Source organism: Momordica charantia (genome assembly GCF_013281855.1).
Source record: "Momordica charantia cultivar OHB3-1 chromosome 4 unlocalized genomic scaffold, Mcharantia_2.0 BLBB01000004.1, whole genome shotgun sequence".
Taxonomy (NCBI): Eukaryota; Viridiplantae; Streptophyta; class Magnoliopsida; order Cucurbitales; family Cucurbitaceae; genus Momordica; species Momordica charantia.
In genome coordinates this window covers 22,228,324-22,354,091 of record NW_028275162.1, presented here as the reverse complement: position 1 = coordinate 22,354,091, position 125,768 = coordinate 22,228,324, and the positions used below count along the sequence as shown (strand labels likewise).

General features: G+C 33.7%; 13 protein-coding genes, 1 long non-coding RNA gene and 1 other non-coding gene across 47 annotated transcripts; 8 read left to right on the top strand and 7 right to left on the bottom strand.

The window, feature by feature from the left end:
• Positions 1-1,523: 1,523 nt before the first annotated feature.
• Positions 1,524-15,892, top strand: LOC111011805 (lysine-specific demethylase JMJ26). Of its 2 annotated transcripts, XM_022285701.2 has the most exons (13): positions 1,525-2,305; positions 2,395-2,510; positions 5,480-5,579; positions 5,669-5,810; positions 6,251-6,314; positions 6,400-7,126; positions 8,753-9,082; positions 10,119-10,628; positions 11,121-11,193; positions 11,278-11,363; positions 12,211-12,330; positions 15,170-15,276; positions 15,584-15,892. In XM_022285701.2, exons 1-12 carry the CDS (start codon positions 1,688-1,690, stop codon positions 15,233-15,235), a joined length of 2,952 nt encoding a protein of 983 aa, XP_022141393.1. In that variant the 5' UTR covers positions 1,525-1,687; the 3' UTR covers positions 15,236-15,276; positions 15,584-15,892. The 2 variants fall into 2 exon arrangements, with proteins under 2 accessions (XP_087978802.1, XP_022141393.1); XM_088122676.1 differs by lacking the exon at positions 15,170-15,276 and having other exon boundaries at positions 1,524-2,305.
• A 1,233-nt stretch (positions 15,893-17,125) lies between these two features.
• On the bottom strand, positions 17,126-20,568 carry LOC111012005 (Tetratricopeptide repeat (TPR)-like superfamily protein). The gene has a single exon (XM_022286021.2). It carries the CDS (start codon positions 20,254-20,256, stop codon positions 17,716-17,718), a length of 2,541 nt encoding a protein of 846 aa, XP_022141713.1. The 5' UTR covers positions 20,257-20,568; the 3' UTR covers positions 17,126-17,715.
• Positions 20,569-23,098: 2,530 nt separating this feature from the next.
• LOC111011877 (RING/U-box superfamily protein) lies at positions 23,099-28,990 on the top strand. 3 transcript variants are annotated; one of them, XR_002601465.2, is made up of 3 exons: positions 23,099-24,351; positions 28,153-28,362; positions 28,764-28,990. XR_002601465.2 is itself a non-coding variant. In XM_022285830.2 (2 exons), the coding sequence occupies exon 1, from the start codon at positions 23,340-23,342 to the stop codon at positions 24,333-24,335; it is 996 nt and encodes a 331-aa protein (XP_022141522.1). In that variant the 5' UTR covers positions 23,099-23,339; the 3' UTR covers positions 24,336-24,351; positions 24,900-26,492. The 3 variants fall into 3 exon arrangements, 2 of the variants coding, with proteins under 2 accessions (XP_022141522.1, XP_022141521.1); XM_022285830.2 differs by lacking the exons at positions 28,153-28,362; positions 28,764-28,990 and adding an exon at positions 24,900-26,492; XM_022285829.2 differs by lacking the exon at positions 28,153-28,362 and having other exon boundaries at positions 23,100-24,351.
• A 13,824-nt stretch (positions 28,991-42,814) lies between these two features.
• Positions 42,815-44,580, top strand: LOC111011767 (transcription factor TCP7-like). Its single transcript, XM_022285653.2, has one exon. The coding sequence runs from the start codon at positions 42,920-42,922 to the stop codon at positions 43,703-43,705; it is 786 nt and encodes a 261-aa protein (XP_022141345.1). The 5' UTR covers positions 42,815-42,919; the 3' UTR covers positions 43,706-44,580.
• Positions 44,581-49,766: 5,186 nt separating this feature from the next.
• Positions 49,767-60,819, bottom strand: LOC111011932 (Homeodomain-like superfamily protein). Of its 5 annotated transcripts, none has more exons than XM_022285927.2 (18): positions 60,624-60,819; positions 60,426-60,488; positions 59,331-59,435; positions 59,168-59,262; positions 58,888-59,070; positions 58,680-58,746; positions 58,048-58,217; positions 57,882-57,948; positions 57,732-57,805; positions 57,589-57,646; positions 57,177-57,502; positions 56,681-57,068; positions 56,472-56,572; positions 56,291-56,331; positions 50,945-51,137; positions 50,595-50,739; positions 50,323-50,456; positions 49,767-50,048 (listed from the first exon to the last, which is right to left on the bottom strand). In XM_022285927.2, exons 3-18 carry the CDS (start codon positions 59,371-59,373, stop codon positions 49,875-49,877), a joined length of 2,259 nt encoding a protein of 752 aa, XP_022141619.1. In that variant the 5' UTR covers positions 59,374-59,435; positions 60,426-60,488; positions 60,624-60,819; the 3' UTR covers positions 49,767-49,874. The 5 variants fall into 5 exon arrangements, with proteins under 5 accessions (XP_022141619.1, XP_022141622.1, XP_022141623.1 ...); XM_022285930.2 differs by having other exon boundaries at positions 57,589-57,653; positions 57,745-57,805; XM_022285931.2 differs by having other exon boundaries at positions 57,732-57,796.
• Positions 60,820-62,068: 1,249 nt separating this feature from the next.
• Positions 62,069-65,350, top strand: PFD5 (prefoldin 5). Of its 2 annotated transcripts, XM_088122733.1 has the most exons (5): positions 62,069-62,411; positions 62,630-62,733; positions 63,221-63,298; positions 64,181-64,229; positions 65,014-65,350. In XM_088122733.1, the coding sequence occupies exons 1-5, from the start codon at positions 62,204-62,206 to the stop codon at positions 65,022-65,024; spliced, it is 450 nt and encodes a 149-aa protein (XP_087978859.1). In that variant the 5' UTR covers positions 62,069-62,203; the 3' UTR covers positions 65,025-65,350. The 2 variants fall into 2 exon arrangements, with proteins under 2 accessions (XP_087978859.1, XP_022141646.1); XM_022285954.2 differs by lacking the exon at positions 64,181-64,229 and having other exon boundaries at positions 62,073-62,411.
• Positions 65,351-67,766: 2,416 nt separating this feature from the next.
• On the bottom strand, positions 67,767-71,809 carry LOC111011991 (putative RNA helicase SDE3). Of its 4 annotated transcripts, XM_088122731.1 has the most exons (5): positions 71,572-71,809; positions 71,421-71,463; positions 69,816-70,910; positions 69,512-69,730; positions 67,767-68,998 (listed from the first exon to the last, which is right to left on the bottom strand). In XM_088122731.1, the coding sequence occupies exons 3-5, from the start codon at positions 70,899-70,901 to the stop codon at positions 67,991-67,993; spliced, it is 2,313 nt and encodes a 770-aa protein (XP_087978857.1). In that variant the 5' UTR covers positions 70,902-70,910; positions 71,421-71,463; positions 71,572-71,809; the 3' UTR covers positions 67,767-67,990. The 4 variants fall into 4 exon arrangements, with proteins under 4 accessions (XP_087978857.1, XP_022141690.1, XP_087978856.1 ...); XM_022285998.2 differs by having other exon boundaries at positions 71,421-71,809; XM_088122730.1 differs by having other exon boundaries at positions 69,816-71,463.
• A 2,044-nt stretch (positions 71,810-73,853) lies between these two features.
• LOC111011933 (pyrimidine d) lies at positions 73,854-82,072 on the top strand. The gene is made up of 11 exons (XM_022285933.2): positions 73,854-74,263; positions 76,880-76,962; positions 77,304-77,627; positions 77,832-78,087; positions 78,965-79,045; positions 79,126-79,233; positions 79,323-79,352; positions 79,487-79,624; positions 80,711-80,748; positions 80,864-80,963; positions 81,669-82,072. The coding sequence occupies exons 1-11, from the start codon at positions 74,129-74,131 to the stop codon at positions 81,741-81,743; spliced, it is 1,368 nt and encodes a 455-aa protein (XP_022141625.1). The 5' UTR covers positions 73,854-74,128; the 3' UTR covers positions 81,744-82,072.
• Positions 82,073-84,332: 2,260 nt separating this feature from the next.
• On the top strand, positions 84,333-91,452 carry FSD3 (Fe superoxide dismutase 3). Of its 11 annotated transcripts, none has more exons than XR_015790406.1 (10): positions 84,333-84,544; positions 85,359-85,498; positions 86,555-86,650; positions 87,254-87,445; positions 87,649-87,820; positions 87,951-88,024; positions 88,106-88,132; positions 88,230-88,253; positions 88,896-89,026; positions 91,266-91,452. XR_015790406.1 is itself a non-coding variant. In XM_022286027.2 (9 exons), the coding sequence occupies exons 2-9, from the start codon at positions 85,406-85,408 to the stop codon at positions 88,929-88,931; spliced, it is 714 nt and encodes a 237-aa protein (XP_022141719.1). In that variant the 5' UTR covers positions 84,333-84,544; positions 85,359-85,405; the 3' UTR covers positions 88,932-89,260. The 11 variants fall into 11 exon arrangements, 3 of the variants coding, with proteins under 3 accessions (XP_022141719.1, XP_022141718.1, XP_087979374.1); XR_015790404.1 differs by having other exon boundaries at positions 91,236-91,452; XR_015790403.1 differs by having other exon boundaries at positions 91,228-91,452.
• Positions 91,453-95,142: 3,690 nt separating this feature from the next.
• On the top strand, positions 95,143-95,216 carry TRNAI-UAU (transfer RNA isoleucine (anticodon UAU)). The gene has a single exon. It is a non-coding gene; the product is annotated as a tRNA-Ile (tRNA).
• A 525-nt stretch (positions 95,217-95,741) lies between these two features.
• On the top strand, positions 95,742-99,899 carry LOC111011995 (alpha/beta-Hydrolases superfamily protein). Of its 3 annotated transcripts, none has more exons than XM_022286004.2 (6): positions 95,742-95,898; positions 97,092-97,241; positions 97,377-98,262; positions 98,411-98,516; positions 99,063-99,268; positions 99,471-99,899. In XM_022286004.2, exons 3-6 carry the CDS (start codon positions 97,502-97,504, stop codon positions 99,742-99,744), a joined length of 1,347 nt encoding a protein of 448 aa, XP_022141696.1. In that variant the 5' UTR covers positions 95,742-95,898; positions 97,092-97,241; positions 97,377-97,501; the 3' UTR covers positions 99,745-99,899. The 3 variants fall into 3 exon arrangements, with proteins under 3 accessions (XP_022141696.1, XP_022141695.1, XP_087979282.1); XM_022286003.2 differs by having other exon boundaries at positions 97,092-97,265; XM_088123156.1 differs by lacking the exons at positions 95,742-95,898; positions 97,092-97,241 and having other exon boundaries at positions 97,281-98,262.
• Positions 99,900-100,436: 537 nt separating this feature from the next.
• LOC111011906 (putative GEM-like protein 8) lies at positions 100,437-102,556 on the bottom strand. Its single transcript, XM_022285884.2, has 4 exons — positions 101,991-102,556; positions 101,838-101,906; positions 101,083-101,366; positions 100,437-100,763 (listed from the first exon to the last, which is right to left on the bottom strand). Exons 1-4 carry the CDS (start codon positions 102,136-102,138, stop codon positions 100,575-100,577), a joined length of 690 nt encoding a protein of 229 aa, XP_022141576.1. The 5' UTR covers positions 102,139-102,556; the 3' UTR covers positions 100,437-100,574.
• A 5,271-nt stretch (positions 102,557-107,827) lies between these two features.
• On the bottom strand, positions 107,828-115,998 carry LOC111011920 (putative GEM-like protein 8). 6 transcript variants are annotated; one of them, XM_088122334.1, is made up of 7 exons: positions 110,777-111,101; positions 110,466-110,657; positions 109,897-109,981; positions 108,804-108,917; positions 108,635-108,715; positions 108,216-108,490; positions 107,828-108,109 (listed from the first exon to the last, which is right to left on the bottom strand). In XM_088122334.1, the coding sequence occupies exons 2-7, from the start codon at positions 110,487-110,489 to the stop codon at positions 107,924-107,926; spliced, it is 765 nt and encodes a 254-aa protein (XP_087978460.1). In that variant the 5' UTR covers positions 110,490-110,657; positions 110,777-111,101; the 3' UTR covers positions 107,828-107,923. The 6 variants fall into 6 exon arrangements, with proteins under 6 accessions (XP_087978460.1, XP_022141596.1, XP_022141603.1 ...); XM_022285904.2 differs by having other exon boundaries at positions 110,466-110,502; XM_022285911.2 differs by lacking the exon at positions 109,897-109,981 and adding an exon at positions 109,147-109,194 and having other exon boundaries at positions 110,466-110,502; positions 110,777-111,098.
• LOC111011921 (uncharacterized) lies at positions 113,211-113,901 on the bottom strand. The gene is made up of 2 exons (XR_002601467.2): positions 113,694-113,901; positions 113,211-113,517 (listed from the first exon to the last, which is right to left on the bottom strand). It is a non-coding gene; the product is annotated as an uncharacterized LOC111011921 (long non-coding RNA).
• A 2,239-nt stretch (positions 115,999-118,237) lies between the features above and the next one.
• Positions 118,238-123,287, bottom strand: LOC111011919 (transcription factor SRM1). 5 transcript variants are annotated; one of them, XM_022285901.2, is made up of 3 exons: positions 122,977-123,287; positions 120,717-121,519; positions 118,238-119,150 (listed from the first exon to the last, which is right to left on the bottom strand). In XM_022285901.2, the coding sequence occupies exons 2-3, from the start codon at positions 121,100-121,102 to the stop codon at positions 118,649-118,651; spliced, it is 888 nt and encodes a 295-aa protein (XP_022141593.1). In that variant the 5' UTR covers positions 121,103-121,519; positions 122,977-123,287; the 3' UTR covers positions 118,238-118,648. The 5 variants fall into 5 exon arrangements, with proteins under 5 accessions (XP_022141593.1, XP_022141592.1, XP_022141595.1 ...); XM_022285900.2 differs by lacking the exon at positions 122,977-123,287 and adding an exon at positions 122,682-122,936; XM_022285903.2 differs by lacking the exon at positions 122,977-123,287 and adding an exon at positions 122,365-122,659.
• Between the last annotated feature and the right edge of the window lie 2,481 nt (positions 123,288-125,768).

Sequence of the window (125,768 nt, the reverse complement as noted above, 5' to 3'; positions counted from 1 at the left end):
ACAACATGTAGGGACGGGGGATCGAACTAAGTTATTGCTTTGGCGACTTCATACCATGATAAATTTCAGGGAGGAGAGAAAATTGAGAGAATAAAAAAATACAATTTCATTATATTGAATTCTTTAATCTCGATTGAAACATGTCGTCCTATTTATAGTCGAACGATACCTAATCGTAACATAAATAAGACATCTAAAATAAAATAATATCTAAATTAAATGTAATTTTAATTCCTAATACAAAACCCAAATCATACCAAAATCTTAAATCATATCAAATGTAATGTCAATTCTTAATAGGAAATCTAAATCTTAACGAAAACTAATTAACAAAAATACAAAGTGTTATTCTTGGGCATTTAAAAAAAAACTATATAAGGACAGTACTAATATTCAATTACAATTGAAAAATAAAAATAGTAATCTGTAACATAATTGGTCCCATTTAACACATCTTAGCGTATTTGAATTAACTTCCCAAACAATTTTGGAGCGCCATTTTTTTCTAACATGTTTGGTAACAAATAAAAATCATTTATTGCAATAATCAAATTACTTTTTTTTTTAAGTAATCATATCTAAAGTGTTGCTGTAAAAAAAAGAAAAGAAAAGACTGATCTATGCTGTTAAAAAAAAAAAACTGACCTATATATAAGCCAAATGACAATAGTGTTTGGTTAGCCCACGTAAAAGACTGGTTGAGTAAGAGGTCGAGCAACAAAGTTAAAAGAACAACCTATTAGGGGACCACTTTGCACAGGTAGGTCATGTCATATCTAGCGAGTGTCGAGTACATCCAATTTAGTGAGAAAGTTCGTCGTCACGTAGTTTAATTTGCACGGGGTGTTTATCCCAAGACAAAGTTATCAAAGAGTAACAAACTATAAATTTACAAATTCATCTGATATAAAACAACGATGATTATCTTCTCAGTTGAAGTATGCTCGTGCGGGCACATATTTGTGATAAAAATCAGATTCGACACGTGTAAGCATCAACTCAGTTCGTGGTATCCATATTACAGAACAAACCATGGGTACTCACTGGCTTGATCTTTATCGAACTGAGAGGAAGGAGATACCTCCACTGACCTGAGGAATCCGACTACCGACCTCGGGCCGAAAGCTGTAATCGCTATTTGTAACATACCAACGACTTTGTCTCCCCCGCTTGTAAAAGAGATACTCTACCTCATTGATCAGATACGCTATTTCTTCTAAGAACGACCTAAACAACTCGAGCTCGCAACTGACTTTGACGGCAGAATATTTATTCCTTGTGCATGTCTACTTTTGAGCACCTCAACAGCTCGTGACCGACCTGTGAGCTTGATTGGAAACAACATCAACAATCATAATATAACTTAATCGAACCATGCCAGCGTGGTCTAATACCATAGTTTAATAGACAAATTCCTACCAAAAATAAAAAAATAAAAAAACAAATAAAGGATTTAAAATTTAACCACAGTAAATAAATAAGAGCGAAAATAAAACCCTCTAAATTCCGGCGCCAATTTCCCGAAAACAAGTGGACATGTCCAAGTCTACCCACAGTTTCTCCCCAAACCCTCCTCTACTTTTACGGTCTTCTCCTTCACAACGCTAGATGCTCCAAATCTCTCTCACCTCTGCTTCTTCTCTCTACTCTCTCTTTCGATTCACGTTGCTGTCTCATTCCTCCGTTCATGGCGCGAGGTAGAAAGCGGCGGCGACCGGAGACTGCTGCGGGAGGGCATGGCGACGGAGGGGCTGAAGTTGGAGTTATCGACAAGGGTTTTCTGGGCGGCGGCGAGGGCGGGGTGCAATGGGGGATGAAAAGGGAAGAGGAGGATGGATTAGTTGCGGAATGTAATGATGTAGAGACGCAGCAGCCGAAGGAGGGGGAGGACAATGGCGAGCTGCAGAAGCAGAAGAGTTTTGTTGCCGGAGAAGACGGCGAATTGGGACGTAGGGTTTCGATTAATAGTCCACCGAGAAGTTTGAGGAAGAAGGCGAGAGTTTCTTACAATGAGGAAATTTACGAGTTCGATGACGACGACGACGACGACGAAGAGGTTCCTTCCAAGAAGCCTGGGCGAAGGGGTAGGAGAAAGAAAAATTTGCCTTCGACTCGGAATGTGTCCGAAGACGAAGAGCAACGGAGTCCTATGGAAGGTGTGGATGACGATGGGGAGAAAAAATCGGGTGTTTCTGGAAATAGGAGAGGTTCTTCAAGAAGGAAACGCGGTAGGAGATACGCGCTACGGAAGCAAACAATTTCCAAACCGGAGGGCGAGAAAAAAATCAATAAGTTGGATCCGGAAGTAAGAATTTACGGTTTGTGACTAGTGTAATTGTTTGTTTTCCTTGCTTATTACAGCTATGATTGTCTTTTTTCCTTGTGAATCAACAGTTCATCGAGAAGATATCTTTAATGTGCCATCAGTGCCAGAGGAATGATAAAGGCCGTGTTGTACGTTGTACTACTTGTAGGAGGAAGCGGTATTGTGTCCCTTGTTTACAGAATTGGTAGGCATCTTCCTTATTTACTTCAAATTTTTTCCATCGTTGCTACTAATAAGTTATCAGATAATTTATGTTTTATTTATTTTTTTACTTTGTGCACGTGTAAATGGATGCAGGATGGTTGTAGCTGGATATTTATATATTATGAACACAGTGTGTTTGCTATTTTATACATTGGTGTGTGGGGAGAGGTGGGGGTCTAGTAATACGTGATGAGCAATGCATTGCAAGACATATCTTTGTTGTGTAATAGAGACCTACATTAAATTATTTAGTAGCTAAGTAACCACGAACGCCTTGCTCTCTTGGTATTTGGTTGGTGGTATAATGTTATGACATGAATATGATTTGAACTAGAGTATGCAATTGTTGCCACAAAATGATGAACCACTAGTTCTTAGTTTCTGATGATACTAGAGGAATATCTATTGGGTTTTTCTGTTTCAACTGTAGGCTACAATGTTGATGTTTTTAGTAGATTACGAGGCCATTCTGTTCCACAATTTCAATTTGTAAGATAATTAGATAAATGTGCTTGTTTTCCTGATAATCAACAATCTTTCATTACTATAAAAGAAAAAAGACACAAAAGAGAAAGATAAGAAATCCTCTCTAAGCCAAGGAGTTCACGAAAAAGCACTCCAATTTGCATAAGTAACACAGGTGTAGTTACAAGGTCGATTCCAGACGAATTGCCAAAGAGAAGCCAAAGCTTTCCCTTTCTGCCAAAAAGTTGTCATTCTTGTCTTCCTTTCTAATTATAAATTATTAAATTTAATTTTCAACTTAAAGCATTGGCATCGTTAATCTGCAGAATGTTTGCTTTTCCTTTGAAGGGATGACCACAGAGAATCTGTCCTAGAGTTTCTTCCAAACTATTAGGGGAAGTACTACTGTAATTTGCAAGTATGCAGGATTAGGCAAGACCATTTTTAAGAGAAAGGGGAACTTCAGAACATTTGCTCCTCACTTTTCATTGTAATTTTTACCTGAGGATGCACCAACTCAAAGATATTTGTGACGTTGGGATGATTTTTTTTTTTTTTTTTTTTTGAATTCCCTTTGTGTTGATTCCTCCCAAACTCAAAGACCAATAAAAGAAATTTATTGTCTTGGGAACATTTCCATACCATTATACTAACATCGTGAGGTAGAATCACATTGTTGAAATCCAGATGTCTTAATTGAGATTTATTAGAGTATTTGATTGAAGGTTCAAGATTCCAATCCCTATGGTCTTCAATGGTTCTTCTAGCGGTCTCTTATCCAGATATTAAGGAAGATCTAGCTTTAATTTCTGTCTCCCAATGATTTCTTCTAAAGTTAAACCTCCATTCTTCTCCTAACAGAAGCTGAAGGTCACATTGGTCACCAAATTCTGCCTAGTAGTGGGGCTATAAAGTCATGGGAAGAAATGGCAAAGAGGCAAGTCTGTAATTCAGAAACTCCTGAAATCTTGTAATTTTACCTATCCTTAGTTTGAGACTGTAGATTTGGAAAGTGACTTTTTGACTAGTAATATGAAGCTTCAAGGATATGTCTTTTAACAGGTCCCTTATTAACTGAATACCAACCTCCTAAATCTTTACCATATTTGCTGGGTATATTTTGAACGCTAGAGTTCCATTCTTGAAGAAAATTCTCCAAAGCTACTTTTTTGAAAAAAACAAGTATTTCAAATTCTCCATAGCCACATGGAAATGAGTAGATGTTCTTTTATTAATCCTAATTCCTAATGATAGTTTGGTTTCTCACTAAAAAATGGAAAGGCAGGCAACGTTTCTTTTTCTCTAGTTGTCAAGCACAAGTTCTCCTTTATTTGTCTGCTGGCTTGACAGTACATAGATACATCAATGTATGTAGGTACACAAACATGTATATAAATATTTGGATGAGAGTTCCTTCTTGTATAGTTAGCCTTTGGACTTTGCTTGCCGGCTCTCTTTTTGTATGCCTCGTCTTGGGCTGTCTTTTGTTTTGTCCTTGTTATCTTTGTTCTATTTCATCTTTTATCAGTGAAAGCTTAGTTTATTATAAAGAAAAAACATGTGTGTGTATATATCATCGGTAGAACTTGCTCAAAACTATCATTGAGGCTATAAGAAGACTATCCAATTAACAGTAGAGGAAATAGAATGGTCGCACAAATTACACAATTCATTGCAAGAAGAGGCTACAAAAAGAATAATCTGAAAGCTCCTCAACCGAAAGCTCATCTTTTTATTTCTTTTAATTTTTATTTTTCTACACTCCTTTTAAAATTCTTCTATTTCTTCAGTCCATGCTTCCAGAGCAGCGCATGGGTAGCATATTAACATTAAGAAGTTATTTTTTTTGTTGAAAGGGCAGCCAGCCATACTAAGTTTCAGAACAGCCATTTTATTCTGTTCAGTTAACCACATTGAAAACAATTGATGTTCGGTAGCTTCCACTAAAGTTTTGAGTATTTAAGGGCAACCAACCAAGGAAGAGGTGGGAATCATCATTGCTTCCCTTACATAGATATCACCAGCCAGAAGAGAGTGGTCAACAACGGCCTGTCTCTTTTTTTGTTTTTTTGATGAGAAACATAAGAAAATATATTAAAAAACTCCCTCGAAAGAGGGGTGGGAAGTACATCCTAAGGACGGAGGGTAGAGATAACCCTCCTCCAAGAAGAACTATACAATCACGGACTTCCAATCTTGAATAATCAAAAGGAGACTGTAGTTACAAAAAACCTTCTTGTGGATTGTTGCCCACCTAGAAGCCGTATGCTTAATATTCACACAACAAGGGCCTGTCTCTTAAGTTTCTATATCCATAACATATTCTTGAAAAGATTATTTATTTGAATAATTCTTGTATTATAAATATGAAATCAAAATTTTGGTGAAGCTGGAAGTTTTACGGTGCTTTGTTTGTGCGGTTTATGGTTGTTTCATTCTTCCCCTTTGCTTCAGTCATTACCAGGTGTAGTTCTTATTCTGCAGGTACCCTAATACACCAGAAGAGGAAATTGCAGAATCTTGTCCAGTATGTTGTGGAAATTGCAATTGCAAATCATGTTTGCGTTTAGATGTTCCCGTTAAAGTGGGCCTTCTCTCTGATGCTTTCTTCATGTGTATTATCTATTGATTTGATGACATTCTCCTTTAAAACGTTTTTTTTTGTAATTATAGAATTTGAAGAACTTGGAACCAGTAGTCAAAGACGGTGGAGAGGTTGAGCATGCAAAATATGTACTACGTAGACTTCTACCATTTCTGAAATGGCTTAATGAAGAGCAGATGATGGAGAAAAAACAGGAAGCTACAAGGCTAGGTACTTTCTTGTTGCCCATCAGTTAGCAATTGACTCCATTAGAAAGCAATTCTTGCTCTTCAGTGTTGTTAAGTTGTTGAGTTTGTAATTTTGTTTCTTATTTTTGCTTCTCATTTGACTAATATTTGCATAATAATGTGTATTTAAAGAGTTCACTTCCTCTTAGTGCATAGCTGCACAGTTTTTTGCATTACTTGTTTAAGATTTGTATAATATTTGGACCATTCAATTATGAAACATATATTGGTCCATTTTTTGTGGCTGATATGCTCTTAGTTTTTAAAGGGTCCATATAGTTATTTTGTTTCCATAATGCTTGTCTTTTACTCCACGGTAAAGAACAGGATGAGTTGATATTTATACAAAATAAAACCTCCATATTTAGACAAAACGATCTTCAATTATGTTTTTCTTCATATTTGGTGGGTTACTCTGGGCAGGTTTGCCTCTTCATGATCTGAAGGTGGAAAAGATAGATTGTGAAGACAATGAGCGAATGTACTGGTAAAGACATTCTTCATAAGAATTCTTTCCCTTGTTATTTTTATAGTATAGTTTGAAGATCTGATTTAAAATTTTTATTTTTCAGCAACATCTGTAGAACGTCAATTTTTGATTTTCATCGAACCTGCGTTACTTGTTCTTTTGACCTTTGTCTCAACTGTTGTCGGGAAATCCGTGATGGAGATATGCGGTGTTGTGAGAAAAATGAGATAATACCCTATGTCAATCGAGGATTTGAGTACTTGCATGGTGAAGAACCCAAAAAAGCCGAAGTGCTTGCTGGGTCTTCTCCAAGAGGTTGTGGGGAGTCAGTGTCCGAATGGAAAGCAGAAGAAGATGGAAGCATTCCTTGTCCACCACTGGACCTGGGTGGTTGTGGTCACGGGTTTCTAGAGTTAAGATGTATATTGGAAGATTCAGTCTCTGAATTGGTGGACGAAGGAGAGGAAATTGCCAGAATCCACAACATAATGGATGTGGATGAAACTGAAGAAAAGTGGTGCTCGTGCTTTAACTCATGTGGTGAAATTGATCTCGAGAATGGTATGTTGAGGAAAGCTGCTTCTAGACAAGGTTCAAGCGATAATTATTTATACTGTCCCAGGGGCAGGGATATCGAAGCTGGAGAGTTGAACCATTTTCAGTGGCATTGGAGCAAAGGTGAGCCTGTGGTTGTTAGCAATGTTCTTGAAAACACATCAGGTTTGAGCTGGGAACCCCTTGTCATGTGGCGTGCCTTTCGTCAAATTACACATACGAAACATGGTCAACAGCTGGAAGTTAAGGCCATTGATTGCTTGGATTGGTGTGAGGTCAGTTGAATTGTTGTGAGATAGATTTCCCTGTTTTCTTTAGCTTTAATATTTAAGGAACTCCATAGATAATTTTACGATTAGTTTGAATGGTTGATATATGTTTCACAACAATAAGTTTTTTACTACAAGGGTATTGAATGACTTATAGAAGATATTCTTAAGATTTACTAAAAGGAAAATCTGTATTTCATCCACACACGCCCAGGAGGGGGGGAGGGGGGGATAAAGATTGACAACCTCCCCCATGTGCCTAGATAGAAAAAGATAGCAAGTTAATCACAGTATTTTTATTCCACAAAAACTGGAAAAAGAAACCAACATGTAACCCACAAATTCAGCAAAAAAAGCTTAAATTTATCCCAAAATCTATTACCAAGCTATGGCTAGGAGGAAGTAACAAAAAAGAAAAAAAGAAAAGAGAAATGCAAAGAAAACTAGATTAGAGAGAAGCAAAGCTTCAGATTTCCAAATGAGTGAAGAAGAGGAAGCCCCAAATTTTATTGAGACCAATTTTGAGCCATGAGGCACTTCCAGTCCGACCAGCGTCCATGTAGACTACTTCAACAGTGATGGAGTGAAGCCTGCAGCCATAGTGAGAGTGAAAGAGTGGCGGAGAGGTGGGAGCTGTTTTTGAAGGATAGAACAAAGAGGATGTATCAAGGGATTGCTTTTCTACATGTTAAATTTAAGCGGGAAAGGGATAATAGAATGCATAACTAGTTTAATTTTCTTCAATTTGTCTTTTCTGGTTCGATCTATATAAATTCTGAAAACCAAAGCAAATATTGGTTTTCATTTCCCCTTAATGTAAAATTTGTTTGACCTGTTGGGTTTGACTTATCCTTTTTTTCCCCTTCTTTCTTTTTCGCACCTGTAATAAAAATAACTGGGATAGAGAAGGGGAAATCTGCTGTGTAAAATGAAATAGTTTTTTTTATTTTTATTTTTTATTTGTATTAAATGTTGTATTATACATCTGTCCTTTTATTTTGGTTTCAAATCCTAATTTCTCTTTTTAAATCTCGCAAAAGAATTTAATGATTCTTTTTTGTTTCTCATCCACTGCATATCAGGTTAAAGCTTGACATTTGGCAAATGAAACATGTTTTTGTTAAGATCATCTAGGTAAAGAATTATCTTTATCTTTTAGTTTTAATCTGATAAATTGGTACCAGCAGGAACATGTTGTTTCTGTCTTCACTTGAAGTGGATTTTAGGAGTTTTTGGCCTGAATGCTTTCTGGTGATTGGATCCTGAATTTCTAATCCTTTTTTATTTCTCGTGTTAATTCAATATTTAATACGGTGAGTCTAAAAATTACATTTCTCCTGGTACATAGATTAAAACAAGTGCCTTGAATCTCAACCAGAAATATTCGGTGGCTTCACATCAAGTGGAAGTCTTATTTCATATCTTGTAGTCAAGATTTTTGCCCAATATTTTTAATTAAAAATTTAGAGATGCAGTTCCATTTCAAATTTGCTCGCTTCTTTTGAAAATTAGTGTGTCCTTAATACTCAAGTGTATCTGCGTCTCAGCCGCGCATACAGTATTCTTACATTTTGTGGGATACAACTTTATTTCTTGTACTATATAAACTAATACGAACTTGTCAAACTGCAGCTTGATGTCAACATCCACAAATTCTTTATTGGGTATTCAGAAGGTCAGTTTGATACAAAATTGTGGCCTCGGATACTGAAACTCAAGGATTGGCCCCCTTCTAATCATTTTGAGAAATGCTTGCCACGTCATAATGCTGAATTTATCAGTTGCTTACCTTTTAAGGAGTATACACATCCTTACAAAGGCAACCTAAACCTTGCTGTCAAATTGCCGGAGAATATTTTAAAACCTGATATGGGGCCTAAGACATATATTGCTTATGGAGTTGCTCAGGAGCTTGGTCGTGGAGACTCTGTTACCAAGCTTCATTGCGATATGTCTGATGCAGTATGTCAATATCTAGTTTTCTTTCAATTTATAGAGCTATATATATTTTCTTTTTTGAAAATTGAGAATCAGTAAACTATTCTTTCTGGATTTTACTATTTTTATCATAAATATGACCAAGGGGTGAGTTTGTCTATGACAGTATGCTTCAGCTTTGACTGTTTTGTTAAATGACCTGTTTTGTTGCATCTAGACAGATTGACACATGTTTCAGACACAATCTCTTATTGACACATGTTTCTGGAAACAATCTCTTATTTGCACTATGTAACTTTCTTGATGCATATGCTCCAGAATCTGTACATCAATTAGTTAAGAGGAAACCCATTTTTTATAGTGTTTTTGGATTGTTTGAAGGGAATTGCTCATTTAAAGAGCATTATATCACATGTGTCCTTTGCTAATTTTTGTTGGCAGAACTATTTGTGTTTTTCTTGTTCATTCACTGCGTGAGGAAGCTTGCATTACTCACTGTCTTCCTTGTATAGCACTGCCACTTCACAGTTTCTTTGTGCCTTAATGGTGATGAAGAATTTCTTCTAGCGAATTTTTTTAACAACATTTACTGGAAAAACTACATTGTTATTGCAACTTGTTGCACGATATGCCGTTCGGAACATTTTCCCTTGTTTCCTTTCTATTGATACCTTGGTTGCTGCAAGTTGCTGGACACAATTTATATTCTGATAAGGTCGATTGGTTGATTTATTGATCTGTGATAATGTTTAGTATTTTTATAAGCAAGTATGCATGTTCAAATTATCTGTTATGACCATGAAAATAAATTTTTGGTCTTCATTTGTCACGATTTAAGGATTTTGGTTAGCCCTATATTTTAAGATTTTTCAATCATGTGCGACTGATTTTGGTGAGAAATGGAAAATGTTACAGCAATAATAAGAGAAAAAAATATGCAAATTTTGATTTATTTAGTGATTTTTTGAAAAAGTATACTCGTTGCTCCTGTATCTTCCTTTAATGTGGTTAATTACTTTATTTTACTTCAATAAAAAATTCTTATGGTGACTTGTTTCAGGTGAATGTTCTTACACATGCCACCGAAGTCACCCTTGAGCCCAAGCATTTGAATAGTATTAAAGAATTAAAAGCAAAACACCTTGCGCAAGACCAAAGAGAACTTTATGGTGACACGGCTGATGCAAATTTTGTCGATAGAAGCAAGGTTTTCAATGACCCTTGTAATACGAGTGATAATGGAGAGGAACATGTTTGCAAAGTTGGTTATCAAAACAATGATGCAGTTTTTGAGAATACATCTAGCCCTAAGAGAGGTGATGCTGAAGAGGGTGATCATCGAAGTTTGAATGAACACAGTGGACCTGACCCTGGTGAGTCTGTAAATGTAAATCCAGGTGGAGAAACTAGTGATGATGCAAAAATATCAGAAGAGATGGAAAGTTGGGAGGCTTCTGATGGTGGTGCACTATGGGACATTTTTCGTAGGCAAGATGTCCCCTTGCTGCAGCGATATCTCAATAAGCATTTCAGAGAATTTAGGCACATTCATGCTGGTCTTGTGCCACAGGTTACTACGATATACAGTTTGACTTAACATTCTACACTTATATTGATATTAAGACAGCAAAACTTTTCATTCTTTATAATTCCAGTACTCTCTTGCTGAACTACCCGTCTATATATGCAATGATATGAGTAAAAACAAATTAATTCCTTCCTATCTGCCCAAAACGGTATCGATTGCTTTTAAGGACATGAAGGAATGTTCTGCCTAATGATGTTAGTTATTTGACCAAAGTTAGCTGTTTTGCATTATCAATGAACTGAATTCATTTAGAATTAACTGTATTTAGAGTAAACTCAAGAAATAATGTGCATTGCTATAATTGGATCCATTGTGGATATGGTCAAGAAATTTCATACCGAAACTGTCATACCAACACTTGTCTCGACTTCTATAACTTGTCCATATTTTTCCTGGTATATTTTTAGGAGAAAATCTATACTTCATCGAGACATTTCCACGTGTTTATTAGGTGTTCTTGCTTTGATAATCCAGGTGTTTCATCCAGTGCATGATCAGTCATTTTATTTGACTTTGGAACACAAAAGAAAGCTCAAGGAGGAATATGGTCAGATTATAATGTGGTATTAGGTTAGAATTTTTATCACCATCATTCATGGCAATAATCTTCTTCTGCTTGCTTCTTATACAGGAATTGAACCTTGGACATTTGTCCAAAAACTGGGAGATGCCGTCTTTATTCCAGCTGGTTGTCCTCATCAAGTCAGAAACTTGAAGGTTGGCCTTCACTATTGTTATCTTTAAAAACTGATTTAAGCAACTTTTTGGATTTTAAGAGATGTTCTGTTCATACCTTCTTTTTTTTTTTTTCTGTATTTTTCTTTGTAAAAGAACTCTTGTTTAGTTTGCAGTTATGCATCATAAGTTTATTAACTCATCCATACTGCATCAAGAAATGCAACTTGGTTCTATTTCAGCTGATGCTTCAATGGTTGGGCCTTTTGGTCTTACTCTTACATATCAAGATAGTTGTGTCAGTTCATTATCTATCCGATTCTCAAAGGTTTAGTGAATAAGAATACAAGCTAACTAAAAGTGAATTTTTCTGTATTATCCAAGTATATTTGCGCTGTATCCAACTAGTATTGTGTTTATATCGTATTTGTAAAATAGTCTTCAACATACAAAATAGAGTTTTCATTTAAGGACCATGGTCTTGTTTTATCATTTTTGCAAATCTTACATGTGTTTCATGGGCTTGGTGAATCTAAATTATATTATTGATGCCACAACCTGGGAATTTCAACTTTCCAGAGTGCTCTGTTTTTATCTTTCACAGTCAATCAGAAAATACTGTTCATATAGGGGTCCATGCCACTGATTTAGTTGACATTATCTTACTAGAAAAATGGATAATTGGAGCAGATGCATAAATGGTGCCTTCAGATTCTTTTCTCGAATTGCCTTATCTCAAGGGATTGAGTTATAGTTGAAGCTTGATTTATCATTCTAATATCTTGTCCGAACTAAAATGAGAATACTATTTCATATAATGATTATTTTCTTTGGCTGAACCTATTTATGGCTATTATTCTAATGCCTTTCCAATTCATGTTCCCCATAGTCATGTATAAAGGTTGCTCTAGACTTTGTCTCACCTGAGAATGTTGGAGAGTGCATCCACTTGACTGAAGAATTTCGCAAGCTTCCTTCAAATCATTGGGCCAAAGAGGACAAATTAGAGGTAATCCATCATTTTCTGTCATCCATGTTCTTTGTTATCTTAATGTCTCTACCAATGTTAAAACAATAATGAAAGATATTGTTTGGTTGAACTTTATTAGAGCCTTTCTTTGGAATTTTTTATTTGAAAGAACAATGAAATCTTTTAGAGAGAAGAGAAGATTGTTTAATATTTTGTTGGAACATATTGGTTTTATGGTTATCTGGTGCTAGATAAGTCCAAATCTTTTTAAACCTATTGAACTTCTTCCCTTTGTGTTGATTGGAAGACTCTGTATAACTTTCTTATCATGTGACTATTCTCACGAGACAACAGCATAACTCTACTACATTTGGTTGTCAAGCTAACTAATAGGATATTAAATCCTAGGTAGGTTACCACCTTAGTTTGAACTTATTTTCTCTAAGCTCTTTATTTATTTATTTTTTTGGTATGAAACAATATTTCATTGATAGTATGAAATATACAAAAGGCCACAAGGGCAATTACAAGAAGGCTTCCCAGCTTGTAATAAGCTCATTTAAAGAGTAACTATTGAAAGGCGGATAAAAACATTTGCACCACCCCATAGCAAGTACAATGACCCTATCAAAAAAGTTTTCAAAGGAGAGTACCTTGTTGTTGAAGACCTGATGATTCCTTTCTAACCATAAAGACCGAAGGAAGGCTCGAATCAGTTGTGTCCAAAGTATAGCTTTTCCTCTGTTGAAGGGGTGCCCCACCAAAAAACAATCAAGTAGTGTAGCTGGTTGTGTGTGGAGAGCTGTTGTCCATCCGAAACTTGAGAGCAAGCGGTTCCAAAATCGAGTGGCAAATGGGCAATGAATAAATAGATGGCTTTGTGTTTTCGAGCTTCCAAAGCATAGAATGCAGCAATGTGGAGACAGGTACAAATGAGGGTTCTTTCTCTGTATTCTGTCATGAGTGTTTAAGGCCCTGTGAGTGAGTTCCCAGCAGAAAAATTTAATTTTCTTGGGGTATTTATCATGCCAAATGTTAGAGTAGAGGGTGGATTCCTGTTGGTCATGGACAGTGTATGAGCAGAGTAGTGTGAAGGTTTATCTGGTGGTGTATAAGCCCGATGGTTCGTGGGGCCATCTCCATTGATCTTCGTTGGGTGAGGGGACAATCGGGTCAATAAGTGAGACCAGTCTCTTCCACTCATCAATTTCTTCCTCCTTTAGTGTCCGCCTGAAAGTATAACTCCATGAGGAGGTTGTCCTGGACCAATGATCGCCAATAGTGGCGTCCTTTTCCGTAGCTATAGTGTATAGATTCGGGAAAAGTGAGGCTAGTGTTCCCTGTGCTCGCCATTTCTCTTGCCAAAAGCTGATAGTGCTTCTTTCCCCCACCTTACAGGTTGCTAGGTTCTTTATAAAGCAGGTGAGTTGGCTGATCGAGGATCAAGGGCCTTTGTGGAGGGACTGGCAGCGGTTAGGCCAAGGATTTGTGCTGGATCCATGGTATTCAGCTGAGATAAGTTTCCTCCATTGATGGTTTGGTTCAGTTGTGTAACGCCACACCCATTTGGAGAGAAGGGCATTATTCCTCCGCTTGATATTCCCAACACCGAGACCACCCTCATCAATGGGAAGCTGTGTTTTGGTCCAGTTTAGGAGATGCGATTTCCCCCCATTTTTTGCTCCCTGCCATAAGAAGTCCCTGAATAGTTTTTCCAATAGATCCCGCAGCTGCCCGATATCTTGAAGAGAGATAGATAGTATGTAGGTAGATTGGAGAGGACGGATTGGAGAATGGTAAGGTGTCCCCCTTTTGATATATATAAACTGTTCCACTTGCAAAGGCGACTCTGTATTTTCTCGATGATGGACCACCAAAACGAGTCCTTTTTTGGGTTTCCATTGAGAGGCAGTCCCAAATAAGTGCTAGGCCATGATCCTGGTGCACAATCCCCAAGCTTTAGCTATGTCGTTGATAACCTGACTGTCGATAGAGATACCAAAGACACTACACTTGTTGTAGTTAATGTTGAGTCCGGAGGCTATCTCATAGAATTTTATGATCTTATGAAGGTTTTTGATGGAGGATGGATCCTTTTTGGAGAACAAAAGAGTGTCATCTGCAAAGAGGAGATGATTAATTTTTATAGAGTTGCAGCGAGAGGAATAACCTTTTAGATGATCGATTTGTTGTCCATGGTGTAGCATGCAGCTGAGGACATCTGTTATGAGGATGAAAAGAAAATGAGAAAGTGAATCTCCTTGTCTCAATCCCTAGTAGCTGTAAATTTACGCCTTGGTCTCCCGTCTATGATAATAGAGAAACTAGTAGTGGATATACAAGCCCTTATCCATCTTCTCCATTTCTCCCCAAAACCTTTGTATTTCAGCACCATATCCAGGAAATCCCAGTCCACCATATCAAAAACCTTATCGAGACCAAGTTGTATCACCACTCCTTCAGTTTTTTGTGACTTCCAATCATCAATAATTTCATTGGCAATAAGGGCGGAGTCAAAAATCTGTCTTCCTTCAACAAAAGCAGATTGTTTGTCAGTTATAGTGAGGGGAAGAACCTTTTTTAGTCGGTCCGAGAGCACTCTTGCAAGGATCTTGTAGGTGCAAGAGATGAGACTGATAGGCCTATAATCGTGCACGGTTTTTGCTGCCTTCTTCTTTGGTATGAGGCAGATGTATGTTTCATTTAGTGCAAGATTGAGGACTCCATTTTAGCTCTTTATTATTTTACTTATTAGCCCTTTATTGATCACTACGTCAATCCATGATGGTTTTCTCCTTTTATATATTTCATAGTTTCTTAATGCACAAAATCTTGGAAACCAGAAGCAAGTTTATAGTACGACTTATGCTTGAAACAGGTAAAGAAAATGAGTATTTACGCTATGAAAGCAACGATTGAGAGTTTGAAGAAAAAATGCGAGTGATGCAGACCAAAATTGTCTAATTTAGGATTATTTCTTGTGAGGTTAGTATTATCATTTCATACTCCCAAATTTACATTGTTCTTAATTTACATCCCACGTTTATATTATTTTTAATCAAAATTGTCTAATTTAGGATTATTTCTTGTGAGGTTAGTATTATCATTTCATACTCCCACATTTACATTGTTCTTAATTTACATCCCACGTTTATATTATTTTTAATCGATATCATTCTCAATCCACACATTTTTCCATAGTCCTAAAGATATTCTTGAGCTTGATATCATTTCATACGAGTTCTCATTGGTATTTGAAACTGATTTTGTATATCTTTTGAACTCGGTACAGTCTCGACATCCTGTAACCAGAAGATTGAGGACAAGGCTAAAGTTAGTATAAGAGGCGTTTCATCATGAGCTTTTGTGATGTCACCTGTTTTGTAGCAATAGAATTATGCCTCATACATTTTGTAGAATGATTCTTGGCCTTTTTACTCCTCCATGTATGTCGTTCGACAATAACTTAAAGCCGGTATGTCATTTATCAGCCATGAGATTCGGGGGTGTCGCTTTTGATCCTTTTGGCATTTTTGTATAGATAACATCTCTGCCATAATGGGAAAATGAAATGCACAAGCATGATCTGTATGTTTCAGAATCTCCATACTCTTTCGAAATTGTATGTCGATAGGTCTCCATTCTTTTTGCCAGTTATTGCAGAACTGCTGGGATTCGTACTCGGACAATGGTAGTAATCGCCTTTAGTTGACTAATAAATATGGCATTCTCCCCGAAATGACAGGAAAGATGGTTTAATTTTGAAGCCGAGATCGTGGCTGCAATCCCCCAGGTATGTTGATATGAATGATTGAATACTTCTTGAGGAGAGACGTGTAATTGGAGAAACATAAATTGCAGAAATGAACAGAACAGAGCTGAGAAATGTTACATTCTTTCAAACTACTAATACAAAATAATATGATAATTAGTTACCATAATGAAAAGTTTGATGACTTCTTTTTTTTTTTTTAATTTTTTTTATGTTATTGGGTTAGGCCAAGTCTAGAAGTCATACGAATTAATAGTTACATGTTCGGTTGGATAATATTTGACAATTCGATCGTAGTTTAGTAGATAAGATATTTATCAACTTTCTAGATTAGTTGAGTAGATAAGACATTTATCAACTTTCTAGATTAAATGTTCGATTCTCCGCTCTATATCTCTATTATTTGATCATATTTTAAGTCATCCGCTCTCATGTTGTCATCCACATCACAACGTAAAAGCTTCCATATTGCTTGGTGTTTACACATGCAATATTTGAAAACCAATAATAAGAATAAGAACAACAATTGATTTCTAATTATGTATTAATAAAAGGTCAAATTAGGAGCCCCACGAATCCAATACACAACAAAACAAGCAACATGCTTCTAACTTGTGAATGCTGTAAAAATGACCTTTATCTTGCTAATGATCTTCTAAACGAACTCATTTTAATTTAAAGTTTAATTTGATGAAATTAAACGTATAAATTTAAAAGTGATTTTTTTAGTAATAATCTTGATAAAAAATTTTCTATTTTAAACCTAAACTTTCGCTGAAAGGAACAACAATTTGGAATTGATAGGACTTCCGATAAAGATAATACTAGGATATGTTTACAATGGTATTTGTGAGTTTTTGAAGATTTCTTTTGATGTTAATGTTGTGCAATGTTTCATCAAGCTTGATTGATTGATTGATTATTATTTTTTAATTAGAATAGAACTTGATTTTGTGCACTTGTTTTAGCTAAATTTTCATTTGAAATTAGTAGGTGAATCTAACATAAGCTTAGTGGAAGTCCAAGTTCAATTTTTAAAAATTGGATAAAATTTGGCTCACCTTCTCAAGTTTTGGGCAAAAGTTGAAAATTTTGCCAATAATTTTTATACAAAGTCGAGAGGTTCAAATAAAATGTTCAATATTTGAGAGAATAAACATAACATTTGAAATTACTAAAAACCAAAATAGAATAGAATAAGTATCAAATTTCAGCAACCTTAACAAGTTTAAACTTTAAGCTGATTTTTAATGATTTATCACTAAAGTTTTAAGCAACAGCAATTTCTCAGCCAATGATGCACCAAAAAACAAAGCAGTATCTTTTCCTATTTGCATCTTCGGATTCTACAACTTGTATGGACTTTTAAAGGTTGTCAAAATTTGCAGCTTCAGCCTAAATCACTCTATTATTTATCATGAAGCACTTAACTTGTGCATAAAAAATGGAGAAGAGAACCTTAATTCTAAATGTATCCATCCATTCAAGGATGACTGATGAAGGTAGCCTGGATTCTGGAAAATCGATCCTTGGATGATTGAAGTACCGAACCGGCAACCCGGTTTGCAAATGTATCAAGATTTCCCTTTTCCTTTGCAATCAGAACTTTCATCAAACTCCCTTTAGTAAGGTAACAGAAAAGACTTCAGACTTCAGCTTCTGAGGTCTGAAACACCAATTGTTGGGATGCTGCCCTTTTCGATAAGCGATTTAACTCCCGAGCGAGTTTGGTCGTCTTCAGATAATTTGAATATTGCATCTCTTATGGTGACATAGGTCTTGTCAGTTGGATCGGGAACGTTTCCTTTCTCAACTGCCTCCTCTAATATGTTAAGAGCCATGGGGAAGTTTTGATTCGATATGAAAGCATCAACCAATGCAACAGAGACATAACTGTCTGGTTTCATTTGCTTGTCTTCCATCATTCGATAATAAACAAGAGCTGCGTCGGGCCTGCCACACTTGCAAAGACCGTGCACAATTGCCATGTAAGCTATACTGTTGGGGGAGCAACCTTTTTGCTGCATTTCATTCCAAAGTATTTCGGCATCATCATGCCTCCCAGAATTGCAGCATCCATCGATCAAAGTCGTGTAAGTGATGACGGTTGGTTCCCTGTTCTCTCCATTCATTCTGGAAAGACAAAGGATGGCCTGATCAAGATCACCCCTTTTGCACCATCCATCAATAAGTAGATTATAGGTAACAACTGTAGGAACTAGCCCTGCAACTGTCATTTTGTTCAGAAAATCCTGGGCTTCGCTAACTCTCCCGGCTTTACAGAAGCCATTTATCAATACATTATAAGCAACCACGTCTGGACGGTAACCACGAGTACAGATATCTTGGAACATCTCGAAAGCACGGTCGACTTCGTGAATCTTGACTAGCCCATCCATGGCAGCAGAGTAGGCAATTATATCGGGGAGGAATCCTTCAGAAACCATATCAGCAAGAAAATTACAAGCTTCGACGACTCGCCCATTTTTGCAAAGTTTTTTCACAAGGAGTGTAGAATGTTTTATCCATGGCTCGTGTCCGTGACCACGCATCTCCCTCAGTAGTTCAATGGCCCCTACGGTATCCTCTCTTTTACAGAGGCAGCCGAAGATTGAATTATGGGTAAAATGTGTCGGTTGAAGTCCCGATTGCTTCATATCTCTCAGAAGATTATAACTTTCCTCCAATTTGTCTGATTTGCACAGTGCATCTATCAAATTGTTATGAAGTAACTGGTTTGGTTCACAACCAAGTCGAATCATATCTTCAAAGAGGCTTAATGCTACATCCAACTTACCCATCTTTAGCAAGCCATCGATTACAATGCCGAATGAAGCAGTATTAGGGAATACCTTCTTAAAAGTTTGGTGGATCTCACATATGTGAAAATCATCAGTATGAAAATCGTTTCCTGTCGTAAACCGAAGCAAATAACAAGCTCTATCTATTGACCCAGCATTAACAAACCAAGTCAACACAGAATTGTAAAGCAATATCATAGCTTCGTCATTTATATCTTCTGGTCTTTCCTCAAGTAACATGATCACAACTCTCTCTTCAGAACAAGATGCTATGAGCTTCGCAAGTATCTCGATGTCGGGCACAATTCCTAACAACTTCATCTTCCAAAACAAAGCCATTGCTTTCTCAAATGTGCCCTTCTTACAAAGTGCTCCAATCAGCACATCGTAGATTGAAATATCAGGACTAAAACCCAACTTCTGCATTTTCTCGAGCAACTTAAGAGCCATATCCTCTCTGGATTCCTTCACAAAACCATGAATCAGAGCATAGAATGTCTTTTCGTTTAGCCCAGGATTTTGATCTCCCATTCTGTCTATGAATTCCATTGCTCTATCTACCTCACCCCACTTGCTAAAAGCTAAAGCCAAGATAGAAAAGGCATACCCATCAACCCACCCTCTCTCATGCATATCGTTATAAACATTTAAAGCTTTATCGAACTTCCCAGAATTGAAGTAAGCCTTCAAAACTGGCGTCAATGTGTACTTATCGACCTCCAACCCGCAATATTTCATCTCACTCAGCCTGGTCTCAATGGAATCAACAGAATTTGCCTTGGACAAAATCTCCAGCAAACAGTTATAACTATAACTATTCGGAACACAGAGTCCCATTGCTCTGACCTGATCAAACAAAAAGTTAGCTTCTTCAACCAACCCCACGCTTCCCAAACATCTCAAAAAGACACCCAATGCTCCTGGGGTCATCGAACATCGAAAATTTAGGACGTCCATAGCAACTGCTCTCAGTGGGGCATTTTGTCGAGCACGTGATAGGATTGATGCAATGGCATTGTAGGTATAGCAATTATGCCTGTACCCATTCTGTTTCGAAGCCCAAATGAAGAACATATGGGCAATTTTCCAACTCCTCAGGCCATTCAACACAGTTTCAACAATTTGAGTGTTGAGTCTTGGAGCTAAAATTTTCAGCTCCGGGTCATCTGGGGAAAATTTTCGTTGGCTGAAGAGGGAAATGAAGTTATTACTGATGTGGGTTTCGTCCAGAGGAGGAAGAACATTGATCACTTCCGTACAAATAGGCCTATAAGATTTAACAACAGGAGGTAGACTTTCACAGAAGATAAGTGAAGCAATAGCAACGGAGTTTGTGAAATTGAGTGATTTACAGAGGTTTTGATTGGCAAGCGTGATTCTGGGGAGCGCCATGGGAATGGAGAATGAGGAACTCAACTTCCGATTATGCGAAGTTGAGGCTTAGATTCCAGTGCCTCAACGCCAAGTCCCGGCTCTTCCATGGGGGGCTCTCTCATTCAGAGAAGATTGTAGTAATACCAGCTCCATTAGCGACGAAATTGCTCCGATGTTGATGAATAAGCTTATGAAGATGATGGTTATGAACTGTAGAATCCTGGACAAACAGTTCTTAGCGAGGCCCAGATGGTTGAAGCGATCTGGGATTCGCACTCGATCTTCTTCCTTCCTCTCGGAGGTTTTGAGAATATTGATATGATTATATGCCCAAAATTAAATTTTAGATCATAATTCATAATGTGTATTTTTTTTTTCCTAATAATTTTATTTTCTTCTTCTCAACTATCTATAGTTGATTTATAGTGATTTTTTTTAGTAAAGTATGTAAAAAGAGGGATTCAAACGCTAACCTCGTTAACTCAACGATAATTGGTACATGTCCCTAACTAAGAGTTTAAGACTTCGAATCACCCTTTCCCACACTCAATTATGATACACAATTGATTAGATAGAAGCTTAATCCGACAAATGAATAAGTCTATAGTTTTTTTAGTTCAATCATTGTAAGACAGGATCAAACCATCGACTTTTAGAATAGTAATAGATATCTTATCTATTTAACTATATTCGAAGTGACTAATAATTCTACAAGTAGCAAAAAGGATAGTGCAAACACACACTCATCACAAGTAATAAATGGAGAATATTCTGATATCGTTTCCGCAGAGACTTGAAGTTTTCTTTTTAAAATCAATAATGAAAAGACGAGTGAGCAATCGATTTATGATGGTAGAAGATAAGATTTAACTTGAAATAGTTTTATAAATACAAAAATAAAAATAAAAATTCATAGCAGTAAGTGCACCTTATGCATCTAAGTAAGAAATATCGATTTTGCTCCTTAATCAACTTATATCTAAACGATCCTACAATTTTAAGTTAATTATCAATATTTCTACTAATAACTAAGGCTTAATTTGATTTTTTTTCCAACCTAGCCAAAGGTTAAGGACCCTATTGTCTAGGTTATTCTTTATTTCTAAAGTTCCCTTTATCCATTTAGATTTTAAATATAAAATTACTTAAAAACAAGTTAAGTTTTCGTAGGCTAGGATAAAAGAATTAGTTCATAATATATTTTGTAAAAGAAAACTCGTTGAAAGTTAACATGAAATTCATTTTCAAAAAAAAAAATGAAATTAACATTAGCTAATTAACAAAGAATGATTGGACCCGACTTGAACTCGATCCTTACTCTTTCGAGTTTAAGAGAAGTTAAGCACTTGTTCGAGCCTACAAAAATGTGTTGTTCACAAAAATCCTTAGATGAAAACAAGAGTAAGACATAGATGAAAAGAATATTTACTGTTTTTGTATTAATAAATGAGTAAAGTTCAAAGCACTTCCAAAGGAAATGTTCGCCGGAAATAGCTTAAAGAAAACAATATCTTACACATAAATAACGAGATGAAGCTTAGACAATTGAAATAAATAACGATGTCTAAGCCTCTTTGACAGGTCATCTTTGAATAGAAAATCTTTCTTTCATGCTGAAATGAAATGACACGTGGTTGCAGAAGAACTCGTTAAAATTCATCAAAACTTGTGTTTCATTAAAAAGAATTTTCGAAGGTTGCAGGTGTTTCAAGCGCACTCCTCGTAGAAAAACATAAATTTTGTTAAGTATTTGAGCCAAATGGATAACACATGCTAGTGCAAGTGAATATAAACTATACTTTTACGTGTATCTAAAATACAACTTTTAGATGCACTGTTAACTTGAATTGATTCATTTCTACTCTTAAAAATAAGGATAATGAGTGGAGATCCAACTATTGACATTTTAGATAGTAATAAGTATTTTATCCCTCGAAAAATAATGATTATTTAACATAGAAAATATTAGAACTCACGTTGACTTGCACATAGGCTTCTACCATTTTCTCTTGAAATTGTCCTACCTCATTTTTTAGTGTATATATATATATATATATATATATATATATATATATAACTATAATTATAATATTAAGGACAATAAATTATGTTAATACCAACATATTTAGACATTTACTATATCAGGTTAGTAGCGGCTCTCTTTTATTGTCAAAATAATAAGACAAAAATATACTTTTGATCATTAAAATTTCGAATAAGTATCTATTGGATCGGTCAAGTTTCAAAAAGGATACTTTTAGTCCCTAGATTTGTAAATTGGTTCTAAATGGTTCCTAAGATTCTTTTATTGTTTAGTTGACCAACCTTAAGATGATGTAGATGTTAATTGTGCTGGATAATGGATGATGCGATCCTCAAATTGGTTGATTATATAGCAAATACATTAATTAAATAATATTTTATGGTGATGGGATAACTTCTTTTTTGTTCCTCCTTTTCCTCCCTCTTTCCTCCTCCCTTTCTTCAGCTAACTTTACCGTCATCGCTGCCTACCCTCCATTTAAGATGTGTAAACTTAATCTCTTACTAAATAAACACATACCCTAAATTTTTTCAACCTGAGCTTAGTTCAACGTGTTAAGACACTCAGGGCTCATTTGATAACATTCCCGATTCTTATTTCTGTTATTCATTTTGAACAAATTGGAAATGAGAATAAGAAAGAAGAAATTTGTTTTGCATTCTATAAACCTTGAGAAAATTTACCCAACATCAACCACAAGAAGAACAATAATTCTGTCTTGTATGAAAATTGTTGTGGTTGTAATTGTACCAAAATTTTAAATATAATAAAACACAATATTAAACCCATTATCATCTCAAAAAGGAAATGGATATCACAAAACAAAATAAGGGAATAAATTCATAAAAATCTAGAATCTTCTCCAAGCCTCGGGAATCTTCAAGATCGATTTACTCCGGAGAAGAGAATCCTCCACAGCCGATTCCATGGAGTTGACGACGACAACGAATCCGCCGTCCCCCGCCCACTGTTCCACCAATATTTCTTTCGTCCCTTCGAATTCTCTTCCATAGAATCCTCCCTCTCGCCGTAATCCTCTCTTTTCGCCGCCGCAATAATGTCCTTCGCCTTCAATCTCGCCGCCGGCGCCAACTCCGCCGACCGTGACAAGCCCTTCTTCTGCCACCAGTGTGATCGCGCCGTTACCATCACTGTTTCTACCTCCTCCGATCCCCTCTGCCCATTTTGCAACGAGGGGTTTCTTGAAGAGTACGAGAACTCCTATTCCGACTCCAATGATGATCTTGATCGCGCACCAATTCATTTTCCCGATCCTTTTCGTGGATTTAATCCACTTGTTTTCTCCTCTTCTTCGTCCGTGATTGATCTCCAAAACCCTGGCCTGTTTTCAAGAACTATGAGGCCGGCTTCCCAGCCGTGGAATAGGAATCAATCCGATTCGACAATCCAGCCGGAGCCGTTCGATCCCTTTTTGTTTCTTCAGAATCATCTGCGAGGCATCTTCGATAGTGGCGCGGATGTTGTGTTTGAAATCCAGGGCCATCCTTCCCACTCCGTCCTTTCAATGCCGCAAAATGTTGGCGACTACTTCGTTGGACCTGGCCTCGAGCAGCTCATTCAATTGCTGGCCGAGAACGATCCGAACCGATATGGAACCCCCCCTGCTTCGAAATCAGCGATTGAGAAGCTTCCGGCCGTGACTGTTACAGAGGATCTATTGAATTCGGAAATGAATCAGTGTGCCGTCTGCATAGATGAGTTTCAAATAGGTATTAAGGTTAAGCAGATGCCTTGCAAGCATGTATTTCACGATGATTGTCTTTTACCTTGGCTTGAATTGCATAATTCATGCCCTGTTTGCCGGTTCGAGTTGCCTACGGATGATTCTGATTACGAGAATCGAACTCGTGGCCGACGGGTGCAGGAAAATGAAGCTTCCGGACAACAATCGGGGTTAGATAACAGTGGCAGTGGGGAACGTGTTGAGAGGAGGTTTAGAGTACCGCTATGGTGGCCGTTTGGGGGGCGGAACGAAGGGAGCGACTCCGGTGGTGGAAATGATAGCGAGGAAGATGGTAGGCCGCTGCACTAAGAACGAACATCTTCTGGTAAATTTCTCTCTCTAATTCTTTCTTCTAAATTTTGCTTTTGCAGACTGCTTGCTTTGCTGTTTTTCCCAAGTTTAGATTAGTTTTTGTTCATCTATTAATCTTGCGATAATCATCCGTTAGAGTAGCTTTTATTCGAGGTACGTTCAACTTTAGTGGGCTATTCATCCTTTCATGTTCGCTCCTCCATAAGAAGTTTCTGAGTGACATAGATTATATTACTAAAGGCCATCTGAGTGTTGATTAAAAAATAGACCCCCACCCACCAAACTAAGAAAAAGGAAAAATAAAAGAGAGACAGAGAGAGAGTGAGGAAGAGAATAAAAACACAAAACAAAGATTGAAAATTGTTCTCTTCTAGTGTTTTTCTTGTTGTGTTTTGTGGTAATTGTTTATAGAACACTTTTTGTACAATAACTTAATTTGATGTAGACTAAAGTAAAAAAAACAGTTAAAAAAAATAAAAATAGTGTTCTTAAACAGTCTACGGTGTTTGGATTCTCAGTTTGTAACAATTGGAAACGTAGTATAATAGGATGATGGTGCAGCTGTTACAGGTGCTGATGTGATTAACAGGTGATGTTCCAACGGAAGTTAAAAGGTAATCAAAGCTTGAAATCCTTTGAAACCACCTCTCTTTTTTAATATGAAACATGTAATTTTATTCATAGAACCGAAGTGTACAAAGAGAGAAGGGTAAATAAGACATCAACCCTATCAGACGTTTGGCAAGTTCACAAAAAGGGCATTCTAATAAGTATTGTGAGTACAAAGAGATAAGAGAAGGTATACCAACGGAAATCCAAAAATCTGCTAATATCCCATACTTCCCTTGGAAGTCTTGACTTGTCCTAAAGGCTAAAGGAATTTTTGGGTTCTTTCTAATAATGATTACCTCGTTTCTGAGCACTTGACGGAGTGTCATACAAAAAATCTTCAAGGTCACTGTTTGGATTGAATTAAGATATTGAGAATTGAGCTCTTCTATTTAGTAGAAACTATTACATCGCAACCCAAAATAATAATAACAACGTTGGATGGAGGTGAAACAATACTTAACCAAGAGCTACTAGGAAGATTATGAAACGGAAGGTTAGACTTTCGTTGTTGGATTGCAATGGACATTTTCTTATCTAGCTTCAACTTTGAAGTCTTAGTGAATTTTGGTTGAAGGTTTCCTATAATCTTAGTTCTTTTCTGTGTGTTTGTTGATATCACTTTAGGCTTATTCCACTTGTTTGAAGTGTTTCTTTTGGGTTGGAACCCTATTTTGTTTTATTCGGTGTTTCATTGGGCTCATTTTTTGGCTGTTCTTTTTTTAGGCTCTTTTGTTTTCTTTCATCTCTTCTTGATGTAAGCTTGGCTTTTCAATAGAAAAGAAGCACTCATCTCTTCAATAGTGTAAGGCTTGTCTTGCTTTTGCAAATAAATTTAGATATCCCATTTATGAGATATTGCTTTTCCACTTAAAAAATTCAAATTGAAGAAATCATTTCCTCAACAGCGTTACAAATAGCATGTTGCTTTAAAATACAGGCGTCTTTTCATAGATTCTTCTTACATTCTTAAACTCTTTCGAAACATTATCTACCAAGTTGTTCGATAGTGAGTTATTACATTGTGTTATAATGTTATGTACCTGTCCAAGTTTTTTCTTTTGAAGTTGCTGGTATGTGAGCAGTATGATAATTGTTCCGCAAAATGAAAAGGATCTGCCCTCTCTCAGTCCATGTCTTGTACTCCCGAGTCCTGACTATAATCTTCTCAGGGTGTAAGCATGTTGGTTTGGGTAAATTTTGATAGACCACAGGTGTAAGAGGATGAGTGCGGAGAGGAATGAATTGTGAATGTAAGTGAGGAATGTTGTGAGTGGGGTCATGCAGTAGTTACTATGTGGGCTTAATGAATACAGGTAGGGCCGGAGGGGTTATATATATGTACATAGCTGTAGAATAGGGAGGTATCTTTTTGGGAATAGCTTGGGCTTTTTCAGGAGAGATGGGAGCTGTCAAATTCTTCCTTGAACTTGTATCTCTTTGCAACCAATAAGAATTGGTTTCTATTAGATTTTTAAATATCAGTTACAGAAAATAAAAAAAAAAATTGATGCTTAAACTAATATTTCTTGAAAACTGAATCAACCTGACCGAATAAATCTTGAACCAAAGACCAACAACTATCCAAGCCAAACCACAAACCAATAATAATGATATTTCAAACTAACGCAGCTGAATTGGTTTGACTTCTATCGATGTTTTGGGGTTGTCTGATTTTTATATTTTTTTTATATTTTTTTTGGTTTCAATTTTCACCTTATTCTTTTAGGATCACAACAGGGGGCCTCTATGGCCAGTTAATTTCTCTTGTTGTTCATGTTTTCTTTTGAAATTTATGTGCAAGTATCTTATATATATGTGTGCGTAGAAGAAAAGAGTCATTTAGGTGTAAAGTCAGCTCACACTAGCTTACATCTGTTTAGTATATAGGAAGAGATGTATAGATTTTGGCGTCAGGACGATATGTTTTTTAGGCTATAGGCTACTCGAAGCTCGTGTCCACGTAGAGATCATATATGTATGAGATGTAGGCTTATTCTATCCTGGAACAGTATTTTTCTAGTATTTTACTGAGATGTTGAGCCGACTTTTAAATTGATTTTCATTGTCACGGACTCACGGATGTGAAAGAAGACAACCGATAAGACATGGAGATATTGAAGTATCTTTGTAGTATAGATTATGATTTCCTTAACTTTACTTTTCTTATCCAATAAAAACTTTAAAAACTACTCTCCTTGACCAATGTCTAATAAGCATGGACAAGAAGACATGCATGGCAAGACATGTACATGGTGACATGACATTTCGATTTCTAAAAGATTAAGTTAATATTTGTTATTAATTATGCCTGGGAATTTAGAATACGTTATGAAAGGAGATTGGTAGTTAATATATTTCTAAATCCTAATACTGGTCCTGTGACTGAGAATTTGAAGTTAATCCCAAATTGAATAAATAACTTTCCAGGTAGTTTAATATCTTCTAAAAAAGGAAAATTCAAAATAATTTATTTTCATATTTCTACCGGTGAAAATAAGATTTGATGTTTTTTATTCACAATTAATTATGTTCCTCTTGGATTTAATTTTATCCTTATCCAGAGAGAAAAAAAAAAAACCAACGTTGTAATGCTGAAGAATCTTGAAATTTTTAATATTTATTGGACATGCATGTACTATCCAAACTTTAAGCGCTCATGCCAAGATCGAGTAATTAGAGTCATGTATATATGCGTAATTGGGAGGTGTTGTGTGGAATTGGTGATGGGACCAATATATATATATAAATATATCTCTTGTACATGCATGGAACTTTCCCTTTTCTTATTCGATGTTCTTGGATATGAAACAAATTTTCTAAACACGATGATGATTTTTATTTTTATGTTTGATACGAAACAAATATTAAACACCATGGTCATATGAAATCTTTTTGTTTCTCCCTCAAGGGTGAATGGGGTTGAGTATAGTAGGAGCTTGACTCATGGATTAGGTTCATGTAACTTGTGGTTAAGAGGTTGAGTCCATATTTTAGGATATAGGCTTGTCTGATGAAACGTATCTTTTACATCATATCTTTTTTATTTTATTTTTCTAACTAGAACTATATCTTAATGTATTAAAGTCCAGTCCTAATGAAATTTATCTTTTACGCTGCATCCTAGTATTAAGTACATCGAATACAAATTATACAATCTTGAGTTTCTAATTAGACATGGACTTCTCAATTTCAAACTTCACAGATCATGATTTGACACAAGAAGAAAAAGAAAAATTCCTGGCATCGAAGACTAGGAAAAGATAAATAATCCCTCCCCCTTTCTGGGGGCTTGGACCCTAATAGCGAGGAGAAAAAGAAAAGTGAGGAGGGCGAAGCAGCCAATAGCAGTTTGTTATCGCCTATTGATAGATAACAGATTGGTTCCCAACTCAAACTATGATATGATTCAGGGGTAGGGAATTTTTTGATTTAGTTCGTTCTTGAATTGATTCAAATTGAGTGATGAACCCATTTCTTTGCCTCCTTGTCAATAAATAAGAATCATGTGGAAAATAGCAAGATATGGTAGATTACATTGATTCAAGACCAAGACTCCTTACCACTCGGACCAGGTTGGTCTAGTAATTAGGGTGGTCGGAGATCGGTTTTCTGCAATTATTTTCCATCTCTCTGTGTACTGTAAATATCCCAGTATTGGTTAAAATCTTGAGCTAAACCTGCGATATTGTGATCCATATTGTTGGTCAATATCATGTTCAAATTTATGTGTTAGAGTACATCCTCTGGTAGCCGTGATTGGCGCCATTGATTATAGTAGGCCAACACTGACCATTCTTTAAACTTTGGTTTCAGGAAAGAAAAGGGCTTATTTTGACCTTGAAGTTTGTCTCTCACATTTAGAAGGAATCTCAGCTCCGAAAATACACATAAAAGTCGGTGGTTTTTAGTGGTCTTTTGTTTGTTCTTTGCATTTTCAATTTTGTTTCACAATGCCGACACCATTATGTATAGATCTGTTCATTTTGGATGACACTTCGTAGCATGTCTATATTCCATATCTTTTCACCAGTTTCGTTTCACAGGTCTTATTTTTTCAGTTCATTGTGAGGTCATCGGGTTCCTCCCTCAACATTGAAGACCTTTTTTTTTCCATATGATTAGAAAGTATGAATTGCGGTCCTGAAAGGACAACTTAATTGGCAACAGCTTGGGTCCTTAGTCATACTGGCTTAGAGAATTTAATACCAAAAACTCTTGATGTCTCTTGGGTTCGAGCCTTTGGGGCACTGACTCCTAGATATAGTGGAGCAAAGTTCCGATTCTCAGTTCTAAAAAAAAAATAATCATAAACTAATTATAAATTGCATTCTGGTTGTCACAAATAATAATGTTAGGTGCTTGAGAAATCAAATTGGAAATCACATGAAATCTTAGAAAGCTCACTAGTTGTCATAGATGGAGCTCGATGCTGGTCACTAATAATAATGTTAGGTGCTTGACAAATCAACTTGGAAATCACATGAAATCTTAGAAAGTTCAATAGTTGTCATAGATGGAGCTTGATGCATAGGATTCGGTTGATAATATTCTTGTTTGTTATCGATGTTTATTGTTTCTTATTCTCTAATTTTAGAAAAATGAACTCCATTTGGTAACGGTTTCTTATTTTTGGTTATTTTTTGGTGACTATTTATTACTTCTTGTTTTATGAAACTTTAAATTAAAAAAGTAAATTTTTTATATAAAAAGTATGTTTTAAAATAAATATTAACATTCTTATGTTATATTTGTGTTTTCATATTTATTATAAATTTTATAAGTTAACACTGATAAGATATTACATTTATTTATGTTTCGGAAAGAACCAGAAATGGGAACAAACCTAGTTACCTGATTTTGTTACAACTTCTATACAATTTTGGAAACGTTTCTTAAAAATGAGAATCAATAAATAAAATAAGCCTCAAATGTCATTGTTTCTCAAAAATTCAAAACGTTACTAAACAAGTTTAGCTTATATGGAAGATTTCTGTCTTTCCGTATGTGATGGATTGCTCCATAGCCTCCAAATTCAGCATCCAATGACTACCTCCAAATTATTGGCTTAGAAAGAACAGAAGATACGTTAGAAAGCAAAGTATCCATTGTAGCAAACATCAGTACTTCAATAGACTAATAGACGATGGCAGATATTTAGTGTTAGTAGTAGGAGTGCACTATTTAGATGAATGAAACCATGAATCAAAATTTCACCACATAGGCTGTGAAAAAACTCGGGTAATAAAAGGGTCGAGTGTGGTCGATTGCAAGGGAAAATAACGCTCATGAAAAACTCATGTCTACTCTGGTTCCTTCATTTTCTTTTTATTTATCTTTTGTTTTTCTATCAACATTTCAACACAATAGCCAAAACGAGCACAGCTCATCGGTAATTGACAAATATCTTCAACTAAGAGGTTGTGAGTTCTATCTCTCATCTCTCATGTTGCACTAAAAAAAACATTTCAACACAGTACTACCGTCAATAAATTTAATGAAATGTATCTCGTTATGTATAGAATTTGTGTTAGAAAATATCAAATAAGGACCAAAGTGATTGCTTAGGGGCCAAGAATACATATTTTAGAGGTGGAAGGAATAAAATGAACAAACGTAGAGATCAAAATAAATATTTTAAAAGTATAAGAAGTATCAAAATAAACCAAAGTTGAAAGTAAAAAATTCAAATAATATATTAACTATATAATAAAGAAAATAAAAGATCAAGATATATATCCTCAATTTGACTGGTTAAAACATATATCTCGATACTCGACTAAAATATCGAAATTAAGATCCTATCTCATACCATTGACCTAAAAAAGAATAGCTATGGTTTACTTTTGGAAATTGTGATATTTAGTTTAGACGAAGAAAAAGTTGATTGTGACTGTACACTTTTTCCAGTATTTTTCTATCATTCATAGAATTTTTTTTTTTTTAAAGAAACACACAAATGGGCCCACTTCCTCTGACATCATTAAACTTCATTGTTTGTTTTGATAACGCCATGCTTCTTATCCAGCAGATATTTCCTTTCTCATTTACTTTTCAACCACCCTCTTTCTTTTTAAATCTTTCCCCTTTCTCTACCAACTTTGGATTAAAGTCTTATTTACAATTATGTTCCCTGCATAGTAATTAAATTTTTACGTTCATCGAAGGGAACTTAATTCAATAATAATTGACATATATCTCCAACCAAGAGATTGTGAGTTCGATTCTCCATTCTCACATATTGTATTAAACAATATATAACAATAAATCAATTTTTATGCTTTATTTGAGAATCTAAACCTATATTTCAACTATTAAGATATACCATTGATAAAAAAAGAAGTTTCAATTCAAGTATGCGAGTGAGTTTTCAATGTCGCTAAAGATACATACCTTTTATACCATAACGTGGCTAACGATTAACAAACTTAAAAGATGATTTTTGAATAGATCACATATTTACTAAAAGTAAAATTTATAAGATCTCACTTATATACACGTGTTTCACATACAAATTGTTGGTAATGCGACTAAAATCTCACATTGGTTAAATAAGGAGAAAATTATTAGATTTATAAGCAAGGGGCCAACATCTTTCTCCAAGTCACAAGGGGCGCTTATGTCGAAATGGACAAATATCATACTATTGTGGAAATGTAGTAAAATCCTCGGATGCAAAACAAACAAAGAAGTGGCGAACTTCAAAAGATGTAGTCATAGTGTGAATCTGTGGTTCATCTCATAGGGCCCAATTAGTATATCTATAATAGTATGAAACTTTTTAAGCAAAGTCATGAGTACTGGAACGTCGAGGAGTTGCTGTCCCCCTATAGAATAGGTATCTACTGATCAATTAATTAAATGGGAGGGGAGAGCAAAAAATATGCCATAAAATATACTAAAAAGATCATGTTTTCCTTTTCCCACACATGTTTTAAGTTCCCTCTTGTGAAAGAGAGATAGAGCACATAAATAAGAATTGTACGGCAGAGATAAAAAGAAGGACTTCTCAGTCAGTGGTCAAGTGGAAGAGGAAGAAGATAAGCAGCCAACTTCGAATGGGCTGGTTCGGGCCCATTTGCATTTACATCTCTAATAAAAAAAAAAAAAAAAAAGAAATCTTAATGGTCTCATGGACTATGTTGGAATTGACTATTAAAATATATCAAACTTGCTGAAGGCCGTTTATCGCTTGCCACGTATCAACATTTAAGAAGATGAATGGTATTTAAAACTAGATTGATGTAAGTCCTATTAGCTCGATATATGGTATCTGAGCCGAGCTACATCTGGCCGGCCTGTCGTAGGTAAGAGCCAATGTGTTTACGGTATCTGCAGGTGCGAAGGTAACGAAAGTGGCACGTAGACCATTGTTGGATGCCCTATCGGAATTCGTCTATGTAAATAGAGATGTGTGCCATAAAAAAAACAAGATACGTGAATATACTCCTACTTTGAACATTAGATTGAACTGAGATTGACTTGTACGTCGGAGTGCTAACCTTGTCTTACAATTACTTCGTGGTCAGCCTCCTTCTGTCGATCTTCGCGGATTCCGAGCTTAGCTAATTTTCATATCAAACAAAACTTAAATATATAACTAAACAATAAGGATACCAATAATCTCAAAGAATAACTATATATGGCATTTTTTAGCATTATAAGCAAAAAATTACCATAAAATCTCATTCCAATTTGTTCAATATCATATAACATAAAATCTCAATTAGTATACTTTAGCATGTAACAATTTAATCTCTGTAGTTTAAAGTTTGTAACGAGTTAGTCCCTATCTTAATTTTTTTTTGTTAAGTTTTTGATATATGTAGATCGAAATCGATGAGAGACCAAATGTGTTAGGACATGCACGAAATTGTTACCAACTAAAATTCTGATACTAAATTACCTCTTGGTTGAGATACATGCCAATTATCGCTGAGCTATGCTCACTTTGTCAAGCGTGAACTAATTTGAAAGTAATTGAAAGGGCATTCAAATTCTCTCTCATTCATCACATTTTTTTTTTAATATTCTAAGTCATGGATGTACTTATTAAAAAATCTCATTTTAAATTTCGTACTTTCAAGAGAAACTAAAACAATACAAATCAACGAACGAATCTAAACAAACCTTATTCGAATTATCAAAATATTGACAAACACAATTATATCCAATCAAATAGATCAAGAGCTCAAACTTCAAATTAAAAGAATAATTCTAATCACTTATCACAAACCTTTTAACCAACACAATCAAATTGAAATGAGAATTATAACTAATTACATTTACTTCCCTTTAGTGTTAGTCGGGTTCAAGAACAACCTCCTAGAATGAATTCAAGATCGTAGGTCCTAATTTTAGGAGTTTAGTAATTTTTTTTAGTACAATAATATGTGGGGTTGAGATTTCGAACGTACGAAGATTCAGAAATATATATCTTAACCAATTGAACTACGTTCGTATTTGCTGAATTTAGAAGTTTAGAGTTACACATTCATGATTCAACTGTGTACCAATTCTCATCATTTAACTTCTTTTTTTTTTTTTGGTATAAGTAAATAATATAATAGATATTTGGAGGCTTTTTGACTCCCATGAGTGTGGTCAAAATTCACTACTTAAGATGCTTTTAATTACTAAATGTCATATTAATAACCATGTATGATTAATTAAGCAAATGAAATGACAATTGTGTGAGACAATGATTAATTCGCATTTAATATATGGATTATTTGAGCCAATTCTCAACTTTATTGAATTAATCATGATTTTGAAAAATGACTTCTCCACTATTTAAGTAATAAATAGCTATGATTATATATCAAATCTTTTTTCTTAGTATTATATCTCGTATATGGGCCAATTATGTTTTCCTTATTTTAATCATAAAAACATATGGGTTTAAATTTATTCACAGTTCTTATCGTATTAAAAAAAATTAAAAAATTGGATTGAATTCTTACTATGAGTTGAATTGATTCGCTTAGATCCAATCCTGATTAATCTTTGCAGGTTTTTAAAACTATTTTTTTTTAATAACCGATTAAAATATTTTATTTGAGTTTGATTCATTATTAAAATTCTAGTACAATATATATTATTTTAATTTAATTAAAAACAACAAAATAAATAGAGCATAAACTATCATCATTAGCGGTTAGGTCAGTTTGAAATTTTAAATTTTGATAAAGGATAAAAAGGTATTAAAAGGCAAAATAATAATAATAACCTATGTTCCACCTTTCAATATGGTGAGGGTATTTGTACTAAAGAATATATATATATGTGGTAAGGATATTTGAGATGATTGTAACAAAAATTATGTTTTCAATTATTTTTAAAAGAAAATATTATATTTCAATTACTTTTATAAAAAAAAAACATAGTTAAAAAAAAAAAAGTGCTAGCTACCCATTCAAACTAATTTGTTTTTCTTTCTTCAAAGGTAGAAGGAGCAAGATTATAAAATATCTAACCCAAAAAGAAAAAAAAAATTATTAAAATAAATTATCTGATTTCGCAAAATCAAAATCTCAAATCCCCAAGAAAAACTAAATTCAAACTTAAGAATCCTACCTTGCTCCCCGGTCCAAATGGGCCCAAGTAAAAAATTTAGAAGAAATGAGGTCAAACTCCCACCGCCTACTAAAAATGATGAGAATTTATACTAGTGCCTCTATGTGTGATTTAGTTTTGAAAAATGGTCCGATGATTTTTGTTAATAAAAAATATCTTCTGATTTTTCCAACTGTTTTATAGGTTTATTTTTTATCATCTTACCTTTTCTATTTAGTTAATATTTTCAAAATCAAAATAATACTCTGCCTCTTAAATTCTCAAATCTGTTCTTGTTATATTATCTCTCTTTTTCTACATTTTCTCTCCTAGATTTTAGAAACCATATATCTCACTTTTTAAATATATATTTGGATATAACATAACATAACTCGAAGAGGACAACACAGAAAGTGAGACACGATCAAAAGTGAGACACAATCAAGGGGTATCGCGAGGGAGACAACGGGAATGAACGGGAACTGAGCACGGGTGACAACAAGGCAGGGAATGGACAGGAGCAGGGAGATAACGGTGGATCAACAACGTGGGTGCAAGGGAGTGAGGGATACAACGTTAGAAACAAGGCGAGTGACAAAGCTGTAACTGGGGTGGGGAGTGGTGGAGGGTAAAGAAGAAATGGGTCAACCGTATCAGTTTCTACATACAATACCCTTTTTAGTTTATAATTTTTTTATATTTTTGTATTAATTGTGTCACAAAAATAAACATTATGTGTTCACCTTATTTTCACAATATATGTTCATTTTAATGTTCAGGTATTTGTTCATCTATTCATCGTTGTTCATCTATTCACCGTATTTATTCATTTGTTCACCGTATTTTGTTCATCATGCTTGTTATGTTTCCATCTTCGGTATTAGTATTTCCATTTCTAAAATGATTTTCTTGTTTAAATTTTGCTATTTCTATTTCTAAAATGATTTTTTAGTTTAAATTTTGTTTTAGATTTTAATTTAATTAATATTTTTTACTTTTAGGTTAGTAAAATCTCTCGGAAAATATTTGAAATTAAAAAAATACAGGTAAGATTCTCAAATATTTGAATGATTCATTAGGAAAAAAATATAGGTATGATTCTCCTATAAATAAAAAAAAAAGATAAATAATATATTCATTTAAAACTCGTGGAAGGGTAATTTCGTACCTAAAAAATTACCAGACATTTTCCTATTTTTGCCTTTGCCATTCTTCAAAACTAATAATTGCTTGACATTTTTTGAAATTGTTTATTTTAAATGACTATATCCTTCTAGATATATAAAAAAAAAAAAGAAAAAAAAAACTAAAAAATTCAACAAACAAGAACAAAATAATTAAAATGGTAATTTCTTTTCATACCCTACCCTAGTGTGTATCATTATAAATATCTAACAATTGCATAATTAAAACATATGGTAAAAATGATTCTAATTTTCCTTTTAATATAAGGGTAATAAAGGGAGGAATATTATGATATCTTATCCAATTAATCAATCATAAAAGATTGGGTTAGATAGCCAAAATCCTTTGGTAGTCTTGTCTCAATCTTGTAATGATTATTCATGAAATATTATTATATTGCAAACTTTATTAAAATAATTCCTATAAAAGGAACCATGGCAATGATTGTTAATCATTTGATAATTGATTGTCCTAAGTACTATTACCTGATTCCCAAATGCTTCATTATTGCCACTTTCTTGGATTCTGTGACATAATTGACCAAAATTATATCAACTAAAATATGTTTAGTTTTAAGTTTGTTTCAAGATATGTAAGATTTAGAGGGGAAAAGAAAATTAGCCTTTAAACTTAACTCGGAGTTTTTGAAGTTAATGTTGACTAATTAATTCATCCCGTCAAATTTTAACTATATATTAGATTGAATATGATTCATATTCGAAATTAAGACATTTCAAGAATCGATTTGATTTGTTTAAATTTTATTTGAATTGATGTATTAGATTCTGATTAATTAAATTAGGTTTAAGAGCTTAACCCAATTTAAAAGGATCGTAAAAATCATTTTGACAACTGATTAGTTAACAAAACAATAATACTATAAGAGATAATAACAACAGTGCTCAAATTTTAAAGTAAATTTCTAATTAAAAATATTAGAAATTAAAGAGGAAGATGGTCGCAGAAGAGAAATTTAAAGATTGTTGAAAGACTTTTCCAATTATGAACGTAGAAAATTAATAAACTTCAGAAGATCTCTAGTACTATTATATCTTTATTAAATTTTAGGGACGTGGACAGATCCTTAAAAAATGGAGAACGATGATTTCTTCTTCAAGAACGTCTTTTTTGAAAAGTGTTGATATTCCAAAATTTCGAAAATATTTTATGACGAAGGTTTCTAGAAGGGTTGGGATTTTTCAAGAAGGAATCAAATTCCTATTGGAACTAAAAAATAAATCTTCAAAACTCACATTATAGAGTTTAATTTTAAGCCTAAACATGGGAGGTCATAATATGATAAAAAAAAATGGGGGAAACTTGTGGATTTTTTTAAAAAATAATGTTTTTTAAAAGACAAATGACACAAATAATATAGGTTTGAAAGTACTTTCAAAAGTAGGGTAGTGAAATCGCAGCTATTGGATGCGATTTCAGGTAAATCGCGTTTAATGGCTGCGATTTTAGGCCGAAATGGCCAATGACTACGATTTTGTGAAAGTCGCAGTCATTGGCCGCGACTTCGGTGTGACATGGCTTTAAGGATGCCACGTGTTGGGCATGCAGTTGCTGCGAGTTATATATGCTATATATATTATTTTGTCATTGTGTTCAATGGTAAGAATTGTGCAGCATTGATCATAAATGTTATTGTCAACTCTCTGTTCATGGGTTTGAATCCCTGCTCTGGCAGTTTGACCTTCATTTTTTTCAATCTCTTTTTAACGTTTTTATTTATTTCATTTCTCTTTTTACTTTTTTTTAAGTTTTTTTTCTTTCAATTTCTCTTTCAACATTTTTCTATTTCGTTTTCTCCTTTGACTTTTGTGTTAACTTTTTTTTTCCATTTCTCTTTTAACGTTATTTACTTATTTATTTCATTTCTCTTTTTACTTTTTTTAAAAAAAAATTTCCAATCAATTTCTGTTTTAATCTTTTCTATTTCGTTTTCTCTTTCAATTCTTTTTTTTTTGTCCAATTTGTACTCCTACCCCACGTTTTTTACATTTTTCTATTCCAATTTCTCTTCTAACCGTTTTTCATTTCATGTTCGCTATAAACTTCTTTCTATTTTCAATTTTTACTCTTCCAATGTTTTTTTAACTTTTTTTTCTTCAATTTCTCTTTTAACCTTTTTTTTTTAATTTAATGTTCTCCTTTTACTTTTTTTTTTTAATTTCATTTTCTCTTTTTTAACTTCTTATTATTTTCAATTGTTTGTTGCCGTTACATACATGTGATTCTTTTTATATAAATTATTGTAATGTTTAGTATGATCTAAGATTTATTGAAAAAAAATGTTCTAAACGAATGTATGCTTTTACTTATAATAAAATAAATTATATTTTATAAGTAAAATAAATAAAAACTATATAGAAAATAGAAAATAGAAAATAAATAAAATATTAATAAAATAAAATATTTTATTCGTAAAATAAATAAAAGACTAAATATATAAATATTTTAAATGAAAATCCCGTTCATTGTACGCGACTTTCCATAAATAGAAATTGCGTACAATGTTGGCACCTAAATAGCATCTCATCTATGTCATGTTGGCACCTAAATAGCATCCATTATATGCGATTTAACCTATTTTTGTCGATAGTTTGAATGTATAACTTAATTTTGTAATTTTTTATTTATACTACATTTATTTTGTTATTATTTTTAAATATACATTATTTTTGTAATTAGTTTTTTAAATTACATTATTCTTAAACTTTCTCCGAAACTTGTTTACACAAATAAATTTCATTATTTTATATAACTCATTTAATATTTATTATTTGAATTAAAAAATTTATAATTCAAACTATATTTTCCTACAATAGTATAGTAGCTAGCCCAATGAAGTAATTTGGGCCATCAAAAAGTCCTTCATGATGGACTTTCCATGTCTAAGCCTGTCATTTTCTGCCCTTAAAAGAAATAAATGGTTCTAATAATTCTCTAGGGTGTGGATTTCTTTTTTAGAAATTTCACAAATATTTATTATTTAAATATTTACAAATCTAGATTTTAGTGATTTAAATAAACTTTCTTTTGTTCTCAAATTGTCTTTCAGAAAGGTGATTCTATTAATTTGTTATTATATTTATTTGAAAGGTGATTCTATTAATTTGTTATTATATTTTAAAATATATTATTTTCTAATGAGATTTGTGGATCATTTAATGCAAATACTTGTATCAATGATTAAATGATAATATTTTAATAAATAATTAAACAAATATAATAATTAATCAATGTACTTATCTTACTTAATTTTCCGATGGTTATTCTATTCTTTAAATTTTTCAAAGGTATATTATTTTTTAAGGTGGTTTTAAGGTCTAGAGTTTAGAGTTTATGTCTTAGGATTTTATTTTTTTTTAAAAAGAGAAATTTTCTCTATGTAGGTTTAGGATTCAAGATTTAGGATTTCGGGTTTTATTTATTTATTAAAAAAATATGGATATGGGTAGCTTGGTAATTTTCACAGGGGCTCCAATGCACCTATTTTGATAAATCCGTAGATCTTTTTTTTAATTATTTTATTAAATCTCATAATCGCATCAAAATCTCTCAAATCTCTTTGAATTCTTTTCTTTTTTTCTCTCTCCCTAAACGAAAAAAGCAATCACCAATATTGGTCTTGTTTTTATAGGACCACGTGGGGGTAAGGAGCACAATCCCACCATTAAGAACGGAGTTTTTTCCTTTATGTAATTAGGTATAATGTCTAGTTGTGTTGTTATCCCTTTGTATTTTTAAATTAAAAGTTTCAACATATATGAGGTCTATACTTTGTTGATGTATTTACGTAAATAATACTTATTTTGAAATACAGTAGAAAATTCAAAATTTTAAAAGAATAAGATAGTCGAAATCAAACTCAGATAAAATACTCTAAGCACTAATGCTATATATGAAAAAAATTAATTTACTTTGTTGATTGAAATTCTTTAAATTCTTTAAATTATTTTTCCTGCCCAAAAAAAGATTATAAATTTAAATGGATAGGGATGGAGATTAGAACATACCATCTTTTTGGTCATAAATAAATAAAATGGCAAAAAATGAGATGTCATTGGAAGCAAAATGCAGTGAATTTTTTTAATCAATTTTGACTTTATGAGAGATATTATTAAGATAATCTAGCTAATAAATCATTAAAAAAAATTAATCTGACATAATGAAGACTTGTGAAATTAAGAACCGCAAATAAATGAAACTACTTAATGGAAAGTTGGTAAGAACAACTTTAAGATCATCTTTAAAAAGGTTGATTAGTAAAAATCTAATCTTTTAAGATAAATATTTTAAAGTGGCTCAAAAGATTAAAAAAAACAAGAATTTAAACAAGTAAAACAAACATAAAAGCAAAAAAAAAAACAATAAAATTAATAATTAATGGAAGAATATGCCATCACTCTCAGCATTTATTTGAATTATAATACTCTAAAAAAAAATTAAAGATGTCATTTGAAGAAAAAAAAACAGTAAAAAGGACATTTTGTTGGAAAGAAAAAAAAAAGCAAAATTAGAATACACAACCTTTATTGATAATTGACTGTTGAGAAACAAACAAAATTAGTAGTACAATGGCTCCAACATACCCAACCAACAAAAATAGTTCACATTTAACACATTAATGCTACAATATGTGGCTTTTTGCTAAGCAAATGATAATGAAAAATATTGGTATATATAATATATAAAAATATTGATAATGAAAAATATCTGAATTTTAGAAATTGTCGAAGGTGTTTAGTAATATATTTATAAACTAACCGGTAGTTATAAATTAAATATTTAGTTAATCTAAAATAATATTAATTAATTTATTAATGTATTTAGATACATGAGTGTAGGTTTGCTTGGTGATCTAAAAACAATGTACTAAGATGGTTACTCTTAAAGTAAATAAATTAAAATAGACGTTTTCAAAGTACATGTACTAAGATGAACAACAATTGGAAGTAAAACGATATATTTTAAAAGTACAGAGATTAAAATTAATCAAAATAAAAAATAAAGAGACGAAAATAGTTTTTAAACATAAATTAAATAATATAATCTAAAATTTAAAGGTCCAATTAATTTTTTGAAAATATAAACAGAAATTAAAGAATTTATAATTCAACCTTTGATTATCAAGTAGATAATATCTTAAATGGAAATTTGGCCATTAAATGTTAGAGGACAACTTTTGGACAAACATGTCATTGTGCTTAGATAGAGATTCTAATTAAATTAATGTCTATAAAGTTAGAAAATAATGTTAATTAGTATATAATGTTGGACCTTTTCTCTATTACATTTTAATGATTATTTTATTATACTCTATAGTCTATACTATTTTATTGTTACTTTTTTATTTTATTAATATTTAAGACCGAAAGCTTTTAAAGAATGTTTTCCGCGTTGATTTCTCTAAAGATTTTGATTATGATAAGATTGAGTAGGATCTTAATATTTAAAAATTAAAAATAAAAAACTCTCAATTATACAAAATACTCGTCCATTTTTTTTTATGTTTTTAAATTTTCAGTTTCATCTCAATATTTTTATTTTCTTAGAAAAACCCCACCCGTGAGTAATTTCTTTGTCGAATGTATAAAGTAAAATTAAAAAATTAAGAAAAAGCAACCTAACAAAATATATATATATATGATTGCACACGTGAGCTTAATTTAATAGTAATTGACACTGGTGTATGATCAAGAGGTATAAATTCGAATCCACCCTTTTTTTGTTTCATCTTTTTAATATTTTGTAATAAATTATAAGATTGAGGTAAAATTAAAATTAAACCTTTGAAAACATACAAAAGATAAAATTGAAAACCAACTTAGGAATATTTTGTATTACTTAGTTTGATCTAATCTTTTAATTTCGCTTTTTAAAATCTGTATTACTTAATTTAATCTAATTTTTTAATTTCTCTTTTTAAAATCTATGTAATCCTCACTACTTTTTTTTATATATCTTTCCATTCTTAAAATCGCATTTCACTCCTTAATCAAATTTCGTATTTAAAAAACTACTTTTTTTTTGTCTAAGGCTTAGCTTAGATTTTTAAAATATTTTTAAAACTGAAATAATAAAGTAGAGCCACGACATAATATTTATAGGTTTTATTTTCAAAATCAATAAATAAAAACAAAAAATTATTATCAAACCACATCTAAAAGTTTTAATATAATTTCAGCCTAGTTTTTTTTTCTATTTAAATATTATTTTGATGTATGTACGTGTTAATTTTAGTCCTTGTACTTTTTAACCTCTCTACTTCTAAAACATTAGTTATGTTCTCTATACTTAACATAACTTTTAAAAAGTGAGTATTTTAGTCATTAATCACAAAATTTTAACACAAATTTAGTACATAATAAAAACTATTTAATACAAATTTATAACTATATTTCAAGAATTTTACTAAATGGATGTGTCATGCTAAAATGAATATTGAAATAAAAACAAGATAAAAAAAAAAGAAAATAAACAAATCACAATAATCACTTTATAAAATTATATAATATCTAAAATTGATAAAAGCTGTAAATATGAGTTGAAAGGATAAAACTTGCTCTTCGTTGGTAAGAGATGAGCAACTTTATCATTACTATCCTTAAATATTTGATAACCCATTTTTTTTAAAAGAAATTATTTGATTATACTAAAAAAATTATTGCTTTTGTATTTCTCTCTCTTAATTGCTATCAAATATTTAATAACCCGTTGTTAAAAGAAAAATTATTATTTTTGTATTTCTCTTTTTTAGGTACCAAATATATGATCAATAAAGATAAAGTTCTATAATTTTATCGGAGTTTAAAATGAAAAAAAGTCAAAAGCTAAAACGTAGAAGAGCCAAAATAGTATTTAAGGGTACGTTAGTTTCATCTTTTAATTTTTCCATGACAGGAAACGACACCGTTTCGGTCGTGCGTACAAATTCTGGACCATCCTAGAGAGATTAGGGAGGGAGGCGCGTAGGTCCGGAATTGAGAAGCGCGTGTCACACAAACGCAGAGAAGTGGGGCCCAGGAGGAAGAGAGAGAAAATGGAAATGGGACCCACCACCCATGTGCCCTCCTCCTGTCTCCACCAGCTCCTGCTTCTCAATGATTAGAGCCCTCTGTTCCCAAACACTCCCTCAAAACCCCAATTCAGCAAAATTCCCCCTCAATCCCCATTCTCCATTCACAAATTTCTCTTCGATCTTCTCCGATCCTCAATCCGCCATGTCTGCTACTGAATCCCCTAACAATGGCTCCATAATCGACCGCCACAACCACCACCAGCAGCAGCCGCAGCAGCAGGCGGCTGTTAATGGCGTTCTTGCTGTCAAGAAACCGCCCTCCAAGGACCGCCATAGCAAGGTCGACGGCCGCGGCCGCCGGATTCGGATGCCGATCATTTGCGCCGCTCGTGTTTTCCAGCTCACCCGTGAGTTGGGCCACAAATCCGACGGCCAGACCATCGAGTGGCTCCTCCGCCAAGCCGAGCCCTCCATCATCGCCGCCACCGGCACCGGCACCACTCCGGCCAGCTTCTCCACTATCTCTGGATCTCTCCGGGGAGTTGTTGGCTGCTCCACCTCCCTCTCTTCCTCTTCCTCTCTTGACCATAAGCCCCTTTTGGCTCCCGCGCCGTTTATTCTCGGGAAGCGCGTCCGGACCGATGATGACGGTGGGAGTAAAGACGACGGCGGCGGAGGAGGAGGCATTTCGGTGGGTCCGACTGTCGGTTCGATTATGGGCCCTGCGGCGGCGGGTGGGTACTGGGCGATTCCGGCCAGGCCAGATTTTGGGCAGGTTTGGAGCTTCGCTGCGGCGGCGGCTGCTGCGGCGCCGGAAATGGTGCTTCAGCCGGCGGCGGTTTCTCATCAGGCGTCGCTGTTTGTTCAGCAGCAGTCGATCGGCGAGGCGTCGGCGGCGAAAGTCGGGAATTACCTTCCGGGGCATCTGAATTTGCTGGCTTCTTTATCGGGCCCCGGAAGTTCTGGCCGGAGAGACGAACCCCGTTGATTTCGTAAACCCGCCGCTATCGACGGCGGCAAGCGGCGGCGGCGGTGGTTGTAATTCTGTCCTGGGTGTTCATAGAAATATATAATTAACTACCCCTTTTATTTCTCTCTATCGTTTTACTCTTTTTTCTCGTGTGGAGCTTAGAATTTTAGGGATTTAGGCAATTGAATTCTTAGCTCGGAATGAGTGAATTTTAGGGTTTTCTTTCTCTTCCCTTCAAGGATTGATTAGGGTTTTTTAAGCTTCAAATTATTCGGGATTTTGAGGTCTTACATCGCCAGAGGAAAAAAAAAAAGTGTGGCTCTGTTTTTTTTTCTTTCCAGATTTGGCTATATAATTGGCAAGAACTGCCTTAATTTGGGTAATTTAAGTGCTCATTCGATCGAACCCAGTAAAGTTCTTTCTCCATTTCAACAGAAATCCATGGCGGAAATGAGCTCAAACTTCTCCTGCTGGCTTTTCTGGTAGTTACGCCTTTTTTTCAAAAAATTTCTTGGAGAATTCTGCTGGCTCGTGGGTTTCGTCTGTTCTACTTTCCCGGAAAAGAAAATTAGTGTTTGGCAGTGGCTTCAATGGAGGAAAAAGAGTGTCTGTGTTTGATCCGCCATTGATGGGTTTGCTGAAGCTTCTGGTTCTTCCTCTCCGTAAGGCCTCTGTTTTTTGAGATTTTGCTTTAACCTTTTTTTCCCCTTCCTCTTCTCTCTGTCTCTCTGCAGTCTGTAATTTTCTTTCTTATCCAATTGGCTTTAGATTCATCAGCGTGAGAATAATTAATGGTGTTTTTATTTTATTTTTTCTTCCTCTGTGGAACTGTTTTTCTGGGTGCTATTACTAATTAATTACTGTGAATAAAAAAAAACATCCATTTTCTCTGATTCTCGTTCTCTTATTTCTCTACCACTTGTCTCAATTCGTTTGAAACTTGGTGGAAGTTTCTATTCCATAGTTTTTCTCGGGAATTTGAGTGAAATTTTCTCGGGAAACAAAAGAGAATTTTCTGGGCTGGAAAATCTTGAACTTTGATGTTTCATTGGATTCAGAGCTTTGATTCAAAAAGTGGTAATTGGTGAGAAATTTTGGATCTTGACTGAGTAAAGTAATTGATCTAATTCTTGTTGTTTTGATTCAGTTCTGGAGTTTTTGGTCTCTGATTTTTTGATTCTTCAATGCCATTAATTTGCATGCTCGTACTCTGAGCTGGTTTTAATGGCATTTATTGTATACTCTCTCTCTCTCTCTCTCTCTCTCTCTCTCTCTCTCTCTCTCTCTCTCTCTCTCTAGGATACATTATTTGGTATTCACAGGTTGGAACTTGCCACCCCATTTTGTATGTCATTATCAAAAAATTTGTTTTGGAAAAAGTCATAATTATTAAAAGCATTATCATTTTCAATATCAAATTAAAAAAAAAAACAAAAAGTAAGAAGGATTTTCATTTCTTTTGTGGATTTAAAATGATTATTTGATTTAAATTTGTTTGCTTTGTGAAAACACTCCGTAGCATAAATTTAACGTTTATTTATTTAAAATACACGACTTTCTTTTTCAAATATAGTAGAAATTTGACTTTTCTTGATGCATTTTACGTTGCGATTGAGTTTGACTTTAATTTGGATTATGATATTTTCTTTTTAAAATTTAAACTATCTACTATATTTGAAAATATTTATGCTGTTTAGGTAATTGTCTCTAGTTTTTTATTTTTTTTAATGGAGAAGAGATATATAATATTTGAGATATTGCTGTCTATTTTTATTTTTTGAATTTCTTTTTGTTAAATGGGTCAGGTGGATTGTTAAAGTTTGAGTTATTGCTCACTTAAAATTATTGTTCAAGGACAATTTTAGTGGTACAAAGGGAAAAAAGGCCATTATTGAAACTAAATTAAGAGGAAAATAAAGTTTATGGTAAAAATTAATTTTTTACCCTTAAATTTAGCAATGTGTATAAATTTTCACTCAAAACACACTCATTTCAATGAAAGTAAAGCCTCAGAAAAAATAAAGCATAGAAAATACACAAAATCTTCAAAAATTCATGAATTACTACAAAAATTTAGGTCGAGCGTCGTTTTTTTTTCCCTAAAGTACCATCAATTTTATGTTAAACACATGCGAGAATATTTTTTTTAACAATTCATAACATAATATCGATACAATTTTTAAGAGTTTCAAAGATATAAGTCTTAATCAGTTGAGATTTATGCTGAGGAGGTTTTTCAATTTCTTGAGTTAGTGTAATTATCAAGTACAATCGACCTTTAAAATTCTTATATTAGTTTTAATCTTAATAGTTCTTATTTTCCCTTCTCACTTGGTGATCTCTGTCCCAAGTTTGATTTTCATTGTTATTATGTTTGATATTAAAAATAAATCGAGTATTTTAAATAAATTATTTTTCTTTATACCTTGGTATTTGACCTTTATTTACCGAAACAAAAACAAAATAAAATTTAAAACCATACTTGGTCAAAAATTAAAAACTGTTTTGATAGTACTTCTCAAAGATTTTAGAAGTGATGTTTAAAAAAGTGAAAAATTAAACAAAGTAAACATGAACCCATATGCTAATATAATAAGGCTTTTAAGTTTCAAAAGGCGGGATATGTTAGAGTGTAGAAAGAGAATCTTCTCATTTTGAAAATATCATCTCTCTAATTGTTCCGTATACGTATGTTTTGACTCAAATGAGCCATTCCAAAGAAATTCCAAGTTAAACCATAGCCAAATCTATCCCACTAACCTGACCTCGAGCGATTCTCTATTAACATAGTGAACTTATAAAAAAAATGTTATTGATGTCTTAACTATTGAGCGTAAATAGTAAGTTTCCAAAATAGGGATGAAACGAAAGGCAAAGTTAGATTAAGAAGGTATTTATTGAGAGTGGGAAAATTTTGAAACGACTGATAGAAAAAGAGGCATATACTCCCTCTTGGGAGTTAGGAGTAAGAGAGAAGAGGGTCCCTAAACTCAAACTGAAAAGGTTTGGTTGCATATACTCTTTTTTTTGTAACCAATACTGTAACTTCACCTTTGCCCTTCTCTCGATGTTTTCTAGGAAATTGAAGTCTGGAGTAACCGCCAACTTGAACATAGCTGTTAAGATATATATCGTCAACTAAAAGATTAGAGGTTTGAATTTTCGTCCATATGTTATTGAGCTTAAAAAAAGTATCGAAGAACTTGTTCTAACATTTGCCCAAAAAATATTACCCTAAAGAAAAGTTCAAAATTTTGTTGCCAATTCGAGGGTACTGATCAAAAGGGTTAATAGTTCGATCTCTCACTCCTGTAATTGGTGAGGGAAAAAAGTTCCAAATGTTGCCGACTTAGTGTCGCTTTTAGGTTTAGCTATGTAATTTTATTTACGGGTTGTGGATTCGATTCTTCATGGTTGTGTGGTTCTTACAACAATTTTAGTTTGGAGTTAGTTTTAATTTGATTCATGTGATTTTAAAATTGAAATTTGGTTCCTATATTTTGGTCAAATCTTACAAATCATCGTTGGATATGTTACTATATTAAATATGGGATACTTTTCTTTATTTACGTGGCAATGAGCTAATGTTTTCAATTTATCCTTATATAAGGATCTAAAGCTGAGTAAAAATAGAAGAAAATTGTTTGTTTTTCGAGGAGTAAAAAATAGTTTAAGAATGATTTATGAGATTGAACTACCTGACCATAAAACTAAATTAGAATTTTTAAGACCGAGTTATACTTCTCATTTATAGAATCTTTCCATTCTAAAAATTTAGGAGATATGGAAACTATAAAAGAAAATTGTAAAATCTGAAGTGCTCTATATATACTTTTTGAATTACGACAAAGTAAGAGGTTGTTTCCTTCTTCTTTCTTCGCTCCGCTCGGGAGCGGGAACCGTAACTTATGTGGTTATGAAAAGGGCAGCAGGGAAGGGCTTTTCTGAAAGCTAGGGGCACTCTTTCCCCATCTGGCTTGAGGATCTTGTAGGTAGGATTTATCACCAACTTAGTTCTCTGTTTTTCTTATGTAGTTTTTTCTATCAAAAACGCAAAAGTAATTAAAGGCATTAATAATCTTTTAGGTTAAATATATGTTTTAGTCATTAATATCTTGATGCCTTTTTAATTTAGTCCGTTTTATTTTTAAGTTGATTATATTTTAACATTTTCTAATTTAGTTGACTGATGATAAACTTATATGACATAATACTTAGTGAATTAATAGAAATTTACCGAAGGAAAAATGTCATATAAGAGAGAAAAAAATTAATCCGCCTCTAAATTTCTAAGAAATTGGTAGAAATTTCGAGTTTTCTTTTTTTTAGTACTTTTTTTTCTCTCTTTTAAGTTTCCACCAACTTACTGAGTATATTATGTACTGTTAGTCAATTTTGACATTCACCAATGGTAAGATACCAAATTAAAAAACGTTAAAACTTATAAAATTAAATTGAACTAAATCGAAAAACCTTTGAAACATCACTAAAACATATATTTAATCATGATTATAAGTTCAAATCTTCACCTATTTTCAAATTATAATACGCTAAAATAATCCAATACATCCCAGGGTCAAGGAATTGAGAGTTTTTTTTTTTTTTTTAATTCAATAACATGAGAAATGTGAACCTGACTTTTATATCTGTCAAAATGTAATACCAAATAATTTATACTTTCCCTTCAAAGAATTTTCAAAGATTAAGAAAAATTCAGGTAGATAAGAGTTAGGAGGACCCCAATAATTGCAGGGACCCACAAACGTTACTCTTTTTTTCTTTTTTTTTTTTTTTAATATTTGATTTTTGTGTAAGAAAATGGGCCCTACAAAATTAATTAACATATTGAAAAGAGGGGAAATTTTAATAAATGGGGACCACCTCGGGTCAAAATCTCAGTCTTCCATGGCTATGAACCATTCCTCAGTGGACCCACGGCCCCACAGCTAACGAAATGGGCCCACAGTTCATTCTCTCGAATCTCTTCCCAATTTTGTGGATCTGGGCCATCTTAATGGGCCATGAAAGCAGATGACCTACACTTTAATGGGGCCGAAGTGTAGTGGGCCAACCCTACACTGGGCTTTTGGTTCGTTGACTTGTGTCAATCAGAGGTACAGCCATGACAGTGGGTTCCAGAAAATATTCTTAGGTTGGTGGGTAAATGTTTTTCTTTTAATTAAAATCCAAATTATTTTAAGCATTTTTAATGTAATAAAATAGTGGTTCTCTTATGTAAATATAGGTTCATATTCTTTTGAAAATCTCATTTGGTCCTTATTATTATTTATGAAGAGTATAAGATTTATAATTCTAGCTTGTCGAGTAATTTGTACGTGTTTTAAATGAACTTCATTGTGTGATATTTGTTTTAATAATTTAGGGGTGTGGTAAGTCTTTTTTAAATGTCTATTTAGCTAACATCTTAACCCCATTTCATCTCATTCAAAAAAAAAAAAATTTTATGTTTCACTCAAATTTTTTAAAATACAATTCTAAATGACATTGTGACCATTGGAAGCCCATCTACTAACATTTATGTTTCTTTTCTATTTTTTGATAAATAGCTTATTTTGATAATTATTTCTTTTTTTATATAATTGACTATTTAGCTTTTTTTTACCCCATATAATCAGAGGTACTTGATCCCACCCTAAGGCTCAAAGTTGAGAAACGTCAACCAAAAGTTTAAACAGAAAACTTCATGATAACCATATCAATGAAGTCATCCTTTTTTCTTATTTCTTATTCTTTCTTTTTTTATTGAAAAAATAAACAAAAACATGATTAATAACTATTTTTTACATTTCTTGTTCTCTAGAGTTTTAAATTAAAAGTATTAACTTTCTTACATGAAATTATTTTTTCAAATCAATTTTTTATCTTATATTTACTTTTTAATATTGATTATGTATTTTATAAGTCAATAATAATATAATAATGTTTTGATTTTATGTTTTAAAAAAAAATTGAAAATGAAAACAAGAAACCCACCCTCGTTTAAAAAAAATTGTACAATTTTAGAAACGTTTTTTAAAAATAAGAAACAAGAAAGAGAAACAGTATGTTTCTCAAAAGCTAGAAACAAGAAACAATAAATAAAAAACCAAAATTGGCCCTAATTAGTTCAAACAAAGTAATATATCCTTCTTTTGGTAAACGTAAAACCAAATAAGTGGGAATAACTTCAAAAATCAAATTTGTATTCATCCCATCTATGAGGATCATCATCATCACTTGCTGCATCGGATTTTAATGGACTATGAATTTCACCAACACGTTCTTCCTTTTCTGTGTTCTGCGCTTCTCCTTCTCCTTCTCCTTCTCCTTCTCCTTCTCCAGGTTTTGCTACTTCTTCCTCCTGTTCACACAACCAAAGTTTGGTGCAAAATTAAATGAATGTATCTCCGTGCCTAAGTTGAAAAGAGTTCGATGAAAGCGACCAAACTAAGTCAGTTCTGTCGGTCAGTTCAGTTTTTGTTCAATTAAGTTTGGTTTCGATCGATTTCACATCAACTTTGGCTGAAAATCGACCCAAACAGACTAGCTTACACACCATATAACACAATTGCATCTTGGTAGATCTTAAATCATCAATCAACCCAAAAACGTAAGACAAGAAAAAGCAAACATACGTTAGTTTCAGGAGACAACTCTGGCAGTTCTTCATCCCCAGTATTTTCAGTCAACTCATCTTGATTGGCCTCCTGTTTTGCCTTATTAGCAGCTTCTTTCAGCTGCCCAATCACCGATAGAAAATGGGAGTGGTCTGCAAAAAACTCGACCATAAAGATCATACCCAAACCAAAACAGAATATAAATGGACAGGGTTATAAGAAAAGAGACACATGATTAGTCATATAGCATGTAAAATTATGGAGGAAAGGGAAAATGAAACAAGTATTACCGTTTGCACGATTAGTTATAGCATCAGATAGACGTAATGGATGATGGCGTTCTTCGCTTTTAAATTTAAGCTTAATTTGACGGCGTGTTCTGCCGGGAAACAACTGTTGTATCATACAAAAATCTGTTCCGAATTGTCGAACTGCCTAAAAAATGTGTGAACAGATAGCTGAGTCCAATGCTAGAAAACTTCTAGCTGTGTGAACAGTGAGCAAAAACTCCAGAGGAACAGAGAGTTGATCCGTTCCAAATTATCCATCTCCCAGACCTTATAACTTTTTAAATGCTCTAGCATTCTTCTAGTGAAATTTCACAAAAAATAAGAAGGTTGATTGAAAAAATTCTAGTTACCCCATAAAAAAGCTCTGTATCCTGCTTCGACCACTTTGTACGTGGCGTTTTGTCCATGAAGGACTGGTAATTGAAGTAAGCAGAAGTCATGTCAACTACATCAGGTGTTTCATCGTCATCACTGCCTCTGCCTTGTTCAGAAGCAATGCTTTCCTCTTCATCATTATAAAATTCTTCACGGACAGTGTCAGTTCTGTACATAAAAGAACGAGTCAAAAAAATTTAACAAGTAAAAAGATAACAAACAAACAACACCACCAAGAAGACAGCTTAACTAAAAATGCAAGTTTCTTCAAGTGATAATTATCATCAAAGAACATGATGCCATATGTACTCAATGAATCGACACTTGAAACTTTTTTTCAAATTAAAATTCCCTCAAAACTCACACACAACAGCGGCATTCTAATTACCGATACTAATATCAAAAACTCTTCTACAGTAGAAGTGTTTCTAAACCACCTCTCTTCGCTTATGTACAAATGGGAAACTGGAGCGAAGTGAGATACGATAACAGTTCTACAGCTGGACTAAGCCAATTGATCCCTCCAACAAACTATCTGTCAAGTATTTGCTTAAAGAAATTGCTAATGATCAGGAAATTCAACCTTCCTCATTATACAATAATATATAGAGAGAAAAGCACCCTAGAAAAGTCAAGTTCTTTTGTAGGGAACTCAGCCACAGAGCCATAAACACTAAATATAGGATTTAAAGAAGACTTCCAATGCTAGCTACTTCCCCAAATTGGTGTATGAAGTGCTGCAAAGACTCAAGACCATCTATTTGTCTCTTGTGAATTTTCAAGTAGATTCTGGGGGTTCATTGTGGAAGCTAAGTTGGCAGACTTCTTTGCCGGCCTAAAGCATTTCGCTTTGATCATTCAATTGTTCTCCGAGTGAAACGGTATCCTTGTATGGACTTGACAGCTTCAGCGTACAAGTCTCACCATACGTCTCAGGAGGGGTCATCCTCGTGGTGTGTACTCTTTTTTCTAATCTTTAACTGAAGGTAAGGCTTCACCAGTGATATCCCTAGTACGAGGGACCGATAGCTCAGGACTTCCCTTTATAGCTTGCAATAGTGCTGTTGCTCTAGTCTTTCTTGGCTAAAAGGATAAAGGGACACGAGAGGTAGTAACGGTGTGAGATAGGAATAGCTATTATGGGTCAATCAATCTTGCCTTCTCTCTGGTAGGTCTCACTAAATCCTACCAGTTGTCGTTCCGTCACCCCCTTCTCTTGTCATGCGTGCCTTCCATCTCTTTGGTCGGTCAGTGGACTCCATCGTTCTTTCCCTGCGGTAAGTAACTCACTCTTTTCTTCCCTAGTCAAAGGCTGCTGCAGAGATCGATAGGCAGTAATAAGTCAATTTGTGCGCCATCTATCTTTTTTTCTCCAATCTCTTGCAATCGCTCTTCTGTCAACTGGAAAGTCTCTCAATCGCGAGCTATCTATTCAACTCGATCGATCTCTCCTGTCACAATTAGTATGGGCATTCCTATCTGGTCAACAGGTCAATCTGTCAGTCTAGGTCTCGATTGGCAAGCAGTTAATCGATATCTGGAATTAGTTCCCCTCCCTTACTTAATGGGTCTTCCTTAATCGATCTTATGGGTCTGAGCACTTGAGCCTTGAAAAATGATCTCAAATAGCCTTCCTTTCTTTTGTAGTAGGCCTATTAGTAGAGTAGGTAGCTCGTACCGCTCCTCTAATTCAGGTATTTTAAGAGTGAAGCTAGCTTAGTGAATCTATTTAAAAAACTCTTCCTCTTCCCCTCATCAACTCAATGAAGCAGCTTCGCTCCTTGTCCTTGCTTCTTTCAAAGTGTTTGAGTGAAGGCAGCATAAGTGCATTGGTCACATAGGCTTTAAAGTACCTGCTCGTGTCCTAATCAATCAATTCTACAGTTGAGTCTTGTTGTCAAAATCTCGTTGATGGGCCCTGCTAGTGATACCATTTAAAAGGGAAAACAATTATGTGGTCTCTCTTTATCAGAGCTTTCATTTGGTGTTTATGGAGGGAACGAGATAACAAAACGTTCAACTCAACATCTTCCTTGGTGGTAGACATTCTTAGCAGGTTAGTCTCCGTCGGGGTCGAGAAAGGGAGTTTGGGAGCCTTTGAAGTGGGTAGGGAGAAAGTGACCCTCTCTCACCTTTAGTTTGTAGATGATACTGTCTTTTTCTGTTCTGGTAAGGACAATGCTTTCAATAATCTTAACTGACTCCTTGGTTTTTTTGAAGCTCTTTCTGGCCTTAAGATCAATCGAGGCAAAAGCTCTCTTTTGGGGGTGAATTGTGACGTGGGTAAGCTTAGAGGGTGGGCTTCCCTGGTTGGGTGCGAAGTTGGTGAGTTTCCTTCCTCCGATCTTTGTCTTCCTTTAGGTCATAATCCTAGGAGTGACTTTCTGGATGCCGGTGTGTGAAAAGTTGCAGAAGCGTCTTTCTTCTTGGAAGGAAGCGTATTTTTATAAAGGAAGGAGACTTACATTAATTCAATCTGTTTTGAGGGGAATTTCGTCGTACCTTATGACTCTATTTAAAATCCCAATGGCTGTTAGTAAGGGACTAGAAAAGATCATGAGGGATTTTCTTTGGGAGGGAGTAGAGGAGGGGGGTGGTACTCATCTAGTCAATTGGAAGGTGGTTACAAAGCATCTAGATGCGGGGGGTTTGGGTATTGGAAACTTGAGGCTTAAGAATGAGGCTTTTCTAGCTAAATGGTTATGGCGCTTCTTCTATGGACCTAGGGCCCTGTGGCGAAGGATCATTGTGAGTAAATACGGGCCTCACCTGTTTGACCGGGTCTTTGGAGGTGGTCTTAAGGTGAGCAATAACAATCCCTGGAAGGCTATCGCTTCGTGTTTCCCTGCTTTTTCTCGTTCTCTTCGTGCTGTTGTGGGGGATGGTCAAAATACTTATTTCTGGGAGGATTCGTGGGTTGGTGATAAACCTTTGTGTCTTGCTTTCCCTCGGCTTTATTTTCTATCTGAAAATAGGCTTCTTTCGATGGCCAAGATTTTGAATCCTGGGGGGAGGTTAATTCCATTTCTTTAGGCCTCTCTCGTCCTTTGACGGATCAGGAGTCTTTAGAGGTGTCCGAGTTGTTGGTGTTGTTGTCTGAGTGTCTTTATTTGCTGGGAAGGAGGATGTGGGAATGTGGTCCCCCAACCCCTCGATAGGTTTTTCTTGTAAATCTTATTTTGATATTTTGATTTCCCCTTCTCCTTCGACCTGTTGGTTCAACTCTCTTTGAAAGATTAAGATTCTGAAGAAGCAAATTCTTCGGGTGGCAAGTTTTACTTGGGAAAGTCAATACTTTAGATCGTATCCCTATGATGTCTTCCTTTTGTCTGGGCCCGCAATGGTGCGTTCTCTGTAGGAATGCCTCTGAAGATTTGGAGCACTTGTTATGGAGTTGTCAGTTCGCTCAGGATGTTTGGCCCCGTTTCTTTGATTGCTTTGGCTTGTCTTGGGTCCGTTCCAGAGATTGTAGGGGGATGATGGAGGAGGTGTTGTTACACCCCCCTTTTCGTGATAGGGGTCGTTTTTTGTGGCAGGCCTGTTTTCTGGCTGCTATTTGGGGGATTTGATTAGAGAGAAATAATAGGCTGTTTAGAGAGGTGGAGAAATCTGTTGATTATGTTTGGGATCTCATTAGATTCTTCTGTATGGGGCTCTGTTTCTAAGGCCTTTTGTAATTATCCATTAGGTCTCATTCTTTTGGATTGGAGTCCGTTCCTGTAAGGGACTCCTCTCGGGGTTGTTTTTTTGTAGGCCCCTTTGGTTTCTTTTGTTTCTCTTTTCATTCTTCTCAATGAAAGTTTCGTTTCTTATCCAAAAAAAAAAAAAAAAAAACATCTTCCTCGATGGTGTTTTGGTTTTGGCCTTAGTCTTTCATTTGGCTATCTTTTTTATTTTTATATATAACTAGGAGTCGGAGCTTTGCTCCCCTATACCCAAGATCACCCACGCTCGCCCCAAGGTCCACTTTCATTTACCTATCATTATATACATTACCATCCATATTATCTATGAAATTCAAACCCGAACTCTATTTAAGCTGGTGTAAATGTTATTTTACCTCTTTTTCAAGCTATAGTTCAAATGGTTTTTCATGAGCTAGGCCTTCATGTAACTCTCCTTTCTTGGATTCTTCTCCTATTGTATATTTCATCACATAATGGAAATATTTGTTTCTCATCCAATAAATAAATTAAAAAATAACTTCTTTAACCATATTTATCACAAGCCAAGATATTAATAAGAGACATTTACAGAAGCCGATTCAGGTACAATAAGTCTCATCCCATAGCTAAAAACAACGAGAGTTACAAAAAAGCTCTTCAATTGGCATGTGAAAGTGGGGAGAGGGGGGTCTACGTTAAGAGTCTCTTTTGAACGGCATCTCAACGAAGAGTAAGCTTCTTGATTTCCTCAATAGTCAATACTGATACAAAATGTCCAAGTAGATAAGTTTTAACAGCTTTTAAAAAAAAAAAAAAAAAGAACAAAAATCACTAGAAGTTTCCAAATTGTCAAATTTCCAGCATCTCCTGTCTACCAATCTTAGAAATTGACCGTTCTCCTCTAAAAAATTCAGAACTCAGCAAAATTTGTTCAGTTTCCCATCCCTTTAGGTTTCTTCTCACAAACATTCTCCAAGATCTTAATTTTTCTTCCCAGGTATCAAAAACCATCAAGTCTTCCTTGACTGATAACTCAAAAGTGCTAGGGAAACGAAGGGCTAGAGGCTGATTTCCAACCCATCCCTCTAAAAAGAAGTTTTCTACTCTATCTCCTTTTATCTATTTCATCTCATACATTGAGATAGTTCTTTATACTTCAATAAATACCAATTGCATCTATTACTACACATCCAACGTGTTTAATGTACCAAACACATATTTGGAAACAGGTACGAACTACTAAAAACTAAGTTTTCAATTTCACACACTCTTCCTATTCATGTTACATCTGCAAGGGCATTTGCACATCTCTTTTTTTCTTTTTGGGAAAGAAACAATTTTATTCATAGTATGAAATTACAAAAAAGGGAAAAAGGCCACAAGCACATGTAGCATATATGAATTATATGCAAAGAGTCTAAATTCCATCAAGGAAATTTGCATATATAGCATATATGCAAAGAGTCACCAAGAAATAATAAAAGAGAAAAAGGCCACATGCATTAAAGAGTCCATTGGTGTCTCACAACGTGACAATAAAAGATGACTTATCTTCATTTTATTTTTCATAAAAAATAATGACAATAAAACAAAACAATTTTATTCATTATGACCAATTTATAGCAACAAAGAAAAGATGACTTAAAAGATTTGGACCTTTGATTTGTTGCTGGTCTTCTTGTGCTGGCCTCTTTCTTCTACATTAATAATAATAGCACCCATGGCAACTCGTTAGTAGAAGTGAAGAAAGTATGCAGAAAAAGGCTAAAACAGGCCAGCTAAAGAAATAAAGTTATCAGTTCAGTGCAGCTTAAGAGGTACTAAAAAGAATATGTACCTCTAACTTCTCCTTGTACTCATGATAAATAATCAGATCCCTAAAACTTATCTTTTGAAAGTCAATTTCATCCTCCGGAGTTTCAAGCAAAACCTTGTTTACTGTGAAGGCAGAAAATAATTAATGATCTGAAAAAAGCACATTACTACATCATCTATACATAATAGTTACTAGAGGTTTAAAGCATAGGCAGCTGCAGAGGTAGTTACCTTGCCTTCTATTCCGACGAGTTGAATGGGAGAACTTCTTAGGACGCTTTTCGGCTTGCACATCTGGAACTGCTTTATTAGCCTCCTTGCGCTTTCGAGTTGGTTTTTCATTCTCACTAGAAGTTTTTGAAGACTTTTTTGAAGCCTTTTTTCCTCGAGATATTGAGGTTTCATTTTTGTTACAGCCATCTCCATTAGAGGGTTCATTAGGGAAGTTCTGATTTTCATCGACGCCATCTTCTGGATCATCAAGGTGATGAGAAACCTGCTTTCTCAACTTCCTTGAAGTTTTTTTGTGCTCATTTTCTTCAACAACTTGGGGAAAACTCTCTTGCTGCTGAGAAATATTTGGTTCCACTGAAGGTTTTTCGTTGCCACTCTTACCACTCTAAAAACCTCAATTACAAATATAACAAGTTAAAACAACCAAACTAAATTTTGTAAACTAAAAACTATTGCATATTTAAGTACATATTTCAACAGTCATTTATATTACCACTCCTCTTGACATCTCATCCTGATCATCTGAATTAAAATCCTCCACCAGTATGTCTCCATAAGAGTCATATTCTAATGACTCTACATTAACAGGTGCTTCAGTATCCTGGTTGACAGAAGTGTAACCATCAAAGTTGATCGATGAATCATTAAGAATGCCATCTGAATGGGTAGCAATTGAGGCTTCATTGATGCATCTATTATCGCAAGAAGTCACTTGTGGAGATGGTGGAAGCATATTAGATATTTCTGGCTGAGAGATTTGGGTGTAAGTGTCTTCTTTTGTAGTTCTCATTCTGGGCTTTGGTCTGTACTTGCAATGTCCTGAAAACAAAATGAATTTAATAAAATCATCATATGTCAAAAATGAAACAACTATAAAACGACTAAGTTAGTGAAATTTGTCTTACCAGATGGAGTAGTAGCCTCTGAATTAAGTCCATCTTTGGCGATATCAGCCCCACATTCCTGAAACCTTGACCATATGTCAACGAGTAAAGAAAGAAGCTTTTGAAGTAAAAAACTCCACTTGTTAACAAAACATGAATTTCACCTCTATTTCCAACCTTTGTTTTTCCAAATCTCCATCCTCGCTGGAGAATGTAGCTTGCTGAAGACCTGCAGGATCTTTAGATGTATGAGAAAATACCTTAGAACAAGCACAAGAAAGGGACGAGAGATATCATAAATGTCAATAACTCACCTGCTTCATTCTTCGGCTGGTTATGAAAATCATCTAGACATTCCAATCCATAAAACATGTCTATATTCTGAAAATAAGAATGACTATTAGTACAGAATTGAGAAATAAAATAAAATAATGAACCTATCCTCTACTATATTTAATAAATTGATAATTATCACAATACCTCTCCTGCTATTTTGCCATCACTGAAATGCCCATCCTCGGTTTGAGTTAACTCTAGTCCACTTTGATCTAAAACTGCAGCCTCATCAGCTGTAGAGACACTTGGATGGGAACAATTCAATACCCCCAAATTTTTGGTGTCATCAGTCAGATTTTCGCTTCCAGCTGGACCTAAAAGAAGCAAGACCAACTGCATCAGTAACCCATCATCTTGAACATCAATGGAATACCTGTCTCCAAGACAATGTTAGGAACCAAACAATAAGACTCGAAAATTATATTGAAACATAAAAAGATAAGAAACTACCAAACTATTTATGGTACTTGGACAGTTGGACCCTCCCCTCCTAAGCTCGCTAACCACCACAATATTGCTTACCTCCCTCAAAGCCCAAACCTTCCGTTCATAACAAATAGTCTTTAAAACTGATGGAAAACTTGGGCTTTTCTTTTGAGATCAAAGATGCTACAACAACTTTCTTTTTTGAGCTTGTTGATGTCAAGTTGAAACTCAATACCATTCAATTCATAAATAGAATTATATTGCAATTTATAAGTACTGGGATATTTTGAAAGTGTCTTTTCAAATGTACCAATTTATCAAAATTTCAACGGTCCTGAACTAGTACTTACCATCGGTAGTAGAATCTGAAGGAAGAATACTAACACAAGAATCCAAATCAAACTGCATAGAGTCTACCTGGAAACAACAAATTTCATTACCAAATCAAACTTACAAATGAAGTAATATAAGGTTTATACTAGAATAGAAAAATCCATATGACCAATTTTCTGGTGTTTTGGCACTAAGCATGGTTAAACCATAACAAGTAAATTATACCCTTTCGGCACTTTCCACAGAGATTGGACGTGAACAATCATTGAAATCAGATATCGTGGTAGCCAATAACAAATCATCTTCAGATTCCTTGTTCTCCTCTATCACAGGAAGTTGGGATGATGATTTGATTGATTTTGTGTCTCCACTACCATCGTGACAAGATATAGAATCTGATATTGTTTCCTACAGACAACATAGATTCACAGAAACATTTTCTCAGAGATATCCTAAGTTGGTCGTCTATCACTCAAGCCAATAAAAGATGCTGCATAGGTCATACCTTTTTATCCTGAGATAGTGTGGACAATTGTGGTGCCACAGTTTGTTTTTTTGGACGCGGTTTGATCTTTGGTTGAAATCTACCGCCAGTGCGGGCTGCAGAAAACCTACATCAATTGCTAATTATCAAGAAAATATAAATGCGCAATGTAAGCAAAACTTACCTGTGACACCAGGATCAGAAAGAATTTCATCAAACGGGTCCATAAATGAAGCCCTGAGTTTGTCAACACCAAGAAGCCTTTGGACGTTATGGAAGCTTCTGATTCCTTTTTAGTAAGCAAGAAATCATAAATAAAAGCTCGCAGATATATGTAGGATTTAGTAGAAACTAGAAACTAAGGGGTAAAAGGTAAAATTGAAGTTGGGTATGGTTGCAGTGTTTTCTACGCACGAGAAAGCTCCAAAGCAAAATTCTTGGTCCTTAGGGACAATCAAAACACGCAAAAAGAGCAAAAGGAAATATTCAAATTGGGAATAGTGGCAGTGTTTACTGGGCACAAGAAGCACCGAAAAGCAAAGATATTTACTCTTTAAGGACAAAAAAAAAGCACACAAAACGCATCCTACATGGAGACACTTAAATAAATAAATGATTGTTCTTCTATGAAGCAATATTTAGTATTTTTTTTAATACTTATTGTAATAAAACATGAACTACCCGATCTTATATGAAGTATAGATACATATTTTTTAATTGACAATAAAAAAATGTCAATTAAAAAATGGAGTATAAGAGTATGAGGACTTCAAAATATCAATACATGATTAGTAAAAGTAAACATAGAGAAAATAACTGAAGAATGAATCGAACATCATAAATGAAGATCATATTGCAATTTTCATCAACGAACAAATTGTAATAATTCCGAATTATATGCCCTTTTGAAATCACGTAAAAACCTCAAATATCTCTTGCCCTCTAAGGAGTTAGGAGAAAATATTAGGGAGATGAAAACTTGGTCGAATAACGGGAGATAATAACATAAGCGGTTATGACGAGTTTAGAACCATATTCTAAGTTTTGCAGATTTTGCAGAGATCAATCCTATACAAAGCTCAATTCAGCGATGAAACCACTTTACACAGACTACCTTTAACAACAAAAATTAAACTCTGCAGTCCAGATCACAGAACTCGTATTATAATTTAAAACAAAATATCCACCATCAGTCTGCATGAGGATTCAGTGTATTTGTTCATAGAAAAAACAATGTATAACCTTGCCAAACAAATTGGTACTAGAGACAATAAAATACCTGTTCTTTTCACCTTGCGGCGTCTGACTTCCAAAATAAACTGAGAGTGACGACGACAACGAGCTGAGTATAGAGACAAGAGAAGGAGCGATGAAAATCAAAAAACTCGACAAAATCTTCTGGGTATTTGGGTAAGAGGGCTAAACCTTCCCCTGAAATTAACAATAAAAATGGAAGTTACAAGGGCAGAAACAACACCCAATTTCGCCGATAAGCTCAGCCCTAATACGTCCAATTCAACGTGCTCGAGCTTCCCCACCGGGCGCCGCCGAAAACCCTGATTAAGAAAACTCCGTTCGGGCGATAAACTCACCGCCGGCCGGTAACTTCAGTTTCAGAGAGAGGATTTTGTGAATGAAGCGGAAAACGAAAGTGGCACGTTCTTTATTAAAAAAAAAAATCCGTCGTACATGGCGTTCCCACAATATTGATAGATCATGGGTATAACTCAGTTCGGTTTCTGTTTGGTTTTCTATTAACCCAACGAACCGATCGGTTCGATTCTATTGATAGTTCATAGTTGATCGGGTGGGTTGGGCGGTTGGCTGTATTTTGATTATTGAGCAGAATTTTACTTTTAAAAGTTATAGTTTTTTCTTTTCTTTTTCTTTTTTTTTTATCAAGCCTTTTCTTTTAACTATTTGTATAATTAGTGTTGAATAATTATATTATAATCCACTAATTCCATTTTACTTGTCCTTTTTTAACATGGATGTGAACCCCACTTATTATTAATGTAAATAATATCGTGATATTATCTAATTGAGGAAATAAATTCAATGCAATTTTCTTTTCTTAAGTACAACGAGTGAGTGGGAATGATTCGAAATCACGACCTCTCAATTGTAGATAAATGTCGTAGCATTGAGCTAAGTTCATTTGACCATCAACACAATTTATCACAAATTGATAATCAAATTTTCTTTAATTTAATTTATTCAGTTAAGACTACGTAAATGAGATTAAACATATCTTGTTGATTTAGTGTTGAGGTGAGATTTTAGACGATGTGTCATGTTAGCTAGCAAGTTGAAGTGAGCTGCTGACAAGACGATCTAATGCGAACAAAATCTTACATCGATGTGGTGACGAACCATGTATACTATACAACTTTTAGTATTTAATACTAGCTAGTGTCAATTCGAGTTTACTTAAATTGATTAGAGATTGCGTACCTTTGGAAATGTGAAACTATGTCTCTTAAAATGCATCACTTATATTTGGTGTCAATGAATTTTATGCTAATGCTATCCACCTTCTTACAACGAGTCAGCATAATTTTCAGCATATGTATTTTCTTCTCAGGTCAAGTCTAGTTGAATCGTCTTTTGAATAAACAACACATGACTCTACCAATTCTCATTTCATCATTGACATGACTAAAGTGCGAACACATGTTCTCAAACTAACTATCCACACAGTAGACTCTAAACCTACCCAAACTATAAAGTTTAGTTTATAAAATTTAAAGTTCATATACAATTGTGAGTCTTTGAACTTTAAATTTTCTATCTAATAGACTTACGTGGATAATTGGAAAAAAAATTACTTACTTGTATTTATCCTTAAAGAAAAAAAAAAGAGAGGGGGACGAAAATGATACTTTAATTTTAATTTTAAAAATTTTTCTCCAATAACATTTTGACAAATACGATCCGACTATGGAGAAGGGCAGCGAGTAACCCCAATTACCCCCAAAACCCTCCATTGGATTCGATCAAGATTCAAGGTCTGAGAACTCTCGTCTCGACTTCGAGCTCGCAGATTGCAGAGAAGACATGGCGTCGAGGAGAGGAGCGGGCAGCAGCGAAGCGTCGCGGTCGTCGGAGTTGGAGAAGATGAGTGTGGATCAACTCAGAGCCCTCAAGGAACAGACCGATCTCGAAGTCAATCTCCTTCACGAGAGCCTCAACAACATTCGCACCGCCTCTACTCGCCTCGACGCTGCCTTCGCTGCCCTTCACGACCTCTCCCTCCGTCCACAAGGTTACCTGCTCTCCATTTCGGTTATTTTTTCTGCTTTCGTTGCTCAAAACTGGTGTGTGTTTGGGTCCAGATCGGAACCCACAATTCCTCGTTGTTTTTTCTGTGGTTTTGTTTCATCGTTGATTATTTGCTGTGATTGTTCGATGAGATAGTGTGTGTTATGCTTGCTTGATTGTGTATTGGCTGGTAATTAGGTTTTTTTAATGCTTTCTTTATAGGCAAGCAGATGTTGGTGCCTCTTACGGCGTCGCTTTATGTTGCTGGTAGGCTCGATGATGCCAATAAGGTCTTGGTGGATGTCGGCACTGGATACTTCGTTGAGGTCAGCTTAGTGGACTTTCTGACCTATTTGTTTGATTGCCATTCTTCAATTTTTGATTCATTATTTTTCTTGCATCCCACGTTAATTCTTTATACCAAGAAGAAAAAAAAAGAACCTATTTGAGATTCGTGTAGCTGAAAATTTTAACTTATTTTTTCTACATATGACTGATGTACTTGTGTTGCAAAATGTTTTCAGTGATTTATTATTCACAATGTAATGTCATGCCTTTCTGCTGAGAGATGCTGGATGCATGCTATTTTTCTTTGGCTTTCTATTGCCCAATGGCTTACCTGCAGATTTGCCTTCTATACATGGTAGTTATTTATCATTGGTTAGGATGTTATGATTTAATGATTAAGAATTATGATCCAAGATGACGCTGCTTTGACACCAACGATAGCAGTATATATCTTGTAATCCCCATGTATTAATGTTGGAGATGTGCTTTCATGACTTGATTGTTGTAATTTGATGGCTGAATCAGAAAACGATGGCAGAAGGAAAGGATTATTGTGATCGTAAGATCAAATTGCTGAAGTCGAATTATGATCAACTAGTCGAGGTATTGTGACTATTTTGTTGTTGAATTTTGGAATAAATAGTTCTCAAGTTAGAATGCTAGTGAAAGAAGTGTTGATATTTGAACCAAATATTGTACTTCTTTAGTTCTAAATCTGCATCTTTGTTTGTGTCTATGTGTATGAAATATTATTATGCTTGGTAAAGAAATAGGGGATGGTCAAGAAAGGAGGCACCACTAACTCTAACTTATATTTAAATATAAATAGTCGAACATCATCTTTAACAGAAATATCTCTCTGGATATTCTTTCTTCTTGTGCTTGGGTTGCTTCGTGTTATGGAACTAAAGAGCCAATAACATGTCGTTCTGGCCAGTGCTGTCAGTCTGTTTATGATGGATACGTAACCTGCAGGATAATTTTTCTGTATTCATCCAGAAAAAAGTTTCTAGGCCTTTTGATAACCTTCAACTAAAGAAAAAAAACATCTCAGGGTTGTTGGGTAATGGTTTTGGTTTTTTGTTTTTAAAAATCATGACTGTTTCCTAATAATTTTATTTATCTTGTAATCTATATAAATAAATGTTTTTAGATCTTAACCAAATTTTAAAAACTAGAAAAGAAAGAGTAGTTTTCAGAAGTATTCAAAAGTGTTTTGAAAATAATATATATATATATATATATATTATGAGTGATTCAACCAGTATATATATTTTTTTATAAGAAACCGCACTTACATTGTGAAAAATGAAAAGATATACAAGGGCAAACAAAAAAGCATCCCGAACAGAGAATGCCCCCTAGGGAAAAGGGCTCCCGTCCAAAAGAATAACAAGTATATTATTTTTAGTAAACGTTGTCAATTGAGATATTCATTGTTTGAAGTTACCGTGTACAATATGTTCCCTATGATGTTCTATGTAGGCAATTAAGATCTACTGGTTTGACTTTGTGCTGCGTCATATAATTGAAGGTAAGCACTTTTTGGTCACTCATATCTCTGGCACTTCAGAAATTGGAACTTACCGTCAATAGGGAATCTAGGGTTAATAGAAGACTAGTCGCATTGAGTAGATATATTGTTTGAGCCAAGTGAGTGAGTTTGATATCTCCTATGAGTCGAGAATAGCGATCAAAGCTCAAGCCTTGATTGATTTTGTTGCGATGTTCGAATCAAATATGAAATTGTTTGAGCCAAGTCAGCAAAATAGTTGCCTCTAGACTCTCTGTGTTGATGGTTCCTCCAACAGCAAATGTTGTGGAGTCGGACTGACACTTGAGCCCTTGATGACTTAGTCCTTGAGCAGTTTTTACAGTTCAAATTTTGATGCTCCAATAGCCACAAAATATGAAGCTGTCATCATAAGGCCTAATCTTGCTAAGGAACTGAGGGCAAGGAGGATCCTGATTTTTGGTGAACACTCATCTAGTTCCCACGATCAACGTATACCCAATTATGCATTCACCAACTGATATTTTCTTAGTATACTTCAAAATCTCTTTTGCAAACTGAACCACTTTGTCTCGTTACATACTAGTGTCCAAAGCTCTCAATCACTTTAGTAGATTTTTACGGTCTATATATGCATTGGCTAGAGATAACGGTAATTAGGGTATCAGCCCACATTTACCTAGAGACTCCTAGTAATGATCCTATCTTTGTCTCTCAAAAAGCTGGTCCTTGGGAAGTCTCCTACATTCATTTCCTTTGCAAAATTTGTATTTTCCCTTAACTTTTTTACCATTTCAACATGCAGGTTGCTACTAGAAAGAAAATTATAGCAGAGGAAGCTGCGGCAGCCTTACTAGAAAAACGGAAGCAGATGGCTGCTGCTCCTGCAACATAGGGTAATATTCTGTCACCATGTAATATGTTTTGAAGGCATTGATTGGTTAACGCAACCTCGAAGACATTCAAAATACCAAAATTTTTATAGGGTAGACATTCACTGGATGGTTGGAAATTCCATTTGTTGTGTGGTGACTGGTGAGGGGAGGAGGATTTTATAGGAAATTAGAATCTGTAGAAGGAAGATTTAACGCCTCTGATTCTCAATCCATGGATATAAATATTGTGCATTTGTCAGCATCATAGATTCCAGTCTTAGCCTGTCTGCCACATGAATTGGTTTTTAAAGAATTTTGCCCTATGGACGTTCTTAGGTAGAGAAGTATTTTTTTAGGATATCTCAAGATTTATTCTCATTAAAATATTTCGATAAAGGAACTTGCATTACTTGCATTGCACTATACTCAGTATGTGTTGAATTTTTATGGATAAATTCAATTTGGGATGCATTTGTATATTAACAAGTAGAGGGGTGCAAGTCAAAATCTCTAATATTATGTTTTGCAATTTATGGGGGTGAGAATTTGAACTTCTGATAAAATAGGAAAGGTTACTAATACTTTTAACCATTTTGTTATGCTGGATTGATTTGATTTTTTGATTGGTTTTGTTAAGATATGGTTTGGTTTGGCTCGGTGGGTCAAGTTGATTTGTTCGCTTTTTGAGTGTTATTACATGAGTGGGTTATATGGTTAAATTACAACTTTTAGTTATTAAATTTTAGGTCTTGAAACTTTAAAAGGTGTCTTATAAGTTTTTTAACTTCAATTTTGTGTGGTAAAATTTGATGTTTTTAGCATACATGGATTTAATAAAATAAACTTGAAATTTGTGTTTAACAGAATCTTATTTATTTATTTTTTTTTTGAAAAACGAACAGAATCTTAACTTTTAATTTTCTGTCTAATAATTATATGAGTAATTTTGTGTCTAAAAGATATTAGAACTTCTAATTCTGTGTCGTAAAATTTGATATTTTTAACATTGATGGATTTAATAAAATAAAATTGAAATTTGTGTTTAATAGAATCTTTGACCTTTTAATTTTTTCTGTCTAATAATTATTTTAATTTTTTCTGTCTAATAATTATGTGAGTTGTAAAAATTATATACCATTAGATACAAAATGTCTAATGTGAGAATCTTGGGTTAGGTGGGTAAGACCTTTGGCACCAATTTTTAATTTTTGAACTTGACTTTTGGAAGTAAAAAGACCTTATTGCCCTTTTTTTAAAAACCCTAACTTTCCTCCTGTCTTGCGTCTCTCTTTCACTCGCATGGTTTGACAAAGACGACTCGACTGTTCTCTCTTTTTGATTGAACCCGACTACTCGAAAATTACCTTCTTAATTATTATCAAGCATCATAATCATCATTAGGTCGAAGAACTGTGATTTCCGAGCGATTAACTCCTAAAACTAACATGTTCGACAGCTCGTTCGACATTCCAGAGGAGAATCATGTTTTTCAACGTGTAGGTAGAGCTCTATTTCAATGCCTATTTTATAGTTTTTAACCATCCTCTCTAAAGAAAAGATAAAAGCCTTTATATATTTCATGAAACAACGATCTGAAACCATATCAATGTATCTCTAGCATATCATTCAAGAAATGAAAATCTATCAATCAATCAGTGCAGTGTCACTATATTGTTGTTTGTTACCAATCTCTTTATGATAATGGCTCTATGTATATCATCCTAGAGTAAATGGATGTTGGATCCTTAGCAGATGTTTTGAGAAAGGTTAAAAATATATTAAAGAACCATATCTTGCTGCTATTTGTAAGCAGGTAGGTCCAAAAAGTCTTGCTTGTACAATATTTTGAACATGGAGAATTTGTTCCCTTAATTTGTCTATTTTTTTAATCAAATGAGATACTTGTAGACTATTTTTTTCTCCATTTATCCTTTTTTAAAATTAAATTTGAAAAAATTAGAAATATGAGGATATCACGTTGTCTTGCATGCAAGATGATGCTATACAGAACCAGTTACGTTTTGTAAGTTAACACGATATGTCAATCCATTGTGCCATTATTTTTTATCACATCTAGCACATTTATGCTATCTGGATGTTTCTCCTAATGACGTGATTCTCTCTCTTTGGACGTTGACCAACACTCTTTGCTACTACTTCGAGAGGTATATGATACCTAGATTTCACAATAATCTAATGATGTCTTTAACTCTGAAACATGATCGATTGGAAAAATAGTTTATGCATATGGAACCATCATACATTTTGTAGTATAGTAATGAGAGTATTAGATTATATGTATTTATATAGTGGTATATTGTTGCAGCAATTGCATGTGCACATGGTAGTTGGTTTAATTGGAACAATTTATAACTGCACTCGTGAAAGATTAAGTCATCTAGCATGAAAATCCAAACACACAATGAAAAAAGAAATCTCAAATCAACAACAAAAAAAATAATAATAATAACAAGAAGACTCAAATAAATGACAAAAAAAAATGATATAAGAAACTTACTAAGCATAGATAGAAGAGTGGGAAAACTCATAATAGATAACAAGAAGCTATGAGTTTGAAGAGATGGGGAGTGTGAGATTGAGAAACTAGAGAGAAAACGAGATTGAAAGAGAGATTTCAATATTTTTGGATGGAGTTTTTACACATTTAGGGGTAAACATGTACTTTCACCCTTAAAAGTCCTAAAAGTTTAAAAATAAAATATTAAAGTTGTCTAATAAAGTTCAGGCCTGTTACATCATGATCATACATATTACACAATTTACATATGAAAGCTTAACTAAATCTTATAATCAACATTCACCGCGTGACATTTACATACTTGAGGCAGTTAATTTAACAGGAAGTACTTTACATTACAGTGAATATAATATAACTCTAATTTAAACTCACAATACAAAGCTGTTCCTGCTTTCTGGATCTTCCTCATATACTTCTGAAATAAACAATGGATCAAGATTTCTATATGAAAACTTTTCCTCCAGCCTCTCGAAGTAGGATACCTTCAATCCGTGTCTTCGAGCAATCGACGAGCGAACCCAGTTCGGTTGCTTTCCTGCCTCTCCAGTAACTACAACAGCAGTAGCATCTGTAGCGAACTTAGTCAAAGGCACCAGCGTCTCGGGCTCGATAGCTGCTGATGCATCCAGCAGAAAAATATGGCTGAAATGTCCAGCAGCTAAGCCTTTAGCATGTAGTCGAAAACTGCTCATGAACGTCGAGAATATTATCTTGTATTCGTGGAGCTCGTCGAGGGAAGGACAAGTGAAACACTCGTTGATCTCGTCGTAATCACACAGCGACAAGATGTCGTATGGTACGTCTTTTAGTTCTCGAAAAGCGGCAGTGGCACGAAACATTTTGGACTCTGGAATCACCTTCTTCAAAGATATCATTAGGTGATCACATGTTGTATTTGTAGGGGCGCATATCAGAATTCGACTGTTGGGAGAGGTTGAATAGATCTGGAATGCTGCTCCTTTAACAACTGCTCCTGTTCTCGAGATCCCGAAACTTCGATTCTCCCCCCAGCCATAAACAAGAACAGAGGGTGGACCTCTGATCAGGTAAGGCGGTGAACCGCGTAAGAGCGAAATCTGACGAACGGCATTCTTTTGATCAGGATCAAGTTGTTGATGACTATAATGTGTAACTTGAATGCAGGCGTGTCCATCAGTTGACCTGGATCCAGGAAAGAGGAAATTCTGGAACAAAGAATCAGATACTACTTCTACGGCTTGGTGAGCTCTTTTTAGACAAACTCTGTTGAAGGTGAAACTGATATCATATTTGTTGGTTTCATGATGCCGAGAATGAAAGTCGTCTCCAAAATCAACCAACAGAAAACTTTTCCTCCCCAATGCAGTATTACTCTTAGCAATCCGGTAGACGAAACCCTGTTCAACAAAAAGTTTGAAGCGGTACATATGAGTTTGTTTGATAACAATTTTGTTTTTAGTTTTCCTCCCCTAAAATTTATGCTTGTTTTCTAGTAGTATGTTTTTCAATCTTAGAAAAAAAACAAGTTTTTGGATTTTCCTTTTCAAAATTTGGTTTAGATTTTGAAAATATTTTTAAAAGTTGATGACAAGATAAAGGAATACATAGGTGGAAGTAACAGTTTGAAAATTTAATTTAAAAAAATAGAAAATTAAAAATAAATTGGCTATTAAAGGGAGTCTTTATAAAAAGTATATTTGTTACATCACAATTTCTTTGATATATTTTCATATTTCTTATAAGTATATTTGAATTCTTAGCTCTATTTAAAAAAATAGATTCTTTTAATTTTTTTTTATTTTTAAAATTTGAAAAGAGTATAAAACAAAACGAAGAAAAATATACTTAGAACTTCTATAGTTATTCTGGATTATAAAGATTGAACAACAATTTAATTTAGCGAGTAATACCTGAAAAGGCTCAAGATTCCTCCCACAAAGTCTTGCATGGACCAAATCCCTTGACAAGAGAAACGGCCGCCGTTCAGGAACAGAGTCAATCTCGATTGCCACAAAGGTTTTATTGACCTTCTCATGGCCATTGAACTTCGTTTTCTTGTTTGTTCGTTTATGAATTGTTATTTGTTGGAGCTCCAAACTGACGTTTTCCAATTTGTAGTTACTCCATTTCTGGTCAAGCACAAACAGAATTATCATATATCAATTCAAATCAACAAGAAACTGTTGGCATAAAGAAGAGCTTGTGCAAGCTGACCTTATAATAGAAGTCCTCAGCATGGAGCAGAGCAGCAAAGCCAGACTTATACGTCAGAGGAGACAAAGGTTTCCTCAGGACTTGGGGTACGATGTCGTTTTTTATCAAATCTTCAACATCCCTTGGAATTAAATATAAAGGCAAAGAACTATTTGCATCCAATACATACTCATGTGGATTTGTTTTACTGGAGGAAGCTGGACGTAGAGTTGGGTTTGAGGTTTGAGGAGGCTCGTGGCAACACGTAGATGGTGAGGGAAGAGAAGTTTTTGAGGGTTCTGAAGTTGCTGTTCGCAGTTTCGGTGAAGAAACAAGTTGGTTAGCCAAATTCTGGGTTAAGCCAGAGAAAAGTGGTGAAGGAGATGGCTGCTTAGACGCCGTTTGAAGTCTAGGAGGGGTGGACGGAGGCGAATTGCTACCACAGGAAGATGAAGAAGACAAAGAAGGAGCATTAATAGAGTTTGATGGACTGAGATGCTTAGGCAAAGTTATCCGTCCAAGGACAGTTACAGCAGGCTTAGAAGAAGGCAAAAAGCCACTTCCATCCAACACATACTCCTGTGCATATGTTTTATTGGAGGGATGGGGACCGGGACCGGGACCGGGATGCAGAGTCGGATTTGAGGTTGGAGGCGGCTTGGGAGAAGACGCAGGGAGTTTTGATGGGGATGGAACCCCTTTTGGAGTAGCATTAATAGAGCTTGATGGAGTGAGATGTGAAGACAAAGTTGATTTTCCAGAGAGGGGAGCAACAGGCTGTGAGGAAGGTTTTGGGAATACAGATGAAGAAAAATGAGGTCTTGAAGCATTGGCATTATGGGACGCCTGAGTACTCTTTTCCAATATCTTGGGAGAGGGTGGCCTTAAAAACCTGTCGGACTCTTTTGCCTTGTAACGATTTGGATAATAATCAGAAAGAAGAGGAGTTGCAGTAGATGTATCAGATTGGGTTATTTTATAACTACTTCCAAGGACACATGTCCTTGAATAACTATTAGCTGTGGAAATGTCGTTATAATTGTTGTCAAAATGAGAATCATCAAAACAACAGCAAAAGCAACGCAGGATATCAAGTAATAGTGACATGTCCTCCTTCTGCATTAATTCGAAGGACAAAAAAGCATCAGTTGACCTAAATTCGTGGACAATGGATGATTTCGGACGATCGGGATCCAAAAGTTTATCATAAATTATAATTATCGTATTCTTCTGGAATTAGAACCGATAGGAGCGAAATTGGGGAAACTTGAGGAACAGTTTGTGCGAAAAGCAGAGTGATAACCGTTGAGAACGAGTCCAAACAAGATTTGATCCTAGAACTAGAAACAACAAAAAGTTATTGGAAACTGAAATTTCCGAACTAAAACAATCTCAGCAGCTACAGTAATTAGAAAAATATAAACAACTCCTGCTGGCTGCTCCTTGACCAAGTAGTTTTCCCCAGAAACAAACAAAAACGAGGAGAAAATAGAAAAAGAAAGCTAAGCAGATGATCTAAAAGATCAGGGAGAACTCTACGACAGAGTGAATCAACTACATAAAGTTAAACCATAGACAAAGTCTAAAAAAATGCAGTAAGAAAAGCTCGGCGAAACGGAGACTCACCGGGAGATCTTCAGCTACACTCCAGTCAATCGGATCATCGAGACTTCATCAGACCAGAGAGAGAATTTCTCAAACAGTAATCTCGCACTTTTCGTTCCATTATTTTAAGAAAAAAATTAGTGTCACAGAAAACAAATCGTGAGAATATTACCGAAGAAGCTCGGTATTTGTGATTCAAGAATTGAATAGCGTCGTCCTCGACATGGATGCCGACTGCCATGGCGACTTCTTTCTGTAGCATTCAAATTCGTTTTTCTCGGGAAACAAGCAGAGAAAATTTCGCGTGATTGGTGAGCAAATGGAAACAGTAGCTGTAGTCTCGCAGTACAATAAATTTTCCCGGTGATTGGTGAGTCAGAAATGGCATGGCAGCAACATGAAAGAAGGTAATTATAATTAGAATTACATTATTATACTAATGTTTTTTTTAAGTAAAATATAATAAACAATTTTATTTGTTATTATTTTATTCATAGTAAACGTTAGTGGTTTGTCGGAATATAATAAATTTTATTATTACAACAATTTATTTAATATTAACCAAAAATAAATAATTAAAATAAAATTATATCAACTAAAATAAATGTTTGTTAGAACAACTATCATTAATATAAATTTGTATAATCACATCAACTAATAAACTTTTATTAGAAGAAAAGTTATTGGTGGTATGAGTAAAAAAATAAATAGTAAAAATATAAAAGAATTAATTAAAAAATAAAAAGTATTGAGAGATAAAAAATAAGAACAATTTTGAAAATATATAAAAAAAATCCCGGATTTTTTTTCCTTAAAAAACTAAAGATTTTACATAATTTTAAATAGATTGCAGAATAATAATAAATAAACAAATTACCTAATTCAATTATGCTTACCTTTTATTGAAAAATAAAAAATTACCCTTACATTTGCTTCTTATTTTCCGATTTCTTTTCTGCATTTTACGTGATTTAATGGTAAACAACGGGATAAATATATTTTTTTTAGACTGAAGATAAAGCTTTATAATATCCTCATAATTTTTTTAGCTTGTTAAGTACTACCATAATTTTGTAGTTGTCTGCTAACGTTTTGCCTCTAATTTCAACCAGCATACATTTTTGCGTTAGAAAAACAAATAAAACTTACAATGAGCAGAAAATCTATAATATCAAATCTAAATAACTTATGAGTTACAAAAATTATTCTAATTCTCAAATAAGTAAAAATTTTCCCAAACTAATTTTCATTCATTATGTAATAGTAGTCAGATTATATATATATATATATATATATATCTATAATAGGTGTATAAGATATTTTTAATGAAACAAAAAGCAACTCGGAGAATATAATATCAGGATAAGTCGTTTGTTTAAGCATATGTTCTCAGTTGATTGTGAGTGAAACAAAAATACGGTGATACTAAATAAATATTATGACAAACCACCGACCTTTTAAATCAATTATATTTTCCTTGTCCTTTTGAAATTTCGAAAAACATTTGTTTTAAATATATACCCAAATGTCAAATTGCTCCCACACACATGGAAGAGTATATTTCATTAATTAAAAATATTTTCATAATATTATAACAAATTTCAAACTATACTCGTAATGGAGAGAATAATATTTACCATGTAATAACTAATAACTAATCTACTAAAAAACCACTTCTCATCGGATAAATAACTAACCATTTGAGGATCGGACCTAAAAAAATAGGAAAGACATGACCCGTTTCATATTCTATTTTGTAAATAATTAATATATATTTATTACATTTTATTATTATTTAAATTCTAAAAATAATTATAAAAAATTATAAAACCGATAATTTTTATCGAGAACATCTTTCACACCGAAGAAACGAGGTGGAAGCGGGGATTAAAAATTTGTACGAGCACAAGAATGTGGGAGAACATCATCACTTGCACTCATAACATTGTCATATCTACTTTATATAGTATTTTCTGTCGCCCTACGTGACTGGCGTGATCGAAAGGCGAAACTGTCGTCATAGTTGACAACCTAAGGGACGGATGCCTTTTTTTTGTTATCTAAAGTCAAAGACTCGACCTAGTGAGTTACGGCTACGCGCACCTGCTAACACCTTTCGAAGCACTTTCAAGTGTGCGCTTCAGTTTTTGAATGCGTTCAACCTCACCTATGATTTTTATTTTTTAAGAATATAAAACTAAAATGAATAAAATATAAAACATAAAAACTAAAAACAGAAATCAGAAAGGGTTATGAAACCGATCAAAACAATTATATTTGATTATATTATATTGAAAAGTATCGTAACCTTTAAAGGTGGAAATAGAATCATATTCCTTAATCACAATCAAAAGGTTGAGGAGAATCCAATTTTTTAGAAAAGCATAAGCATTAAAAACATTAGTTATTAAATATTTACATTACAATTAAAACCCTAAACCCTAACGAGTTTTAGAAAATCATAAACTAAATTGAAATTGTCATAAACGTTACAAAGGAATCACCCATAGGGGGAGCACGGGCTTGGGCGAAATTTTGTTTGTGGCGTTCACCACCGCCGCCGTCGCCGCAATCACAACCACCGTTCGGATTTCGAAAACCGTCGGAGTTCCGGCGAGGTTTGCTCGCAGTCCGACCATTTGGCAGTCTTCATCATTTTGTTTGGAGCTCAGAGCATTTTTGTCTTTTCTCTCTCTGTTCTCTCGTACGTTCTTGGGTTTTGTTTGTTCATGGCGGCTACGGCTACCCGCAAACTAATAAGAGATGCTTTCTTCAAAGGGGCGGTTTCACGCCCTCTTCAAGGCGCGAGACACTGTTCTACGGCTTCTGAGACCATTCATAAGATCCCTCACACTTCTAGAAAGGTAGAGACTCTGTCTCTGTTTTTTCTTTTGGGTCTTTGGAGGTGATTTTTTTCCCTATACGAGGTTTTGCGATCGCTTTTGGACTAATTGGTGTTGAAATTCTTTATGGTTACCCCGGTTATATGTGTAATTAAGAAACTAGATTACTGATAGGGAAGGTTCCAATTGTATTCTTTAGCGTCAGGAGAATTTTGAGGCTAGAAAGCTTTGCTGGGATCGACGAACGCCTCTAATGTTTTGTTTTATTTCTGGATTTCTTCCTCACGAGCTTGATGCTTAACGTTGATTGTTTTGTTCTTGCGCTCATCTCCCTTTTGAAGCTTAAATTTCATGCGTTGTTTGATTAACTTACATTTTTGGCGACTCGAATGAGCGTGCACATTTTTGTGCATAGGTGGGTTGTGATGGGCACAAAAGCATGTTATGATGACTTTAGAAGACAAGGAGTTCTTACATGTAATTGAGCTCCCAGAACTGACATGTGGTTTACTGTTATTTAATCTGGCCATATCTGCTATGCCAATTTATTCTCATGGACCTATCTCTTCCACAGTCTAGGTTGTGTTTCCGACCAAGCACTACTCCCATATACTAGCACGAGAATGGGATCCTGCTCAATGGGGTTAGTATTCTCCTCGTTGATGTGACTATTCTTTGGCTTTTGATCAATGGTCCATTTTTCCTCTGTTGGAGATAATATAGGAGAGAAATTGAGGATCTCTTTGGCCTACTTTGATATTTGTTGTCTTGGGAGAGATTTGGAACTGTCTAGATTTAGTCATGGGAAATCTAGAGAGGGATCCTTATTTAGGAAGATCAAGATGTTTAACGGATTGATCAAGAACCTTTCCATAGTTGATATTTTGATGAAAGAAGGTTTGGTTGATATCAAGAAAGGTTTTGATGAAAGGAGGCACTAGTTGATATCAAGAACCTTTCTTGTGGTATTTCATGGGGTTTTTGGATAGAGAGAAATAATAGAATTTTTAGAAGGGTGGAGAGATCTTGGAAGGAGGTTCAGTCTCTCGTTAGATTTCGGGTCTCTTTTTGGGCGTGGGTGGCTGAGGACTTTTGTAATTATCCATTAGGTCTTATTTTGTTAGATTCAGCCCTTTTTTGGTTTACTTTGGTTCCTCTCGCTAGAGTTGCATTTTTATCTAAATGAAAGTTCGGTACCTTTTAAGAAAAAAAAGGAGTAATGGCATCGATACCAAATTTGAAGAAGTTTTTTTGTTTGCTTGTAATTGATTTGACCAATTTCATGACATTGAGTTTGCATAATTTGACCATTGAGTTTGGACCAATTCTTGCTTCTCTTTGAGATAGTTTGAATGCCTACTCCTCCCCTTATACTTCCCTAACATGTTGTCGGATAGTACAAATTTGAAGCTTTTTGTGGCAAGTGGTGGATGGAAGCTCTGTGAGAGATGGTTAGCTTGATTTTCCTTTGTGAACAAGTTGAATTTTGAATAAAAATCTGATCAGATAAAACATATGCCTTTTGACAACAGTATCATTGGAAAGGAAAGGATGTCATTTGATTAGAGCTCAATTAGTTGGAAGGATCCCAGGAGCACTCTTAGTCTTCTGCCTTTAGAGTGTTAGGGGAAGCGACCTTTGTACAGTTGGACGAAGTTATCTTTTAGAAGAAATTCAGTTATTAAAACGGCTCTATAAAACACTAATTATAATCTTCTTTTGTTTTTTATTACCCACAATTGGGGATCATGTCATTAATTTTGTTGTCCTGGTGTTGGTTGGGTTGGGCCATGCTTTTGTGTGCTCGTTCCTTTTACATTCGTCATTCCTATTAGCGAAATTTGGTTTTAATTACAAAAACATATTTCAAGAATTGTTTTTAGAAGACATTTTCAGAGGACCCCTTATTTTCTTGGATTGTTCAAGATAAATTTGTATTGCAGTCATTTGTCAATATTTGGGTCTTTTGTGTCTCCTAGATAATTGATATGCCTCTTATGGAAATCATAAATGTAAGGAACATTTATTTCAAAATAAATAAATAAATGTAAGGAACAAGATTATTTCGTTGGTCAACTTAATTTTCCAGTGCCCAGTTTTTCTATTTCTCTAGCTTTTTTGAGAGACATTATTTTTTCATTAAATCAAGGGAGTTGTATTATATAAATTCCACCCTCCCCAATGATCTCTCTCTCTCTCTCTCTGCTGGTACTCGTGGCTTTTTTTGTTCCTGCTCCAGTTTGTTGGTCATAAGTGGATCATTCTCTTATCTAACTAATGAATGTGAAGTGTCCCTTGACTATCTATCTAGTTTGTTAGTCATAAGTGAATCATTCTCTTATCTAACTAATGAATGTGAAGTGTCCCTTGACTATCTATCTGTGTGTAAATTTACCTTTTTGGGAGTCTATTTCTCTTCATATCACTCTCTCTTTCTGTCACGAATGGTTTCATGAGAACGAATGAATGATAATGGAGCAATGACTTTTTGATATCATTAACTATTTTAATTATTATTTACTTCTAAATGTTATTTTTCTCTATTTATTGGCTAGTACTATATGGCGCTGCCAACTTTTCTAATGATTATTTACTCTAAAGCGTAGCCTGACTCTATGCAGTTATTTTCATTTGTAGGGGAGATTATTAACCGGAGCCACCATAGGCCTAGTGATAGCTGGAGGTGCTTATGTGAGTACTGTGGATGAAGCAACTTTCTGGTACCTCTTTTAGATCTTTGTGTGATGTTGATGTATGCCTACTTATTGAAATTGCATACCATTCATCATGGTGACGCATTTAGATCTTTGTGTGATCTGATGTATGTATCTTAGGTATACATTTATAATAGATAAAGCTTTTGAAACTGCAGACCATTCATCATGAAAATTAAGCCTTGTAAATACTATGGTACAATCTCACTCGATTTCAGTAAAGCCCAACTCTTTCTTAATCCATCCCTTGTGCAATTAGTATTCTATAACCTTACATTATCTATTGGAACTAAATTGGACAATGCATCAAAGCCTTAAATTTGATTACATTTTTTGGTATCTTGCAGTGGATGGCTATTCTCCGCCACGAAACTGGTTAACCCATTCTTTGCCCTCCTTGACCCTGAGGTTGCGCATAGGCTAGGCGTCTCAGCAGCAGCCCGTGGTTGGGTTCCAAGGGAGAAGAGGCCCGATCCACCAATTTTAGGACTTGAAGTTTGGGGAAGGAACTTTTCAAATCCCATAGGTCTTGCTGCAGGTTTTGATAAGCACGCTGAGGCTGTTGATGGTCTTCTTGGATTAGGCTTTGGCTTTATGGAGGTTGGTTCTGTGACACCTGTTCCACAAGAAGGCAATCCAAAACCTCGTGTATTTCGATTGCGCGGGGAAGGGTAGGAAATGGATTTTATTTACTTTGTCACGTCTCTCGTAAAAGCCTTTTGTACAATAACTATAATATCATTATGTCCAAACCCTCATTGGTATTTTTTGTGTGGTTTTTCATTTTGTGGAGCTTTATGATGCTGTGAGAATTGGTCTATCTATGGTTGCCTATTTATATTTCCTTGAACTGATAAATATTTTCATTTGGGCAGAGCTATCATTAATAGATACGGCTTCAACAGTGAAGGAATTGTTGTAGTTGCAAAGAGGTTAGGTGCCCAGCACGGAAAAAGAAAGTTAGATGAAACTTCAAGCACTTCACCTTCCTCTAGTGATGACGTTAAACATGGTGGTAAAGCTGGTCCGGGAATTCTTGGGGTCAATCTCGGAAAGAACAAGACCAGTGAAGATGCTGCTGCAGACTATGTGCAAGGGGTCCATACATTATCCCAGTATGCTGATTACTTGGTATTTTTTTCTGCTTTTGCCATGTGTTATCTAGGTTATCAATGTTTTGTCCTATCATGTTCAAAATAACAAACAAGAGATTAGTTGTTCTGTATGAAGTAACTAAATAACAAATGCTTAAGATTGCTGCTTTCATCTGCAGATGTGAAATAGTTTTTAAATGATGTTTAGGGTCATTTGCATCCTATCCCCTACTCTTCCAAGTTTAGAATTGAGACTGAGGCCATAATTCTCTTTCTTATTGGGAGCTGTGTTCATTCACCTACAGAAAAATAATGAAAGGGAACAAGTTATTTTGTATCTGTATTTTGTAATTTCATAATTTTGGTTTCGATCATAACAGTAAAGCGGAAGTAAGTTAGTGTTTTTGGCAGCTAATTTGCTTTTACTGCAGAAATACTTCAATGGACTGTATTATGAAGAGTGCCTTATTTAGGATGCATGACTATTATCAGTTGTGTGGTCTTCTGTGTTTGAATGTGGGGAAACGAAGGGAAGGAAGGTGGCGTGGTGCTTGGTAACGGTATCTGTTTGTCATAAAGCCACTGGATTAGTATTTGGTGGAACTGTAGTGCTCCAAGGGCATGTGCCAATTCCCTTAAAAAACCATTTAAAAGTTGTTAGATCATCTCATCATATATTTATTTCTAGAAAGTATGTTAAAGTTCTAAAATATAGGGTGTCAATAGGAGTTTAAATTGAGTACTACATATCTTCCATGCTTATGATGATGTATAGGAAAATCTATGACATGAAGGTTTTGACGGCTAAGTATTCTTACAATTTTATGAATCTTCCTCAGCTAGTCTATTCAACGTTTTCAAATCCTTTCAAGCAATTGATACATCTTCCTTGTAATTCGTTTACCTCTTTACAGGTGATTAATGTTTCATCACCCAATACCCCTGGATTGCGTGTGCTTCAAGGTAGGAAGCAATTGAAGGACCTTGTTAAAAAGGTATAAAGCAAGGGCTTCACCATATTCATTAAGTTACTTGTTGAGAGTTCTTGTCACGAGTTCTTTTACTTTTCATCAAGGTTCAAGCGGCTCGGGATGAAATGCAATGGGGTGAGGAGGGTCCTCCTCCTCTACTTGTGAAAATTGCCCCTGATTTGTCTAAAGAAGACCTTGAAGATATAGCAGCTGTATGTGAATGCTAGTTTTTATCTCTTACTTTTCACGTTTCAGTCATTCTTGTATAGTTATGTTAAATATACTTTATTTCTGGTTGTAGGTTGCTTTAGCCCTCCGCTTGGATGGATTGGTATGTATATTTTTTTTCCTTTCTACAACAGGCTATGCTAGATTTGCAACTTTAGATCCTACTAGTTTGTAATTTTGTTGCTTGGTAAAATTAACTTTTGAGTGCTGTCTGATTTTGGCTCTATTTGGTTTTAGATTATAACAAATACAACTGTTTCAAGACCAGAGCCCGCTGATAAAAATCCATTGGCTACTGAAGCTGGTGGATTGAGTGGGAAGCCTCTCTTCAATCTATCCACCAGCATCTTAAAGGAGATGTATGTTTTGACCAGGGTATGTTGGCAAACCTCATGAAATTTGAAACTTTTACTTCATTGGACTGCCCTACATAGTCAAATAATGTGCACTTGGTGAGAATGGCCATTTCGAGTTCTTCGACATGCTGCAGTTGAACATCCTTAGCTTAGTCACTTACCGGGCAATTACCAGGCCTATAGTGTTCTTTTCAACCTTTTCCGCCTCTTTTTTGAGTTTCATTTCATTGTTTACCTTTGATATCTTAGCTAATCTTTCCATGTGGATTTTAATTTTTTTAAACTACCAATAAATCCATTAAATCCAAAATTTCAATTTTTACGCGACCTTTACTTGTAGATACTTAATAAATAACAAGTGACCATCAATATTAACTAGGAACGAAATAACATTGTAGGGTTTGAACCTATGACCTTCCTTCTGCTATGATGTGATGCACTGGACCCTAAAGCTTTAATTGATAGGTTAGGTATATTTTTTCTTTCTTCAAGTTCAGAATTGGGACAAAATATTAAATTTAAGCCAATTTTGAGCTGGTTCTTGAGTGTCTCCATGGACCTTTCCTCTTCTAGAACCAACAGTGTGGATGTGTTATGATGTGAAGTTTTAGGATAAACTAGCAATGTAAAGTTGTTCATTAGTCATAACTTATAGCAGTTAAATTGATAATTCTATGTAAACTGTTAACCTCTAGCATACGACTAGGATTGTGATAGAACCTGAAATATATTGAAAGATAAAAAAACGAACTACAATATCTACCAAGTATTAGGACCCCTCCCCTCTTGAGATATCACTCAAGCCAAAACCATACTCACTCATTGGATGCCTTCATTCTTACACCCTCACTCTATTTATAATACTCTCCCTAACAACTTTCTATATATAATTACTAAGGTACCCTCAATACCCTACTAATATCCCTAATTACCCTTAAAGTCATTCCTATCAGGTTGATCACGGATGGGTGTTCATTCGGTTTCAATAAATGCTTTTTTCCCAATTTTGTGATGTATTATGTGTTCATGAACGCAGGAAATGAATTTTGTTATCATTTATATATATTCTATGCTTTGAAATTGACATACTTATGTTCCTTTTTAGGGAAGAATTCCTTTAGTTGGCTGTGGTGGCGTTAGCAGGTATATATTTGGTGGATCTCTTTGCCAAAATAGCTACTTTGTTTCAGATGTTGATTATTTTTTTTCTCTCTCTATATAATGAAGTTAGCCATAATAATTATACTTGTTGGTTCAGTGGTGAGGATGCGTACATGAAAATACGAGCTGGAGCAACTCTTGTTCAGCTTTATACAGCATTTGCCTATGGTGGGCCTGCCCTGATTCCTCAGATAAAGGTATTATCTTATACATATATCTACATTTTGCAAAATTGTGGAAGGCTTGGATTACATGAAAATTGATGCACATCCACCACGAGTCTAAGAAGCATGGACACCTTAGTCTAGGTAATGTGTCGGTGTCCATGTTCGACATTTGTTGAATACTCGAATGCTGCAATACTTGTTGGACATATGTTAAACACTTGTTACAAAAGTATTTAATACTTATTGAACCTAATAAATGGAAATAAATAGTAACATAGGACAAAAATAATAATTTTTTAGAGCAAAATTGATCGAACTTTTTTTAAAGCATATAATTGTATAAGAACGATATGTATTTTTAAAATGTATATTTAATAAATGTGCCTGTTATATGTCACCGTCTTTGTATCGTATTTGTATCCATGCTTCTTAGCCAGCGTATTACTACTTCCGTTGAAGATATAAATTTAAATAACTTTTTTGAAGCCTTTATTTAAGAAAGTGTCCATGAGTAGGCATGGTTTTTTTCTCCTTGGTATGCTTGGATCATACATTCTTATGATGTCTCACACCGTCTCGAGACTTGAACCCCGCCTCTATAAAGAAAGAAGCCTCTTGTTCTTATATTGTTCTGCATCACTTGGCTTGGCGACCGCTTTCGATATCCCGGTTATCAAAAAACGAAAAGAAAAGAAAAACCTATACCTGATGATAATTAACACACTTTTTTTGTAGATGGAACTTGCTGAATGCTTAGAAAGAGATGGTTTCAAGTCAGTCCAAGAAGCAGTTGGTGCAGACTGCAGATAACAACTGCTTGCTTGTGCACTTGTTTTTATGGACTGAATCATTCAAAAGATTTTGACTGACAATATGGAATTCAGTTCTCAGAATTTTATAAAAATTTTCCCTCCCATTGGAGGCAGATTGCCCTACAAGGTTTCTTCTTTCTGATGGGGATTGATTTGATTGGGTTCTCTGTTTTTTGATTTTCACATTGGCTCTTGCTTTCTCACATTGGGAGAGAACTGTATGGGATAATTGCTTACAACTTCTTCTTCCCAGTTATTGTTACAAGAGGTTCTCTGTTGAAATATTTTTTCTTTATATTATTGGATTGGTGAGGCCTGTGTTTCTAATTTATGTGCTTCATTTATATGTTTTATTTTTCCTGGTTTTTTTGACTACTTTTTTTCTTTAATTCTGTGGGTACGGAGATCTGAACCATCGACCCGCCCTTAATTGTGTTATGCTGGTTGTTTCGAGCAGCTAGTTTTGTTACACAGATGAGAGTTGTGGTACTACAGGTTGGGTGCAACATGAGTGAGAAATGTATGAAAATTATGTAAATATATCGTTCAAAAGTGGGAGAGTGTTAGGATTTTTTGTTTGGTATTTTATTAAGATTCAAAGAATCAATAATTTTTGGTTCGTATTTTAATTTTGTAACTCAAAAAAGAAAATTTTAAAAATAGTATTTATATGTTTTTGGTATTAAAAACAACGAAATTATTAAATCGCTGAAACTTTATTTTATTTTATCTATTTTAAAGAGGCGAGAAATAAATTGGTTCAACTTTCATGTGATTAATAAGTTTTGTTTGTGTGTTTAATGTTTAATTAATAAAGGGACTTTAGTGAAAAACTTGAAACGTAAGCACCACATAAAGAATATAATAAATACAAACTTAATAAATTAAAGTTACATTAACTTAAAATAATTTACAATGTCAATTTAAGACATCTATATTTGACTAGTCAAAGATTATGAGTTTGAATTTTTCCATATAATAATAATAAGCTGAGTTTGAATTTTTCCATATAATAATAATAAGCTTGAAAATGTCTAGAGTTTTAAACTTCATTTAATAAAGTTATTTGAATCTTAGAACAAAATTATATTTTCTTCTTCTTCAAATATGATGTTGCAAATATCTTAACTAGATAAAAAAGGGCAAAAAAAAAAAAAGAGAGAGAGAGAGAACCATATTGATCTTTTTTTTTCTTATTTTATGTTTATAATTATAATTTGTTGTCTAAATAGTTCTATTTAGTATAACATATGACGGTAGGGATTCAAACTTTCAACCTCATAATTAAATACATTTGTCTTAACTCGCTGAGCTATGTTCTGGTTGACTATTGTCTAAATAGTTGATACTTGTCATTTTTAGAATATTATTATGTTAAAAAAAAACAAAGATTCAAACTGTCACAAAGGAGAACAAATTATTGAATATGATCGTCACAATATAATTGTCATCTAATAATCATTTGATGTAGATTTAAAATTTGTATGTCTCTGCCAACATTAGTTTAACTCATCAATTAAGGTATTTTACTCTTCCCCTAAGGTTGGATGAATCTTCCATCCCCACATTTGTGGTAATATATATATATATATATATATATATATATATATATATATATATATATAGTCCTTTGATACAAATTCAAAATAATATTGTAATTTTTCTCTCCTATACTGACAGTGTGAGATTACTAATTACATTGTTTCAGTATCCTCCACTAATTTGTTATTAGAAGAGACATTGATAGCTTGAATAGATGGTCGACATGAGAAGATACTAGTTGGCACCGTTGAGCTCGGGTTGTGTGAAAATATCACAATATAATTAATTTTAGAGGAATTTATAGCATGTATTTTCAAATATAATATAAAGTTTGAAATTCTATGAAAATAATACAATCAAAATTTAACTCAATAAGGTATCCCAAATAAAAATACACGTTCAAATTTTTAAAATACACTCATAAAAAGCCACCCAAAGTTACAAATTTTTCTAAAATACACGTCAATTTTTATGTTTTTATTTGGTTAAAAAATATTTAAAAATATATTTTCCCTTTACTTGTTGGTTTTTAACTATAATTTGTAACCTTGAATTTTAGTATATAACAATTTTAGTTACTGTAGTAAGATATTGTTAAAAATTAATGGAGCTTCCTACTTAGGTAGATGGATAAAATGATAAGGAATTAAATATACTTTCAAGCTACAGAGCTGCAATTGTTACATGATAAAAATCGACACTTAATATGATTTTTATTGTAGCATAACAAATAAGGGGACGAGGGATCGAACCTTGAAAAATTATATAATCTAACTTGAGCCTGATGTTTTAACCGTTGAATTATGCGTATGTTAGTCTAAATAAACTAATTTATTATTCGCTAAAATTCAATAACTATATTATTACAAATAAAAAAAGTAAAAAAATTAAATAATTACAAATTAAAAGTTAATTAAATCATCGAAGTATGAAATTTTTTTCCCAAATTTTTTTTCGTTTTTGTTAATACGTCACTTCTTCTTCTTTTTTATTTTATTTTATTATTATTATTATTATATTAATATTTAAAAAGAAAATAGAATACAGTTCTTATCCTTGCCCAGGTGCACGTAGCGGGAAATCAGAAATTTCTTCTTCTTACCAGCGAGCCCGAATTGAACACCGGCGGCAATATTCCAGCTTCCCGCAGATTTCTGTAATTTCTCAAAACCGACACGAAAAATCCCTCTTCTCCTACTTCTATCTGTTCTATCTCTGAAAAAACGCAGAGAAATCTATCAACCCAACTTCCTGCAGGTGCAGTCCACTGACCTTTTGAAATTTTTTAGGCTCGAGGGCGATGGGTTATGAATATTTTAGGAACTTGAAATATGGGCTAGCCGAAATTCATTTTCCCCATTTTCCCGCAATCTTTTGTTTTGTGTATTGCGGTTGGGTAAGAGTGTCACTGTATTGAAAAGGTGAAACCCAATATTTGTTTGATTGCTGAAGAAATTTTACGATCAATGCGTTTATTATCTATCCCCTGTAATGAAAATGTTCACTTTTGGCTTTGAAATATTATATTGGTAGCCGGAAAACGGCGTTTGATTGTGCTCTAAGCATGTAAAGCACATAAATCGTTTGAGTTAATGCCTGATAGTTTTTTTTATCGTCTATGGGTGCTCGGTGGTATGTTTAGGAGACTATGTGGGGATGCTTCATGATTTTGAATCTGTAAGAATGTAACAAGAGAGAAACCACCATGGTTGGCCTATTGATCGCCTAGTGAAAAAGGTGGAGGAGATTAGAGGGAATGAATTTAATTATGGTGGCCACCTATCTAGAATTTAAAATTTTAGGAGTTTTCTTGGTAACAAAATGTAGTAGGGTCGGACATTTGTCTTGAAAGATTAGTCGAGATGCGTGCAAGCTGGGGCACGTGTGTATATTCATATATAAAAGAATGTAACAAATAAAACAAGCGCGGACACAAACTCTGGGTGGGCCGAGTTTGGTAGGAGAGGCACATGTTTCTTTTAAATGTTTTTGGTTAGTTTTAATACTTCTCAACAGTATTTGATTTTGCCATAAATTTTTTGTGGTCTGGATTGAGTGTTATGATCTTCAGACGACTGCAGCAGCTCATGAGTATTTAGTTTCCAGAGATACAAGACAATGATTTCTTGCTACAATCCTCTGAATGTGAACTCTCAGCTTCTGCTGACAAATTCTTCTCAGCAGTTCAAGAGCCCCAAGCATCCTTATCTGGTACATTGCACTTTCCTTCATATTCTCAGATTGATGCTTACCTGGTCCTTTAAATAATTCACTTCATTCATGTGTAATCTATCACAACAATTCTAAAATGCAATAGTTCCTCACAATGAAGTTACTTTGTCCTTTGATTCTTCTCTCGCGCTCTCTCTCTCTCTCTCTCTCTCTCTCTCTCTCTCTCACCCCCCTTGTTTGTCTATGTAGCTTTGTTACCATTTGCATCAATAATATGTACTGTTAGGCCTAATTATCTCGGATAGGAGCCCTTTTCTGAACAGTTAGTTTTGTTCCATCTAACTCCTTTTGTTGAGCTGTCTTTTTGTATCCTTTCATTTTTTCAATGGAAGCTTGGGTTTTCATTAAAACGAATGTACTGTTAATATTGAAGAAACAATGCATGTGGAGTCTGGTCATGAGCCAAGGACCTTTCCAGTCCTAGATCCTATATTTTGTGCGCATCAGATGATATTTGAGAAGTCAGGATTCTATTCAATACACAGCCCTTTTCACTTCTGAGACTCTTTAGTTACTATATTATTCTTTTTAGAGTTTGACATCAAAACTTGCCGTATAGAAGAAGATATAGACACTTCAGGCCCAGATTCATAAATTCAGCAGAATTGTGCATTTGACATGCTTCATTTTTTACCAGATGTTTGTCACTATTTAAATACAAGATTTTTGGATTTATCCTATATTTATGTGTTTTGGCTGCTGACTCTAAGGAAGTAAAATAATTTTCAGAGAAATTTTTATGTTATCAAGGTAGCTCATCTCTCTTGCTCTCTTCCTTGTCATTGTTGTTTAGCATCTTCTTACAGCAGATTCAATTTAATATTACAAATAAAAAATAGTTCATATGTTTGTTTTTCTTCTTTTATTCTCTTCTTGTTTGATGAAACTCTCCCGAAGAGTTGCTGTATTGATTAGTTTCTATCTCGTAACATCACATCTTGGAAAATTCTCAATATCCGTATTCGTCATTGTTCCGAAATCCTTTGGAAACCATTTATTTGATAATGAAGCTGATGCATGTTTGTTCTTTTGCAGCATCAGAGTAAGTTGCATAAGAGAAGCTCTGATATAACCCCAAGAGGAATGAAAGTCACTGCTTATTATGGCTTGAAGACACCTCCTTATGAACTTGTAAGTCACCAACCGAATTATGTGCATATACCATATTTTTGGGGGGTTTTTATTGTTTGAGTTCAAAAATTGCGGGGTCGAATCAAACAAGTAAAAGTTTTATTTCTGTTCTCTAACATTTTAGATTAAAAAGGTAAAATTTTTATGTGAAAATTAATTTTTTTAAATTAAATATTCAAAAATTTTATGTTATATTTATTATGCATTTTATAAGTAAAAAAATAGAATAATGATTTTATATAGGTTTTAACAAGAAACCTGATTTTGTTGTTTCGAAAATTTTAAAAATTTTAGAAGGTTTCTTAAAAAGGAAAAACGAGAATTCATGAACAATTACCAAATGCTTATATTTCTAAAAATTTGAAACTGACAAACAAGAAATAAAAAATGAAAATGCTACCAAGCCATTGAAGAACTTCAAAGGTTAAGTGGCCAGGTTTTCTTTGCGTATAGTCCTCTTTGGTAAATAGATTCATAGTAAGCCTACAGATTTCTACCAAACCTGATTACAAATTTGTCACATTTGCAGTATTACTGATAAAAATGGATTTATATTTATCAACTATTTAACAACACTCTTTCATTTTCTTTCTCTACTTTCAGGATGCTTTAGAACCATATTTGAGTCGGAGGACATTGGAGGTTCACTGGGGTAAACATCACCGTAATTACGTTGAAGGTTTGAACAAACAACTGAGCCAGAACGATACACTATATGGCTACACTTTGGATGAACTTCTCAAAGTAACATACAACAATGGGAATCCTTTACCTGAATTTAACAATGCTGCCCAGGTACTTCAATATTAATACATGGTATTGGATGAAAAATTGGCATTTGTTTTTGTTTTTTTTCTGGAGAGGAGAATGAATCTGGCAAGAACATTTTACGTTGATAATATTTCGAGTGATATGTATGGTAAAAGTAGGGGAAATGCAACACATATTCAAGGCATAAAATTGAAAAAAATATGTAGGCTCATGACCTTTATTCTCAGGTCTGGAATCACGACTTTTTCTGGGAATCCATGCAACCTGGAGGAGGAAACATGCCCATACTTGGTGTTCTACAACAAATTGAAAAAGATTTCGGTTCTTTCTCAAATTTCAAGGACAAGTTTATAGAATCATCTCTTTCACTCTTTGGTTCTGGCTGGGTTTGGCTTGTTTGTAAGTTTTCAGACATTGGTTCAACCTTTTTAATGATCTCAAAAGTTTTACAAATCAGAACACTTGTTGTTTTTCACAAATTTCCGTTTTACAACTGATCATTTGACATGGCCTACTTCTTTTTCATCAGTGAAGAGACAAGAAAAACAACTCGCCGTGATCAAAACGTCGAATGCCATAAGCCCACTTGTTTGGGATGACATTGTAAGTCAATGCCAGTGCCCCATTTTGAGTATAATGTTCTTTTATTCTCAGAAATTTGATTCACCATATATTGTTGTGCAGCCAATTATCTGCTTGGATATGTGGGAGGTAGGAAAAACTAATCTTTGTTGTTCAAATCTGTGTTCTGTTTCTTCATTTTGAACTGATCATTTATGATAACATTACTTTGTTTTTTCCTCCTCAGCATGCTTATTATCTTGATTACAAGGTATGAAACTCTGCCTCACCCTACTGCCTGCATTCTTGTTTTTTTTTTCTTCTTTTAATTGCCTAAATATACCAATGATCCTATTCTTTTAGGTAATTCTCGACCTGGTTAAAAAAAATATTGATGTATTATTCTAGTATTATTTTATCAACATATTTAGACGCGTGAATATGTCACTTGGATACTACTCGACCCATGAAACCAAACCCCACTCATCAACAAAGTTAATTTCTTCCGAGTGGTATGTTCAAGTGGCATGCTTGCGTATCTAAATATGTTAACAAAACAATAACTTAATGACATATAAAATTTCTATTAAAAAATTACAACATATTCTTTATGGAATGACTTAATTGAAAATTCAAACAAAAAAACCTAAAAGATGAGAGACCGTGTGGTATATTTATCATTTTTTATATCACTAATATGGGAGTTGGAGAGCCCATACCTTGCATTATGCTCATGGCCCGCCTCTACTAATTCTCGGGGGGATTTCCTCCACCAGAGAAGTTTGGCGACCTTATATTATCAAGTTATCTTGTGTTGATGTTGATTGATTGAATTTGTATGTTATCTTCACACAGAATGATAAAAAAGAGTACGTCGATGTGTTTATGGACCATCTTGTATCGTGGAATGCAGCGACAGGGCGTATGGCTCGGGCCGAGTGTTTCGTGAACTTAGGAGAGCCGAAAATTCCTGTAGCGTAATGATATTCATACCATTGATGCCAAAGAGTTGTTAGCAATTGATCCAAGCAACCAAAGCCTCAGGTATCTGATCAAATTCCCTTGTAGGTTCAACCATTTTTTTTCACCATAATTTTGTAGTGACATCAGGGATAGCTTACTTTAAAAAATGTATATATAGATAGCATTGAGGGTTGTTTTTGGAAAAAAATTGACGGTAGGGACTATAATTTTATCCAACTTAGATGACTTTGGAGTATGGTTGGATTAATTTTTTCGGTGATTTTGAAGAGCTAAAAACTTTATTTTATTTTTTAATCTAGAGTCTTTAGTAACAAATAATAATTACTTTTCCAATAATTAAATTGGTTTATAATCATGTTTGTAACAATCGCTTTAAAGGTTGGTTATCCAAAAAGGGATTGATTTGAAATTAGATTATGGTAATTTAGAATTTGCAAAATTATTTTTAGATATAGCAAATTCACCCGGCTAGGTACCAACCTTTTGCAAAAAAATAAAAAATAAAAATAAAAATTTTAAAAATTTAAAAAATTGGGCTGCCTGGTTGGTAAGAGTTTGAGATCTCTTGGTCATATTGGCTTAGAAGTCTCAAGTTCGAACATTCCGATGAACTAAATACCAAAAACTCTTTATGTCTTCCGGGTCTAGGTCTTAGAGCGGGTGTTAGTTCTGGGTATAGGGGATCAAAGCTTGAACTCCAAAGATTCTACAATTAAGTCGAGAGAAAATAGGTTAACTTGAACCTAACTTAATAATTATGGCATCTATAACTTTTTTATAGGCTTACTATTTGAACTCTCAACTCAATATTATGATGTTATATTCAAAAGAAAATGATATCATCTTTCCGAAAAAAGAAAAAGAAAATTATACGAAGAATTTATTGATTCGACCTATTCATATATGTGATTCTTTTTAGATAAAATCTAGAAAATGAACAATGTCTCTTGTACCAAACATTCGGGTTAAAAAAAAGGAATAATGTTGTTTTAAAAAAAAAAATAAAATCAAGTTGTTACATATGAATGAAATAACCTATAAGAATTATATTGTTAGCCGTATTAAATTCTTTAGTTTATTCCATATGTTTCTCCATTAAAAGAAATTATTCTGTATGTTTTAATCAAAGTGCAATTTTACAGGTCGTAAATCATATTTAATAGTCTTTTTTTTTTAGTATAAGGGAGTGAGGGTTCAAACTCATGATCCTTTGGTCAGAGATAGGTGTCTTAACCATTTGAACTATGTTCGGTTTGACATATTTAATAATCAATTCAAACATAGCTCAAGTGAAGAAAAATACACATTTTCTATAAAGTTGATGGTTTAATTCTCTATTAATCTTAAAAGTAAAAAAAAAAAAATTGTCATTTTGTTATATCTTTCTTTGATGGAAAAAAAGAATGTGATTGAAAAAATATATATATTTTTAACAAGGAATATAGGATTTGACATACTTAGTAACTATTTATATTAAAAGTATTTAATTTTAATTCGTACTATGATTTTATCATGCGTAAGAAGAATAAATCTTTTATTTCTTATTATTTTGTTTTCTAAATCGAATATAAGAAACATGAAGTAAAGAGAATATTGCTCCTGTAACATTTTTCATTCCCTTATTTTCATTTGATTTTTTTTTCAAGTTTCTTTATATTTTTCTTTTTAATAAAAAATAAACACATTTGATAAGTTTTTATTCTTTTTTTGAATCTTTTTATCAAAATAAAATTAAAAAAGAAAATTCTACGACCACTCATGAATCATAAAGCTCGTTATCATAAAACTTTATGCTTTAGATATTATTATAATTAGACTAATTTTATATTTTACAAAATATGAAACTATAATATCAACCGTAGAAAAAGTTATTTTAAATATTTAAATGTCATGGATTCTTTTTAAATAAAAATATTTATTACAACTACATAAAAAATCAATAAATTAAAAAAAAAATCTATACATCTATCTATACTATATATAAATGAGGCTTTTAGAATCTTTGTCTTCCATTTTTGCCCTCATTTTTTAATATATACCTATTTTATCCTTGAAACTACGGGACTATTCAAAGATGTTTGTTGAGATAAATTAATCTAAAAGAGATGCAATTGTTTAATTAAGCGACAATGCATCTATTCATGTGATTGCAAACCACCTATAAAAGAAAAGAAACTCATGTATTTTTTTATTTTGTCCAAAATTCATGTTCGAGACACTGTAAAACTTCATTGTGAATTATGTGGCTGTGCGAAAACAAGTGGTGTAGGTGATTGATAATGATGAAAGAAAATGACAGTAATGAGAGTTGTGAAAATTGGAGACCTCCATCAGCGACGATGAAGACGACATTGGCGTCATATATCTGTGATTGAAGGTTTGTTTTTTCTATACAGAGAATCTTTACCTCCCCATTTTGCCCCCAACTTTTTAAGATATACCAAGTTTACCCTTCATCTATATTATATATTATTCCGATGCTATTATTTGAATGTGTTTAGATAAGTAATACATTGAAAAGGTAGGACTATTATTCCTTTACAAACCATTTATAGAAGGGGTGCGTCCGTTGATGAAGAGGTACACTGTTCTCCCTTGACAAACCATTTATAAAAGGAAATAATGTAAATTAAAAACTCATATCTTCTTTCTCCGAAAATGTCTACAAAAAGCTTTCTTTTATCAAAAAACTCATACATTCCCAAAACGATTGGAAATTAAAAGATTTTATTCTTCGTGAAACATTGAAGCATGCCAAAATCAAGATTTGCAAATACAAAAATTAATTTTAGCCAATAAAGAGGTAAAATATAAAAATTGATGTGAATTATAAACGTTATGTTTTATGAATTTATGTAAATTATTGTATTATTATCATATTCTGAGTATTATTTTTTATAAACTGACAATGGTTGTTTTCTCTTTAATTATTTGTTTTTGGATCCCTATAAAATTCTATTTAACATTTGTATTTATACGTTCTTTTCATGATCTTTTGGATTTTTTATTTTATGTTTATATTTTTTTTAACCTAAGAGAGGAATAAGCATGACAGTACATTTTCATGACCAAGATACAAGCATCTTCCTTCTTCATTTCCCATCTAACTCTAAATGAACATTCAGGTTGAGATAAATTTAAGAATAGATAGAAAAATTGACTATATAACGTATTCTTTTTTCTGCCATTCAATCATAGCAGTTGTAAGACAATGCCTCTATCCAAGGAGACTACAAGTTCGTCTAAGTTGTTATCATGATTTTGTCTATTTCGTCCGCTGAAAAAACATCCATCTTCATCCGTCACGAATGCTGAGATTTAAAAAATATATATTGTATTTATTAATTTTAATTTTTGGATTTCTAAATTGATGTTAGTTTTGTACATGACCATATTAATTTTGTACGTGACCATGTCCTAGATTGATGTAGGTAGTTATTGTTATCTTTAACTACTTTTAGATTTTGTATTCATATTTTTTAATTTTTTACTATCTGAATTTCAAAATCTATTTAATCTATTAAAAAAGTAAGTAATTTGTATTGTTGTTAGGATTTAACTTGTAGTTTTTTTTTTTAAAATTATTTTAATATTTTTATGTAGATTATTTTCAATTATATATATTCATGATACCTTCGTGTGTTTTGATATTTACTTAAGGTTCTTTTCAAGTTTAATTTAATATTCATATTTTAGTATTAGTTTTCATATTTATCTTAATATGTCTTTGTTTCTATTTTCTTTTTCTTGGTCGTGTGATTCTTTATCCTATATTCTTTTTAATGATTTCACGATGCATTATTCAGTTTCTTTCTAAAATTTCAATTCCTTAATTTCTCTTATTTGAGATTTTATTTTTATATTTAAAAGGTACAATATCATTTATATTTATCATTTTAAAAATAAAAAAATGATATTTGATTTGTCAATTTTCAATTTTAAAAAGTAGCTAATAAATGGTCAATTTTATTTATTCCTACTATAATTTTGACTATCTAACAAATAATTTCATTGTTTGGATTTTTAGTTACATAATTTTATTTAATATATCATGTCTTATATTTACTTATTTTTAAATTTATAAAAATATTTTTAATTAAAAGTTGATAACCACATTTATTATTTCAAATTTAGATCATACTCAATGTTTTCTATGTATCTTATTTTATTGTCTTATTTTTTAGTTGGAATATTGTATTTTTTATATAAAATATCAACGAATACTAATATATTTTATTTGAAAAATTAAATATTAGAACTATTTAAAATTTTGATTTAATTTTCATTCTATAAGTTAAATGTTAGAGCTATTATATTAAAATATTTAAAATCACGTGCAATCACGTCATTTTAACGAGTATATATATATATATATATATATAGAGCCAATCATGATTGAGACTTCCATATGATATATGAGAATCTTTTTTTTTTTCCTCTTTATTTGGGATAAAAATTTATTGGGAATGGGCATATCCTTCCCCCATTCCTCCTCTGGCAGCATCAGAATATTCCATGAGGATATCTTCTCACATATTCCAAATTATTATATATTATTATTACACAAAATCATAGTTTTTATTTTTCATAAAAATAAATAAAAGGGAAAATAATAGGAAAAATAAAAAATATTTTTTTTAAAAATTTTTTACTCCATGAATCAATTCTAACCTTAAACTTTCAATATTACAAAGTTAAAGTGGATGAAATTTATACATTTAATTAGTTAAGGTTTTATTTTTTCTTCTTTAAATTTTATAGCTATTTGAGCGTTTTTTACATGAACCAGACTATTTTTCAAATAAAGAGGTTGTTGCCAATCTAAGCCTAACTTAGCGGGTTAAGGTACCTATATTCGACCAGAAGGTCGAGTTCGAATTCTCTCACCTTACATGTTGTACTTAAAAAAATTAAATGGTTCTCTTAAATTTTTAATTGTGTTGGATATTAAATGAGTTTGAGAGATTTTTTTTTCCTAGGATGTGACTTGACATTTGAGTATACATTATTGGTTGAATTTTGTGTATGAATTTCACAATTTAATTTATTTAAGTTTAGGATTCGATTTAATGTTAAAATTGATATACTGACCTAAGTACATGAAAAGTAAAAAAAATCTAATTTGTGACTTTAATTTTTTTTTTTCCTTTTTCAAAATAGAGTTGGTATAAACGTCTTTGCCATTACCATAGGTTAAAAACTTAATTATCTAAAACATTTACTTTTTTGGTTGTCAGCATTATTCGATGTTAAATTAATACTGTATTAAAAAAATGCATTTCAAAAAATTATTTGAAAACTTATTTAAATTTGTAGCCTGGAATTTTAAATGGTCTTTTCATTAAATGGGGTACAAAATCACTTATCCAAGTGACAAATTTTTATTTTTATTTTTTTATTTTAGAATCAATGACAAACTTATTAAATAGACGAGGCACAATGTTGAAGAATAAAAAAAAGTAAAATGATTTTTTTAATATTGCAGATCAGATTTCAAAAGAAGATTCCAACCTTCTATCACCCAAAATAATAAAAAAAATTTATATATATATACAAGTATCTATTTTTTTTAAATACAACGCATTGGGTGGAATACAAATATCTAATTAATTGTGCTAAAAACTATTTGATATAACTTATAAAAATCCTATATTTTCTTATAACTTGTTTTGTTACGGACACCTTTATGAATCTTAAATGATACGCTTTATAATTTTATTAATAATTAAAATTATTAAATTTTTATACTAACATACCTCTTATTTTGTTATTTAAAAATCATAGTTATATCTTAAGGTTTAAAATATATCTTTCTAACTTTGCATGAAAAGGAAATTATAAACTCTATGGTGGATTATAAGTAATTCTAATAACTCATAAAAAAGATCGAATATTTCATCTAGAACTAAATATTTTTATATGATATTTACCACGAACATTATGTAATTTTAAAAAATAATTAAAATAATATATTTGAATTATGATTTCTAAAAAAATAAGAGAACAAACATATAGAATTTGAATTGATTGGACATTGAGTTGCCCATGTACAAACACTTTAAATAAAAAATACAATAATACTAATTATAAAAGAATATTAGAAAATAAAATAAAATTAATATAGCAATTATAAAATTATAAAAATAAAAAAGAATAGTATTAATTTTAAAATCAAAGGTCCCGTAGCTCAGTTGGTTAGAGCGTTGGTCTTATGAGCCGAAAGTTGCGGGTTCGAGCCTTGCTGGGACCATATTTATTCATATTTTTGGTTTTTTTTAATACTAACATTTTAATAGCAGGGATTAAGTTGTAACCAATTTTAAAGTGACTAAATAAAATCTCACTAACTTTATCATTTTAGTTTTTGTAAAATTTTAAACTTTAGGCTATAAATAGAACATAAATTTTTATTATAAAAGTAAGTTTGAAAATTTAAAATTATATATTGAATAAATCATCCCATAAATGATTTTTAAAAAGTTTACCTAAATCCTAATACATTAAAGATAAACATATTTTTCTCTTTCCTTTTTTAAAATTGTTAAACTAACTTTAAACCCCAAAGAATTTAGGAAACTTTGTGGGATTAGGAATTTAGGAGTAGGTAGGACAACATTTATTATATAAAATAATAATAATAATAATAAAAAAGCTTCAATACATACGAAAAATATATATATAAAAACAAAACAAAAAACTAGAAATTCGAAAAGAATATAAATTAAATTAAATTATAAATATAAATCGCTACGCTAACAATTAGTATAAATATTACGGAATTTTCGTTCCTCTGCGCTTTTGGCTCTCCTTCTCCGCCATTCATTCGTTCGTCTTCTTCACGTAACAGTTTTCAGAAAAACAAGGAAGAATTTAGCTTTTGTGTTGGGAAATTCTTCGTTTTTCATTCTCTTCTCTTTCCCTCTTCTTTCAAGGTATGTTTCTCTCTCTCTTTTCATGCTTGGTGTTGTAATTTTCTTCTATTTTTTTTTTCGATTTCATTCTCTATATGGACCTGCATTTTCCGTTCTTCGATTCGATTTCATGTTTTGTGGATGATGTTTTTGTGTTCCAGTCACTGTTTGTCTTCCCCGATTTCTTTGCGCTGGATTTTTTTCTGTTTACTTCTGATTCCGAATTGAACCGATGGCGCGCAACTCCCTCGTTTTTTCCCCCTCTTTCGTCTATTCTAGTTTTTTTTTTTTTTTTTTTGTGTGGTTATTCTGGTGATTTTCATTCGATTAGGTTGAACTCTGATGCAATGCAATTATATTTTGTCTGAGGTTAAGTATAGGGTATGGAGGAACGTGGCCTGCTCAATCGATTTTAGGACTGAATGGAGTTTTTAGAGAGGGAAATTATAATTTGCTACGATTTTCTTAATGTCAATTTCCTCTTTGTTAATTTTTGGTAGGCAAATTTGACGTCCTTTCTCCGATTTGACCGTATGTGTGTGTTCAAAAAGGAGGGGCAACACGTGTTTTTCTACAGAGATCAATAGAACGAATTGGAATTTGTATCAAATTTTAAAATGTGAAAAGATTAAATTGATTTAAGTTGAAGTACGAGGATTGATTAGTCTAGTGAATTACTTTAAATATTGAGACCCGTTTCACATATATATTTTTTTTTACGAAGTTTGAAAATTCAAAGGGGGTTTTCTTGTTCATGACCAAGTCTGCTTGGGATTAGGACTCCTCTGTGTCTTTGACCTACTGTTCTTGCAGGCCCCGAATAGATTCAGCTTTCACTGTTAGTCAAATTAATTCGTTTACTTGGATCGGAAATTATTGGCTGTGTTTGTTGTCTGGTCCACCATTTTTTCACCCTAACTTTTGTTATGGGCGGCAAGACATGAATGACAAATCCTTATCAATGGCATAATGTCCCTTCCCTTTGAAGTGGGGCTCCTGTTTTTTCTGGAGTTGTGTCGCTATCCTCACCGAATTCTTCGGCTGGAGCTCGCAACACGTGGCGTCAACTATATCTTTTCTCTCTTAACTTTTTGGAGTTGTTCCCTCTTCCCAGTTTAAAACATATAACGTTGTTTAATCGTTAGTTAATTAATCTCTTATCCATGTGAGATTGATGTTCTAATTTGTTGGAGACGTGTTTTTTCTCGTTTCAGGTACGTGTGTGGGTGGGAACGGGAAGAGGGCTTTACCCAAACCACCCACCCTTTTCCAAGGAAACTTCTTGGACGGTTTGGTTTGAGGATAAAGATATGATCTGGCTGTCCGAATAGGTGACAGCCCGATTTTGTTGAATGATTTCAAAGGTCCATTCGAAGATCCTCTTTCTCGTGCGTATTAATGCCATGACTCAACTTTTGATACGGAGCCTCCCTTGTTATTTGCTGCACATCTTGTTTCACCATTAACGTGTTCAATCTCTTCTTTCTTTCTTGGTACAGGTGATTTTAAAAGGCTCGCTTTCTGGGTCGTTTACATATTAGACTGCTCAACTGCTGATTTTAATCTCATGTTCTGTGAGAGTAATCCGCTATTGGCATGAGACATTGTGATCTGTGTTTCAAATATGGGTTCCTTGTCCGGAATCCTTCAACGACCATTCTTTGCTGTAACTGCGGTGGCTGTCGCTTCGTTTTCCTCTGACTTTTCAGACAAGTTACCATCTCAGAGATCGCCAGATGCTGCTGCTTCTTCTTCTGCTTCCCCAGATTTGTCCAACAATTCAACTTTTGATTTCTTGAAGGAATCAAAGACTTTATTTGCTTCCCATATTTCTGTTTCAAAGCTTGCAAACTTATCATTTGTCACCAAAATTCATGCACCAGTTCCCAACATTAATTTTCCGATTCCAACATCCAGTGGTAATTATGTGCGAAACTTTCACACATCTCTGGTTTCTTCCCCCGTTCTTTCCAATTTATATCAGTCAGCTGCATTGACCAAGGCCTCAAAGCAAGCTGCATCTTCACATAAAATTTTTTCCCCACCTTCTGAGGTTATGTATAGATGGCATTTACCTGAGCCAACATCTTTAGATATTTCGGGTAGTTCTGCTTGTTCAGTGGCAAAATCTAGGACGGTGGTGGTTTTATTAGGATGGTTGGGAGCAAAGCAAAAACATTTGAAGAGATACGCTGAATGGTACACTTCAAGGGGTTTTCATGCGATTACCTTTACTTTTCCAATGTCTGAGATACTCACGTACCAGATTGGTGGGAAGGTTGAACAACACGTAGACTTGCTTGTGAATCATCTAGCTGATTGGTTGGAAGAGGAGCACGGGAAGAACCTTGTGTTCCACACTTTTAGTAATACCGGATGGTTGACGTACGTTTTTCCTCTATCCCCCTCTTCATTTAACATCCACACCACGCAGAATGAAAGTTTGGTACTTTTGACTTCACAGTTAGCACATTTGACTTCTGTTCAACAACCGTCTGTATGTGATTGTTCCCTTGGATTCATTTTGTTGCAGGTATGGAGCTATCCTGGAGAAGTTTCAGAAGCATGATTCTTCTGTAATGGGAAGGATTAAAGGCTGCATTGTGGATTCTGCCCCTGTTGCAGCTCCTGACCCCCAGGTAATGATGCCCTTGATATATAAATTTGTGTTCATCCTTAACGAGACATTCGTCGCAATAGATACATAGTTACCACTTACTAGTGAACCATTTTGGCACCAGTTCTTTTTCTTGTCATTCAAAAATTGATCGATTGCTGTATATATGCACCATAATAAGAAACCTTGTAGTATGAACTATGCTTTGATTTAAAGAAAAAAGAAAATCATTGGAAAGGTAGAAATTTATCGTAGTCGACCTGTTATGGTATTATATAGTAAAAGGCTCAGAGTAACCTTTTTGTCCTTGCACATCCTCCATATAACAAGTTATGAGAAAAGGGTGAATTTTTGTTTGTTATATAACTCATTATCTTCTCTATTAATTTAGAGTATCTGTTTGCTGGGCGTTTAGGTTATGACAGCTTCTTTTATTTTAATTGCACTTTCCATTCAAGGAGTTTCCCTTTCAGTTATGGATTGTAGATGGTCTGTGTTTCTACTTGAGTTTCTTGTTCGAACAATTATGAGGGAAATGTTCATTAAATCTTTGATATTGGTTTTCTAGGTCTGGGCTTCAGGCTTCTCTGCAGCCTTTTTGAAAAAGAACAGTGTAGCAACAAAAGGATCGACGATGTTGGACAACACAAGGATGGAAGTATCGATCCGCAATAAAGACGATAAAGAAAGTAAACCAGCAGTTACTGAAGCAGCACTTCTAATGGTTTTGGAAAAATTCTTCGGCGTCGTTTTGAACCTTCCTACTGTGAACAGGTAGTTAAGTCGGCCTTTCAAATGTGATCATTCTAATCAATACTAGATCAAAGATGATGCAAAAATATACAGGATCAAGTAGTCAGTTCAAAAACATGATAGTTTCATATCCTTCAAATGTGCCTGTTTTTCGATCATGTATAGATTTCGATAATTTATCCATGAAATCTAAAAGACGAAAATTGTTCTCTTTTCCTACCAGGAGGCTATCTGATGTGTTGGACATGTTATCGTCGTCGCAACCGAGCTGCCCTCAACTGTACATCTACAGCTCTGCTGATCGAGTCATCCCGGCCAATTCTGTGGAATCGTTTATAGAGGAGCAACGGCGAGCGGGACGGGAGGTTAGAGCTTGCAACTTTGTGTCCACCCCTCATGTAGATCATTATAGGAATGACCCAAAACTGTATAGTTCTCAGCTTAGTCAGTTTCTGGCAGATTGCGTGCTTACTTCTTGTTGCAGAGAGTCTTGTTAACTCAAAATTTGAGTTAGTTGCTCTCTGTTGCCTCATTCTTTTCTTTTTTAGTTCTTTATACAACATTGTTTATACTTTACATCCATACAAGTGAGGCCAAGCAAAAGCCTACATCTCATTGGTTTTTAGTATAGATCACAATTCAATTTTATTTATGTGGGCTGATCAATCTTGGGTTATGTTGGTGTCGAGTGAGCACGCACCACGTGTAACGAAAACAAATTACTTGTTAGCTTTATAAAAATTCTGCGAGGCCTAAATCTTTATGAAATCAATCTATTACACAATTCTTTACCGTTATCATGTAAGCACCAAACTAGTGGAGTTAATGGCAATGCATTATTAGATACAAAATTGAAAATTGTGAAAGTATTAGATAGACATTTAAAAACCTAACATAATTAATGGTTAGTAATTTAACTATATGATCATTTTTAGTAGTCAATCATGACGGTAATTTATTAATTTTTCAATCAAATTTCAATTGACAATTTTTATTGGAAACCAATCAAACCAAGTTTATATCAGAACTGCATAGGTCGAGCTGGGTTGATCGAATTTTTCGGGTCATGAGAATTTCTTATGTATCTTTAATTTTAACACTTAAACAAATGATTCATACACTCAACCCCATCGCAAAATTACCCTTCCATTAAAATTTTGAGTGAATAAATTTGAAAACACCAAACATATATATAATATATCAACTTGTTGTATTGATACCAATTAAATTTGTACAAATTGGGTCTAATAATTTAATCTATTCCTAGCTCCAATAAGTAAATATAAATGAAGCAAAGGAAAAGAAAACACTTCTACCAAACATACAACTAGCAATTAATACTCCATTCTTGAGAGATTGTTTGTTGAAGAAATCTGAAAGTCTTCTGGAAATTTTGGAATCTCATAAACCAGAAATCAAAATTATCCACAGTTACTATCTCCAAGTACTTCTGTGAAGGCTTATTCACATTCTCACTCTGGTTCACTCTCTCTACTCTCCCCACTGGAATCACCACCTGCACCACACATCACACACAGTTTAGTAAACAAAAACAAGAGCGGAGTAAAGAACAACGAGGGACTCGACAGTTCTATTCCTAGTTCGTCTTAGATATCCTAACTACCCTGGCCTAGCCTAGTGGCCAGCAGTGAGACCCAAGTAGGGACTTGGAGTATATTTCTCGATAGCCATATGCTATAGGGTCCTGCGATCTACCCGTGACAATAATCAGTATATTAAAAATAGGCTTTCTTTGTTACCCTACGTTTTTAGATTTGAAAGTTAGGAAGTAAAATTTTGCCCGATTCGGACCGTACTAGAGAGAGAGAGGTGACCTTGTAATGAAAACTTAGGAGATCTCCATTTGGGGAAGAGAATTTGATAGATTTGTGGCTGCAAAAGGCAAGTTTGTGTGAGGAAATGAAGAGGAAACCAGGAAGAGGTCCTGCTGTGGTTGACAAATGGCACTCACAAGCCTTCAATAGCTTTTCCTCTTCTCTTACACTGAAGAGTTGCTTGTAAACTTTCCTCAATCCACCAACTTTAAGAATCATCTTTGCTCCCAAACTCAACTTTCCCTTCACGGTTTCTCTGATCTTTTGCCCAAACCTCACTGCAACTGCACCAACCAAACAACAAAAACATATAAGTTCATGTTAAGTAATCGACTAATTCTCGTTTTCGTTTGTGCGACTCGATCGCTAAGTAGATATATGCATTTGTTGATATATTATCTCTTTGATCTCTTACTTTGTCCGTTTTGATGTTCGGATGTATACCATGGATTTAGCTATTTTTGTTTCTTATATGGATTTTGATTTTCTTCCGTATGTTTAGGCTCTTTTGTAATTACTCTTGAATAAGAAGATTCCTATACTTTTACAACGGTATCATATTGTCCATTTAGAACATATACTCGCATAATTTTAACTTGTGAATTCTACCTGAGAGACCTCTCGTATCACTAAAAATGTAATCTTTGTTAGTCACCTGAATCTAAGTGGAACTCTATTTATATCACCCAACAATTAAATTTTCTTAACAAACTGATCTATTGGTTATGTCTAATTAAGCAAAAACAAAAGCTCACCATGCTCTTTGACTCCATGGCCAAAACTCCCAAGCTTGTTCTCTCTGCTAACAACTGAATCCTCTCTACCTGCAAACATTCAAACTTTCTCCATTATTCAATCACTCCAAACACAAACAAAGACATCTTCAGATCAAAGAGAAGAAGTTTTACATTGTTTCGTGGCTCGAGGTTCGCCGTCCGGGGATTGGCCGCCAGCGGGAGCAGGCAACACTCTCTTTAGAGACTTCTCGAAAGGCCGAAACGCCGCCAACGAGCCAACCGCGATCCCGGCGACGTCTTGTTTCATCAAAGCTTCCATTTTTCTTCTGCTCCAGTCGATATATTACTAATGCTTTAACTGAAGAGAGAGCAATGGTAGATGACCAATCTTCCTGCCCCTCCCCCAAATATATATATGGAGGGAGGGGGAGAAGATGGTGAATTGTGAAACTTTTTCTCTGTTCTTAGCTGAGTCAGCCATGGCCGTCCACCAAGATTACACATAAGAACGGATCTTAGGAAAAGAAAGGTTTTTAAGAAAAAGATTGTAAAAGGAGGGATGATGATAGGTTGGGGTTTTGCTAGCTTTACTAACAAAAAAAAAAAAAAATGCATAGTGGGAATTGCTCTTTTTGGGAAACCCTTCAATGGGGTATTTTCTTGCTATGCAAGTATGCATTCATGTAATTGTATATAAACTATGCCTAAATTAGTACTCTTATAAGTAATTTGTATTTATATGTTTTTTAATTTGGATTTGTGTTTTTCTTGAACCCGATGAATGTTGCAACATTTATCTAAATTAAGGTTTGATCGAATGAAATTGAAAATTTATGGTAAAAATTTACTCGTCTTGTAGAGTTCAGGTAAAATTTAGATTCTTTTTTCTTTTCTTTCTTGTTCTCTTTGTTTTTTAAATTAAATTTTGAATGTAGCATTGAGTTTTTCGATTATTTAAATAAATCACCATTTGAACCGATGGATTTTAATGGAAATTATCGTGATGGGACATCATACATGTATTTCAATCTTGCCCATTACTTTTATATAAGGTTTTTTTTTTTGTATTTTACCCAAATTTGTAATTTTTTTATTTTGATATATGAGTTCAATTTAGTTCTCTCGAAGTATACAAGTGTTTCTCTTTAATGGAGTTAATTAAGACGAAAAGTGAATTGTAAAATAATAAAAAACTTAAAAAAGGTATATAATATCTAAAAGATTTAAAGTTGGAAAGACAAAATTAGAAAATAATTTTACTTAGTTTAGATGGAAAAAAAAAAAAGGAAAACTATGATTTAGCAAATGGTGCAAAAATTCTCAAGAAATGTTTGGAAGAACAAGAAACTTTTGCAAATGGATCCACTATAGAAAAGATAGAATCTTTACCCTTCAAGACCATATTTTGCTTTTTCTCAAAATGTAGCAAATTGAAATATATTTTGAGCTGTCATAAGAGCTTTGTGATGCAATTCTTCCCCCTTTACTCCCAATATAAGGAAGAAAAAAAGAAGAAGAAAAAAATCAAAGTTTTATATGCATATGCCCACATCCACTTGCTCAAAAAACATATTATATAAATATAATTAAAGATATAATGCTTGCATCATGTTTTGAGATCATATTATATAAATATAATCCAAGAGATTTTTGCCCATGAATGATTGGATGTGAACTTTATATCATGCATGCATGGAATGGGCAAATAAAAATATTTATGAATTTTCTCATTTGTCTCTCATTTGGCTACTGCTTAATATTGAGGTATGAAAAAGTCTTCTCTATTCTTAAAAAAAAAGTCTTCTACAAATCATGTCTACTCACCCTCAACTCATTTTAAAAAGAAAAAAGAAATTGTGAAATAAGTTTTTGATATTTTAGCAATTCTTAATTTTTTATTTATTTATTATAATTTTCTTGGAAATTGTGTTGGATAATTGTTTCTTGTTTTCTAATATCTTTTGGAAAAAATTAAATGTGTTTTGCAACTATTTCTTGTTGATTGTTGTCACCCAAGATGAATTAAAACATAAACAAAAATTTTTGGTGAGAATTAATTTTCTTTAAAAAAAATTAACAGATTTTATGTGATATTTGTTTTTTATTTTTATTATGCAATTTGTTTATTGTTCTCTTCCGCTAAGACACGTGTGTTCAGGCTTTAGTTTGGACACTCTGAGGACGAAGAGGAAGGACCCACACGCCAAAACTGAAGCTAAACTAAGCCTCAATTTGGAAAAGATTTCGACAGGTGGAAAATTTGTTGACATTTGACGGAATGACGTTCTATTGTTAGAGATCTTCCGGTTACCTACTTAATGACAGGTACGACCAGAAATCTGGTTGCTCCTTTTGTATAAAATGTGAAGTCCCACCTTCTAAAAAGTACACAATCTCTTCTACTTCAAATTCAAATTGTCTGTTGACATGTCAGTTAGACCAAAATTCTACTTCAATAGAAATAATAAATTTAATTGATTAATTGATTCCAAGAGTTAGAGATGGAATTCAAATTAAGAAAATATTTTGTTTATTAAATTTCAAGCTTGTTTAAAATAAATATTTTTCCTTTCAGTCTTTTGTTTAAATACTTTTAAAATCGTAGCTAAAAATTTTAAAAAACTAAAAATAACAATTTCTCTATGGCTCTAGAGAGACTTTCTTACACTCATACCATAAATAATTGTTAATTGACATTTTTGGCATATATACCTTTAAGGTCTTTTCCAACGCAACTAATTTTCTTAGAGATTTTTTTATGACGTGTTTGGAAGTAATTTTGGGTATTACCATTTTTTAAAGTCGTTTGAATTTTCTAAAATCTTACCTAAAATTAAAAAGAAAAAACTAAAAGTAAAAGTTTCTCGAGGGGACTTTCATTTCTAGGCGCAGAGTGTTCTCCATATGAAAGTTCTGTTATATAGAATTATTTTACGAAGATTTCGTTATATTATTGTGATACTTTAGTTACGGTCATTGATCAGGGATGAATTTGATCATAGATTTTCAAGCATCTTTACACTAGGTTGAAAAATGGTATTCTCGAACCTTATAAGTTGTCCCCACTTTTGATTTTGTAATGTTTTTGTTTTCTATTTACATGATAAAAAGCTTGTGTTATTTAATTTCACTAATTATGTTAAACTACCTATATTTGGATTCAGATAAGAGTAAAAAATATAGGAAAATAACTAAATTTTCTGTGAGGTTTAAAAACCATAAAATCAAATTCAAACTTTTAGAACCACAGAAACCAAATTGAAACCAAATCCAAATCGCCATCTCTCGTTCCACTAATGAGTTGTTACTGATTCATTCAAGGAAGGCATAGACCACACTTATTTGTCTTATTAGCACAGGTGTTCGTCAACGATGAAAGCCGCTGAGCTTCAGACTCGAGTTAAGAAAGAGGGCTAGGCCCAAGAGAGGAGGGTTTTTAGGGACTAGGGAAGACGGGCAGATTATAGAGCTAGGGGCAGATTGGATCGAAGGTTTGTCCATTGGGATTGGGCATGGACGAACCTCGAGTAGGCTTGATGAAAAAATGACAAAAGAGAGACTGAATTAGTAATTTAACTAAAATTTAAGGATGAGTTGAGCTATTTCTTGTCTGTTTGAATGTTGCAAAATTTGAGAAAAATAAGGCTCAAATTGAACATCCTTGATTGTTGTTTCCTTTGATTTCTCAAATTTGGTAAAACTTCAAAAAGAAAAGTTCTCACTTCCATTTGAAAAATGGAACTTTTTATTTTTATTTCTTATTATTTTTTGGGTCCTAAAGAAATAAAGATAGAAGCTTTATGATTTTGGGAGACTTTTTAGAAACATATAATATTATTGCTTCCCTTTTCCCACTTTGGAGGTTGTGTTGGGCAGCTCAGCTTGTTGATTGAATTTTTTATGAGCTTTGCCAATGCTACCAACTTCACACAAAAAGAAAAAGAAAAAAGGGAAAAAGAAAAAAAAGAAAGAAAGAAAATTGGCAGCTGTATGCAATTAGATCAACCCAATAAATCACTTCCTTATGCTGGGTGTTTTTTAGACCCTATACATTATTATTTATTTATTTATTTTACTCATTGAAATTTAAAGTAGGCATCTGATCGTTGAAGTTTGAAAATGAACGCTTGTTTTATCCTCACTCACATACTTCCTACACATGCTTCCTAGTAAATGAACATTTTAGAATTCGAGCTATCAAAAAGAAATGTACACCTTATTAGTATAGGTTGTAACTATCAATTCTTTTAAATCTTTCTTGACCATGTTTCCTATGATGTTAGGATTCCTTTGGTATCGGTTCATGAACCCCTCATTTCCACTCGAGTGTCACACACATCATCTTACTGAATTAGTCAACTAATAGTCAAAGGATCTTAGAGACCATTTAAGGGTCGTTTGTTTTTTTGGAATTATAGATGTTTGCATCTTTAGATAACTATGTTTGTTTTATAGGGATATTTATTAGGAATATTTGAAAATATTTAGATAGGTTTGTTTGTTTTACCACCTTTGTATGTAGAAATATATTAAAATTACCTATTGTTCCAATGATACCCTTACAAGCCCTTATATAATTTATATGTTAAAATATATTTTTTAAAATATAATTTGAATTTATATAATAATTTTGTTTTATTAATTTGATATTATATTCTGAATTTAGTTTATGTTAGGTGACTATGAATTCATGTTAGGTGACTATGAGAAAGAGTAAAATAAATGAAAAATTGCACATTAGATTTTAATTGAAAATAAATTAGGATATATATTCCATTGACTAAAGTTTATAAATGTAGCATATAAATATAATTGTATATAGTCATGTATCAATTAATCAATGCATTAATTTATTTTAAAAATAAAATTTTAAAAATGAAAAATAAAGAAAATTGATTAAAAATATATATCTATAATAAAAATGAATAACAAAATGGTCCAACGAATAACTAAAGAAAATCAATGCATTAATTAATTTTTTATGTTATTGCGTAGAATTGATATTAATATAAGACTTTTTTTTTAAAAAATATAATGATATTAAATATAAATTTTATTTTAACTTTAATATTTTTTTAAAAGACAATTATGTAATTAATGTTGTGTGAGGTGAAATTAATTTCTCATATTATCAAATTATATTTTTTTAAGAAGAAAAATATCAAATGACGTTGTTTTAAAATTATATATTTAAGATAATAAATGTTATTGATAATAATTCCTTTCAAATATTAAAAATAAATTGATATATTTTATAATTTAGTTGAAGTTTATTTTATATATGTAAATGTAATATATAAATATATTTAATTGTATAAAGTTGCTTATTAGTCAACATTAACTTATTTAAATTATGAAAATTAAAAATAAAGATATAGAAAATCGAAGAAAGAAAATATATGAAAAACGCACAAAATGCAAAAATGGACATGGGAATATCGAAAATCCATGCCCGTATCACAGAAGTCATGGGTTCCTACGAAACAAACGACCCCTTAGAACTATTTTCTAAACTCCACGTACTAAATTGTCCTTTTTAAAATTTAATTGACAAAATAGACACGTGCCCCAAAGAGACCAAAATTGTATTTTATCATATATCTTTTCTTTTGTTGTTAATATTTTAAAAGTTCCCATTTTATATTCAAAGTATCAAAATATGTCAATCAAGTATGTATGTGGTCAACGATATTGTTGAAACTCAATGATTCTATAAGTTGATGCCTTTTTTATGTTCAAGTATTTACCTCATCCTACGATAAAAAATATATTTACCTTATTGAATAAAAATTACCACCTATAGAAATGGGCAACCACTTTTTTTTTTTTTATTTTATTTGGCTGTACGCGTAATGGTGAAAAACAAAATGGTAAATTTAGGAACCTCAAACGACACTATACAAAAATGAAAAATCATACTTTTTAGACACGGTTGTAATATGGGTCTAAACAGAAGGATTTTGATGTAAAATTTTTGACACTTGGAAGAGATAGGATGAAGAAGCAGATAGCATAACAACTTGTCATTCACAAAATAATTTGTACAATTGAGTAAATTGTATAGTGAATTTCCTCCCAGTTCATATGACACTCTTCCAAGCCATCTAGCAGTTCTTCCATTCTGAGGAGATCACATCTTGAAGATATTGAAAAGTTTTCTGGTAATTTAGGAACCCCATAAACCAGAAGTCAAAATTATCCACAGTAACTATTTCCATGTACTTCTGTGAAGGCTTCTTCACATTCTCACTTTGGTTGATTCTCTCTATTTTTCCTACTGGAATCACTACCTGCAGGCAAACATTTCTTTCAAAGTTCAGCGCACAGAGAGGAAGAGGAAGAAATAGAAGACGACAGCAACCGGTTCAAGTCTCGGGCGGGTGGGAGGGGGCTTACCTTGTAATGGAATCGAATTAGCTCTCCTGAGGGGGAAGAAACTTTGATTGATCTGTCACTGCAGAAGGAAATCTTATCTGTGGATATGAAGAGCAGACCTGCAATGGGTCCTGCTGTGGTTGACAAATAGCATTGGACAGCCTTCAATAACTTTTCACCTTCTCTGACATTAAACAACTGCTTGTAGATCTTCCTTAATCCACCTACTAGAAGAATTTTAGCTCCCAAGCTCAACTTTCCCTTTACAGTTTCTGTGATCTTGGATCCTAGTCTCACTGCAGTTCCATAAACAGATAAAAGTTTCTATCAAACTTCTATTCCATTCCGTTCATTTAATCATCCCAATTCTTTGTTCTCCTTCATATCACAAGCATTTGAGATTCTTGATAATCTAACTAAGCAGAAGAAAACAAACTCACCGTGCTCTCGGAATCTATGAGCAAAGCTGTCTGCTCTTTTACCAAGTTTGTTCACCTTGCTAAGCACTGAATCTTTACTACCTGCAATGCGAAGACTATTCTCAATCCAAAAACCAATTTCTTGCTCATTTATTCAATCGCTAAAGCAAGAGATGGGGGAATTTCTTACATTGTTTTAGTGCTCGATATTTACTACTGTCTGAAGAGGTAATATTGTACTGGCCAGCAAGATCAGGTAAGAGGCTCTTAACTGATTGCTCAAACTGCAATGCTGCTGAACAAACTGGAAGTCCAATAACATGTCTCAGCAGTGAAGTTTCCATATTGGATTAATGATAAAGAAAACTTAGCTAGACAAATTCTCTTGCTTGGAGTGGCTTGACCTCTGCAGCCACTCACCTAAAATGTTCTTCACTAGCAATAAGGAAGAGAATTTGCTTAATGACTAGTGTATCGTTCTTCGTCTCTATGGAGATATTTAAAGGGATCAAAAAATTGTTGGTGAATCTTACTTTCTGTTGTCCGAGTCATCCAAGGTGCATCAGAAAGAATAAAAGAACCTATTAACATAAAATAAAATTTGGAAAAAGAAAAAGGGATCTTAGGTTTGGTAACTTTAGAAAAAAGCAAACAGAATGCCTTTTGAATATCTCCTACTCCCTAGAAAGCTTCTTAAGAAAGGCTAGTTTCTTGCAAAATAAGCCTTGTTATACGCATTAGAACAATAAAAATACCAAGAGTTGAAAATCAAAACTAAAATTAGAATTATAAGAATATGAAAGCGGTAAATTGCAGAGTATAATGGGGATTAATATTCCTCCTTTTCTTGATTTCAGTAATTAAAATATAGTGTGCTGAGGCAATTTTAAGATTTTTTCCCCAACAAATAAAACCTTCTATTATCAGTGTCGTGCAGTTAAGCATAGTAAAATGGAAAAAAAAATGTCTGTTACTGTTTAATACTTAGAGGAGACATGAGAAGTAGAATGCTGATTTTTTTAGAAAGAATTTGCATTGTCCTATTTAATCATATTTCATCATATCCGAAATGGGAAATGGTTTTCAAAAGATGAACTAGATATGGATAATTCCAATAAGATTTCATTCTTGAACAAATTTCCTTTTTTCTATTTATTTCATTTATTCCATGACCGGAACAAAAGGAAAAGGGATACGCGTTACACCACAATCTTGAATTCAAAATAGAGATTTCAAGAAATGGTAGACCAATTCACTCTATCAATGTCTGAGCCGAATCAAACCTCGAGGAAACGGAAGAGAAACAACATCCGTCCTACAAAGGTCCTCAATCCGTTGAGGGAGGGGATCAACCCAACAAAAAGAGCCCTACGAGAAAGGGCATACTTAGGAATCTCATTCTGTAATTAGTTCAAACATCTATTAACTTGAATTCAAGTGACATAATTTACAAAATTGTATTAGTTTTCTTAACCAACTCCCCCACCCCTATAGAAAACTAATAATAAAATAAATAAGAAGAAGAAAGCACAGAAAAAGCTAGCTCGTGAAAATGGATCCCAAGACAACTTTTGAATCATAGCATTATAGATTCTTACTTTTCCTCAATCTTAAATGGTGAGGCTATGATTTTGAAACTTTTTGAGCTGGCACACTGGCTTTCTGATGCCATCTGACTTTTCATACCAACTTAAAGAAAAATGGAAAAAAAAAAAAAGATAAGGAAAGTCCATGCAGAGCCCAATTGGTTAAACTAACACCTAGCACATGCTAAAAGGCACAACGGTCGCATAGTTTTACCAGAAATGACGTTTGGTATTATGTTTTCAGTACAAAATCTCAGTCCAGTTACCTTATATAACTGCTGCTTTCTCATCCTCTGACACACCCTGCATAAGAAAAAGTTTAAGGTATAAAAAAAAAGTGTCAGAACTTACATCAAACACATGGTGTGCAAGATCCCAAAAGAAATATTTTGAATCCACGATGGGTATTCATGAAACCCCATTTTGATCTAATTCACTCCAAACAGTGTTAATGGATCCTGATAATTAGAAAAATCTAAGAATATTGAGAAACAGGGCAAGAAAATGAGGTCGATTCAAGTCGGCAGGTCAAAAGAAGAGGGGAAAAAAAGGTGGAGGGAGAGAGAAAATTTGCGACCTTATCACAGAAGATCACAAAGGTCCCCATGTCGACTTGGAAAGTGGGAATTCAACTTGATAATGTCGTAAGCCATCTTTTGTAGGAATCCTTTGCGCGTATATTAATCGTTCTTGATCTTGAGACTTGAGTTGTAAAATTAACAGGCAGAACCCAAAAGGATTGTGTAATCAGACACTGTCATGGGCATGAGGAATTGATTATGAAATCAAGGGCCCCATTTAGTTTGATAAATGGCAATGAATCTGAAAGAGAATGATCAGTGAAAAGGAAAAGCAAAGAATAATAATGCCTACATCCTCCATGGAATGTTCAAGACAAGTTGAGAGGTAAAAGAGAGAAAACTACGTTCTTTAGCATAAATTTAGGGGGAAGTTTAAAAATAAGGAAATTAAAGTAAAAATTAAAAAAATTCTAAAATTGGGGTATTTTTAAAAGTAAATATTTTTCAAATGTAGTTTAAATATTAAAACAAAAATCTTTATTAGAAAAGTGAGGTAAGATTTGTCGCGCAAAAGATCTGATAGTCATGTAAATCGTATCTATCTCTTTAGTCGTTGCCTGTAATTTAAGTAAATCTTGAAAATCGAACATTTTTTAAAATACAATGTATGCATGATCTACATGGCTGCCAGGTGCCACTATAATCGTATGGAGCAAATTGTAGAATTCTCACAATTTATGTGAATCATACATGATTCCCACTATTTATCCAACTCATTAATTTCAAATCTATCATAGTATTATTTTTTTAATTATATTATTTTATAAAAGAAATCCCAAAAATTGATATGTATTTTTAAAAACTTCTAAATTTGTTTTTTTTAAAAAAAAAACAAAAAAACCTTCTAAGTCTGCGGTAGCTTTAAAAAACTTATAAATTTAGGGAAGTTTAGGTTGAGGGAAGTCTAAAAGTAATGAAATTAGAATAAAAAACTTCTAAATTTGGGATAGTTTTAAAAGTAAATATTTTTCAAATTTAGTTTAAATAAAAAAAATGTAAGGTAACATTGCCCCACACAAAAGATGTGATAGTTATGTAAATTGTATGATCTATTGCCAGCAGACTTCTAAAAAATTGAAGATTTTTAAAATATAATATATGCATGATCTATCAGTGAGCACCAAATAGAATGAATTCGGTAAGGGTGAACGATATTGAATGATATAGCACGACGTGTTGTACTAAGATATATTAGAATATATTTTCTCTTTAATTGAGTTCTATATATATATAATTTTTTTTCTTTTTGAGTTCGACAATTACGAGATGGAGAATCGAACCATCTACCTTTGGAATGATAAATAAGTTTCCTATCCAGTTGAACCATACTCGGATTGGCCAATTGAGTAATAAATTCATGTAATCCAAATAAATCCAAATGACATTATGGTAATGATAATCCAACACAATCATATAATATTGAGATTTAAACATATAATGGAAAAAAAAAAAAAAAAGATTTTGTGGCACATGTTATGGCATTTTTTCTATTGTGGTCCCGAATTCATTAATAAAATTAATAAGTTAAGATTTGTACTCTTAACATATGGTTAATAAGTTTAAGAGTGCCTAAGATGATTGACATCAATAAGAACTTCTTCACAAAGGACTTAAACTTCTTCCTTCTATAAAAGTTTCTCAAAATTTTAACATTTAAAAGATTATAGCACTATAAACGTAAGGGTAAAAATTCGAACATTCGATCTATTACCTATTGAACTTTTCTCAAGTTCGTCATCGATACCAAAATCTTAAATTATAGATTCCAATGTATTAAATTTCATTCGACATTTCTATATGTCCAAAGATTCAGCATCAACATAAAAGATAAAAATATTTCCATGTATCATAAAAGAAATTGACGAAATATTAAAAAATATCAACAAAAATCATTAATACACACTTAATACTAAAAACAATAATTTTAAACTTGTTTTAAAAATATATTAATTTTTTTTTAAATAAATTTTCCAAAAATATTCATCTTCAATGACGACTCAGTATTTGCATCGATATTTTCATAAAATTGAGACCTCTCTATTTCAAAATCAACATTTAAAAACTCAATGACATCTATAATCTAACTCAAATCCTAATTGATTGTCATCAGACTCATCACCAACACAAGCTCGATCAATTTCAGGCTCGCATTTTTAACTTCCTATTTCATAAATGATTCAAAAAAAAAAAAAACACCAACACCAAAATAAAAGTAAAAATGATGTCCCAATCCCAGCTCTGCATTATTTTCTCAGAAACTGTTTGGAAAAAGCAATAAAACAATGGAATACAAGAAGATTACAAGACCCAAACTTTGATTCTGCTTCTAAAATATTTGAACCTGAACCTTATGAACATACAACTTCAAAATTTTCAAGAAAAAAGGCTTCAAATTTAGAGAGAGAGAGAGAGAGGAGAGAAAGAGAGAGATGTAAAAATATGTCCTTTCTATCCATTCATAAACTGCTTACCACTTTTGTTCCTTAGCTGCCTACAGCCTATACAGAAACTTAAAAATTTCCTCCATTGTGGCTTTATTTTTCATTGACAATGAGAGAAACATGATTGAAACAAAGGCAAAAAAGTGGCATTCCCAGCATCTAATAATTTCTATATTTGAAGCTGCCCACCATATTGCAATGCCTGTAGATTTTCCTTAATCCACCTGCTAGAAGAATTTTAGCTCCCAAGCTCAACTTTCCCTTCACAGTTTCTGTGATCTTGGATCCTAGTCTCACTGTGGTTCCATAAACAGATAAAAGTTTCTATCAAACTTCCATTCCAAACAGCTCACTTCGACTTCGCAACGAATGGAAAAAAGTAAATCGTTTTATCATCCCAATTATTTGTGCTCCATATCACAAGTGTTTGAGATTCTTGAAAAACTAACTAAGCAGAAGAAAACAAACTCACTGTCCATGTTCGAAGCTGTCTGTGTTCCTTTACCAAGTTTTGTTAACTTGCCAAGCACTGACTTCTTTTTCTTTTTTCTGGAATCGGGAGTCAGAGCTTTGCTCCCCTATATCCAGAGGCACCCGTGCCCGCCCCAAGGCCTAGTTCCAAGATAAATCAAGGATTTTTGGTATTAAACACATCCAAAAGTTTAAACTCGAGATCTCTAAACCAGTAGGACCAAGAGACCCCAAGCTCTTGCCAATGGGGCATCTTGACTACCTGCAACATGAAGACCATTCTCAATCCAGAAACTCATTTCTTGCTCATTCATTCAATCACTAAAGCAAGAGTTGGGGGAATTCCTTACATTGTTTCAGTGCCGGATATTTTCTACTGTCTGAAGAGGGGATATTGTACTGGCCAGCAAGATCAGGTAAGAGGCTCTTAACTGATTGCTCAAACTGCAGTGCTGCTGAATAAACTGGAATTCCAATAACATGTCTCTGCAGTGAAGTCTCCATATTGGATTAATGATAAATAAAATCAGCTATACAAATTCTCTTGCTTGGAATGGCTTGATCTCTGCAGCCACTCACCTAGAATGTTCTTCACTAGCAATAAGGAAGAGATGTTTGCTTAATGACTAGTGTGTTGTTTTTCGGTTCCACAGATATATTTAAAGGAATCGAAAAATTGTTGGTGAATCTTACTTTTTGTTCTCTGAGTCATCCAAGGTGCATCAGAAAGAATAAAAGAACCTATTAACATAAAAAAAATAAAAAATAAAAACATAAAAGGATCTTAGGTTTGGTTACTTTAGGAAAAAGGGCAAACGAAATGCCTTTTGAAATATGTCCCACTCCCTAGAAAGCCACTTAAGAAAGGTTAGTTTCTTGCAAAACAAGCCTTGTTATAAGAATTAGCTCAATAAAAATGCCAAGAGTTAAAAATCAAAACAAAAATTAGAATTATAATAATATGAAAGCTGATGGTCATGGTACATTGCAGAGTATAATGAGGATTAATATTCGTCCTTTTCTTGATTTTAGTAATTAAAATATAGCGTGCTGATGTAATTTTAAGTTTTTCTCCCCCAACAAAAAAACCCTTTTATTTCAGGGTTATGCAGTTGAGCATAGTAAAATGGAAAATAAAATGTATGTTACGGTTAATACTTAGAGGAAACACGAGAAGAAGTTTGCTGATTTTTTTAGAAAGAAATATTGCATCATACTATTTCATCCTATCCGAGATAGGATGGGGTTCCAAAAGATGAACTAGATATGGATAATTCCAATAAAATTTAATTCTTAAACAAATACCCTTTTTATATTTATTTCATTTACTCCATGACCTAAATAAAAGGGATACACGTTACACCACAATCTTGAATTCAAAAGAGATTTCGAGAAATGGTAAACCTACTCACTCTAGGAATGTCTAAGCCGAATCAAACCTCAAGTAAATGGAAGAGAAACAACATCCGTCCTACAAATGTCCTAAATACGTTGAGGGAGAGGATCAACCCAGCAAAAATAGCCCATACGAGAAAGGGCATACTTATGAATCTCATTTGCTAATTAGTTAAAACAACTGTTAATATGAATAGAGGTGACATAATTTAAAAAGTTGTATTGGTTTTCTTAACCAACTCCCCCACCCCATAAAAAAGTAACTATAAAATAAATAAGAAGAAGAAAGCACAGAAAAAGCTAGCTCTTGAAAATGGATCCCAAGACAACTTTTGAATCATGGCACTATAGATTCCTACTTTTCCTCAATCTGAAATGGCGAGGCTATGATTTTGAAGCTTTTTGAGCTGGCATGTTGGCTTTTCGATGCTAGCTAGCTTTTCATACCACTTCAAAAAAAAAATGAAGAAAAAAAAAGATAAGGAAAGTCCATGCAAAGCCCAATTGGTTAAACTAACACCTATCACATGCTAAAAGGCACAACGGTCGCATATTTTTACCAGAAATGACGTTTGGTATTATGTTTTCAGTACAAAATCTCAGTCGAGTTACCTTATACAACTGCTGCTTTCTCCTCCTCTGACACACCCTGCATCATAAAAAGCTTATGAAAAAAAAGTGTCAGAACTTACATCAAACACATGGTGTGCAAGATCCAAAAAGAAATATTTCTAATCCACGGTGGGTATTCATGAAATCCCATTTTGATCTAATTCACCCCAAATAGTTTTAATGGGTCCTGACAAATCGAAAAATCTAAGGACATTGTGAAACAGGGCAAGCAAATAAGGTCGATTCAAGTCGGCAGATCAAAAGAAGAAGGAAAAAAAGGTGGAGGGAGAGAGAAAATTCGCGACCTTATCACAGAAGATCACGAGGGTCCCCATGTCGACTTGGAAAGTTGGAATTCAACTTGATAGTGTCGTAAGCCATCTTTTCTACGAATGCTTTGCGCGTATATTCATTGTTCTTGATCTTGAGCTGTAAAATTAACAGGCAGAACCCAAAAGGATTGTGTAATCAAACACTGTCATGGGCATTTAGTTTGATAAAAGGCAATGAATCTGAAGGAGAATGATCAATGAAAAGGAAAAGGAAAGAATAATGCTTACCTCCTCCATGGAATGTTTTACACAAGTTGAAGAGAGAAAGGTAAAAGACATTCTATAGCATAAAAAAATTTAGGGGAAAGTTTAAAAATAATTTAACTACAAAAAATCTAAAATTGGGTAGTTTTAAAAATAAATATTTTAAAATGTAGTTTAAATAAAAAAAAATCTTTACTTAGAAAAGCAAGGTGGCAAATTGCTACGTACAAGATCTGGTAGTCATTAAATCGTATCTATCTTACGTCATTTAGTCGTTGTCTGTGATTTAAATAAATCTTGAAAATCGAAGACCTCTTAAGATACAATATATGCTGTTGGATGTTATTTTTCACCTACCACGTGTCATAATCGTAAAGGTGAACGGACTAGAAACCGCGTAAAATATAATAATTTGTCCAAGTTCACTAAGGTCGGAATCAAAGGCACGATCTAAGTAAGACGAGCCGACCTATAGCCTTATCAGTGTTTCCTAAAATCCGATAACACACCGCGTTTTTAGGGTGTGTCAGAATTCTTGTCGGACTCAGTTTCTATAAATAGAAACTCTTGTCTTAAATACATGGTAGGCAAACCTAGATATACTTGGCGAGTTAGATCGGACTGAAACTAACTTGTTCGTTCTGGGAGGTCGTTTGGCAGCTCAGAGAAGATCCCTCCGATCACTCCAACCTATCCTTTTTCCGAATTTGATAAATCCAAACCCAAACATATGCATGACCTATACGTGACTGTCAGATGCCACTATAATCGTATAGAACATCCACTATTCTAGAGAATTCATACGTGATTCTCAAGATTTATGTGAATCTTACGCATCCACACAATTTATTCAACCCAACCTTCAAAATTTTTATAGTTAAAGTTATTTGATTTTATTGATATGTTATTTAATAATAATATTTAAAGTAGAAAATTAGATCGAGCGTAAAATTAATAGAACACAGGTATTGCATGAAATAGAGAATTGGATTGAAGATTTTTTTTTTCTTTTTTTTAATTAGGGAATGGATTATGGTACTCAACTTTGAGATAGATCCATACTTTGATTTGGTAAGCAACACAACATTAAGAATAAACTTTTAAAGAAAAACCCATAAAGCATAAGTTACTTTCAAATTTTCAATTTAAAAAATTAACCTCTAAAATTTATCATAGCTCCAACGATGTCAGATGATATATAGCAAATATATAGGAATTTGTAGGTTGGACAATGTTATGTTAGAAGATATATATTTTCTATTCAATTTAGTTTTATATATATATATTTTTTGTTTCTTTTGATTCAACGGTGAAGAATCAAACATTCGATTTTTGAGATGGTAAATAGGTGTCGAATTTATGACCTCTTAGTCAAAGACAAATGTCAACTAGTTCATATTGGCACGTGTCAAATTGTCCACTTGACTATGTTTGAATTGGCTAATTGAGCTTTAAATTCATGTAAGTCCAAATGATATTTTGATAGTGCTAACCCAACACAACCATATGATATGATATCGAAATTTAAATATATAATGTTAAAATAAAAATAATTAATTTTGTGACATATGTTATAGGATATTTTCTATTGTGGTCTCACACTCATAATATCATTAATGAGTTGAGACTTGTACTTTGACATATTAACCTTTAGTTGATTAGCAAAATGTCATATTTTGGATGGTTCAAAACAAGTTTAAAAGTGACTAAAATGATTAATATTCATGGATAACATCCCCATCGATAAGAGTACCTACCTTTCCCATCACAACTCCTTCCTTATTCTTCTCGTAATTATTCTACCGAAGATTTTCAAAATTTTAACGTTCTATTTATACCATAATCTTTTTTTTTTCTTTATAAGATTATAGCACTACAAATGTAAGAGTAAAAATTTGAAGCTTCGAGCTAATACTTAATTACCTGTTGAACTTAACATAGATCGCTATCGAGACCAAAATCATATAGTATAAATTACAGATTCTAATATCAACACCAAAAATGATGTCCCAATCCCAGCTCTTCATTATTTTCTCAGAAACTGTTTGGAAACAGCTATAAAACAATGGAATACAAGAGGATTACAAGATCCAAACATTGATTCTGCTTCTAAAATATTTGAACCTGAACTTTATGAACATACAACTTCAAAATTTGCAAGAAAAAAGGCTTCAAATTTAGAGAGAGAGAGAGAGATGTAACAGTATGTCCTTCCTATCCATTCATAAACTGCTTACCACTTTTGTTCCTTAAGCTGCCTACTGCCTATACAGAAACTTATAAATTTCCTCCATTGTGGCTTTATTTTTCATTGCCAATGAGAGAAACATGATTGAAACAAAGGCAAAAAAAATGGCATTCCCAGCGTCTACTAATTTCTATATTTGAAGCTGCTCACCATGTTGATATAATTTTACCTATGAGCAGATGTGTGCGGCATTGGATATGCCATTGGACCCATGTTTACGGGTGCACCGGGGACCACCGCGCCGGGCACCGGGCCTCGGACGCCGTACGCCATGTGAGCTGGAGTAGGGATGTTGACTGGGGTGCCAACGGCTGAGACGAGCGGTCCGCCCACTGGCTGCCCCATGGTTGGACCACCGTACATTCCCACACCAGGAGGACCAGCAGCAGGTTGAGGAGGCTGTTTAGTTGGTTTTCCAGAGGGAGCTGCTGCAGGGCCGTTTGCTTGACCGGTGATCGGCCCTTGAGCGGCCGAGATATCGCCGTTTGTAACGCTGGTGATATCGTGGATGCTGGACCGCCTCCTTTCTTTGTTCATTGAGTTCAAACGGATGAAGTATTTTTGTGCATGGCTTGCTACTTGTGTTGGTGTTCTCGTCACTACAAAGTTTCGGGATATACTCCGCCAATCTCCTTTCCCATATTTATCGAGACCGAGCAAAAACAATCTGTGCGGTCAAGACATGGAGCTTTAAAACTTACAGTAGACGTCACAGAAAAGCCAAACATAAACAACCCAGAAATCCTTAAACTTCTAAACTCCCTATGCATAAATCCTTAGAAAAATGGATAGCAGATGTTCATATTAACTGCATTTACACACCTGAAGAAACACAACTTTTTGCCACAAGAAAAATGAAAAAGTTTTACAGATGAAATGAGAAATCAAATTCCAAAGAGCAAGCAAAATTCTGCTGTTCGGGCGGGAGCTTATCCAGTCGAACAAATTTTCAAACAACTATGACTCTATGGCTTGTAAATGCAATTCATAAGCCTAAGATTTTGTGAAAACAAAGCTAAAGAGAGAAACAAAGAAAAAACAATTTATTAAAAAAAAAAACAGATTAGCCAACTTTAAGCAATTTTATACAACAATTTGAGCACCCGACACGGGGCAACGCGACATCGGGTAGTTACCAGATGACTCGATGAAAGACGTTATGCCAACGAGCTTCCGACGATGATATTTGAGTCAGTTGAATAAGGCTATAGCAAATGAATTTCTAGGATAAGAGACAGAAAACAAACAGATTTTCAAAGATGAAGAGACAGAAAACTGAATCATGAAGGAAACATGTTGTAATGAGAACTCTTTACAACAACATATCAAAATACCAGATTTCAAAGAAATAATTTTTCCTATTCAGATCCCATAAAATACCCATTGAACCTGCAAAAACTCTCTCAGTGCATGTGCGTAAAATGGTGCCTTGGCGTGCCGAGTTTAGCTTTAATTGCATCGGTTCAGCTAGAAAGATCAGAATTTAAACCACCTAGGATCTAGATGTCGTAGGAAATTACGATACAAGTCAGACATGATATCATTGTCAACCAAAGGCCGAGCGAAGAAGGAAGGAGAAGGACAATTGCCAACAAAACAAGATATTGGCAATACATGTTTATTTGAATAAACTCTAGAACCTAAAAACGATGAAGGAATTTCGGACAGAATCACGACTATTGAAGGTAATCAGTGAGGCAGAGATATGACAATTCAAAAGGCACCAGTGCCAGGTTGCTACTCCCCATCTTTATGCTACTGAATCATTGTTTGTCTGAAGTAGGAAAAAAACCAATGCCAGGTTATCGAGTTCAAGACCCGAGAGGCATGGTTTTGTAATGTAACCTTAATTCGTTAAAACAAACCTGAGGCAGGAGGAGGTTTAAAGAGGCAATTTAGTGCTTCATCAGAGACATCAGAGACGTGTATGGTTCCAAAATCGAATGAAAGCATGTTGAGGAAAGTGATAATGGAGAACAACAACAAAGGTTTCCTCGACTCGTGAGCTCGGAGGGGTTAAGGATGGGACCGGTGTAACTCGACCAGGCTGGACTAATATAATTTAAGTCATTCATTCACTGTGACTGAGTTTAAAGAAAACAACGAAGATATTTGTGGAAAGAAACAAAAGTGATTTGATTAATGAAACAGTAACCAGACTTTGACTTTATAAAGATACCATACCATCATAGTTTATATACAGGGAAAAGTAAACATAAAACTACCGATTCACCTGTGTTCATCCTCTGTCCAAGCAATTCCCTTACGACGCTCCTGATCTGACCTTGAAGCCTTACTTCCATGATTCGAGTCGCCATTACAGTGCCCGAAATGGCCATTCTTCTTGGTTGTTCCTTCATCACCAGCAAGGCTGGCTGAACCATCTGAAGAAGAACTATAGGAAGGAAGAGGGACACAACCAGATTCGATTAGATTAACATCCTCGACTAAAAGCTCATAGTGGTGTTTAATCTCTTCTACGGTTTTCCCTGGTACATCGGCTGCAATTTTCTCCCACCGATCGGTATCATCCTCGGGATGACTAGCAAGTGCATTCTCAAATGCCTTATCCTGTTCTAGACTCCACAAGGAGTTATTTCCTGCTTCATCCACAGTCATCTGGCCTCGATGAAGTACGCCAAGCAACCAGCCACCGAAAGAAGAAGAAGAAAAAAACCAACTTTACCCAACTCCACCCTAGTGCTCTACAATCTAGGTTACTATCTATACAATATTTTACTTCCTAGATCTAAGAGAAGATTAAGTTTCCAGAACAGATTTTTGGAATTGGGATTCTATTCTATCTGAGATAGAAGCAACCGAAGACGGAGGTTCGGTCAGGGGAAGCAGATGAGGCTCAGATCCTGTAGGTTACTTTGGATTCGGGAAGACGAAAAACGCGAAGAGAAAGTTCCCAGTATGCTGAAACCAGAGAGCAGCCTAGAGAAAAAGTAACAAAAATCTGTGGAGTGGAAGAGGATTCTCAGTGATGATTTGCTCCACAGCGCAAGAACTCGACTCTTGTGAACGGCTGACCTATTGGAAGAACGAAAAGGCAACAGAGTTCAGTTGGACCATGAGAAATATCTGAATGCCATAATATCAAAAAACAAAATAAAATAATCATAATCATAATAAAATAAATTGTCAGTTTTCTGTGAGGCAATGGAAATTAATGCGGTCATGATATTAACAAAGTGGTAATTAAGGCTTTGAATTGCGAAATATGAAAGGGACATTGGAAGGTAACAAACAAAGAGAAGAACAACCCAGAAGTCCATGAAGGGATAAGAAAAAGGAGTATTCTATTGAAAACAAAACAAAAAACTCAATTACCAAAGCTTTTTAACTGTTGAGGCCCACCAAATTTTATCCCCTCCATTTTAGATTCTCACCATTCAACACCCATTTTTACAGCAAATCAAAACTTCCAAGGATGTGTTTGAATGGAGCCCAACTTGAATATGTGCAAGAGGAGGAGAAGGGCAGTGTTTGGTATTATTGGTCTCCAAAAAACCATTAAAACCCATATTGGATTCAATCAAAATGAAGGGGTTTCAGTTTTGATGAAGCTAAGTTCAGAAGGAGTTTCGTCTCTCAGAATCTGAGTCTGAAAAATAATCAGATTCAGAAAACTCCACAAACCCACTTCTGAATCATCAAAAAACAGCTCGAGAAACCACTAATTGAAAAGAAAGAAGAAGGAAAACCCACCTCGAAAACCTATCTTCCTGCTTTTAAAGCCACAAAAAAACAGTGATCGAAGCCAGAAAAACAACAGCAAAGCCAAGAAACCAAACAGAGCCTTATTATCACCACAAAGATTTCGACAGTTCAACCGACAAATCGAGAGAAAATAAAGAAACCCAGTATTTGTTTACCCAGCAAAGCAAGAACCAGAGCTCAATATCCTAATTACTCCAGCAACAATCTCAGTAAAAACAAGAAACGTAGCCTAATTACCACCATTCTCTTACATTTCACTGCAAGTCTTTACTCAGAAATCCAAGAAAAGACAAAGAAGGGGGGCAGAATTTGAATCCGAACAGAAAAAAGAAACTAGGGAGTGTCCAGAATTCAGATAAACCCCAACAAGAGAAACGATGAATTAAGAGCATATTTTTGAATTTTGGGGTTGTGAGAAACAAAAAAAACCCCAATAATACTGAAAAATTACAAGGGCAGAGATAGAAATTACTGGGGAAAGTGATGGGCGATCTTGAGAATTCCATAAGTGAGGAGGAGGATCGGGGGGAGCAGTGGAGAATGGGGTTTTTTGGTCCCATCTCCAATTACCTACTTTGCTACAAGCCATACAGCTAGGATTGAAAAAGGCTCACCCCCAAGTTGACAAAACACCCGAATCTGAATACTCATTAATATCTGACACATCAAAAATACAGAGAGAGAGAGAGAGAACAATTGGGGTTTTTTCTTTTCTTTTCTTTTCTTTTCTTTTCTTTCCATCCAAACAGAAAACTAGAAATCAAAACCTGATTTCCAAACTTGGGTGTGGATCAGTTCTGGCTGCTAGATTTCTGGGTTTTGACTTTTCTGTTTTTGTTCATCAAAGTTACCCAAAATGGAGCAGCCGATCACCAAATCAAGCTGAAATCTAAGATTTGAGCCAACACCATCATCATGGGGAGTGATTTTTTTCCCCTTTTTCTTTGGTGAGAGCCATGGATGGATAATTTTGAAGCCATGGTTGCCAAGTTGCAGAGGGGGGTGGGAAAATGGACCAATAATTGGCGAACAGATCAGCGAATGGTCAGATTTCACGGACTAAGAAAGCACATGCCTGCCCCTACAGTTATGATGCTGCTTCCTTTTGGATTTTTGGCTTCTGATTTTCAAAATTTTTAATGTCTTATGTTATGTGCTCAGATTTTTTTTTTTAATTTATTTATATGTTATCAGCTCGGATTGGATTCTAATGCATTTAATCAACGGACGATGAAACGTCATTTCTTAGTACTACAAATATAAGAGCTAGACTGAGCATCCGACTTAAAAAAAAAAAATTGGTGTATTATCTACTAAACTATGTTCATATTAATAAAAGAGTCTTAAAAATATTAAATAAATGATAATATTGAAAAAGAAAATAGAGTAAAAGAGAAAATTTATATATTATCCACTCCCCAATGAGTTATCAACTCCCCAAAACGTAATTTCGTTTTTGCTTTTTTTTTTTCAAACAAAAAACATAAATGGTTACTAAATAATTTTCTATTTCTAAATCTAAAGTTCAAACGAGAAACCATCGTAACTTTACAGGAAACAAGATACGGGAAAGGAAATCGTTAATGCCCTGTACTCTAGGAAGGTTCAAAAGTTTTAGTTCAATCATCCACATAAAAAATTATTTCAGTCTGTATCACAAAATTTTCATAAATTATTTAGCCCAAAAAAAAAAAGAAGAAAGAAATAAAGAAATCTATTTCAAAATTTGATACCTTTAGCTTTCAAATTGGATAGTCAATTTCAAACACTTGTCCTAGTAAACATGTTCATCAAATTATTTATATCAAGTTTCTTTTAAATAATTTATTAAAAAAGTTGAAGACAAATAATTAATGATTGTTTATACAAAGTTTATAGAAAAATCAAACATCTAAAAAAAATAAGATTTTTTTCCCACAAAGCTATAAGATATTTTGTGTTCCTTTTGGCTCCCCATTCTAACAGCAATGATGCCAAAACTATCCTTTCAACATTGTGCTAAAGTCAATTGTATGGACTTTATTCATGACATGGTCAATAACAAGTTAATTATTTTGGAGTGGTTGGTTCATAATACCTTGTATTTCTATTTTATCTACTTTATTCTCAATTTTTTTTTAAAAAAAAAGGTTTTTAAATATTAAATTAGAAATTTTGATTTTTTTGTGTCAATTTATTGATTTATTAATTTCATTATCCTTGACGTTTATAGATAGTGCAAAAGTACAATCGAAATTAAAACTGACGACACACATTAATGTAGGCTGATATGACATCCATAGAAATAATCCATATAGACCTAGAGATCAATATATAGAATTAGTAAATATCCAATGTGACGTTCATGTAAACGGTTTTGACATGGATATGAGTAATAATAATTTTTAGGGTAAGATATATTTATTGGACTTTGACGTTTGAATTAAGTGTCTATTTACTACTTTATTTGACCTTTGCTCCACCTTACCTCCATTGCAATAGAATAATTTAGAACTGTGAACGTGAGCCACCCTGCCATGCCAAAAGATAGAATATCAAAAAACGACTGGGTAAAGAGACAAAGATATTGTAGTCTATGATATAAATATTGTATTATTTACAATGCAACTCAAATCAACATAAACTTAGCTCAGCGGTTAAGACATTATTTTTTCTGAGAGAAATTGAGCGGATTCGAACTCATAATCTCTTGGTTGGAGATATATGCCAATTATCGTTGAGCTATGCTCGTTTTGGCATTACCATCATTGTTGATAAGTGTGAAAATTGATTGATGATAAACATCCAATACATGATTACGTGTAGTGAGTTGGAATAAATTTAAAGAATGAAATAGACCGCCATCAAAGATTGAGAAAAATTTATAACTCTTTATCCAATTTCTAGACAGTAGAATTTCAACTTTTCTTCTGTTATGTCTCATATCATGTAAGTTTATCATCGATCAATTTTAAATTTTTTAAACAACAAAATCTAAATTTTTTTCTTTGAGTACAACCTGTGGAAGTGAAGATTCGAACTCACACCCGCATAATTGGATTCATGGCTTTAACTCGCTGGGCTATACTGCAGGTTAAAAGTTGGAATCATTTCAAAGGAGAAAAAGGAGAAAAAGAAAAAAGAGACTGTACAAGTTGTTTAGGGGACCAATTATGGTGAAGTATGCGATGGGTAGAGTACTCAAAGGCAGGCTTTAATGAATGTGGGGTCAAATGGTTTTCCCCTCCCTCATATGCTTCCTTCATCTCTCTCTTTGCCGTATTTATTTCATCCTCACCCTTCTTTTATAAATTCTTAATGGTATCCCTGAACTGATTAGGTTATATACCATCGATCAAAAAATGGAGGGTTCTAATTTCTATGCTATATATTATTGAAGTTAAAAAATAAAAAATCTTTTTTGGGTTATATTCGACGTAGATTTTGGTTTAGAAATTACGTTGGATAGAGAACTTGATAATTATCTTTTGTTTCTTGTTTTTTATTGAAAGAAAAATAGAAATGAGTTTGGTAACAATTTCTTTTTTCTCGTTTCTTAAAATTTCAAATTAAAAAGAAA

Bases quoted from the DNA above. Each gene is read 5' to 3' on its own strand.
- LOC111011805 (XM_022285701.2), top strand. From the start codon at position 1,688: ATGGCGCGAGGTAGAAAGCGGCGGCGACCGGAGACTGCTGCGGGAGGG. The intron at 7,127-8,752 runs GTCAGTTGAATT...GTCAAACTGCAG, and splicing joins ATTGCTTGGATTGGTGTGAG to CTTGATGTCAACATCCACAA. The intron at 11,364-12,210 runs GTTGGCCTTCAC...TGTTCCCCATAG, and splicing joins ATCAAGTCAGAAACTTGAAG to TCATGTATAAAGGTTGCTCT.
- LOC111012005 (XM_022286021.2), bottom strand. From the start codon at position 20,256: ATGGCGCTCCCCAGAATCACGCTTGCCAATCAAAACCTCTGTAAATCA.
- LOC111011877 (XM_022285829.2), top strand. From the start codon at position 23,340: ATGTCCTTCGCCTTCAATCTCGCCGCCGGCGCCAACTCCGCCGACCGT.
- LOC111011767 (XM_022285653.2), top strand. From the start codon at position 42,920: ATGTCTGCTACTGAATCCCCTAACAATGGCTCCATAATCGACCGCCAC.
- LOC111011932 (XM_022285927.2), bottom strand. From the start codon at position 59,373: ATGGACCCGTTTGATGAAATTCTTTCTGATCCTGGTGTCACAG. The intron at 57,806-57,881 runs GTGAGTTATTGA...ATACATCTAAAG, and splicing joins CCAGCCGAAGAATGAAGCAG to ATCCTGCAGGTCTTCAGCAA. The intron at 50,049-50,322 runs GTATGTTTGCTT...TTGTGTGAACAG, and splicing joins AGTTGTCTCCTGAAACTAAC to GAGGAAGAAGTAGCAAAACC.
- PFD5 (XM_022285954.2), top strand. From the start codon at position 62,204: ATGGCGTCGAGGAGAGGAGCGGGCAGCAGCGAAGCGTCGCGGTCGTCG. The intron at 62,412-62,629 runs GTTACCTGCTCT...CTTTCTTTATAG, and splicing joins CCTCTCCCTCCGTCCACAAG to GCAAGCAGATGTTGGTGCCT. The intron at 62,734-63,220 runs GTCAGCTTAGTG...TGGCTGAATCAG, and splicing joins GCACTGGATACTTCGTTGAG to AAAACGATGGCAGAAGGAAA.
- LOC111011991 (XM_088122729.1), bottom strand. From the start codon at position 70,916: ATGCAGAAGGAGGACATGTCACTATTACTTGATATCCTGCGTTGCTTT. The intron at 69,731-69,815 runs GTCAGCTTGCAC...GTGCTTGACCAG, and splicing joins CTGAGGACTTCTATTATAAG to AAATGGAGTAACTACAAATT. The intron at 68,999-69,511 runs GTATTACTCGCT...TTTGTTGAACAG, and splicing joins GGAATCTTGAGCCTTTTCAG to GGTTTCGTCTACCGGATTGC.
- LOC111011933 (XM_022285933.2), top strand. From the start codon at position 74,129: ATGGCGGCTACGGCTACCCGCAAACTAATAAGAGATGCTTTCTTCAAA. The intron at 76,963-77,303 runs GTACCTCTTTTA...GGTATCTTGCAG, and splicing joins GTGGATGAAGCAACTTTCTG to TGGATGGCTATTCTCCGCCA. The intron at 79,625-80,710 runs GTATGTTGGCAA...GTTCCTTTTTAG, and splicing joins AGATGTATGTTTTGACCAGG to GGAAGAATTCCTTTAGTTGG.
- FSD3 (XM_022286026.2), top strand. From the start codon at position 85,406: ATGATTTCTTGCTACAATCCTCTGAATGTGAACTCTCAGCTTCTGCTG. The intron at 85,499-86,554 runs GTACATTGCACT...GTTCTTTTGCAG, and splicing joins GCCCCAAGCATCCTTATCTG to CATCAGAGTAAGTTGCATAA. The intron at 87,446-87,648 runs GTACTTCAATAT...CTTTATTCTCAG, and splicing joins AATTTAACAATGCTGCCCAG to GTCTGGAATCACGACTTTTT.
- LOC111011995 (XM_022286004.2), top strand. From the start codon at position 97,502: ATGGGTTCCTTGTCCGGAATCCTTCAACGACCATTCTTTGCTGTAACT. The intron at 98,263-98,410 runs GTACGTTTTTCC...ATTTTGTTGCAG, and splicing joins AGTAATACCGGATGGTTGAC to GTATGGAGCTATCCTGGAGA. The intron at 98,517-99,062 runs GTAATGATGCCC...TTGGTTTTCTAG, and splicing joins TTGCAGCTCCTGACCCCCAG to GTCTGGGCTTCAGGCTTCTC.
- LOC111011906 (XM_022285884.2), bottom strand. From the start codon at position 102,138: ATGGAAGCTTTGATGAAACAAGACGTCGCCGGGATCGCGGTTGGCTCG. The intron at 101,367-101,837 runs GTGAGCTTTTGT...TGGTTGGTGCAG, and splicing joins CCATGGAGTCAAAGAGCATG to TTGCAGTGAGGTTTGGGCAA. The intron at 100,764-101,082 runs GTCACCTCTCTC...TGTGTGGTGCAG, and splicing joins TCCTAAGTTTTCATTACAAG to GTGGTGATTCCAGTGGGGAG.
- LOC111011920 (XM_088122334.1), bottom strand. From the start codon at position 110,489: ATGAGAAAGCAGCAGTTATATAAG. The intron at 109,982-110,465 runs GTAACTGGACTG...CCTTTCTCGTAG, and splicing joins GAAAGCAGCAGTTATATAAG to GGCTCTTTTTGTTGGGTTGA. The intron at 108,716-108,803 runs GTAAGAAATTCC...TTCGCATTGCAG, and splicing joins ATATCGAGCACTAAAACAAT to GTAGTAAAGATTCAGTGCTT.
- LOC111011919 (XM_022285901.2), bottom strand. From the start codon at position 121,102: ATGACTGTGGATGAAGCAGGAAATAACTCCTTGTGGAGTCTAGAACAG. The intron at 119,151-120,716 runs GTGAATCGGTAG...TTGACCGCACAG, and splicing joins TGGACAGAGGATGAACACAG to ATTGTTTTTGCTCGGTCTCG.